General features: G+C 36.0%; 7 protein-coding genes, 1 long non-coding RNA gene and 2 other non-coding genes across 12 annotated transcripts; 7 read left to right on the top strand and 3 right to left on the bottom strand.

The window, feature by feature from the left end:
• Window positions 1–51702: 51702 nt before the first annotated feature.
• Window positions 51703–55579, top strand: LOC112769044 (G-type lectin S-receptor-like serine/threonine-protein kinase At4g27290). Of its 2 annotated transcripts, XM_072224247.1 has the most exons (8): window positions 51703–53270; window positions 53429–53545; window positions 53782–53930; window positions 54000–54210; window positions 54304–54541; window positions 54629–54779; window positions 54874–55186; window positions 55402–55579. In XM_072224247.1, the coding sequence occupies exons 1-7, from the start codon at window positions 51914–51916 to the stop codon at window positions 55162–55164; spliced, it is 2514 nt and encodes an 837-aa protein (XP_072080348.1). In that variant the 5' UTR covers window positions 51703–51913; the 3' UTR covers window positions 55165–55186; window positions 55402–55579. The 2 variants fall into 2 exon arrangements, with proteins under 2 accessions (XP_072080348.1, XP_025669229.1); XM_025813444.3 differs by lacking the exon at window positions 55402–55579 and having other exon boundaries at window positions 54874–55298.
• Window positions 55580–56292: 713 nt separating this feature from the next.
• On the top strand, window positions 56293–57647 carry LOC140181172 (uncharacterized). Its single transcript, XR_011875949.1, has 2 exons — window positions 56293–56577; window positions 57359–57647. It is a non-coding gene; the product is annotated as an uncharacterized lncRNA (long non-coding RNA).
• An 18428-nt stretch (window positions 57648–76075) lies between these two features.
• On the top strand, window positions 76076–79370 carry LOC112769726 (G-type lectin S-receptor-like serine/threonine-protein kinase At4g27290). Its single transcript, XM_025814202.2, has 2 exons — window positions 76076–76836; window positions 79271–79370. Exons 1-2 carry the CDS (start codon window positions 76076–76078, stop codon window positions 79368–79370), a joined length of 861 nt encoding a protein of 286 aa, XP_025669987.2.
• A 6197-nt stretch (window positions 79371–85567) lies between these two features.
• LOC112769041 (G-type lectin S-receptor-like serine/threonine-protein kinase At4g27290) lies at window positions 85568–88803 on the top strand. Of its 2 annotated transcripts, none has more exons than XM_025813438.3 (7): window positions 85568–86245; window positions 86341–86504; window positions 86738–86886; window positions 86951–87161; window positions 87254–87491; window positions 87579–87729; window positions 87807–88803. In XM_025813438.3, the coding sequence occupies exons 3-7, from the start codon at window positions 86785–86787 to the stop codon at window positions 88095–88097; spliced, it is 993 nt and encodes a 330-aa protein (XP_025669223.1). In that variant the 5' UTR covers window positions 85568–86245; window positions 86341–86504; window positions 86738–86784; the 3' UTR covers window positions 88098–88803. The 2 variants fall into 2 exon arrangements, with proteins under 2 accessions (XP_025669223.1, XP_029150667.1); XM_029294834.2 differs by having other exon boundaries at window positions 86080–86245; window positions 86389–86504.
• Window positions 88804–90518: 1715 nt separating this feature from the next.
• On the top strand, window positions 90519–93935 carry LOC112769040 (G-type lectin S-receptor-like serine/threonine-protein kinase At4g27290). Its single transcript, XM_025813435.3, has 7 exons — window positions 90519–91939; window positions 92049–92177; window positions 92339–92484; window positions 92569–92779; window positions 92874–93111; window positions 93205–93355; window positions 93440–93935. Exons 1-7 carry the CDS (start codon window positions 90685–90687, stop codon window positions 93743–93745), a joined length of 2436 nt encoding a protein of 811 aa, XP_025669220.1. The 5' UTR covers window positions 90519–90684; the 3' UTR covers window positions 93746–93935.
• Window positions 93936–95166: 1231 nt separating this feature from the next.
• Window positions 95167–95363, bottom strand: LOC112774765 (U2 spliceosomal RNA). The gene has a single exon (XR_003189227.1). It is a non-coding gene; the product is annotated as a U2 spliceosomal RNA (small nuclear RNA).
• A 2821-nt stretch (window positions 95364–98184) lies between these two features.
• Window positions 98185–100050, top strand: LOC140181288 (protein MAIN-LIKE 1-like). The gene is made up of 3 exons (XM_072224823.1): window positions 98185–98190; window positions 99440–99976; window positions 100018–100050. Exons 1-3 carry the CDS (start codon window positions 98185–98187, stop codon window positions 100048–100050), a joined length of 576 nt encoding a protein of 191 aa, XP_072080924.1.
• A 4233-nt stretch (window positions 100051–104283) lies between these two features.
• Window positions 104284–109735, top strand: LOC112769725 (G-type lectin S-receptor-like serine/threonine-protein kinase At4g27290). Its single transcript, XM_025814201.3, has 7 exons — window positions 104284–105613; window positions 105899–106027; window positions 106192–106340; window positions 106418–106628; window positions 107212–107449; window positions 107543–107693; window positions 107779–109735. Exons 1-7 carry the CDS (start codon window positions 104359–104361, stop codon window positions 108082–108084), a joined length of 2439 nt encoding a protein of 812 aa, XP_025669986.1. The 5' UTR covers window positions 104284–104358; the 3' UTR covers window positions 108085–109735.
• Window positions 109629–109822, bottom strand: LOC112774777 (U2 spliceosomal RNA). The gene has a single exon (XR_003189238.1). It is a non-coding gene; the product is annotated as a U2 spliceosomal RNA (small nuclear RNA).
• Window positions 109823–124493: 14671 nt separating this feature from the next.
• LOC140181287 (protein MAIN-LIKE 1-like) lies at window positions 124494–125342 on the bottom strand. The gene is made up of 3 exons (XM_072224822.1): window positions 124945–125342; window positions 124708–124890; window positions 124494–124626 (listed from the first exon to the last, which is right to left on the bottom strand). Exons 1-3 carry the CDS (start codon window positions 125340–125342, stop codon window positions 124494–124496), a joined length of 714 nt encoding a protein of 237 aa, XP_072080923.1.
• Between the last annotated feature and the right edge of the window lie 6761 nt (window positions 125343–132103).

The raw sequence follows: 132103 nt of genomic DNA, 5'->3' as shown, positions 1-132103 counted from the left end.
TCAACAACGAATAGATACCCATTGCAGGTCATTACTCTTGAATTGAAAGGCTCACATAATCAAATATTTATTCCTGAAAAATATTTTTAGGAAAACAGGGTGAGTTTTGCAACTCAGTGACTAGACAATACATCTATAATCGACATGAGACCATATAAACATCATTATTAAAGAAATTTTTTAATTAGAAAATAATAGTTGATAATAATAAGTGAATCAATAAGGGAGTTCTCATACAGAAATCAAATCAAAAGTCCACACTTGGGCGGCTCCACCTCAATGGGTAGCCCTTTCCTCTCGTGTGTCCTAACAGAATAACAGATCTAACGTGTGGCCTACACGTTAGGCTAGCAACACCCCTGCTAGCTGGAGTCTGAGTTAGATGCATCTAAGTTAACGTCATAACCGTCATTAACTACAGTTTTCTAATACGAGCCTCCCAAACCAATTCAAAACATATAAATTCAAATATAATAAATCTTCGATCTTTCAAATACATACGGTATTGAATCAAATCAAATAATACTTTCTCATAAGAAATATTTTCTATCATAGCTTCTTCGATCATAAGTAATTTCAAACACATTTCACAATTTCAAAGTCAGTAAGTACTAACAAATACTTCAATGCTTCAAAAGTATATATTCGAGTAAAATCAAATGTTCTAAAATAATATAAAACTTCATCAAACATATATATAGTCTCATGTAAAATTTCTAAGATATAAGCTTCATAAAAATATTTTATTTTTCAACTATAATAAATCAATTATTCTAATCAAATCAAAGTTCTTCAACAATAGTTTTATAAATATAAATAGAAACTCAGAATAGCATGAACCAAAAAGAAAATTAACGGTTATAAATGTAAAGCCTACTCACAACTTGGTCCTAAAGGACCGAAGAGACCGAGCCCGGAGTGCCAAATTAAAAGGTGAGAGGTTGGAATAGAATGGAACGAAAGAGAATTTGGACGGAGACGGTGACAGAAACTTCCAGGGCTAGATCACAGATGTAATCATAAATCATCAACAGCTCCAACCATTCCATGATATCACCAATACTAGCACTCAAGATAATCTCCAGAAGAAACACAACAAAAGCAAAGCGATAGTAAATTTTGCAAATGGAGTCAAAACGGGGGAAAATGGTGCTGATTCAGAGACAAGAATGAAGGGAGGTGTGGGGCTGAGTAAGACCAAAGACGGTTCACTAGCAGTGACGTCGGTGATGCTCCCCTGACGACGAGCTCCGTAGATTGCAACAACAGACACGATGATGGTGAACCGCTCCTCTATCGCGACTCTCTCTTCCCCGCTTCTCTGGCCAGCTCAAACCCTCCCTTTTCATTCAGCAATGACGGCGGCCCCCAACAGTGATGACGGCAGCCTCAACGGCAATGGTTGATCCACGACGGAGGCGACCCCCTTTCTTCCCTCGTAGCGGTTCTTCCTCCTCCGCGAACTCCCTTCTCTCTCTCTCCCTTATTTGCTCCCTCAAGCTTAACAATGGCTCCTTTCAATGACGACCCAAGCAATCGCAGCAACGATGGATGCTTCGGCGACAGCCACAAGGCACGGCAACGCAGGAAGGCACCCCCTTCTCTTTCTCTCTCTCCCGTCTTGGTTCTCTTCTCTCTCTGTTTCTTTCTTTTATTCTCAGGGTGTGTGTGTGTGTGTGTTAGAAGAGAGTTAGTATGGATAAAATTAGGATTAGGGTTGGGAAGAAAGAATAAGGGTAATTTAGGAATTTTGATAAAATTAGAGGGTACGATAGTGAAAAACTTGGAACATTACATTTATATTATCTAATTATATTATTTTTTATTTTTTTTTATTCAGCTTAAATAGCTAATACACAACTTATTTAATTAGATTGATCGCGTAGGATAATAAATTAATGATAGTATAAAATATATTTTAATAAATATTATATTATTTAAAAATTAATTAAATTATATATAAATTAATATTAAATTTGATGTATTTTTATTTAATGTTTTATAATATCAAAATTTTTTATATTAAAGTTGTATAAAGTTATATTTTTATTTGTTGTTTTTATTTTTACATTTGTTTTAATTGATTAACTTAGTCTTTTTATGTAGTATTTTTTTTATTTTTGGTTGTTGCTAGACTTGATTCTTTTTTCTATATATTCTTATGAAAACGTGTTTTTTCTAAACTGTTAACTTGTATACATTTTTTATTGTCTTTTTTGTTCTATCTTTGTATGTATGTTCTTCATTTGAAAATGTACTTTGAATTCATTTACTTTTTTTTCTTTAATCTCTTGATTGGTATGTTATCTAGATCGGATGATATTAGTGTTAGTGAAGTTGTAAACCCCGCTAAAATCGGAAAATAATTAGTCAATAAATCAAATTTTAAATAGAAAAATTAAAAATAAAAAACTAGTATCAAAATAGGATAGAGCTCGTTAAAACGAGAATTTTGATACCAATTTTTTTATAAAATTTGATTAACTTGCTTTATTTCTCTAAAACTTCAGAATTTTAAGAGTTGAGGATTAGGAGTTGTGAATTTTTGAATATTGGTGGTCAAAGCTGAAAAGAAATAGATTTCAGCAAGCTATGCATCAACTTCCAATGCTTGTAACTCTTAGAATTGAATAGCAATTAGGTTGCAACCAAGACACACTTGTTTCTGGATGAGCTAGGAGTTTCCAAACCAAAATTTAGCTTAATTGGAGCTTTGTAATAAAAGTTATTCAAATTGAAAGGTACTAAGCTTGTTAGTTTCTAAAACAGATTTTGACTCATTTTTACTTAACTTCCAGGTAATGTAACTTCTTCATTAAAAATGGTATTAACTCGAAACCAATTGAGAAAGAAACCTGGATGAGTAAAGTTTAACTACATTAATTTTTAAAGTCATTGGATTTAACTTAAATTTTATATTGAATTTTGAATATCACATGCTGCTGCTGTTTTTATGGTTTTATGCACTACAGAGCAGTCACGGTTTTTCCTTTATTCCTGAGGCTAGAGAAATCAAAAAATTATGATCTTTGATTTGTTAGAAATCTTATTTCAAGATGAACGCCTGGACATAAAGTTTGTGCAATTCCGAGTTCATTTGTTATATTAAAAATAGAAAAGAAAATAGAGTGTCGAGGATGTCTTAGTGATAGTCATGGGTTCGAGAAGTTAAAGTTTAATCTTCATGTGATGTGATTGATTTAATGTTAGAGTTGGGTTGATTTTAAGATTATTCGATATTAAGAAGTTTGAGAAGAGTTTGATAAATAGTTTGATCGGGACCCGGAAAGGGTAAACATGATGAATTACAAGAGAATAATGTGAAAGCTAAATGAATACATGTTGTTATGGCTATAAGGAACGAATGTAAGGAAATGATGATGATAAATGATGAGATTTGGGAATGACTGTGTGTGGCCGAAATGGTCGATATGGCAAGTTGAGGACGGAAGTTTCCTCTCTTGTCGTGATGCAGATGTGGGGAAGGTGGAAAGGCACTCTCCTTCGTATTGTTTCTCCCACATTCTTCTCTGGTTGCAAGGTGGAAAGGCACACTCTTTCGATGTGGAAAAGCACTCTCCTTCGTATATCCTCCAGGAGAAGGTGGAAAGGCACACTCCTTCGATGTGGAAAGGCACTCTCCTTCGTTTATGATCCTCCTGAAGATGCGCAACCTAGAGACCAATGTCTGGGTTAGCTACCAGATGTGTCGGGTTCTGGCAAAATAACTGACACGTGAGCTCACGGCCAGTAGGATAGACATTCATCATATGCATATGTGTGCTTTGTTTGCTATGCCTTAATTGGGAATGCCTAATTGATATATATCACATGCTACTTGTATATTTGCTACTTGTATTATATGTTCATTACTTGTGCTTGAACTTGTTTGGTTGTTTGTTCCTGTTGAATTATGGATGATGGAGGGATGGAGGAAATGGAGAATTGGTTTGGTGATAGGTGTGGATTGAAATTGAGTAAGTTAGGTAAATTTAGAATACCTACCCCTGTTTATGGTTTTTGATTAGTAATTAAGTTGGATAATTGTATAACGGAGTTCTAGGATTGCCTATGGCATTCTCAGGACCTTATTTATTATACGCGTGGCACTTTTACCATGCTGAGAACCTATTGTATTGTTGTTTTTCAGATGCAGGTCGAGAGACTCTTCACTAGGCGTCTGGATCCTGGAAAGCGAAGTAGTCTTTGGGTGTATTTTGGCTTCTGGCTGTATATATGTATATATATATATGTTTAGCTTACTCTCCAAGTAACTTATGTATGCTGCTCCTCTTATAGGTTAAGGGAGAGTTAGGAGTTTATTTTGGTATTTTGGGATATTTTGAGAACACTTATGTATGTCTATATGTATATATATACCCTCCGGCCAGCCTTAGCTTCGCAGGCTGAGTTAGGGGCTAGTTATGCTGCTTCCTTGGTTGTCCTTTATTCTTTTGCTTATCTTTATCATGTTCCTATTAGGTTTCTTAGCACACAAGTAATCCTTTCCTGAGCATTACGCTTTTTATTTTGCGATTTTGTTTTACCCATTTTTCAAGGCTCCTAGTTAAATATATTTTTCTTTATTATTATATATATATATTACTATTCTTAGAGGTCGTAATACCTTACTATCTCAGTCTTATGACTTAAGTATAAGATTAAGTATGGTAGGGTGTTACAGAAGTTGATTCCTATAATCAATAAAGAATATAAACTAGCAATATAAATAATATTTTGAATAAATAAAATTTTTATAGTATTACCTAATAGATATGTTGTGTCAGTATTTTTTATTGGGACAAATATTTTAGTAACAGTGTATTGTTAAGAGTTTTTTAAAGTTAAAATCACTTAACTTCTAAGTATAAGGTTGTATAAATTTTTGAATTGAGATGATGTTTTAGTGTTATTAGTGACTTGGAGTGTAATTAGATTTGAGGTAGTTGTGTCCAATAATTTTTTTTATCAAATAACACAAAAGTTATTGTAGCACTTTAATTTGTAACTTTTAATTTAATTTTGAATATGTAATAATTAACTTTTAATTTAATTTTAAATATGTAATAAATATTGAGTTAGTGATTTATAATTTGATAAAAATTTTATGATAAGTATAATTTAATGGAATTCGATAGAAGTTTTTATAATTTGAATATGTAATAGTTTTTTATGTTGTAGCAGAAAACTTTATTTTTTTTATTTTTTGTAGATTTTTTTTTGACATTTACTTATTTTATTTTTTGTAGATTTTTTTTTGACATTTACTTATTTTTCTTCTCTTAGTGTATCCAGATTTTCAATGACATCTATAATAGTAAGAATAATAGAATTTTTTATAATTTGAATCTATAATAACTTTTTATATTGTAGCACGAAAATTTCATTTTACGTAAATTTCATTTTACGTATTTTTTGTAGATTTTTCTTTGACATTTATTTATTTTTCTTCTCTTAATACATATAGGTTTTCAATGATATCTATAATAATAAGAATAAAAATTTTTAGAATATTTATTGGCTTATATATGTGTGTGCGTGTGTGTATATATGTAACACCCTAACTTTTAGCACCCCATGATCGTACTAAAGGCTTAGGCATTACTTACCTCTAACCTTTTTTATTTTATACCATCTTTATTTAATATTGAGCCTTCATGAATACGAATCGAAATTTTAAATAAGAAATCAAAAGGAGACATTTTTTTAATAATACTTAACTACAAAAGTATATATATCACATAACAATATTTACATAGACTTACTCCAAGATTTTTAAATACAAGTCCTACCCCTCTGAAAATCAAAGACAGTAAATGGCGAGGGAAAAAATAAAGTCTAAGATTAAGCCATATACACAAAAAAAATATCAATACATATACATAATACTTCCGTGGATCGGCCACGGCTCCTCGCATTGAATTCCTAAACCTGTCGCTGAAACAGAAGGTCTGTAGGGGTGAGAACGTCGTCCTCGCTTGTTCTCAGTAGAAAAAGTGAATGCCGTAAAAATACAGAATAAAATACAAATAATTTTCTTTATTAAATCCTTAAAATTCTTACTTAGTCTTATCTAAATCCCTTTCTTTAAATCACATTACTAAGTTTGCAGCAACAATTTAGCCAATTAAGCACACAAGCAATGCGGAATAGAATAATTAGCACAGTCACAAAGAAAATACAACAATCAAAATACATCCAAATGCAAATGCGCAAACAATATGATGCATGTCTTTCCTAAGCAGGCCATGAGCTCATGCGTCGGTTATCTTCCCGCAACCCGACGTTACTCGGGGCGAACCCCGAATATGGTTTCTTTACTGTGTCAGTTAGACACCTTGGCATCACGGTTACCCGTGTCAGTTAGGCCTCATCATAATAATATCTTAATGTGCATCACAGTAAGAAACAGTGCTATCAGTTAGGCGAACATTCCTGCATTAGCAATCTCAGGCTATCAGTTAGGCGGGCCCTTTCGCATTAGCAATTTGGCGCAAGGCCCATTCACATTTCATTTTCATGAATCATAATCTATTTCGATTATTTATTTCACTCGTGACTTTTCGTTTTCTTTCTTTTCATTATACCTCCACATCACCAATTACAAACTCATTCCTCCGCATCACCACTTAACTATACATACCTCCACATCACCTTATTATTATTCACACCTCCGCATCACCATACATTCATTCACCTATAATAACCTCAAAACATTTAATAAAAGTTCATTTTTCTTAATAAATCAAACTCAAATCATCTCTTAAAACAAGAATCTTTTCTCAATAGGGTCGACTTAAAACATAACACTTCTTTGATAAACCAAAAGCTAAGTAGAATGTGTCTTAAATCAAAGTTTCTTTTGAATAACGCTTGAAGCAAAGCCTCGAAGTTCTATAAAAATTTCTGCAGCATTCCCTCTAAAATTCGAGCTTTGCCACCCTTCAAGGGTCCAACCAAATTATTTCCCGTTCTCATAAATCATTCTTGATAATCCAAGCAAGTCAAATTCAATACTATAACCCCATTTTTAATTTTCCAAGATCATTTCCAATGAGTCAACAAACCAAGTCCAATATCAAAATCTCTTCCATTTCTTAATTTTCAATACAAAGCCCTTTTCCTAATATGAACAAATAAGTAAACCAAATCTTTTTTTACATAGAGTCATTTCTCAAAATAAGCCTGTGAATCAGGTTTCTAAAATAAAATCCCAGTTCCTCAAACTCTTTTAATGTTTTCAAACTCAAATCATTTTTTTTAACATAAATGTATAACTCGAACTTTGAAAACAAAATCACTTTTCTAGTTATTTTTTACAGGAAATTGGTCAGAACCTCCTCTTAAAAATAGATTTTCACCACCCTCACTTTCATCCTTCCTCAACTTATCTCAATCCAAACCAGCCCTTCATTCAGAATCAACCAAATTAATTAATAAATTAGCTAAGCCAACATTTTTCACCGCTCCCGCACAATTCCTTTCAATATAACATTATTAATTCATACATCATTTTAAGCCAACATTTTTCACCGCTTCCTCACTCTCGGATCTCTCTCTCTCTTTTCTTTATTTCTTTTGATTATGCAATGAATGAAAAATAATAATGTAAATTTTACCTTAAGATGCCATTAAAATTATCAATTACAAGAAATAAAATTTAATGTATAATTGTTGTGATAAGAATAGTAAGGTGAATGCCTATTTATGATGGGCAGTCCAGCATTCTAAAAAAAGAATATATTTAATTGAGAGCTGAAAATGTAACCCCTTGTATGTATATATTTCGAAGCAAGATACATAAAAAATAATCAATAATAATTCTCTCTCTTTCTCTTTATATTGCCTAACATTTCTCCTCTCTCTTTCGTACATTACTAATATATATAATATTAGTAAATATATAAGTTACTTCTATTATTATAGTGAGATAATTATATTAGTGAATATCAAAACTAGAGTATTCTATTTATATTTTTTTATTTTATATTTATTATATCTTCCTTATTTATTTATTCTACAACACGTTATCAGCACTAGGCTCTCATCAAATTTTAGGAAGACTCCGGGTAACAAATTTTTATTATGTCAAAACTCTCTCATCTTAAATTTAATGCTCTTAACACTACAAAGGAATCGGAAAATTGCGGCGGTTCTTGGAGTGATTTGCGGCGGTTTTAAGCCGCTGCGAAACAGAATCCAGCGGTTCGTTAAGCGTCGCCTATTAGGGGGTGGTTATATGATTTTGCAGCAGTTCTCAAGAACCGCTGACACAACCGCCGCAAAACCCAGAAATAGTGTCGCAATGTTTAGAGTCGGTTTAAAACCGCCGCGATTTGCCCAACAGTGATCCATCTTGATGTTGAAATCCATCTTGATGTTGAAATCCATCTTGATAACTATTTATCATGGATACTAGATATTGAAATCCATCTTGATTCAATAGATCTTGGAGATACCATCAAGGCTAAAAATAATACATCCCAAAAGGATAAAGCCAAAGCTATGATTTTCCTTCGTCGTCATCTTGACGAAGGATTGAAAAATGAATACCTCACATTAAAAGATCATGCAGATCTGTGGAAAGACTTTGAAGAAAGGTACAATTATCAAAAGACGATGATTCTTCCTCAAGGTCGATATGAATGGACGCACTTGCATCTACAAGATTTTAAATCCATAATTTAATGTAATTCAGCAATATTTCGAATCACCTCACGAATGAAGTTATGTGGGGAAAAGATAACTGATAATGACATGTTAGAGAAAACTTTCTCGACCTTCCATGCATCGAATGTGCTCCTGCAGCAGCAGTATCGAGAAAAAGGATTTAAAAAATATTCTGAAATAATTTCTTGCCTTCTTGTTGCCGAACGCCATAATGAGTTGCTTTTAAAAAATCATGAATCGCGTCCAGCTAGCGCCGCCCCATTTCCTAAAGTAAATGCGGCAAATCATAACCCCAAAAGAGGTAAATGGCAAGGTTTTGGTAATAAGAAAAATTATGGAAGGAAAAAGAATTATGTTCACAAGAAAGGATCTCACCAGAAGTGAGATAAAGAAAGAAACAATGGGCAAAATAAATCAACAGAGAATAAATGTTTCCGTTGTGCTGGAAAGGGCCATGGGTTGCGTACCTGTCGTACCCCAAGGCACTAATCGATTTTTATCAAGCATCTTTAAAAAAGAATGATAAAGGAAAGGAAAAGAATTTCATTTCAAATGATGGTAAAAATTACACCACTCATTATGATGTATCTGATTTCTTTGAGGATCCTGAATGAAATATTGGTCATTTGATCAATGGTGGAATAGTTTAATATGTGAGATTGTTAAGTATTCATGTAAATAAATAATGTAAAGAACTTCTTGTTAAGTTTTATTTCTTATGCATCTGAATTTTAAGTATAATGTATATAAATAATGTTTAATAAAATATTTATTAATTTCAAAATTAATGAATGTGCCAAGATAATAATAATAAAATTTTTAGTATATACTATACTTCTTAGAAAAATATTTTCAATCAAGGAAATAATTTTACTACGTAAATATTTCTACTCATTTTATTATTATTTGTCTTTGAAGAGAATGGGAAGGACATATAGTAAAGATATTTGTCTTGCAGATAGTGCAAATTCGCACACTATTCACAAAAGTAATATATATTTTACCCATCTTGTGCCAAAAGAAGAATATGTTAATACTATTATTGGCTCAGGCAATGTGATAGAAGACTCCGGAAGAGTTATAATTTTGTTTCCTGGAGGAACAAAATTCATAATAAATAATGCACTATTGTCTACTAAGTCTCTAAGGAATTTATTGAGTTTCAAAGATATTCGCCGAAATGGATATCATATTGAAACAATGAATGAGGAAAGTCATGAGTACTTATGTATCACAACTCATGATTTAAATAAAAATGTTATATTAGAAAAGCTACCCTCACTCTCATCTGGGTTATATTATACCAAAATTAGTGCAATTGAATCACATGCCATTGTAAACTAGAAGTTTACTAGCCCAAATGAATTCATAACTTGGCACGACCAATTGGGTCATCTGGGAACAACCATGATGCGAAGAATTATTAAAAACTCCCATGGATATTCACTAAAGAACCAGAAGATTCTTAAATATAGTGAATTTTGTTGTGCTGCATGTTCTCAGAGAAAGTTAATTTTAAGGCCATCGCCAGTAAAGATTAGATTTGAGTCCCCTGAATTCCTAGAAAGGATTCAAGGCGATATTTGTGGACCTATTCATCCACCATGTGGATCTTTTAAATATTTTATGGTCCTAATAGACGCATCTTCGAGATGGTCACATGTGTGCTTATTGTCTTCTCGCAACCTGGCGTTTGCGAGATTACTTACTCAAATTATTCGATTAAAAACACAGTTTCCAAAAAATCCAATCAAAGCAATTCATCTTGATAATGCTGGTGAATTTACTTCCCAAGCTTTTGGTGCTTATTGTATGGCTAATGGAATAAGTATTGAACATCTAGTAGCTCATGTTCACACACAAAATGGGTTAGCAGAATCACTTATTAAACGCCTCCAATTAATTGCTAGACCCTTACTTATGAGAACAAATCTCTCAACCTCGACTTGGGGGCATGCTATTTTACATGCCGCAGCACTTGTTCGTTTGAGGCCAACAAGTTACCATCAGTTCTCTCCTATGCAATTAGCTATTAGCCAGCAGCCAAATATTTTCCATTTAAGAATATTCGGGTACCTGAAAATTGTAAAAATGATGAGATCTCGATAAATTATGTCTTTACAGGAGAAAAATGGGACTGAAATAAGACAATTGTCAATGAAATATTTGCATATAATGTGACATTAAATATCATGCATGAAAGTAAGGATCTTGAGTCAAGATCAGTCAAAGAATGTTGACAAAGGAATGATTGGCCAAAATAGGAAGAAGTCATGAAGGCTGAGTTAGACTCACTTGCAAAACGTGAAGTCTTTGGACCTGTAGTCCGTACACCAGAAGATGTAAAACCGGTTGGATACAGATGGGTATTTGTGAGAAAACGAAATGAGAAAAATGAAGTTGTGCACTACAAAGCTCGACTTGTGGCACAAGGTTTCTCACAAAGGCCCGATATAGATTATGAAGAAACATATTCCCCTGTAATGGATGCAATAACATTGCGTTATTTGGTCAGTTTATCCGTATATCATAAACTACATATGCATTTAACTGGATGTGGTAACAACCTACTTATACGGATCATTAGATCATGATATTTATATGAAAGTTCCTGAAGAACTAAAGATATCTAAACCATCCATTGAATGTTCACATGGGTTATACTTAGTCAAATTGCAAAGATTTTTATATGATTTAAAGCAATCAGGACGAATGTGGTATAATCGTCTTACAGTATCTGGCAAAAAATAGATTCAAGAATGATGATATCTGTCCATGTGTTTTTATAAAGAAATCTGCATTTGGATTCATTATAGTTGCTGTATACATTGATGATTTAAATATCAATGGAACTCCTGAAGAGATTCCAACAATTATAAAAACTCTAAAAGAAGAGTTTGAGATGAAAGATCTTGGAAAGACTAAATTTTGTCTTGGCCTGCAGATCGAGCATACAAAAAATGGGATCTTTATTCATCAAACAACATACACAGAAAAGATCTTGAAGAGATTTTATATGGATAAGTCACATCCATTAGGTACCCCAATGATCATAAGGTCTTTGGATGTGGAAAAGGATCAATTCCGCCCTAAAGAAGAAAATGAAGATATCCTTGGTCCTGAAGTACCATATCTTAGTGTCATTGGACCGTTAATATATCTTGCTAATAATACACAACATATATCATTTGCTGTGAATTTACTAGCAAGATATAGTTCCTCTCCAACTAAAAGACATTGGAATGGAATCAAACAAATCTTTCGATATCTTTATGGAACGGTTGATATGGGTTTGTTTTATCCATATGAATCCAAGTCATAATTAGTTGGCTATGCAGATGTTGGATACTTGTCTGATCCACATAAAGGGAGATATCAAACAGGATACCTATTCACATATGGTGGTACAGCTATTTCATGGAGGTTCACGAAACAGACGATACCGGCAACATCCTCTAATCATGCCGAAATACTAACGATTCATGAAGCAAGTCATGAGTATTTTTGACTCAGGAGTTTGATCTAATATGTTCTGTCATCATGTGGACTAATTGATCATAAGATAGCTCCAACTGTCTTGTTTGAAGATAATACAGCATGCATTGCTCAACTTAAGGGTGGATACATCAAGGATGATAGAACAAAGCATATTTCTCCCAAAATTTTCTTCACTCATGATCTTCAAAATCAAGAGACAATTAATATCCAACAGATCAGCTCAAGTGACAATCTGGCAGATTTATTTACAAAGTTACTCTCAAAATCCTCCTTTGAAAGATTGGTACATCAGATTGGGATGCGTCAATTTCGAGATATAAAATAATATCGGCAAGAAGGGAAGACTGTACTCTTTTTTCCTTGATCAGGTTTTTTCCCATTGGATTTTTCTTGAGAAGGTTTTTAATGAGGTAGTCCCCAAAGGATATTGTACTCTTTTTCCTTCACTAAAGTTTTTTTTTCTCATTGGATTTTTCTTTAGTAAGGTTTTAATGAGGTATAATCCTAAATTGACATCCAAAAGGAAGTGTTGTGATAAAAATGGCAAGGTAGATGCCCATTTATGATGGGCGCCAGCATTCTCAAGAAAGAATATATTTAATTGAGAGTTAAAAATATGACCCTTGTATGTATATAAATAAGGGGTTTGTTCTAAAATAAGATACACAAAAAACAATCAATGATAATTCTCTCTCTCTCTTTATATTGCCTAACATTTCTCCTCTCTCTTTCATACGTTACTAATATATATAATATTAATAAATATATAAGTTACTTCTATTATTATAGTGAGATAATAATATTAGTGAATATCAAAATTAGAGTATTTTATTTACACTTTTTTATTTTATATTTATTATATCTTATTTATTTATTTATTCTACAACAATAATTACAATATTCTGCATTAATTTTAAGGTGACATGTAACACCCTAACTACCAAAGCTCACACTTCCGGCTGCGCGACTCTGATAGTTCGGACATTACGACGACTTTTATATTATTTAATACTAAAATATGAGCCTGTTTGAAACTTTAAACCGCAATACTGCTCCCAAAAATACTTTCATCCGATGACATACATCCATAAATACCATACAACTTACAAAACTCATAAAGAGTACATCCATATATATATATACATAATTATATATAAATAATATTACAAGTAATAATCAATACAATTCCTATCCCTCTTACAGATTATATCAAGATAAAGGCGAGGGTACAATAAACCATAACTAAAACAATACAGAGCATCACAACAACAATTAAATAAACTCTTCGTAACTTCTGCGCCCATATCCTGAAAGGGGAAAAATGTAGGGGGTGAGAACATCATCCTCGAAAGGGTTCTCAGTAGAGGGTTTTTGGGAATTACTGTAATAGGATACATGAAGATAACCGCACCAGTGATTCGTAACCGTCTTATACCTCTTTTCAAAAACAACGGTTTACAATAAAAGTAAAGTCGGAAATCTTTTCTGAAAGAGGAACCATTCAATTCTCAAAAACTCAAAAGCCTTTCAAAACGGTTTATCTATACTGAAACAAAATAGCCTTTCATATTTTATTCCAAACTAGAAACACAAAACCGAAATCAACCATCGGTTCATCTCATTCCAACCACGGCCCTAGGCCCAAACAATCCAACCATCAACCAATCATCACAATCCAACAGAGTCCCAGATGCAAACACAAGAAGGAAGTTCAAGCACAAACAAACAGTTATTACAAGTAGAACAGTTAGCAATTAATCACATAGGCAAACCAAGTATAATATGCACACCCAACCAATGTCACACAAATGCATATGATGCATGCCTGTCCCTAGTGGCTGATGATATCATCTGTCGGTTATAGAGCCAACCCGACAAGTCCTGGTAGCTAACCATTGGACTGTCCCTCTGTCGTGCATCCCCAACTCGAGTTATACTCATCATAAACTTGATCATAATCATGATCCATATCCATCACCCTCACTGGTGAATATTTACGGGGGCGAGCTCATCCGGGCTTTCACAGTGCCCGGCCACACTTACGACATAGGGTCAAAAGAGCTTCGAGTCTCAACCTGGAGCACGTGGTGGCTAGCCACTGCTTCCTCCCAGGGAAACTCTTATCTCCGATAGTGGAAGTGCAACATTCACATTTATCAATGATTCAGCATAAACATGCAATCAATCTCATCCATGGATCAACATCCATCTCAGCCATCCGGCTCACGGTTCATTCCAGAACCAGCCAATATTCTTATCATACACAGCCATTCTGGCTCACGGTTCAATCCAGAACCAATCAATATGTATAAACATACACAACCATTCCGGCTCTCAACAAAACAGCACTTTCACATTCAAAATCATCAGATTTATGAAATCGGCATTTAAGCCATAAATCGTTTTCTCAATTCATTTCACTTTGAAATCAAGTTTCAACTCTTTTCAGCCTTGGCTTTAAAGATCTCATTTCTCCAATCATCTCAGGCTCATAAGCCACTTTTATTCAAAGTAAGTTCCCTTTTTAAAACAAAGCCACTCTCGGCTTTCTCTTTCCAAAACTTCCATAACCATGGCAAGTTAATGATTTATTTCAAGGTATTCAAAATCATCCATCCAACAATGGAATTTTATAACAAAAGTTTCTCGACAGAATCCCAAGTCTTTAGGGAAGGTCAGCTTATATCAATTTCTTAAAATCATAGATTCTCGGTCCAAGTAAATAAAACTGAATTTATTATGAAACCGACCATACAAAATCACAAGTTCCAACCCGGTCCAAAAATCAACTCATTTGAAACAGAACCGGTTCATTTGAATCAAACCACTTTCAGGTTTCTTTTTGGAACCCATTTTTATAACTCTTCCAAAATGCCTCAAGCTTAATTACTCAATCAAAAGTCCAGATTCCTTTGAAATCACTAAAAGACCCTTTTTATATTGAAATCAATAGTAGAGCATCATTCTTTCCTTCAGTGGTTCAAACGGTAAAAATAGTTCATTTCTAAATGGGCCGAACTCAACGCATAAAGTTCATTAAATAAATTAAGCTTGAAAACATAATTATTCTCTTAATAAATCACATAATACAATTTCCCAAATCCAGCCATTTTTTAAATAACTTTTCAAACACGACTAGGATTTTGCAGAAATTTCGGCAGCACCTCCCCTAAAACTTGGACTTTTGCCACCCGGTTCGGGTCCCAACTAAACCGTTTCTCCTTCCTTTTCAACAGCTCAAAACCAGAAATCAATTCAAAAGCAAACTAAATCCAATAGTTGCCTCAGTGGCATATCTCAAGAAAACCATTTCAAAATCAACTCAATATCAACCGATTTAACTCATTTTCAAAGCTTTAAAGAATCGGTTCAGCATTAAATCATTTATCAAAACCAAATCAATTAAAGCGACCCAGGCTGACTTTCAAGAATATTCTATCTTTCACATCATCAAAATAATTGACTCAATTCAAACTAATCCTCAACAGATTAAACTCATATTTCAAATCTTTAAAGAATCAACTTCAGACATTACATTTCACAAAGCCGCACCACAATTCAGCCAAACCAACATCCATAGTCATTCAAGTCAATCAAATAATACATAAGGCAGATACAATCACCAAATACACAATATCTCGCACCAGTATCCATATGTAATAATTCCAATACATGAAACACAGTTTTTGGAAAGCGCCCCTACCTCAAAACGTAATTCCATAGTCCAAACGCCTCATCAAGTCCATTTCCGCCTCAACCCGAACTGACGGCAACAAAATCCTCAGCTCCGCGTGTTTTCTTCAATAGAAGAAACAACCTCAACGCCACAAGTAAACTCGGATTCTAATCCCTAGAACCGTCAACATCATAAACACTTTATTACACGGAATTGAACACTAATGCAGGGCTTTCAAAACAGAAATACTGACTAAAAAGGGCTTTTCGAAATGAGCCTGCTTACCGCAACAAGGGAAGAACAACTACACCGAGTAGCAGCAGTTCCGATGGTGTTTCCAGCAACACCCGCGCCACCACCGGCAGTCGAAAATGTAGAGCCGCAGGTCCTCCGGCAGCGACAACGTAACATATGACAGCCCCTTTATTAAACACAATAGTTTCAGTGACAGCTTCAAACAAATTGAATTGGCGAAACTAAGAACCAGTAACAGAGCAAGCTCACCAGAACGGCAGCGACCAGAAATTCTGGCAGCGGCAGAGCAATTCCGGCGGCATAAATCGCAGCAACGGCGCGGATCTCCCTTCCTCCAGCGGTAACGCAGGTGGCTTCCGCGGTGACGACACCAGCCACAACAAGGACAGCGGCAGTGAGACCCCCACAGCGACGAGTTTCCCGGCGATAGAACAAGCAGAACTGGCGACGACAAGGAGGCCCGGCGACGGCGACCCAGGCGGCGATGGTCTCCCCTGTCGCGCTCTCCCTCTCTCTGCTGTGCAAACTCCCGTCTCCCTCTCTCTTCGTGCTCGCCGGCAGAGGCAAGATGGCGGCGACTCAGCAAGGATGAGCTCCTCTGGTTCGGTGACAGATGCGCGGCTCAGGCTCCAGGGACAAGACGGCGGCAGACCCTAGTAGCAGCGGCAGCAGGTGTGGCTTCAACAACACCCAAGCGCGGTGGGGATGCAGCAGAGCCTTGCGACGGTGACTGGCGGCGATGGCTTCCCCTGCCGCACTCCCTCCGCCTTCGGTCCCCTGATTCCTGCCCGATCTTTCTCTCTCTTTCTTTGGTGTACAACGATGCAGAATGCGACGGCTCAGCACGACGGCGGCAGCAAGGTCCACCGGTGCTGCCTCGTCCCTCTCTTCCTCTCACACCGCCGCTCTCTGTCCCTCTCCCCCTCTCTGCTTCTTCCCGTTTCCTCCTAACCCGTTCTTTCTTTCTTTCATTCAGTTGGAAAACTGTGTGTTTGGCTGCTGGGGCATGAGGAGATGCAACGGGTAACCGGGTAGGGTTTTAGGGTTAGGGTTTTATTTTCAAAAATTAGGGTTAGGGGCATTTTAGTAATTTCACTTAAAATTGGGGATAATATTATAATTGAAACCCAAATTAAATCCAACCCTAATGGTATATAGAAAGTACTAGTTACTCATCAACTTTAGAAATTATTTTGAATAAAATGCCCAAATCTAAAAATTAGAAATAATATAATTAATTTCTCTATTTTCCAAAATAGCAACATTAATATTTAAAATACTAATTATTTAATCCAAATCATGTAGAAATCCTTATTATTTCACAACTACCAACTTTATAATCTAAATATAGAAAATAATCCAAAAATTATAAAATTGGATAATAATCATAACTTATCTCAAATCCAATAAATCAAAACTTGCCTTAATTATCTTTAATAAAATAATTTCTGAAATTGAGGCTGTAAATAACTATATGATTTGAGACTTGATCATAAAAAGACTTTTCAAAGTTCTGGGTCTTACATTCTACCCACCTTATAAAAATTTTCGCCCTCGAAAATTGATACAAAACGAAAGAAATTTCATAACAGTTCACCCTTAACACATTTAAGGAAGAAGCAAAAATATCTCAACATATAAACATATATACGGTTTTCAAATACTTGGATGGTCGTATGCATAAAGATACAAAGGTAGGAGTATGGTTGCAAAGCAAACATTACAAGATAGGCTCAATGCCCAAGGTCATATAATCTCAAAGCTTTACAAAAACTTGAGGTGCCAAAATAAGGTGCAATTCAAGATAGGCGTTCACAAAGCAAGGTGTTAATTAGTGTGGTAAAAGGCTGCAAAGCATGTTGGTGTTTAAACAGCGGCATAACGTTTGCTGACAAATCTTGTTCCCACTTCAGAACTTCAATTTCCCCAACTCCACCAATCATTTTACAACCTCATGACCAATCATAAGCCTAACAACCGCAAACCGTTCGCAAGGAACAAAACACCCACAACTTATAACGTTGCACACCTACCGCTTCAACTTCCGTATACACATATCGCGTCTTAAAGAACTAACGCATCGCGTTACTATGTCTACAAGTCGCACGTGATATCAAAATAATTCTCGAGTCTACTCAGAAGGATACAAGATTTAGAAATGAGAGATAAATGTCAACAATAATACTCATAGATTTGAGCGAGTGTATCCAATTCTAGATAAACAAGGATGCTCAAGCAATGAAGTTTGCTAAACACAATTCAATTGACAACTTCAAAGATAACCCTTTGATCAAAGAAATCCAATAGGATCCATAGGAAGAAAATCAGCGCATTGGTTTGGAACAAATTCAAACTAAGTCGAAGAAGTATGAGGTTTACAGAAGAGAATATCTCAAACCCAAGGCAAAGCTCATAGAACTTAAGAGCATGATTAAAAATACTTCCAAATACATTGTTCATAAAAGAATCAAAAACTTGCGAAAAAATCACTTCGCAGTTTAGAAGAAAGTCAAGTAATAAACATTCTTCAAGAGAGTAACAAAAGCATAAATGTGGCTTTGCTCTAAATCAATTTCACGTTGAAGTAGATTATGTAGAGTTTTAAAACAATATGCACACAAGTTTGGCTAAGAGCCAAAATATTTCCTCAAATATTTTAGAAAGATAGTCAGGTGCACAATCTTAGCCAAAAGTAGTTCAGAAGACTCGGAAGAAAACTCAAATGCTTGTTAAAAAAATTCTCAAAGTCCATATTCAAACAAGCGTGGATAACATTTATAGTAAGGACAAAAGAGGAAGTTAAACTCTTTTTAGAAAAGAAGTTCCGAGATAAAAATTCGCTTACAATCTGGTAAGGAAATAAGTGGTGTGTTACAAACAAACCGGTTTCCACTAAACAAGGAAGCTTTCCAAAACCTCATTTAAAATAGCGCATGTCAACTTTAAAACAATTTTGTCAAAAATTGAACAATGGTTTCAATTATAACCAAGCAACTGAAAAATAAGTTCGATTTGGAACTTCTTCAAAGAGAGTTCAATCTGCTTTATAAAATTCAAAACAAGATTCCAAAAGTATACTTGAAATCACCATGTCACAATAATATTCAAGAAGATTAGGATGTACTTGAAAAGGAGTCAACCTATACAAGAAAGGATCTTAAATCAAGATAGTTCAAACAAGATCCACTAGGCATGAGACATCAAACAAGCTTTCAATTGATTCAAAAGAATACAAAAGTCATAGGAAAAGACAACTCAATCATTTGTAATTTCTCAAGGATAAATTTTTGACTAAAAACTCTTGTAGAGATAATGAGAGAATAAACAATGCACTAACTTGAAACGAATCAAACTGACTCACGTAAGGATGAGATTCACAAGAGAGGACAAACCAAGATCAATGGTAATGTTCACAAGATGTAAAAGAATAGTTAAAAACAGAGTCACGTATGACATTCATAGAGGTGAAAAGCTTAAGAAGGAACGAGTCCATTCATAAGAAGAAAGCTATGAGTCCAACATTTTCAAAAGAACAACAATGGCATAAACCATGTAGTATGCTAAATCAGACTCAAATCAAAATGAATTAAGTAAAGTTTATCAAATGAAACTCAACCGGGATAAAAGCGAGAAATCCCCTTTCTTTCCAGAATTTCGAAGAATACTCCAAATACATAATCAAATGAAGATGTGCATTGGAAATATAGTAAAATTAATAGAAAGTAAAATTGTATTTGAAGTAAATGCAGTTCCGCAAACCAGTAAAAGTACAGGTGAGGTATTAGAAATAAATAGTTGTTAAACTGTATAAGTAATCTCAAAGTTTTATATATACAAATAAGTATATATCTATTCAACAGCAATTTTCATAAAATCTCAAAATTAGCTGTAATCACTGTCAAATAAGAGGAAAACTGAATCAACAAGTTCTCTAAGCATGAACTCGGAATCATGAGTTAAAATGCACAGCGTAATAGGACAAGTTCAAAGCTACAGCAAGGAATACATGAATCAAGAAAAACTCAAACAGAGAAAGACAGATACAACAAGGATTTCAAACAAGCATATGCACTTAGGATCAAACAAGAATACATATGAATAGAGGAATAGAGTGGAACATCAAACTACTTTTCAAGAGGAGTAGCAAACAAGAACTTCAAGTTAGGATATGCAAGAACAGGTCGACTCGAACAAAATTCAAGACACACAACTGAATAGCCTCGAGAATTAGTTTCTAGCGTTCCCAAAACCCGCGATTCGCTTTACTCAAAACTCGTATATCATCTATGATAACCCATTAGTACTCTCATATACATAATTCACTAGTATTAAGCCGGCCAAACTTAACATCAGGAATTATACAATGCAAGACTAACAGCGTTAATCAATAGACCGTCATGTGCATAAAGCTCTAATTCTCGTCATTCGACAAGACCTAATACATGACAAACGCTCAGAGCATGCAATTGAAGCATAGTCAGTCCATTCCTCAGGCTCTACAGGAAGAACTGCTCTGATACCATAATGTAACACCCTAACTACCAAAGCTCACACTTCCGGCTGCGCGACTCTGATAGTTTGGACATTACGACGACTTTTATATTATTTAATACTAAAATATGAGCCTGTTTGAAACTTTAAACCGCAATACTGCTCCCAAAAATACTTTCATCCGATGACATACATCCATAAATACCATACAACTTACAAAACTCATAAAGAGTACATCCATATATATATACATAATTATATATAAATAATATTACAAGTAATAATCAATACAATTCCTATCCCTCTTACAGATTATATCAAGATAAAGGCGAGGGTACAATAAACCATAACTAAAACAATACAGAGCATCACAACAACAATTAAATAAACTCTTCGTAACTTCTGCGCCCATATCCTGAAAGGGGAAAAATGTAGGGGGTGAGAACATCATCCTCGAAAGGGTTCTCAGTAGAGGGTTTTTGGGAATTACTGTAATAGGATACATGAAGATAACCGCACCAGTGATTCGTAACCGTCTTATACCTCTTTTCAAAAACAACGGTTTACAATAAAAGTAAAGTCGGAAATCTTTTCTGAAAGAGGAACCATTCAATTCTCAAAAACTCAAAAGCCTTTCAAAACGGTTTATCTATACTGAAACAAAATAGCCTTTCATATTTTATTCCAAACCAGAAACACAAAACCGAAATCAACCATCGGTTCATCTCATTCCAACCACGGCCCTAGGCCCAAACAATCCAACCATCAACCAATCATCACAATCCAACAGAGTCCCAGATGCAAACACAAGAAGGAAGTTCAAGCACAAACAAACAGTTATTACAAGTAGAACAGTTAGCAATTAATCACATAGGCAAACCAAGTATAACATGCACACCCAACCAATGTCACACAAATGCATATGATGCATGCCTGTCCCTAGTGGCTGATGATATCATCTGTCGGTTATAGAGCCAACCCGACAAGTCCTGGTAGCTAACCATTGGACTGTCCCTCTGTCGTGCATCCCCAACTCGAGTTATACTCATCATAAACTTGATCATAATCATGATCCATATCCATCACCCTCACTGGTGAATATTTACGGGGGCGAGCTCATCCGGGCTTTCACAGTGCCCGGCCACACTTACGAGATAGGGTCAAAAGAGCTTCGAGTCTCAACCTGGAGCACGTGGTGGCTAGCCACTGCTTCCTCCCAGGGAAACTCTTATCTCCGATAGTGGAAGTGCAACATTCACATTTATCAATGATTCAGCATAAACATGCAATCAATCTCATCCATGGATCAACATCCATCTCAGCCATCCGGCTCACGGTTCATTCCAGAACCAGCCAATATTCTTATCATACACAGCCATTCTGGCTCACGGTTCAATCCAGAACCAATCAATATGTATAAACATACACAGCCATTCCGGCTCTCAACAAAACAGCACTTCCACATTCAAAATCATCAGATTTACGAAATCGGCATTTAAGCCATAAATCGTTTTCTCAATTCATTTCACTTTGAAATCAAGTTTCAACTCTTTTCAGCCTTGGCTTTAAAGATCTCATTTCTCCAATCATCTCAGGCTCATAAGCCACTTTTATTCAAAGTAAGTTCCCTTTTTAAAACAAAGCCACTCTCGGCTTTCTCTTTCCAAAACTTCCATAACCATGGCAAGTTAATGATTTATTTCAAGGTATTCAAAATCATCCATCCAACAATGGAATTTTATAACAAAAGTTTCTCGACAGAATCCCAAGTCTTTAGGGAAGGTCAGCTTATATCAATTTCTTAAAATCATAGATTCTCGGTCCAAGTAAATAAAACTGAATTTATTATGAAACCGACCATACAAAATCACAAGTTCCAACCCGGTCCAAAAATCAACTCATTTGAAACAGAACCGATTCATTTGAATCAAACCACTTTCAGGTTTCTTTTTGGAACCCATTTTTATAACTCTTCCAAAATGCCTCAAGCTTAATTACTCAATCAAAAGTCCAGATTCCTTTGAAATCACTAAAAGACCCTTTTTATATTGAAATCAATAGTAGAGCATCATTCTTTCCTTCAGTGGTTCAAACGGTAAAAATAGTTCATTTCTAAATGGGCCGAACTCAACGCATAAAGTTCATTAAATAAATTAAGCTTGAAAACATAATTATTCTCTTAATAAATCACATAATACAATTTCCCAAATCCAGCCATTTTTTAAATAACTTTTCAAACACGACTAGGATTTTGCAGAAATTTCGGCAGCACCTCCCCTAAAACTTGGACTTTTGCCACCCGGTTCGGGTCCCAACTAAACCGTTTCTCCTTCCTTTTCAACAGCTCAAAACCAGAAATCAATTCAAAAGCAAACTAAATCCAATAGTTGCCTCAGTGGCATATCTCAAGAAAACCATTTCAAAATCAACTCAATATCAACCGATTTAACTCATTTTCAAAGCTTTAAAGAATCGGTTCAGCATTAAATCATTTATCAAAACCAAATCAATTAAAGCGACCCAGGCTGACTTTCAAGAATATTCTATCTTTCACATCATCAAAATAATTGACTCAATTCAAACTAATCCTCAACGGATTAAACTCATATTTCAAATCTCTAAAGAATCAACTTCAGACATTACATTTCACAAAGCCGCACCACAATTCAGCCAAACCAACATCCATAGTCATTCGAGTCAATCAAATAATACATAAGGCAGATACAATCACCAAATACACAATATCTCGCACCAGTATCCATATGTAATAATTCCAATACATGAAACACAGTTTTTGGAAAGCGCCCCTACCTCAAAACGCAATTCCATAGTCCAAACGCCTCATCAAGTCAATTTCCGCCTCAACCCGAACTGACGGCAACCAAATCCTCAGCTCCGCGTGTTTTCTTCAATAGAAGAAACAACCTCAACGCCACAAGTAAACTCGGATTCTAATCCCTAGAACCGTCAACATCATAAACACTTTATTACACGGAATTGAACACTAATGCAGGGCTTTCAAAACAGAAATACTGACTAAAATGGGCTTTTCGAAATGAGCCTGCTTACCGCAACAAGGGAAGAACAACTACACTGAGTAGCAGCAGTTCCGATGGTGTTTCCAGCAACACCCGCGCCACCACCGGCGGTCGAAAATGTAGAGCCGCAGGTCCTCCGGCAGCGACAACGTAACATATGACAGCCCCTTTATTAAACACAATAGTTTCAGTGACAGCTTCAAACAAATTGAATTGGCGAAACTAAGAACCAGTAACAGAGCAAGCTCACCAGAACGGCAGCGACCAGAAATTCTGGCAGCGGCAGAGCAATTCCGGCGGCATAAATCGCAGCAACGGCGCGGATCTCCCTTCCTCCAGCGGTGACGCAGGTGGCTTCCGCGGTGACGACACCAGCCACAACAAGGACGGCGGCAGTGAGACCCCCACAGCGACGAGTTTCCCGGCGATAGAACAAGCAGAACTGGCGACGACAAGGAGGCCCGGCGACGGCGACCCAGGCGGCGATGGTCTCCCCTGTCGCGCTCTCCCTCTCTCTGCTGTGCAAACTCCCGTCTCCCTCTCTCTTCGTGCTCGCCGGCAGAGGCAAGATGGCGGCGACTCAGCAAGGATGAGCTCCTCTGGTTCGGTGACAGATGCGCGGCTCAGGCTCCAGGGACAAGACGGCGGCAGACCCTAGTAGCAGCGGCAGTAGGTGTGGCTTCAACAACACCCAAGCGCGGTGGGGATGCAGCAGAGCCTTGCGACGGTGACTGGCGGCGATGGCTTCCCCTGCCGCACTCCCTCCGCCTTCGGTCCCCTGATTCCTACCCGATCTTTCTCTCTCTTTCTTTGGTGTACAACGATGCAGAATGCGACGGCTCAGCACGACGGCGGCAGCAAGGTCCACCGGTGCTGCCTCGTCCCTCTCTTCCTCTCACACCGCCGCTCTCTGTCCCTCTCCCCCTCTCTGCTTCTTCCCGTTTCCTCCTAACCCGTTCTTTCTTTCTTTCATTCAGTTGGAAAACTGTGTGTTTGGCTGCTGGGGCATGAGGAGATGCAACGGGTAACCGGGTAGGGTTTTAGGGTTAGGGTTTTATTTTCAAAAATTAGGGTTAGGGGCATTTTAGTAATTTCACTTAAAATTGGGGATAATATTATAATTGAAACTCAAATTAAATCCAACCCTAATGGTATATAGAAAGTACTAGTTACTCATCAACTTTAGAAATTATTTTGAATAAAATGCCCAAATCTAAAAATTAGAAATAATATAATTAATTTCTCTATTTTCCAAAATAGCAACATTAATATTTAAAATACTAATTATTTAATCCAAATCATGTAGAAATCCTTATTATTTCACAACTACCAACTTTATAATCTAAATATAGAAAATAATCCAAAAATTATAAAATTGGATAATAATCATAACTTATCTCAAATCCAATAAATCAAAACTTGCCTTAATTATCTTTAATAAAATAATTTCTGAAATTAAGGCTGTAAATAACTATATGATTTGAGACTTGATCATAAAAAGACTTTTCAAAGTTCTGGGTCTTAAATAGTAAATAATTGTTAATATCCTTAATATCATTGTTTAGGAGAAGAAGAACAAGCAGATATTAAAAAATATTCACAAAAAAATAAAGTTTTTATACTACAAAAATATTTGAAAATAAAAAATATATCAAATTTAATATTAGTTTGTATATATTTTAATTAAATTTAAAATAATATAATACTTATTAAAATATACTTTATAATATCATTAATTTATCATGCACAGGTCTTACTCTTATTGATGATAGGAGGATCATTCACCAGTGAACATTACTGTTGTTATTGACCAATGAATTTTTCTATTTTATTAGGGATGATAAAATTCTCTAAATTGCAGGGATCTTGCCGAGACTGTCCCAAATAAAAATTCGAAGACGGAAAATTTTTTTTATGGGAATAGGAATGGGCCAAAATTTCTTCGAAAGAGACGGGAGACTCGAGCATGAATCCCCGTCTCGTCCCTACTAATTCCTAAATTACTAAATTTATTTAAATATCCTTAATAATTTGTTTTTAATATAAATTTTTTAGTCATTATATATATATATATATATTGAAAAACCTAACCCTAATTTCAAAAATTTATTTCCTTCTCTCCATAACTTTAACACTACATCGTTCTTCTCAGTCACCCCAAAAGGCCAGAACTTACAAATTACAATCTCCCATAGCGTTATAACTATATCCCTCGTCACTCCTGCTCAATACTCATCGCGTTGTCACCCTCTTGCCGCTTTATTGTCTCTGATCGCGACATCCTTTCCTCTTTATACTACTGCGTGACTGTGTCCTTATATATTGTAATAATGTTTTTTGATATTTTTTAATTTTTCACTAAAACTTTCATATAAATAATCAGTATAGAAAGATGAAAAAATGGGGATCACAGAAAACAAAGATTCGCGAAAAATGAGGATGGGGATAATAATCTTTCACGGCCGGAGATTGGGACGGGAACAGGGAGCGAATCTAGGGGCGGGGACGGAGAGCGAGAAATAGACATCCCCGCCCCCACCCTGATAAAACATTCTTGTCTAAAAATTTGTATCATAATTTTAAGAGCATCTCCAATGTTGTGTTTTAATTTTATTTTATTTTGGACCTTATAAAATGTTATATAAGTATTTATGAACTATATATTATAAAATTTAATTTAAAATTTAATATGAGATTTGTTACCTCAATGATTTATTTTATTTTAATTTAAACTTAAATTATTTTTTAATAATTTCAAATAATTTTAATTAAATTATAAAAATTTAACTAAAATAAAAAATATAAAATTATAAAATTAATAATTATATACTGTATTTAAAATATATTATATATTAATAAAATATATTTAAAAATATTATCTAAATAAGCATAACAATAATTAAAAAAACACATTACGTATTTAAAACATTACATAAATAATTTGAGAAAAATAAAACTTGTAAACTGGATGGAATTTGTAATTGAAAAAGAAATTGAGTATTTGAAATTTGGCTCATTCTATTTGAAAAACAAAATTGCAATGAAAAAGTTAAAATTTTGTGCTTTTGGATTGGAAAAAAATTAAAATTTTATAAATAATTAAAAAATTTTTACGTTAAATTCTAATTTTTACCAAATTAATAAACAAATAAAAAATAGAATAATAAAATATAAAAATACAAGTAAATATATTTAATTTAATATATTTTGATTAAATTTTTATCACAATATTATAATATTTATTTAATTGTATTTAATAGATTATATAAATAGCAATATTTCAGTGTTCTATCTTTAAAATGAAATGAAGTGAACGTCAGAACGTTGTTAACTTGTTATTATAACATTTTTTTTTTAATGAAACAACGGGGCTCAACGCCCAAAAACAAGCAAAACTAGGAGGCAAACACCCTTAAATGGGATGTGCCTATATAATCAGAAACAAAACAAGGAAAAATAACCGAAAGTAAAGAATGAAAAACATGACCATCAAACACTAAACTGTGGCCATAGTTGACAAGTCCGTCAGCACACGAATTAGTCTTCTGATACTGATTGTTCAAGCTCCAGTTTATAACATTGTTATGAACTTATGGTGACATTACAATAAAAAATCAATTAAAATATACTAAAATAAGTTAGATGTCTTCAGTTGTATTTCTGTATTTTATTATTTTATTTTTTTTATTATCTTTTTATCAATTTGATAAAAAAAATAAATTCAAATTAATTTAATGTAAATTCTTTTTTCTCATTTTTTTGTTATATTCCTTTGTTTCATTTTATTATTTTATTTTTTATTGTTGTTATGCTTAATTAGATAATATTTTAAAATTTATTTTTATTAGTGTATAATATTTTTAAAATAGGATATACAATTATTATTTTATAATTTATTTTTTATTTTAGTTAAATTTTTAATATTTAATTAAAATTATTTGAAATAATTAAAAAATTAATTTTAAATTAATATAAAACTAAATATTTGAGTAATAAATTTTATATTACATTTTAAATTAAATTTTATGATATATAATTTTATAAATATTTATGTAATACTTTGTAAAATTTAAAATAAAATAAAATTAAAACTAAATATGAGAGATGCTGATATTATAGTATTATTTTAAAAAAAATATGTAGCATATATTTTAACAATTATTCTCTACATACAAGTGTTTTACTCATACAAGTCATACAAGTCCATATACTCTTTTTCATCTCAGACGCGCATCTTCTAACACATATATTCCACGCGCCTCCTAATTTAACAGACTTTTCAATCAACGCGCGAATATATAACTTTTTTTTCGAAAGGATTTCGTTTCCTTTTTCGAATTTTCTCTGTGTTTTTCGTGTCTTCTCTCTGCATTCTCTTTCGTGTGTTTCTCTCTACGTTCTCTTTCGGCGTTTTCATGCGTTTCTCTCTGCGTTCTCTTTCTTCGTTCTTCTTGATTTCCATTGTTTTTGAAATCAAACTCTAAAATCGTTTTGAAATAAGGCTCTGAAATCGTTTTGCAGATAATGAATGATTCAAGTTCAGATTGTCAACTCAACCAGAGCAAAGTGGATTTTAAATTTGAATCCAATGAAGTCTTTGAGGTGTGGTTCAATTCCAGTTAATGTTTTTGTTAGTAGTTTATGATTTCTGGAGGTGAATAATGTTATGAATTTTGCCTGTGAAATTTGCTGTTCATTATTGATTATTTGAATCGTATGTAATGTAGTAGTTCTGATGAATCTGTTGCATTTTATATCAGACTTTTAGGTGTAAATCAGAAATATTTGGGTGTAAAATGGAAAAGTTTGGGTGTATTTACATGTTCTGATTTTTTTCAATTGACCGAGGGTGAATTGTCTTATTGTTTTAGTTTGATAACGAATCATGAATATGATTTTTGTTATTTTCTATCATGGTTTTATAGTTGTAATTGCATTCTATAGTTTATGCTAGCATTAATATGGTGTATTGTGGACTTTTTTGGGTGTATTTTGCAGTCTCTCTGCAATGTTGATGAGCAGTTTGTTCCCCAGGTTGGGATGAATTTTAAGACGTTTGAAGATGCTGCAAAATTCTACAAGGCTTATTCAAAAGCTACAGATTTTTCTACAAGAGTTCGGAGTACAAATAAGAAGGGCAATGAAATTAAGAACCAATTGATTACATGTAGCTGAGAGAAAAAATAGAAATCGAAAATATCTCCGACCGAGAAGACAAATCCCTCAGTTGGTTTAAATTGTCTTGCAAGAATTTCTTTACACATATTGAAGAACATTGGTGTTTGGATCATTTCGAAGGTCGTGTTGCACCATTCATATTCCTGCTGTCCAAATCAAGCAAAGATGCTTAAACAGCATAGGGAACTAAGCATGTCCGTGCGTCGTACAATAGAGAATAACGAGAAAACTGGAATCAGACCAAGAAAAATATACCAATTATTTGTCGCAGCAGCCGAGGGTCACCACGAGTTAAATTTTATAAAAAAAAAAGTGAGAAATTACATCATGAGAGAAGGGCGGAATGTTTCAGAACTAGAGAAAGCAAAAAAAAAAAATCGGAAAATACTTATTAAGAACGAAACAGAAGAATCAGAATTTTTTTTCCGAGCTCGAACTCGAGAACGATTAGTTGATTAAGGTTGCTTTTTGGGCAGACGCAAGGAGCAGGGCCGCCTGCGAGTATTTCAGAGATGTTATTTCATTCGATACCACCTACAATATAAATAGGTAATATTCTCTTTTGGTTTATGTTGTCCACGTTTTTAAATCTGCAGCAGAAGTGTACATTGCATGTTTTTGGGTGTAGAGAGTGATCATTTGGGTGTATTTAACGATTTGTTTATGTTTCGTCATAATCAGGTATAATCTTGTTTTTGATCCTTTTGTCAGGGTGAATTACCATGGTCAGTCAACACTTCTAGGATGCGCTTTGAAGAAAAACGAGGATACTCAATCATTCAAATGGTTATTCGAATGTTGGCTTCGTTACATAGGAGGAAATGCTCCGAAAGGCATTCTCACCGATCAATGCGCATCGATACAAAGGGTCGTCGAGGCTTGTATGCCCACAACAATTCACCATTGTTGTATTTGGCACATCATGAAGAAGATTCCAAGCAAATTAAACGGTTACAAGGGACACTAAGAAATCAAATAAGAGATGAGCCATATTGTTTGGAACTCTCTGACGAAAGAATCATTCGATAGGAATTGGAATGATTTTTTGATGAAGTACGGTCTTGGGTACAACAAGTGGCTTTTCAGGTAATGTTGTTTTTTAAAATCTACAGTAGAGGTGTACATTGTAAGTTTTTTGGTGTATCCTAGTTCTGATTTAGGTGTTTTTTGCAGAGCTTTTCGAAGACCGTCATATATGGATTCCAGTTTATCTCGATCACCACTTCTGGGTCGGGACGAGAAGCACACAAAGGAGTGAGAACATGCATGCTTTTTTTAATAAGTTCATCATGTGGAACAGCTCACTTATCCAATTCGTCAAACAATACGACAATTGCCTAGGAAGCAGGGAGTAAAGAGAGAGAGAATTGGATGCTGCAGATTTTCACACCATCATACCGTGTGCAACAAAATCTTCAATAGAAGCTCAGTTTCATCATGTGTATACTCACCATAAGTTCAGGGAAGTCCAAGCACAATTCGGAAGAAAGGTGAATTGTATCACAAGATCAAAGAACTCCGCTCTAGGCTATACAGTATACGAAGTTGTAGAACAAGTTTTCAACTCAACGTTCAACAAGTTTGTCGTTACATACGATGCCATAGCAGCCGAAGTTAAATGCCAGTGCTTATTATTCGAGTCAAGAGGAATATTGTGCCGTCACACTCTAAGCGTGTTATGCTTTGAACGAGTAAACAAAGTGTCACCGAGATACATATTAGAACGATGGAGTAAGAACGTAAATAGGAGACACACACACATCAAGAGCAACCACGACAAGCCTCTGTTGGAGCCAAGAAGCAAGAGATTTGACGAATTCGTGTTTTGTTTGCAGAATATATACGAATTTGCATCAGAATCCAAGGAGCTCACCTTGATACTGCACTGCGCTTACGATAATGCCATGGTTGAGATGCAAGAACACAATGCCAAAAGCAACAGAAAATGTTTGTTATCTCATGAAGATGCTAACTTGGAGATCATTAACGAGCTTTAAAGCCCTCCACGGGTGAGAACATGAGGACGTCCCAAAAATAGACCAGGTTCAAAATTGGAAAAACAGATTGCAATTGCTTCCAAAAAAAAGAAGATGAGAGCTCTAAGCGAGGTAAAAGTGATGTTCTTTAAACAGGGTGGGGTAATTAAGTTTATTATTGTTAATAATTTTACTAATATGTGAGTTTATTTTTTCGCAGTTGAACCTTTTTTATGGCGGATCAGTGGTGCAATCAAATTCCAGCCAATATCATGGACTTGTTATGAATTATCAGTTCAGAGATTCAATAGTACATGACAGGTTTTGGGGTATATAGTGACACTTTTTGGGTGTACCGATGAATATTTTTGGGTGTATTTTGCAGGCTATTGTTTTTGACATTCTCTTATTATTTTTTTAATTTCTTGAGATGTTGCTGTTTGTGTTGGAAATTACTGTCTTGAAGGGATTTGTTTTAAATTTACAATACATATACAATTCAACTCCTAATGAGGGTAACAATTCAAATTTTTGAATTCCCATAACTCTTGGTTAGATTTTCCATGTAAATATGTAAGCACGCAATTTGGGTGTATTCCGGTTATTTTTTGGTGTATTATAATAGTAATTCAGCATATTAATATGTTGGGTCTTATTTCCCTTGATTTTTTCTAACCTGTAATTGACAGCTTTTGAATACAGCAGACACAGCTTGATAGAAGTTTATTTATGCAAACAAAATTTATAATAAGATTGGATTAAATATTCACAAATTATACAAAAAGTGTTCAAACTCACAAACTATATCAAATTAATCACTGTCAATATTATATGAATCTATTTGACAATACGGACTCAATAATGTTGCAGATGACTTTGACAATCTTATTGCTTCACTTTGTCGGATGGTTGTATCTCTATCTTAATTCATCTCATCAAATAGAATCCGCGAAGCGTATTTCACTTTGAAGTGGTCCACCTCTGCCTACAGTTTAAAGAAATTTCTTTTATTGAACTCCGTTAATTTAGTAAAGTAATATAGATTCATATACTTTTAAACATAATTACCTGTGTCCAATTGTCCCAGAGATATCTCCCATTTTTAATGTTTTCCGGCTCAATTATCTCAAGCCATTTCATTATATAAATTGCACAATTGACGCTGAAAACAAAAAATAAATTAGCATGATAAAATAGGACAGCAAGAGAAAACACAATTTTTAGAGAGAAAGATTTATACCTCGTTTTATGGCCGGGAATATTGATATACGGTGGTTCAATTTTATCATCATCTTTTCTGAGAGGTGCCCCCCTCTGTCATAGACCCTCATTCTAGAAATTACATACCCCTAAAAACCTGTAATAACTCAAAAAATAAATAAATAAAACAAAATTGTGGGCCACTATTCTTTTTCTTTTTCCCTAACCCTAATCACACACAAACACTAGCTGTCACCCTCCCCAAACCCCCCCTTCCTCACTCACAACACACACAAATCACATGAACAAAGAAGAGAAGAATGGAGGGAGAGCTGCGCTGCGAGGGAGAAGAGAGGACCGCCGCTGTGTGTCCTACCACTGCCCTCCCCACTGAGCCGCCGAACCCGCCACATCTCGCTGCCAGTTGCCGCTGTCATCAACAACGATGGAGGAGAGAGAAAGAGGCGAACGCGAGGAGAGAGAGGGAAGCCGTTGTGTTGTTGTTGTTGTGCTGGAGGGCTGGCTGTCGGAGGAGCTGCTGCGTCGAGCTCACCGCCGCCGAAGGCCCGCCGCCGTCCGTGGAGAGTCGTCGCCGTTTGGGTCACTGACGGAGGAAGAGAGCTTGCACAAGGGGTTGCTGGAGTGGCTCGCCGCTGCCGCAAGCGCCACTGCACCTCTGGCCGCCGGGAAGTCACATTGAGGTCGCCGTTCTTCTGCCGCCGCCGCTGCCGGGGTTTTACTGGTCAATGGGTATGGCACTGTTGTTGCCGGAACCACCACTGGTGCTGTCGCTACTTGTTTCCCTTAAGTTCGAGTCGTTGTGGTTGCTGAGAAAGTGGTTTGGAGCTGAGGTTTCGGCTGCCGCAGTTTCGGGTTGAGAGGAAAGGTTCCGTCGACGCGTTTGGATTATAGTTTCAACAATCGAGAACTATCGCCAGCTCCATCTTGTCGCTACTCCTGTCCAAATTCTACGCTCATTCGTTCCATTCCACTTCAATCATCCTTACCTTGAATTTGGCACTCTGGGTTTGGTATCTTCGGTCCCTTGGGACTACGTTGTGAATAGACTTTACATTTATAATTGTTTGATTGTGCATCTATAATTATTTTGACCTATAACTAGTATGATTTTTGAACTATACTCACTATATTTGACTTGAATGGTTTTAAATTGATTAGTATAATTGACTTATTTAAATAATTTGTTTTTACAAAGTTTATACTTTCAGAACTATACATGAGACTATATATATTTTTGAAGAAATTTTGTATTATTCTAAAATATTTGATTTTAATTGAAAATCTATTTTTAAAAGCATTGAAGTATTTGTTAGTACTCACTTTAAAGGTTGTGAAATATGTTTGAAATTTCTTATGATTTAAAAAGTAGGATTGGAAAGATTTCTGATGAGAAAGTATAATATGATTTGATTTGATTCGATATCTTATATATTTGAAAGATCAAGGATTTGTTGTATTTGAAATTATATGTTTTGAATTGGTTTGGGAGGCTCGTATTAGAAAACCGTAGTTAACGGCGATTATGACGTTAACTTAGATGCATCTAACTCAGACTCCAGCTAGCAGGGGTGTTGCTAGCCTAACGTGTAGGCCACATGTTAGATATGTTATTATGTTAGGACACACAAGAGGAAAGGGCTACCCATAGAGGTGGAGCCGCCTAGGTGTGGACTTTTGATTTGATTTCTTTATGAGAACTCCCTTATTGATTCACTTATTATTATCAACTATTATTCCTAATTAAAATTACTTTGATGATAATGTTTGTATAGTCTCATGTCGATTATAGATGTATTGTCTGGTCATTGAGTTGCAAAACTCACCCCGTTTTTCTAAAAATATTTTTCAGGAACAAATATTTGACTGTGTGAGACTTTCTATTCAAGAGTAACGGTCTGCAATGAGTACCTATTCTTTGTCGAATTCCTAGAAGTATATGCTCCATATGTCACAGGCAGGATCCAACAATTTGCAATTATTTTATTTTTGTTAAAAATATATAACTATTTATTTTAGAACTTGTAAAATATTTGTACTTGCTTATTGAACTTATATTTGACTATGTTAGGCTTGCTATAGGATTATTTTCCTGAGCACCGGTCATGACTCATTTCGGGTCGTGACAAAACCAAAAACAAAACAAAATATCAGAAAGAATACATTTAAACCCTGATTACACCCAAAAAATTCCATTGTACACTTTGTTTTGAACAGCACTACACCCAAATATTATAATGCTAATAACAGAGTTATACCCAGAAATTTTTAAAGAAAACAGAATCAACTTACAACAAATGTATTAAGCTTCATTCTGGATGGGGTGAAACACTTCTTGTTATAGGGGTTAAGAATACAAAATTTTTCTTTCTAACATTAGCCATCCATATCCACCAATGATCCGCGTAGCAAACAGGTACAAATATCTTAAGTTTGGCTAGATTGCACAGTGTTTTAGTTTAATTGGCTCATAACGAAAGAATTGTGATAAGAAGTTTTTGAAACGAAAATTTACGAACGGATGGGATGCCAATTTTTTCAGGTCTAAGAAAGGGATGAACATTTTGTAGTCTTCAATGTCAAACGGCTTTTTTGTTCTTGCATGCAAGAACTCGCCGCCAGCATGATTCCCAATAGCCATATTCTGGAGAATTTGTATAACACCCAAAGAAATAGTTATTACACCTAATACATTACATAAATACACTCAAAATTGAGTTAAATACACCTTACCACAATACTGGGGGGAGACTGTAAATTTGTTCTTCAATTTTTTTAATTTTTTGCTTGGTCAGAATCAGATACATAGTAGTCATAATCTAAAAAAACAAAAAACCCAAATTAATTACATCAATATTACAATCACAACTCATAATAAAATAATTAATCTTATTCTAATATTACCTCAGCTTCAATATATGAACGAGCTTTTAGAAACACGAAGTGGATTTTGATAATTTCATTGGTTGTTGGGCATTGAGGATGCACACTGGCTCCTACTCATTAATGCTTTCATCCTCATATGTCTTTACATGTGTTGCCTAGAGGTAGCACTTTTCTTTCAGGTTGCCCGACAATTTCCTCCTCTTCGCAGGAGATTCAATCTTTTCAAAAAAAGTGGTCGTCAGGATGCACTTTTTGGAGCGGAGGAGTTCTATCCTCTGCAAATTTTAAGGCTGCCACAACCCCTGTGTTTACAACTTACTCTACCAGTTCCTCTAAATCTTCAACCTGAATCGGGCTCTCTTGATTCTTTTCCTTTTGAGATCCCGCCCGCCCCTCCTGAGTCACAGTTTCTTCCTGGCTTGAATCAGTGAGGCCAAGGCTGAATGATGGTGCCAAAAATTCTTTCGGTACATATGTTGTCCTGGCCATCATCATCAATGCAGCAGTGGCTTGAGGGGGTGGTTGACTGCACAGTGAGATATAAAATACTATAAGAATAAGAATTACAAATGATATCAAAAGAGAGTTATATTATGTGCAACTTACATTTTAGAAGGAGAAACTGACACTGCAGGTGTGCCATTAGTAGGTTGATGGGGTTGCGGAGTGCTGCACGGTTAAAAAAAATTTAAATAACGAAAAAAACTAAATCCACCTTAATTCACCCAAGATACACCCAAATAAGAATCAAATACACCTATATATAAAAGATTTGTAATCAAATATTATTCCTTACCCCTTAACTGTTTGTTCTTTAATTTTTTCGCTAGGAGACTTTTGAGGGGTTGGTTCATTCTCCACCGGGCTTGGTGGTCTCGTCTCCAATGGAGGCATACACATTTGAAGCGGAACTCTAACTAAGACAAAATAAAAAAAGTTAACACTCTCCCTTAAAACAGAACATTAGAAAGTTGAAATTTAGTTGTAGAACTCACATCTCTAGTGGTTCAGATTGCGAATGTATCTCCTTTCGAACAATGATCATCTGTTGTTGAGCTGGGTCAGTGAATGATTCTTCCTCAACCTCCAACCTGAAATCCACCTAAATCATGTCAAAATACACCCGAAGCATTGAATAAAAACACAATCTCTATTTTTTTGAGAACTTACATAGCTGCAGATTTTACTTTTTTTTCTTGCCTTTTTTTCTTGAATAAACATTAAAGGGCTTTTTCTATCAAAATAATATATATAGAATCAGAAGCAGAAGATGGTAACACAAGAATTAAGCAAATGGCAATAGAAACAGAAATTACATGCTATCGCTAGGTTTGTTTACGCTACTTTGATTCGTTTGTGTTTGTAAGATAGGATCATTCTCACTTTCCAGGTTCACCTCCAGAATTCTAAGGACAAAACAAACATCATTCAGTAAAAGTAGACTAATTAATTACATCAGGATCTACGAAATTCTATCAAATAAAGGATCTTATATTTCAGACGAATCATAGTGGGCTTCCGTTGAGGGGAGCCCAACTTCCGGCATCATGGGAAAGCAAAAAGAATCATCAGCAACATAAACACCTTAAAATCGGCAATATACACCCAAATTCAACATACCCCTGTGCAGCCTTCTATTTTTTTTTGGATTCTCTAAAAATTTGTTCTATTTCTTCAGTATTGATATCAATTCTGACAGTACATGCAACAGAATAAGTTAACAAATAAAATTTTTTATGGCAAAGAGTAAGCTTTACAACATATCTTACAGATCAAAGGATTCAATATCATTTTTAGAAGACGAAACCTCAATAACGTGCTTTCTTTTTCTGGATTGCGTTATGAAAATGAAAGAACTATCAATCAAATAAATATAAATTTGACGATAAAATACCCCCGAAAGCAATGCATACTTTTTGGGTGGAGTCTGAACTTTTTTCTTTGATTTTTATTTTATTATTGGTTCTGATTCTTCGCTTTTGACGATAAATGTGAAACACTCTGTTAATACATAAAATTTTGATATAAATAAAAAAGAAAGCAATGCAACGCAATTTCAGAATCTTACTCATCATCGGATTCGCTTTCACTCTCCGAAGAGGAATCATCCACAATCTTCTTCCTCTTTCTGAATACCATTCTGGACAACAAACAATCATTAGCAAAATTTACCCTAAAAATGACAAAATACACCCAAAAATATTACTTACCTTTTAGCTATCTTGGTGGGTTGTTTTCGTGTTTCTATTGGTCCCTCTGAGTCTTGTTCAGGCTCAGACTCAGAGGAAATAGCAAAGTCACTCTCTGATGAATCACTCTCCGATGAACTTTGCTTCTTCTTTTTGTTTTTTTCTTTTTTTTCTTTCTGAAGAGTTTGGAAAACTCTATTTTTAATTAAGTGACGATCAAACATTATTAACAGCAAAATTATTAATCTAATTAATTAATTTTGCTGTGCAGGTATGAATTGGGCCGAAAAGATAATAAAAATAGGTCAAGCCCAATTGTATCAAAAATATTCAGCCTGGGCATTAAGACATTGTGATGATGTTGGCTGAAATCATATTTGGGCTGAAAATTAAATGATACGTTACAAGCCCAAGTGTAAATTTCTGTTTGGCATTGGCTCAAAGTCAAATATGTTCAATGAAGTATGGCTGAAATTGTTGTGATATTAAATGGGCCAAATTGATCCATTATCACTACAAGCCCAAGTTAATCATTTTTGTCATACACTCCTATGCTTGATCCGAAAATAATTCATCAGGAAAGCAAATGTTATTATTTGCCTTATGCCTTCAACGGATCTCTTCTCTAAGCATGTAATGGAACTCAAAATTTTATTGAGATAAGTTAATGCATGGGAACTATGAGAGAGAATGTGTCATTGATTTGATTGGAAACATCAATGCTGCACGCTAAACTACAAGGGAAGTAAAAGCAATCCCATTTTCAATTAATTTGATTCATTTAATTGCTTTTCTTCTAGCTCTATCTTCTCTCTCATCTCTTTCTTCTCTTGGGTTATTTCACAGGGAACTATGGAAGCTAAGTTAAGCTACCAACAAGAAGAAGGAGCTAGTAAAAAGACCATCTCAATGATGGCAAGAAAACATAAAAAATGTAGTGGCTAAGATCTGCAACCATGAAAGGAAAGATATGGTGATGAGATCTTGGCTCCTCCATACCAAAAATGGAGAAGGAGATTCGGCCAGCAAGGAGAAAATCTTGGAGAATATGGCTTGTCACTACTTTTGGGTTCACTCATCACAGAAGGTAGCTAGGGTGGCTATGTGTGGGAGGAAGCAAAAGTGGAGCAGAAGAAGTCATCATCATCATGAAGCATCAAGGGCCAGAAATCCATCTTGAAGAGTAAGCCAAGGATGGAGAGCTCGGATTGATGAAGAGTGATGACCAAGGAAGGACTAGAGGTAATTGCATGTTGGTTATTGCATGGATTATCTCTTCTCTCTCTCTCTCTGGCCGAACCGGTTTTTGTTACTTGGAGAAGAAGAAGACGTATCAAATATTTTCTTTTTCTATCGGTGCTTCCGGTATATTTCCGGCAATTAATGACTGGGAGAAAGAGACTTTTCACTTACAGTCTCTTCTCTTATTATTTCTATTATTTTATTTAATATTAATTAAAATATTTTAATTCAATTAATATTAATTACTCGGATAGATAGATAGATAGATAGATAAAAATATTGAAAAAGTAAATAGAAAAAATATTAGAAATTTCTCTTTCTCTTACCGTGATCTACAAAAAAGTAGACTTTGGAGTTCTTTTTAACTGAAAGAAAGGAAAATAGAACAAAAACGACACTAAAAGAAAAAATCTTGAAATAAGATTCAAATAGAAAAGTAATAAAAAATAGTAAGTACTAAATAAGCCAGTTTCCTAGACATAAAAATTAGAAGAATTTTGAAAATATTAGGTTTGTTGGTTTCAACCTTGGAGGCTTCTCCCTATAAGTAAGGGTGAACAGTCAGGGTTTGATTCAAGGAGAAAGTTTGAGAGTGCAAGGCACAGAATTCTCAGAGCTACCTGAGCTAACATTTTTCTCTTCTCCTTCAATGTATTCTGTTTTGTAGTTTTTCTATTTAATTTTGTCATGTCTTGAGTCTCATGGAAAAAGGCAAACAGTGAGGTTTGTATGAAAAAGCCATAGAGCGGAAAAAGGCAGAGAGTGCAAAATTAAAAGAAAAAGCCATAGATGTCCTTAGAGTTCCTTTGTTCATCTATATTGTGTTTCATGATTCTGTGGGAATCCCCTTGTAAGTTAGGTTAGCACTTTATAGATTGTAATTAGGAATATTATAATGAAATTCCATCATGTTTGTGATGGAGACTGGATGTAGGCTGCACTGCACTTAGCAGCTGAACCAGGATATATCTGGGTGTAATTTTTTCTCTTCTCTACTCCATTTCTGTATCTACTGTACAGGAGCAAAAACCAAAAATATCTCGTGTCAAGTGACGAGACAAAAAGAAAAGTCTCGTGGCTGGGGACGAGACAAAAGAAAAAGTCTCGTGGCTAGTGACGAGATAAAAAGACAATAAGTTTTCAAAATTGATTTCAAAGATCAGGAAGTTTTATCAAGCAAAAAAGGGGGCTAAGATTCAACCCCCCTTCTCTTAGCCACTGATAACCATCAATTGGTATCAGAGCTTGGTCTCAAAGAGATCAAGCTTTGCAGCTTGGAGTAAAGATCCTCATGGCAGAAAACAGTGGCTCAAATGTGGTGTCCTACAATCTGACCGAAGGACAATCAAGCAACAGACCTCTTATTTTCAATGGGAAAAATTATACCTATTGGAAGGAGAGGATGAAGATATTTGTACAAGCAGTGGATTACAGACTTTGGAAGATCATCCTGGAAGGGCCTCAATATCCAACTGTTACAAGTGCCGAATGAGTTATTTCTCTTAAACCAGAAGTAAGTTGGACGGATGAAGATAGAAAAAAGGTGGAGCTCAACGCCAAAGCTATCAATTTGCTCAACTGTGCTATCAGCTTTGAGGAGTACCGACGGGTATCACGTTGCACAACAGTAAAGGAAATCTGGGATAAACTCCTAGTTACTCATGAAGGAACAACCATTGTTAAAAAGACCAGGATTGATATGTTAAACAGAGAGTATGAAATGTTTGCAATGAAGGAAGGATAATCCATTGATGAGATGTTTGAACGCTTCAACACCATTATTGTTGGCTTGGATGCTATGAGAATCAAGTATCCTGAATCTGTGCTAGTGAGAAGAGTGTTGAGATGTCTCACAAAAGAGTGGGAAACAAAAGCTTTAATTATCTCTGAGAGTAGTGGTCTTTATTTTATGACTTATGATTATTTGAGAGGAAATTTACTTGCTTTTGAAAACACCTACTTGAAAAAAGATTCAAAAAAGAAAGGAATAGCTTTTTCTTCTGTCACTAACCCTCTGAATGATGAATCCAGTGATAACTCGTCTGAAAATGAATTTGTGTTGTTTGCAAAAAAATTCAGGAAAATGGTGAAGCTCAAAGGCAAAGGCAGCAGCTCAAGGAAAATGAAGAAAGACCTTAGCAAAGTAACTTGTTACAACTGCAAAAAAATGGGGCATTTCAAATCTGATTGTCCCAAGTTAAAGAAGGAAGAGAAGCCAAAAAGAGGAAAGAAGAAGGGACTGATGGCTTCATGGGAAGATTTGGAAAATGACTCGGATGATGATGATGAGGAATCCGAGACCAAGTCACAACCTTGTCTCATGGCAGATCACATAAATCAAGTAGTCTTTCATAACCCTAATACTGAAGATCTTCATCTTATGATAGACCACCTTTCTGAAAAAATAAGATGTTTTTTGCTAAAAAATCAAGAACTTGAACAACAAATCACCATTCTTAAAGCTGAAAACAGTTTTCTTAAAGAAAAAGTAAGGGAGGCCGAAACTGCTTGTGATATTGTTGAAGGAAATAAGTAGTTAAAAGCCCAAATTAAGAGCTGTGAAAGTGATCATTCCGTTCTTGCATATGTAGATTGTTTTAAAAGAAATGAAGAGTTGCTTAAAGAGGTTAAAAGGCTTAAGGAAGACTTAGCCAAGTTCACCCAAAGTTCTGAAAATCTGAATCAAATCTTGGCTAGTCAAAAACCTCTTTATGATAAGGCTGGGTTGGGGTTTTATAAATCTGCTAAGAAATCTCATTTTGAAAACTTTGCTTCATCCTTTAATGATACAAGATTTCAAGATCCCACCTACTTTAACAAAACAGCAACTCCAAGATTTTGTAGACTATGCAATCGAAATGGACACTTTCCTATTCAATATTTTTTTGGTGAAAGAATGATTGGTGATAAAGTTTGTAAAGTTGTTTTTTATTACAATGGCTTAGGACATAAGAGATGGTTTAACGTGAAAGGATCCAAGAAAATTTGGATACCTAAGGTCACTTAAGCTTGTTTTGTAGGTGTGCCTAGCATCCAAACGGAAAGAAAATATGTGATATATGGATAGCGGATGCTCTAGGCATATGACCGGAAAGACAACCTTCTTCATAAAGCTTGATGAATATGATGGAGGACTTGTCACTTTCGGTGATGATGCAAAAGGAAAAATAGTGGCTGTTGGAAAAGTTGGTAAAGATTTTTCATCTTGTATAAATGATGTTCTTCTTGTACATGGTTTGAAACATAATTTACTTAGTGTTAGTCAATTGTGTGATTTATGCCTTGAGGTTATTTTTAGGAAGTTTGTTTGTTTAGTTGTTTGTGAGAAAACTGGGGATATTTTATTTGAAGCTAAAAGATGCAATAATGTGTATGGATTGACTCTTGAGGACCTAAAAGAACAAAATGTGACATGCTTTACATTTCTTGAATCTAAAAAATAGCTATGGCATAGAAAGTTGGGTCATACAAGCATGTACCAAATTTCTAAGCTTGTTAAGAAAAATCTGGTTAGAGGAATTCCAAACATCAAATTTGATAAGGATCTTACTTGTGATGCTTGCCAATTGGGCAAACAAGTAAAATCCTCTTTTAAACCAAAAGATGGAATTTCAACCAAAAGGCCATTAGAAATGTTACATATTGATCTTTTTGGTCCAACAAGAACTCAAAGTTTAGGAGGTAAACACTATGGTCTAGTGGTGGTAGATGATTACTCTAGATTTGGTTGGGTACTTTTTCTTGCTCATAAAAATGATGCTTTCCATGCTTTCTTCACCCTTTGCAAAAAAATTCAGAATGAAAAGGATTTAAAAATTGCCCATTTGAGAAGTGATCACGGAAGAGAATTTGAAAACCAAGACTTTGAAAAGTTCTGTGATGATTTTGGAATTGCTCATAACTTTTCATGCCCTAGAACCCCTCAACAAAATGGGGTGGTTGAGAGAAGGAATAGAAGCCTTCAAGAGATGACTAGGGCCATGTTTTGTGAGAATGAGATTCCAAAATTTCTATGGGCTGAAGCTGTAAATACAGCTTGTTACATTTTGAATAGGACCATTATTAGAAAAGGGTTGAAGAGAACTCCTTATGAGCTATGGAAAGGAACCCCTCCAAATCTTAAGTACTTTCATATTTTTGGATGCAAATGCTTTGTACTTAACAATAAAGAAAACCTTGGAAAGTTTGATCCAAAATCCTACGAAGGAATGTTTGTTAGATATTCCACCACAAGCAAGGCTTATAGAATTTATCTCAAAGAGCATAGAACCATAGAGGAATCCATACACGTTACTTTTTGTGATTCTAACTTAATTTCCAGTGCTGTGATAGATAATGATTCAGATGGTGAAGAGGCTGGAACAAGTGAAGAAAATCCCAAATCTGCTCAAAACGAAGAATCTGCCAGTCCAGTTTTGTCTCGTCAGATTGGAGGAGATATTTCCATTTTATCTCCTGAGCAGACATGAGAAACTGAAACAGTGAGACCACCAGAAACTCATCAAAGCTCAACACCACTTCGGAAGCCTAGAGAATGGAAGTCTATGAGGGGTTATCCTCATTACTTCATAATTGGTGATCCCTCTCAAGGAGTAACAACAAGATCCTCCACCAAAAGGCAATCCGAACCAAATAATTTTTCCCTCTTGTCTCAAATGGAGCCCAACAATGTCAAACAAGCTCTTGAAGATCCATCTTGGGTCAAAGCAATGCAAGAAGAGCTTGCTCAATTCGACAAAAATGAGGTTTGGACACTAGTATCTCATCCGGATGGTAAGAAAGTTACGGGTACTACGTGGGTGTTTAAAAATAAATTTGGTGAGGATGGACAAGTTGTTCGTAACAAGGCTAGATTAGTGGCCCAAGGTTACGATCAAGAAGAGGGTATAGATTTTGATGAGTCTTTTGCTCCGGTAGCTAGAATGGAAGCCATTAGGTTGCTTCTTGCCTATGCTGCTCATAAAGGTTTCAAAATATTTCAAATGGATGTTAAATGTTCTTTCCTTAATGGCTTTGTTGATAGAGAAGTGTATGTGGCTCAATCCCCCGGTTTTGAATTTAAAGATTTCCCAAATCATGTTTTTAAACTATCTAAGGCTCTTTATGGTCTTAGACAAGCTCCAAGAGCTTGGTATGAAAGGCTTAGTGCCTTCTTGTTGGAAAATCATTTTCAAAGGGGTACTACCGACACTACTTTATTTATTAAAGCATCTAATGATGATATACTCCTTGTTCAAGTTTATGTTGATGACATTATATTTGGATCGGCCAATGTATCCTTGTGTGAAGAGTTTGGAAAACTTATGACTAGTGAGTTTGAAATGAGTTTAATGGGAGAGCTAACTTTCTTTCTTGGCCTCCAAATCAAACAAACTCCTAGTGGTACTTTTATTCACCAAGGAAAGTATGCAAAAGAACTTATCAAAAAGTTTGGCCTAGAAAATTCCAAACCAATGGGTACACCAATGCATCCTAACACAAAACTTGAAAAGGATGATGATGGCCAAGATGTGGATGAAACAAGGTATAGAGGAATGATAGATTCACTAATGTACCTTACCTCCTCTAGACCGGATATTGTCCAAAGTGTGGATGTATGCTCAAGGTTTCAATCTCACCCAAAAGAATCTCATCTTACGGCTGTTAAACGCATCATTAGATACATTAAGGAGACTTGTAATTTTGGATTATGGTATCCTAAATCTGATGACTTTTGTGCAGTAGGGTTTTGTGATGCAGATTATGCGGGAGATAGAGTGGATAGACGGAGCACATCCGGCATGTGTTGCTTCCTTGGAAGCTCACTCAACATGTGGTCAAGCAAGAAGCAAGCCACAGTGGCTTTATCCACGGCTGAAGCATAATACATTTTCGTATCTGCATGTTGCTCTCAATTAATTTGGCTAAAAACACAATTGGAAGATTACAAATTAAAAATCAATAGTATACCCTTATTTTGTGATAATATGAGTGCTATAAACATTTCAAAAAATCCTGTTCTGCACTCAAGAACCAAGCACATTGAGATAAAATATCACTTTATTAGAGAGCATGTGCAAAAGGGTACTATTGATATTCAATTTGTAAAATCTGAAGACCAAATTGCTGATTTTTTACAAAACCCCTCTGTGAAGACAGATTCTACACCTTGAGAAAAAGTTTGGGAATGTTTGATTTAAGTTCTATTGATAATTGTGAATATTTGACTCTGTTCAATTTTGTCTCGTAGGTTTGGACGAGATAAAAATGAGGGCATGATGGAAGAAGCTATAATCAAGGGGGAGGCAACGCATAATTCAATTTTCATGGGCCCTACCAAATATCTTTGACCCCACCATGACAGTTTTGTTAGTTCCTCATTCTTTTGAAAAATAAAATCACAAAATCTCTTGGTTGTCCTATCAAATCTTGTTGGAAGAAGCATGTTGTCAAATCAAATCTTTCCTTCCAACTAATCCCTTGATTCAAGGAAACTCCTTTTCAGTTTTTTTTTGAAACTTCCCTGGTTAATAACCGCGCCCTTAATGGTTAATAACTCCCTCCACTATCTCTTTCCAATCAGCATTTAATGTCCCTCTAACCTCCCTCCACTCACCTCACCATTCGGCCACCTCTCTCTCTCCAACTTCCATCACCATTCATCTTCCTCATAATGAAAAAGAAAACAGCACCAAGGAAGAGTGAAAGAATTCATCTCTCTCAAAAGTCTTCCACTCCCCAAACACATACACACATACACATTCACTCCACTTCTTCATCTTCTCCTTCACCTCCCACCAAGAAAACCGAATCCATGAGGCGCAAAGTTATAGCCCAGAAATCTTCTGGAAGGAGAAAAAGTGACAAGAACAAGGAACCAAGCATGGAGGAAGAGGAAGAGGAATCTCATACATCACCTCCTCTATCACCACCGAAGAAGTCCACCCCTCATGCGTCTGGAAAAAGCTCTCAGAAAACCAAAGGTTTCGTGCTTCATGAGACCCGGGAACCCGCAAACCTTGGATCAATGGATTTCAAGAACAAATTTCATAAGCCACATTCTCATTTTGATCCTTCAAGGTTTTCTACATGTGCATTCTATGAATTCCATAAAGAGGTTTTGGAAAAACGGCATCTGTGTCCCTCATACTTGGTGAATCTTGATTCTCTGGCCTCCAAAAGGATTGATTTACATCCTCTGTTTGACAATCTCAAATGGTCTCCATTGCTCCTCATTCACAAAATGGTTTACCCAGGGTTGGTAAGACAGTTTTATGCGAATCTGAGATTGATTGATGGTAGTCTTCACTCCTACGTGAAGCGTGTGCATATTACTCTGAATGCTGAGACCATTGGCTCTGCCCTTGGTTACACTGATGAAGGGCCGAGGGTTTATATGACTGACAAATGGGATGCGCACGTTGGGGTCGCATACAAGCAAGTTCTTCATCAAATTTGTGAGAATCTGTCTGGACTAGACGGCACTGTTCCTACTCACAAGGCTCTTGGACCAACCAACTCCCTGCTGCACCGCATCATAACTCACATTCTTACCCCACAGAGTGGCTCTCATAACAGGGTAACCGTATCTGATTGTCTCATAATATTTGCTCTCGTTACTTCATCTTCTATTTCATTTAGCTATCTCATGATTAGACATATGTGGGAGTCTGTAAAGAGTACAAAAAAGGCTAATTTACCTTATGGAATGTTTCTCACGTGCATCTTTGAGTACTTTAAGGTAGATTTAACAAATGAGGATGTAGAGAACAAAGTCTCTATGATCAAAGAAGGCAGGGCTGTTAAAAAGGGAAAGAAATCTATGACTTCTGATGATGACTTTGAGAGTCGGCCAGAATCCTCAAAGGCGACCGATTTCCTAAGAGACATTCTCACAGAATTCTCAAACATGTCCGATCTCATGGTTCAATTTCATAAGTCTGCACGCAAACTTGCATATGAAAATGAGTCGGCCTGGAAGAATTGCCAAGAAAGGGTCGGTTTAATGCTTGAAAGCCTGGATGATGAAGTGGGTAGAGAAGCAGGGGCCGAGGGATCTGACTTCAATCTCTCTGATGATTAAACTTATGTTTACTGTTTGATATTGGCACACTTAGGCTCAATTTGGTACTTTGTTTTGGCTTATTTCTGTTGGAACAATAACTCTGTGATACTTTGTAGACACTTTTGGGTTATATTTTGCATATTATGCTTCCATGTTAAATCTTCTTGTAGGTGCCCCTTTGATGACAAAAGGGGGAGAAAGTACAAAAATTGAAATGAAAAACAGGAGATGAACAGGGGAACAGGGGATGAAATTTTCCTTTGAAAATTCATGATCACCCTTGTTAAAAGAATACATGTTGTTGACAATATTTGATGCATGTTGTTGACAATATTTGATGCATGTTGATAATATTTGATTTGTTTCGCTGTGATTACTGCTGCTGGAAATACATTTGGTTTATGATGTTTAGGAATGCATTTGTTTATATGAATGCCTAGTTGTTGAGTTATCTTGATGAATATGCATGCCTCTTTTGAAATAAGAATATTCTGATTCATCTTGGTAAACATGATATGGCTTGATAACTTATTTTTGGCAGTTTCTTTAAACTGTGTAAAAAATTAACAATTGCCATGTTTGATGTGATCATGTGTGTTTCAAAAATATTTTCCTTACCATAATCATATTGCTCTGATATCTTGATTGGAAAATATTTGAAAATCTTTTGAACAAATTTTTTTTTGTACTAATTTGATATGTGTAAAGTTTGAGCAGAAAATCAATTTATTGATAACAAAAGAGTTTTGATTATCATCCAATTCTGCTCATAAATCAAGCATTTAGCATCATGTAATGAATATGCTAAATAACATTGTTACTTGAAGCTTGATTAAAATGTTACAGGTTAGTGCTTCCCTTGGTAAAAATGGCATATATTAAGGGGGAGCCATGTGACAATTTGAAAGGGGGAGAAATTCAAAATTCAAAGGGAGTACTCTTTACTCAATCTTAAATTTCTTTCCATTTCAATTTTAATAATGTTTGTCATCAAGGGGGAGATTGAAGAGTTTGGAAAACTCTATTTTTAATTAAGTGACGATCAAACATTATTAACAGCAAAATTATTAATCTAATTAATTAATTTTGCTGTGCAGGTATGAATTGGGCCGAAAAGATAATCAAAATAGGTCAAGCCCAATTGTATCAAAAATATTCAGCCTGGGCATTAAGACATTGTGATGATGTTGGCTGAAATCATATTTGGGCCGAAAATTAAATGATACGTTACAAGCCCAAGTGTAAATTTCTGTTTGGCATTGGCTCAAATATGTTCAATGAAGTATGGCTGAAATTGTTGTGATATTAAATGGGCCAAATTAATCCATTATCACTACAAGCCCAAGTTAATAATTTTTTTCATACACTCCTATGCTTGATCTGAAAATAATTCATCAGGAAAGCAAGAAAGCAAATGTTATTATTTGCCTGATGCCTTCAACGGATCTCTTCTCTAAGCATGTGATGGAACTCAAAATTTTATTGAGATAAGTTAATGCATGGGAACTATGAGAGAGAATGTGTCATTGATTTGATTGAAAATATCAATGCTGCACGCTAAACTACAAGGGAAGTAAAAGCAATCCCATTTTCAATTAATTTGATTCATTTAATTGCTTTTCTTCTAGCTCTATCTTCTCTCTCATCTCTTTCTTCTCTTTGGTCATTTCACAGGGAACTATGGAAGCTAAGTTAAGCTACCAACAAGAAGAAGGAGCCAGTAAAAAGACCATATCAATGATGGCGAGAAAACATAAAAAATGTAGTGGCTAAGATCTGCAACCATGAAAGGAAAGATATGGTGATGAGATCTTGGCTCCTCCATACCAAAACTGGAGAAGGAGATTCGGCCAGCAAGGAGAAAATCTTGGAGAAGATGGCTTGTCACTACTTTTGGGTTCACTCATCACAGAAGGTAGTTAGGGTGGCTACGTGAGGGAGGAAGCAAAAGTGGAGCAGAAGAAGTTATTATCATCATGAAGCATCAAGGGCCAGAAATCCATCTTGGAGAGCAAGCCAAGGATGGAGAGCTCGGATTGATGAAGAGTGATGACCAAGGAAGGACTAGAGGTAATTGCATGTTGGTTATTGCATGGATTATCTCTTCTCTCTCTCTCTGGCCGAACCGGTTTTTGTTACTTGGAGAAGAAGAAGTTGGCTAGGTTTGTTGGTTTCAACCTTGGAGGCTTCTCCCTATAAGTAAGGGTGAACAGTCAGGGTTTGATTCAAGGAGACAGTTTGAGAGTGCAAGGCACAGAATTCTCAGAGCTACCTGAGCTAACAGTTTTCTCTTCTCCTTCAATGTATTCTGTTTTGTAGTTTTTCTGTTTAATTTTGTCATGTCTTGAGTCTCATGGAAAAAGGCAAACAGTGAGGTTTGTATGAAAAAACCATAGAGCGAAAAAAGGCAGAGAGTGCAAAATTAAAAGAAAAAGCCATAGATGTCCTTAGAGTTCCTTTGTTCATTTATGTTGTGTTTCATGATTCTGTGGGAATCCCCTTGTAAGTTGGGTTAGCACTTTACAGATTGTAATCAGGAAGATTATAGTGAAATTCCATCATGTTTGTGATGAAGACTGGATGTAGGCTGCACTGCACTTAGCAGCTGAACCAGGATATATCTGGGTGTAATTTTCTCTCTTCTCTACTCTATTTCTGTATCTACTGCACAGGAGCAAAAACCAAAAATATCTCGTGTCAAGTGACGAGACAAAAAGAAAAGTCTCGTGGCTGGGGACGAGACAAAAGAAAAAGTCTCGTGACTAGTGACGAGAAAAAAAGACAAGAAGTTTTCAAAATTGGTTTCAAAGGTCAGGAAGTTTTATCAAGCAAAAAAGAGGGCTAAGATTCAACCCCCCTTCTCTTAGCCACTGATAACCATCACTTTCTTTTCTTCCTCTTTTATTTTCTTCAATTTCTTTGAGTTCCTCCCTCTTGACGATGCCCTAAATGAGTTAAAATGGTAGTTTACATCATCTACATAAATTAAATATATCCAAATTAGAGAAAGTATTTCGGTCAGTTACCATATGACCCTCAATTTCAGCTCTGATCCTCTGAACCAGTGCCTCCCTATCCCAAAGCATCACACAGGGTGGTCCAGGAATTGCATATGCTTTCTTGTTTTTGTGTTTTGTTTCATGAAAATAGACAACCATCAAAGCATAGAGGCAACCATCAATAGATTTTTTCTTTTTTAAATGGTAATTGCTTGTGCCCTTGATGATGAAATCGAGGACATGACTGTTCCAGTTCTACTCCGTTATGTTGTCCATTCGAAAAATTGGAGCCATGTGGATAGGAGATACTTTGTTAATGGTAGTCGGCAACAAGAACGTCATTTGAATATAGAGGATGAAAATTCTCTTGAACATTAGGCGATCTTGATCATTGTCAACGCCAATATTCACCATCTCGTCAATCAGATTCTTCAATATTTTTTCCTGGAACCTTTTATAAATTTCTTTGTTCTCCTCAAATACCCCTTTAAGACTAATTTTCTCAGAAAATAGGTCCTCTACAGAAACAACAAAAAAAAATCATCAATTACACTCTAAATCTCTTGAAATACACCCAAATACCAGTCATATACAACTCAATTTATTTCTTGATTACATGAGATCAGAAGAATACATTACAAAGAATAGATTACAAAAAATACAAGTATAGATATTTTCTGTAATGAATTACCTGATGTATTCAGACCAAAGACAACTCCTAGTCTTTTGGTTTTAATTCTCAATGCACCGTGTCGGGTGTCTAATTTGCTTTTTGACAAATTAAAGGAATGTGCCAACCCTTCAAGATTTTATATGGCACATTCATAGGAGGAGTGGGCATCAAACCCTCAAATCCTAATTTTTCGACGATGGCCTTCTTCACTTCACTCATGTTTTCGAACTTTTCATGCAAAAGTTTTGTGGAGCATCTTAAATCCTTGGTTTGCTGTAAACAAAGCAAATGAGAATAATTTAAATAAGCTATATTTTTACTAGAAAAAATTGACTTTGTCTAAGATCTGTGTGTTATTGTTAATAGATAATAACCTCACTAGTTACACTCAAATCCAATTGACATACACCTAAATACCAACCACATACACTTTTATTATTTTTTGGATTACATGACACTATATGAGTTCAAAATGATATTCAAGTCAACCAAACATTCATTAATGACACTACAAGCGCAAACACAAGCACAACAACACTAGTTACACTTGAATACACGTAATATATATTAAAATACGAGTCACATACACCTTTATGAGTTCAAAATAATATTTAACTCAACCAAACATGCATAAAATGACACTAGAAGAACCAATGACACGCAAATTCGATTGAGATACACCCAAATTCTAACCATATACACTCATATAAGAGTTTACTTGAAATACAGTCGAAAGTTTATATTTATACAAACTCACTTCCAAATAGGCAAACATTCACAAAAACAGATGAAAAAATACGTTAAATCATTCACGAAAGAGTACGTAAAATATTTTAAACAACAAGAAACAATCATCACCGATTGAACAGTTTGACGAGTATAGTAATATCTACTTTAAACCAAGAACACATAATGAATCTACTTAATAACTGCAAAATATGGTGATATAGTGTTTCGCATTCGAAATCAGAAAGAGAAAAGTGAAAAACCTCCAAGATTAGTGAAACGGTACCTTGAATAATTTTTTTTTGGTATTTTTTGTTTGGAGATTTTGAAGTTTTCTTGTTGATTTTCTCTAGTATTGGCGACGATTTTCACAGTTTGTTGAGAGATTTTAAACGTGGTTTGAATCTCGACGGTTGTAATTTTGATTGAGGAAAAAGAAAAAGTATCTTTTTTTATAGTTGATTGACGTGCGTGTTATCACATTCGAGTGGATGAGAATAATTTTTATTAGACTTAGTCCAACTTATAAGACTTATAAACTAAAAAACCTTGAATGTATAAGAGACTCTGATATTTTAATTCTATATCATTTTAATTACGGTAGAAGTCAAAAATAATATTCAAAATTAATCCACAGGAGATGCTCTAAATAGTGATTTGTCAAGAAGTTTGTTTTAGTTTCCACTTCATCATTTTATACTTTATAGTACAGTTCCATACTTCCATCATGCTTCAAACTAGTAGATTGACACGTCTTTCTTAGTTTGTATTTATCTATCTACCTACCTATCAGGGCGTGTTCAACTTTAACAGGGCATTGACACGTTGTCTTGATACGTCAAGAATGCAATCCAAAGAAGACAAATTCTCCATTGCCGTCCCAAACTTGGTTTGTATCTTTCTGTGCTTCTTCTTGGGTATGATGCAAGATAGAATTATTAAATATTTTCTTTGTACGGTGAAAGCTCTTTAGCGGAAAAATTTGCCTTTTCATTTCTTTTTATAGTTTTTACCAACTTTCTTTCCGCCTTCCTTACCATCACACATTTTGCCTACTTTTGTTTTATTCCACAACATTTTTTATTATTACTCAGACTTAAACAAGATTTTATGTTAGTTCTTTTCTGTTGCAAACACCCATTTTTCTATAAAACATGTTTTTATGCTTAAACACTAACCCACTAAAATCAGTTCTTTACTATTTTTTCTTGTATTTTAGTGAAAACAAGTTGTTCATCATTAAAAAAAAAATGGAAAAGTTGAAGATGCTGTGGTCTTGGTCCTTTCTATTCTCACTTATATTAAGAACCTCCACCTCACTTGACAATATAACCGTTTTTCAATCCCTCAGCGATGGAGAGACATTGATTTCACATGAAGGAATCTTTGAACTTGGTTTCTTCAGTCCTGGAAACTCAAAGGGCCGATACGTAGGTATCTGGTACCATAATATGTCCCCTTTAACAGTTGTGTGGGTTGCCAACAGAGAAACTGCACTCAATGATACCTCTGGAGTTTTAAAAGTAACCCATCAAGGACTTGTTCTCCTTGTTAATGGCACCAGCAGCAGCACTGTGTGGTCTTCCACCATGTCAAGCAAAGCGGAGAATCCGGTTGCACAGCTCCTGGTCTCAGGAAATCTTGTTGTCAAAGATGGCCATAGTGGGGAGCACTTCTTGTGGCAGAGTTTTGATTTTCTTGGTGATACACTCTTGCCAGGATCAAAGATAGGTTGGGATCCAGTGACAGGGCGAGAGAGAACTTTAACATCTTCGAAAAGTGCTGATGATCCCGGCCATGGAGACTTCAAATTCAGAATAGACCCCAGAGGGTATCCACAAGCTGTTCTAACGAATGGAACGGTTATAATGGTCAGAGTAGGACCCTGGAATGGACTTATGTTTTCAGGAGCTACCATTTATTTGCGCTATAGTAAATTACTGCCAACTGATTATGATTTCATTGATAAGGAGCTAATTTGTAAACTCCAACCTTTACATGCATATAGTGTTATTAGAAGTGTGGTGACCCCTTGGGGTGGTGTGCAGCTTCTGCATTGGTCAAGACAAACCAGTAGCTGGGAGACACTTCTTTCTTTACCAGAAGGTGAATGTGACAAGTATGCGCACTGTGGCGCAAATTCTGTTTGTAGAGTCACTCCGGCTCCAATCTGCACATGCCTAGAAGGATTTGTTCCAAAATACTCAAGAAAGTGGAAGGACATGTATTGGTCCGATGGTTGTGTTAGGATCACTCCATTAAGTTGCAGCAAAGATGGTTTCAAGAAGCACTCAGGTGTGGTGTTGCCTGACACATCTACCTCTTGGCATAACATGACCATGAACCTGCAGGAATGTGAGGACTTGTGTAGGAAAAATTGTTCTTGTACGGCATATTCCAATTTGGATGTTCGTGGCGGAGGAAGTGGTTGCATACTTTGGTTTCATGATTTGATTGATATGAGACAAGGAGGACAAGATCTTTATATTCGACTACCTATGTCAGAGCTAGGTACCCCTTTAAGGATTTTTTTTATTTTTATTTTTTCATTTAGTTCATTTTGTCGTCTTAAGTTCTTATTGATTTATGATTTACTACATTATATTTTCGCAATACATCAATGTAATGAAAGAATTAATGAACAATGTTCTTGAGCCTTGTTACCTCAGGTGATGAGTCAAACAAGAAAAAGCTTGTAGGCATGATTGTTGGCTCCATGTTGTTCTTTATGAGCATGATGTTTGGACTGGTTCTATGTCTATGGAGAAAGAAACTCGAGGAACCTGGTGAGTTCATGATATTAACATGTGACTACTTCTATTTTGCAGTGATATTTGGAAGAACTATAATTTTGCAGTCCCATTAGTCTTGAAATCTTTTGCTTGAAGAATTTTTATTCTTTTTTCAAAGTTAACAAATCAAGCCAGTGCGCTTATTCTACTCCGCAGGTGATTAATAAATCAACATGAATTTCTTGACATTATGATAAATAGCTATTTGCTAATCATTCCCATTTCTATAGAAATATTTTGGTGGAAGCAACGGGCTCACGAAAGGGAAAAGGATGACATGGATCTTCCAATGTTTGATTTATCAACCATAGTTTATGCCACTAATTACTTCTCTAGTGAAAACAAATTGGGAGAGGGTGGATTTGGATCTGTATACAAGGTAATTGATATGAATATTTTGGCGGTTATTATTCTCCACATATTGTGTTGTCCTGACCGTTGTTATCAGGGTGCACTTGAAAATGGGACAGAGATTGCTGTGAAGAGGCTTTCCATTGACTCTGAACAAGGACTGGATGAGTTTAAAAATGAAGTTCAGTTAATTGCAAAACTTCAGCATCGCAACCTTGTAAAGCTTCTTGGCTGTTGCATTCAACGAAAAGAAAAACTCTTGATTTATGAGCTCGTGCCCAATAGGAGTTTGGACACCTTTATTTTTGGTTCATTCCTTAAACCATCTTGAATTATCGTTCTCTTTCATATTTATCGTCGATTAGATGTCATGTTAACTTCAAATATTGTCAACATGGCAGATGATTCTAGAAGAAAATTATTAGATTGGGCAAAGCGCTTTCAAATTATTAGCGGAACAGCCCGAGGCCTAGTTTATTTACATCAAGATTCTAGGCTAAGAGTGATTCATAGAGATCTAAAAACTAGCAATATACTTCTTGATAAAGACATGAACGCGAAAATATCAGACTTTGGTCTTGCTAGGGCATTTGCCGGAGATCAAACTGAGGCCAGAACAAAAAGAGTGATGGGAACTTAGTTAGTAGGCTAAAATATTGTTTACTAGTTCAAGTTGCAACATTTTTTCCTCCGGAATTCTTATGTGATGCACTGAATGCAATGCAGTGGCTATATTTCTCCTGAGTATGCCGTGCGTGGATCCTTCTCAATGAAATCTGATGTGTTCGCTTTTGGTGTAATTGTGCTTGAGATAGTAAGTGGGAAGAAGAACAGAGAGTTCTGTGTCCCTCACCAGAGTCTTAACCTTCTTGGACATGTAAGTAATACCAAATAATAAGGATAAAGTTTCAAACTTGACAGTAGTTCACATAAACCGAAATTCAGCCAATATAATTTTGACATCTTTAAAGGCATGGGAGCTCTGGAATGAGGAGAGGCCCTTGGAACTGGTGGATGAATCAGTGCGCGATTCGGTGATTGAAGTTGAAGCATTGAGATGCATACACATAGGGCTGTTATGTGTTCAAGGGAGACCCGAAGATAGACCTAACATGTCATCTGTAGTTCGTATGCTGGAAGATGATAAACCATTGCCCAATCCGAGGCTGCCGGCATTTTACTCACACCAGGAAGAATCTATGGGAAGAGATGATGGAGTTTCAGCAAATGAGGTTACCATATCATTGTTAGGGGCAAGATAGTGAGTAGATCTTATATTTTTAAGGGAGCTACTCAAATGAAGATGCAAAAAACATCTTTTTATGAAGATGCTTTGTATAAAAGTGTGATTTATTGATTTGACCACACTTCAAATAAAAACAACACTTTTATAACATATCAAAATCTAACCCTACACTCCATCATCTAAAGGTCAAAAAGAAAAATCATCACATGAAGACAATTATAATATCTTCATGGGAGTACCCACCTATTTTTAATGCTATAGGGCTAAGAGCATTTTCCTTTCATCAAAATGCAGCCAGTTTTGATTTTCCAGTTTCACTTTTATTTATTTATTTTCAAAATTAGGAGTGAAGCTTAAATCCGGGACTTCATATAACTTATTAGTAGTTTTCTTTTTATTTTTGGTCAAATGAGAATCTGTCTATCTATTTATTTATATTTTATAAAAATTAATACAACTAGATTAAGATCAGTTAGAAGAGTTAAATTAATTATATTATATAATATAAATTTAAAATTTTATATATATTGTTTAGAGATATATTAGATAATATGTAAACTAATATTAAATTTAAAAGTTAATTTGTAAAGAATTATTGTGTAATGTATTTATTTAATTTGATAATTTATATATAATTTAATAATATTATTATTCAACAAAAAAGATATAAAAAATATACCGTTTTAATATTGCTAATAATTGTGCTTAACTATTATTTTGTAATTCAATTGAATAATAATATAAATTAAATTTAATTGTTTAAAAATTTTAAAATTTTTTTTAATAGCATGTCAAAATTAATTTAAATTTTATAATGGTGGATAATAAATGATAAATTAAAATAAAAAAATAATTCAAAATTTAATAACAATAAAAAATAAAATTATATATAAATTAGACTGTAAGTAATAAAAATATTCAATTAAAGTTTATTTATCTGATTTTATATAATTATTTTTATTTTTATTTTTTGAATAGTTACTTTTATTTTTTTTATTTTTTTTAGATTATATTTAAATATTATTTAATAGTGATGAAATTATTAGATAAAATACAAGTATGAATATTATTAATGTTTTGATAATTAAAAATGACATTCAAATTTCTAATTCATGCTACATATCTATATAATTTTTCATCTAAGTCCATCCAAGTTGACGCCATACCAAAAACATCCAATCTCATTAAATGAAACATGACTCCATGCGCCCAAACGCACGAAACGTTAACATCTTTATTCGCGCCTTGAATATGAAACAACGTTCCTTCTTCAACATTGAAACCGCTACTAGAGAAGTTCGAATCTCTCTCAAAATCTCTCGAACTTCACTTGTATTCTCTGCGGAAATCGTTACTGGAGAAGAATTGCGAGAAGATTTCGAAAGGAAGAAAAAAACACGAACGAAAACAAGAATAGAGACTGCGAAAGGTATGATAAAAACTACTTTCATTTAAAATCTTGCAATGTCGCATTTTTCTTAGTTGCATTTTAGGTTTACTGAATTGAGCTACTTCGTTTAGTAGATTGACTTAATTTGATTCCATTGCGTAACTAGTGCATATGAATGGAAACGTGTTCTTATTTTCTTTCTGTTCACTGGAGTGGCTCATTTTCATTCATTTGATTGTTAGTGTGTTTAGTTGAGTCCTTTTACATGAAGAAATGATTTACTTGATAATTGAATGTTTATTACATTTTATTCAGCACATGATTGGTGTTCAATTCACAAGTGTTTGTCATTTGATTCACCTGATTGTTAGTGCGTTCAGTTGAATTTTTTTGCATGCAGAAATATTTTTCTTGCTGATTGAATGTTTATCAAGTTTTATTCAGAACATCAATGAAATTCAGTTCAGTGGAGTTTGTTATTTTAATTCATTTGATTACTAGTGTGTTTAGTTAAGTCCTTTTGCATGCAGAAATGATTTACTTGATGATTGAATGTTTATCACGTTCTATTCAGCACATGATTGGTGTTCAATTCACTGGTGTTTGTCATTTGATTCACCTGATTGTTATATGTTCAGCTGAGTTCTTTTGCATGCAGAAAAGTTTTTCTTGATGATTGAATGTTTATCACGTTTTATTCAACACATGAATGGTGTTCGGTTCAGTTGGGTTGGCCATCTTGATTCACTTGATTAAAATATGCATGATTGTGCTTGTCGGTGTATTGAGTGAAGTATTGACCAAATTTTTTTTGCTTCAGGCTCGAATATTTTCCAAATATTCTGTTGCACAAACTGAACAAAATCAGAGACTAAGTGATTCGTGCATTTGAAGAAATAAGACTCCCAAAGTCATCTGCTATCCTCTCCAGTCCTTATTGTAAATTCACATCTGGGGATATAGATAATAAATAGGATATACTTTGTTTGACTGGTTGTAATTCACACTATTTTGTTTAACTTGTTTAAAAAATCAAACAATGTATATATGTGAATATTAATGTAAATGTTATTGGAAATTTAATGTTAATGTATATATCTGATTCAAGATGGATTAGTCTTTGTCCTGTTGGTCTGAGATGTTTATATATATATATATATATATATGTTGGAACTGTCTGCCTGCTGTTTTGTTCCAGGTTGACAGTGAATAGAATCAGGATATTTATCAAACATTAAGAGCCCCAAAAAAATAAATGAACCAAAATTAATACACAGAGTGAACTGAAAAAGTGCATATATCAATATAGTAGAGAGATAATTTTAAAAAAAATGTTTCTATCAGTATTCAGTTTCAGAAACTTCTGAACTCTTTGGAATAATTTTTGTAGAACTTTTCGGCTTCTTCTAGTGTCTTGAAAATCATCCCGACTTTTAGGACAAATTGTTTATCCACAACACACCTGGTCTGCAAAATGAACCGAACATGTTATTATAGTGAAACAATCGTATAGTACTAAATGAATGGAATATTATATAAAATCAAATTCAAATAGCTTTCTGCATAATGAACCGAACACGTCATTAGGTGAAACAATTATATAGTACTAAATGAATGGAACATTATCCATTATATAAAATCAAATTCAAACAGTTTTCTGCATAATGAATCGAACACGTCATTATGGTGAAACAATTGTATAGTACTAAATGAATGGAACATTATCTATTAAATAAAATCAAATTCAAACAGCTTTCTGCATAATGAACCGAACACGTTATTAAGGTGAAATAATTGTATAGTACTAAATGAATGGAACATTATCCATTATATAAAATCAAATTCAAACAGCTTTCTGCAGAATGAACCGAACACGTTATTATGGTGAAACAATTGTATAATACTAAATGAACGAAACATTGTCCATTATATAAATTCAAAATACCTGTGTCTATAATTGAGAGATTATCAATTCAATTCAATTCAATTCAATTCAGAACACATGCATACATTCAATTCAATTCAATTTAACAATTGCATTCCATTCAATTCGATTAAAAAAAAATTCAAACCTCGTCCACTTGATTCGTTCCAAAAGAATAATCCAAAACGCTCTCATTCAACTGATTTGAAGTTGAATCATTCATTGTTTTGATACAATATTGAAATCTGAAAATGAAGAAGATAAATTCACAAAATCGGAGAAGAACAATAGGAAGAAGAAGGACGAGCAGCAGAGAAGAATAACGAGTAGAAGAGAAGAAAAAAGAAGAAGAACGACGAGCAGCAGAGATTGCAGATCCGAAAATTACAATGCAAATCATTAACGTTGAAGAAAAGAAGAAGAAGAAGAAGAAGAAGAAGAAGAAGAAGAAGAAGAATGTTTACGTTGAAGAAGAAGTTTATGTAAATCTGTTACATTGATAGGAGGGAGAGGGAGGCGCATGTATATTTCACGTAACTTTGGGGGAAGGGGGAGGCGCGTTAAAGAAAAATTGCTTGGATGACTTGGATAGGTTTTTTATATGGAGGTGGAGCTTTATTGTTTTATTTTTCATGAATCATGACAACATGTATTTTCAACAATACTATTACAACTAAATAATATTAAAAAAATATAAATTATTGAAAGAAAAAAGAAGTTGTTGAGTTAAGAAATTAACTAAATTAATTAGTGATGACAAACATTATTTTTGGTAAATAAATAATTAGTATGGATTAATTATAAATTTCATATTACTAATTATTTATTATGTGTTGCAGGCCATAATTCAATTCAAGCAGCCCAAATTGGAATAAAATAAAACAACAAAGCTGAGGGCTAATAATTCAAGCGAAGCTCAAAGGAAACAAAGCCAAAGAAATCAAAACGGGCTGCTTAATGAAAATCCAATCCAAGCCTGTATCCATCCCACAAAGCTTCTCTTGTAAGATTGAAGTCTTCACTCTTTCAATGTGCAACGTTCACCTCTGTGAGTTGGTCAGAGTTTCAGAAAAGTAAGAAAGAGAAAGAGAGAGAGCTTCTTCCCTAAGCAAATCATCAAAGAAGCAAGAGAGAGAAGGATTAAGCTTGAAACACAGAAGTCTAATCAGAAAATCCAAGCCAAATCAAGCTTAGGTTAAAGGTAACACATCTCCTCTTGCATGCATCAGATCTTCTTCTCTTCTTCCCAACACTCTGCTCTATCCGAAAATGGCATTCAAGGGAAAGTTGTTCTCTGCCCTATTCTGCTGTACATCTACGGTCACAAGTGATACTTGGGGACCAAGTAGTTTCTCAATGGCTAAGATCAAGTTGACCATGAGAAGATCTCTATGGTTACTACTTTATGGCTTTCGGTCAAGATGAAGAAGTCAGAAACAAAGTTTCTACTCTAAGGTTTAATGAGAAAAAGTGATTCTGTGGGTTGGTGAAGCTCAAGGCTCAAGGTGTTGACCTTGGAAGAAGAACCCAGCAATATGCAAGGAGATAAAAGAGGTTTGCTGTTCATTCAGAAACCAAGGAGAGAAAACCAGAGTTTGAGAGTTGTGTTCTGAAAAGAAGTTCCTCTACTTGGATAATGCTTTCTTTCAAAGAAGCATTTGGCCAATACTGAAGAACTCAAGCTGAGGTTTGCGAATCTGGTTTTGCACATAGCAAAGAGGTTGCTGATGAAGTCAATCTCCTTCATGTTTTACTGATTATAATGTACTTTTCTAAGTTTATCTTTCTGTAATTTCTTGAGAGAAAAGGCATTGTGAGAAAGCTTAAGAAAAAGCCATGAGTGGAAAAAGGCTTAGAGATACACTTGAGAGAAAAGCCTAGAGTTATTCTCTGATTTCTTTAGGTTGGTTAAGTGTCTTGTATCTTGTACCTGTAAGGTATCCCTTCCTTAGTTGGGTTAGCACTAAGAGTGATTAGTTAGGTATTAGCATAGCCAATGTCAAGTTAGGTTAGAACTTGAGAGTGAAAGGATTGGGTCAATCCTGTGAAATTGGTGTATGTAATACTGTTAACTATAGTGAAATTCTTCCATAGTTATGGAGGAGACTGGATGTAGGTTGCATAGCACAAGGCAACCGAACCAGGATACATGCTGGTGTTAGCTTTTCTCTTCTCTGTTGAGTTCTGTTTTTTTATATTCATGAGACAAAAATAAATTGTCTCATAAATTTCCGCTGCTGAGTTCAAACAGAACCTGAATTGAAAGTTAGTTTTAATAGGGTAATAACAGGAACTTAAAAGGAAGGCATAGATTCAACCCCCCTTCTCTAAGCCTACCACAACCTTCAATTGGTATCAGGAGCTAAGGTCTCAAGAATCAAGCTTAACCGCTTGGAGCAAAGATCCAATGGCGAACAACTTGGGCACAACCACAGTTGCCTACACCCTCACTGAAGGCAAGTCAAACAACCGGCCAGCTTTCTTCAACGGGAAGAACTACTCCTACTGGAAAGAAAGGATAAGGATTTTCATCCAATCCATTGACTACAACATATGGAAGATTGTTGTGAGCGGTCCCAAGATCCCAACAAAAACAAGTGCTGATGGAGTGGTGACTCCAAAAGAAGAAGCTGAATGGAATGAAGATGATAAGAAGAAGATAGAGCTGAATGCTAAAGTAATCAACCTTCTTCACTGTGCTATCAGCTTTGAAGAGTACCAGAAGGTGTCTAGATGCAAGACAGCCAAAGAAATCTGGGAAAAACTCCAGGTTACACACGAAGGCACTAAACAAGTCAAAAGAAACGAGGATTGATATGCTGTGAAAAGAGTACGAGATGTTTAGCATGAAGGATGGAGAAAGCATTGATGAAGCATTTGAGAGATTCTCAATCATAATCAACAACCTTGATGCTATGGGTACAAACTATGCAGAACAAACCTTGGTGAGAAAACTCCTTAGAAGCCTCACAAAAGAATGGGAAAACACTGCCACTGTCCTAACCGAGAGTAACAACATAAGTCCCATAACCTATGATGAGCTGAGAAGAAAACTCCTTGCCTATGAAGCCACACACACAAACACAGACTCAAAGAAAAAGGGAATATCCCTCAAGTCACAAATAGAACCAAAAGAGAGTGAGTTTAGTGATGATATTTCAGATGACGAGCTTTTGTTTTTTGCTAAGAGATTTAAAAGGATGATGAAGAACAAGGGCAAATACAAGGGTTCAAGTTCAAAGGAGCACAAGATCGACTTGAGCAAGGTGACGTGTCATCACTGCAAGGAAGCTGGACATTTCAAGCTAAACTGTCCAAAGCTCAAAAAGGATGACAAAGGAAAGAAGGAAAGGAAGAGAGTACTCATGGCAGCTTGGGAGGATCTTGAGAACGACTCAAATGAAGAAGAAGAATCTGAAGGAGATGACAAAGACTGTTTCATGGCTGGAAACAACAATCTTGATGAGGTAAATTACTATGATTTGACCATTGAGGACTTACATGCTATTATTGATGATCTCACTTTAAACACCTCAAAACTGCTTGACAAATACAATGAATGCAGATCAGAAAGAGATGTGTTAAGAGCTGAAAATGATTTTTTAAAAGAAAAAGTAAAGGAAACTGAATGTGCTTTGGACATCATTGAAGAAAATAGATTTCTAAAATCTGAACTTGAAAAATTAAAAGGAAAGCACATTGTGGATCCTTCTCATGAGTTAATTGCTAAAAATGAAAGATTAAATGACATGATTAAAAGGTTGAATGGTGACTTAGCAAAATTTGCTCAAGGTTCTAGTAACTTGGACAAATTACTTGCAAATCAAAGACCATTGTTTGAAAAATCTGGTTTAGGCTACATAGCCAAGGAAGATGCAGTTTCCAACACTTCCTCTATAAAATTTGTGGCTTCTTCATCAAATACCAAATCCATACCAAACAAATCAGATATTGGATATGCTTCAATTTTTGAAGAAAAATATGATGAAATGTACACGAGTAAAACTGAGCCTTCACCAAGAACTAATCCGAGTTCAAACTGGCCTGGTTTGGGTTACATTTCGAAAAATGAGGCTGCTTTCAAGAAACCACCATTTTACAACAAAACCTCGTTTTCGAAAGGTAAAAATGTTCAAAAAAATTCTGGTGAAAATGCTTTTGTAAAGAGGAATAACTTCAATAAAAATCAGTTTGTCAAAAGAAATGCATCTCCTCCAAAAACCAAAAAATTTCAACACTTTAATCATTTCAAGCATTATAACTCACCTCAATTTCAGTGACACACATCAGAAAATCATTGTGTCAATTGCAAGAAATTTGGTCACTCATATGCACAATGCTTCATTGAAAAGAGAGTTGTAGGAAACAAAATGTATGATGTTGTTTGTGATTTCAATGCACTTGGGCAACCAAGATGGATTAACTTCAAAGGATCCAAATTAATTTGGATACCTAAGGCTACTTGAAACTCATCATGCAGATTTGCCTAGCATCCAAGAACAAAAAGGACATGTGGTACATGGATAGTGGATGTTCAAGGCACATGACTGGAAGGTCAACCTACTTCATCAAACTAAATAAGTATGATGGAGGTTTTGTGACCTTTGGAGATGATGATAAAGGTAAAATCATTGCTGTTGGAAAAGTAGGTAATGAGCAATCTACTTTCATTGATGATGTACTTTTGGTATGTGGTTTAAAGCACAATCTTTTGAGTATAAGTCAGCTGTGTGATTTAGGATATTTAGTTGTTTTCAAAAGGCTTGAATGATGTGTTGTTAATGAAAAGACAAATGAAGTGATATTTGTTGCCAAGCATTTCAATAATATGTATGGACTTACTCTTGATGAACTAAAGGATCAAAATGTAGTTTGTCTTCACTCTAAAGAATCTGAAAAGTAGTTATGGCACAAGAGATTGGGCCATGCAAGTATGTTTCAAATAAACAAACTTGTAAAGAAAGAATTAGTAAGAGGCCTTCCTTTGATAAAGTTTGACAAAGACATCACTTGTGATGCTTGCCAAATGGGAAAACAAACAAAAAGTTCTTTTAAACCAAAGGAAGACATCTCTACTAAAAGACCACTTGAGTTGTTACACATTGATTTATTTGGTCCAACAAGAACTCAAAGCCTAGGTGGTAAACATTATGGTTTAGTGATTGTGGATGAATATACTAGGTTTGGTTGGGTTTTATTTCTTGCACACAAGAATGAAGCCTTTTCGGTTTTTGAACCTTTTTGCAAGAAAATTCAAAATGAAAAGGATTTGAAAATCTCTTCTATAAGAAGTGATCATGGAACTGAATTTGAAAATAATTTGTTTGAATCTTTTTGTGAGGAATTTGGAATATCTTACAACTTCTCTTGTCCAAGAACACCACAACAAAATGGTGTTATGGAAAGAAGAAATAGAAGCATACAAGAGATGACAAGAGCTATGCTTTGTGAGAGTAATGTTCCAAAATTCCTTTGGGCTGAAGCGGTCAACACAGCTTGCCACATTTTAAATAGAACAATCATAAGAAAATTTTTGAAGAAAACCCCTTATGAACTTTGGAAAGGCTACCCACCAAACTTAGACTACTTACACATCTTTGGATGCAAATGTTTTGTTTTAAATAACGAAGAAAATTTGAGAAAATTTGATCCAAAGGCTTATGAGTGTTTGTTTGTAGGATATTCCACAACTAGTAAAGCATATAGGGTTTATCATCAAGATGCTAGAATTATTGAGGAGTCTATACATGTTATATTCTGTGATACTAACTTGGTACAAAGCATTTTAGAAGATTGTGATGTAGGAAATCAAGCTCAAAAGGAAGTTGAAACTGTGCAAAATCAAGAGAAAGGACATTCTGGTCAAACTGAACCAGAAACTGCAACTATTGAAAATTTGAGAGATAATTCTATTTTGTCTCATGAATCTGAAGGAAACCTTGAAGCCAGCAACACCCAGAATCCTTTGGTGACTGAATCTGCCTCCAAGTCCACCAGACCTTGTGAATTGAGGTTCTTGAAGAACTATCCCGAGGAATTTGTCATTGGGGACGTTTCTCATGGAGTGCAAACAAGGTCTTCCACTAGAAAGGCAAATGAAGGATCAAACATTGCCCTTCTTTCACAAATAGAGCCTCAAAATGTCAAGAAAGCCCTTAGTGACCCTTCTTGGGTTAAAGCTATGGAGGATGAGCTTCTTGAGTTTGAAAAGAACCAAGTATGGACTTTGGTTCCAAGGCTGAGTGGAAAGAAAGTGACCGGCACCAAGTGGATTTTTCGGAACAAGTTGGGAGAAGATGGTAGCATTGCAAGAAACAAGGCAAGGCTAGTGGCACAAGGATATGACCAAGAAGAAGGAATAGACTTTGATGAATCCTTTGCCCCTGTTGTCCGAATGAAAGCCATAAGACTTCTCTTAGCTTATGCTGCACATTGTGGTTTTAAATCATATCAACTGGATGTGAAATGTGCATTTTTGAATGGAGTGATAGATAGAGAAGTGTATGTGGAGCAGCCTCTTGGTTTTGAAAATAAAGAGCATTTTGATCATGTTTTCAAATTATCTTAAGTTCTCTATGGTTTAAGACAAGCTCCTAGAGCTTGGTATGAGAGAGTTAGCTCTTTTCTTTTGAAAAATGGTTTTCAAAGAGGCACCACTGACACAACTCTATTTATCAAGAACTCTAATGTTTCTTTTATTCTAGTCCAAATATATGTTGATGACATTATTTTTGGATCAGCCAATGAATCCCTTTGTTCTGAATTTGGAAAACTCATGACAAGTGAATTTGACATGAGTATGATGGGTGAACTTAATTTCTTCCTTGGGCTGCAAATTAAACAAACTGGAAAAGATATTTTCATTCATCAAGAAAAGTATGCCAAGGAATTAGTTAAGAAATTTGGTATGGAAAATGCCAAACCCATGGGAACTCCCATGCATCCTAGTTCTAAATTAGATAAGGGAGAAACTGAGAAATATGTTGATGAGACTAGGTATAGAGGAATGATTGGTTCTCTTATGTACTTAACTTCCTCTAGGCCTGATATTGTGCAAAGTGTTGGATTGTGTTCTAGGTTCCAATCCAAACCTAAAGAGTCACATCTTTCTGCAGTTAAAAGGATCATTAGATATATTCATGGCACATCCAATTTTGGTCTTTGGTATCCTAAGATTGATGATTCTTCTATAATTGGTTATTGTGATGCAGATTTTGCTGGTGATAGAGTTGATAGAAGGAGTACTTCAGGCCTATGTTGCTTCCTTGAAAAGTCATTGAATGTTTGGTCAAGTAAAAAGCAACCAACAGTGGCTGAGTATATTGCTGCTTCTTCTTGTTGTTCTCAGCTTTTATGGTTAAAAACACAGCTTGTTGATTACAAATTAAATGCTGAAAATATTCCCTTGATGTGTGATAATATGAGTGCCATTAATATTTCTAAAAATCCAGTTTTGCACTCTAGGACTAAGCATATTGAAGTAAAATTTCACTCAATAAGAGAACATGTCCAAAAGGGGGATATTAATATTCAATTTGTTAAATCAGAAGAATAATTAGCAGATATTTTCACAAAATCATTAGCTGAGGACAGATTCTGCATGCTTAGGACTTGTCTAGGAATTTTGAGTTATGATTCTTTATTTGAAAAATGCTGATGTGTTTGCTGGAGCTTTTTGTCTCATGAACAGGTATGAGACAATTCTGGGCAGAAGAAGAGCGTTCCCCCTTAATCAATGTGATCTGGGCTTATTTCAAGTGCAAAATGATTTGGGCCAACCTCAAAAACCAGAACTAGAGTGGTCCAATGTGTTTCCATTAAATCCAACTATCCCTGGGTCCATATATGAATGTCACAATTTTTGTTATGGTTATCATTTTTTTTGGGCTGTGTGATTAAAATATCTTTTGAAAGGATTTTAATTTTTATCCAAAAGGATTTTCAGTTTGATTTATTTTTTTTTGGTTGTATTTCAAAAATTAAAATTAATTTCCAGTTTTATTTTAAAATCAAATAAAATCTTTCTTTTATGAGGTCATGTCTTTTCAAGTCTTTTCAAATGGTGATGCAGTTGCATGGTTTTGGAAATCTACTTTTGGGTACGGTTACCAACACTCCCTCTCTTCCCTCCATAACTTCTCCTCAAACTCTTCAGTTTCTTCCCACTCTCTTTTCTGCTCCTCTTCCCTCAAAAGCCTAAATATCACTAAATGAGGAAGAAAACCTTTGCTAAAAGGCCTCCTCATGAAAAAATCTTCAAGTCTCTCACAAAGCCCTCAACCCGCTCTCACGACCGAACCTTCACTCCATCTCCTTCTCCTCCTACCTCTCCTCCTCGGTGTGATCCCATGGCAAGAACCAAAAATCCTTCTAGGGTTACTCCTTCCGCCAAGAAGACACCACAGACGAAAGAACCTCCATCCAAGCCGGGGTCATCGAAACTGAGTTCATCAAAGGGGAAGCGACCAGCCACACCTGAACCTCTACCTGAGTCCACACAACCAAAGTCTAGGTCTGTTCCATCACGTTCTCAAAGAGGTAAAACTCGAGTTCCTCTTAAGTCAGTTAAAGAACCAGACATTGGCCCTTTTGATCACAAAGCTCACTTTTTGACTTCTCATTCGAACTATAATCCTTATAGATTCAAATCTGCCATGAACAATGATTTTTATGAGGGGGTTATCCAGTATCGTACCCTATGTCCTTCTTTTCTCGCTGATTTTCCATCTTTGAAAAGAAAAGATTTTCCATTTGTTGATAACTTGATTTTTCTGGACTGGAATCACCTTTTTGACATCAAAAAGCCTGTTTATCCCTTGTTGGTCAAAGAATTTTATGCAAACATGACTTATCATGAAGGCACTGCTCACTCATATGTAAAGGGTCGAGACATAGTTTTAAATAATGAAACTATCAGTGATGCTTTGAAGTATACTGATGTTGGGCCTTGTGCTTACACTTCGGTTAAGTGGGATGAAGGTGTTGGAATTTCTTATCATGATGCATTGGCACACATCTGTGAACATGTTTCTTTAATTGATGGCATTACACCCACTCACAAAGCCCTAAGATATGAGCGTGCTCAATTGCACCGAATGGTCAACCACATTATTCTGCCTCAAAGCGGCTCATATCAAAGGATTTCCTACACTGATACTCTTGTTTTATATGCCCTTCTCACCAAAACTGAAATTTCATTTGCATACTTGATGGTTAGATATATGTTTGATTCTGTTAGGAGTGAAAAGGACAAAGCACTTCCTTATGGCATGTTTCTAACTTGCATATTTGAGTATTTTGGTGTTGACTTGACCAATGAGAACTATGAAAATAGACATTCATACCTAAAGGGGTGGTTCAGTGAAACAGAACAAAGGACCCACTAGATATGAAAGAGTTATCCTAGATGATGAAGATGATGATTTTATCGCTGAGGATTCTCCTGGTCCTTCCACTGAGGGTACTTCCATCTCCGCTGGGAAGAAATCTACTTTGCTGAATGTGGTCAAGGATGTCGCTCAAGAGTTTGTTTCCTAATCAAATCACTTGATTGAAATGAGCAAAGAGCAAAGGAAGCTGGCTAGCAAGCATGAGAACTTCCTGAAGAAATCAAGGGATAGGGTGGCTGTGCTCATGACCTTCATTGATAACCTTCAAAATGATGAAAACATTGCCACTGATGTTGAAGAGGAAGCTGCTTCGGAGGGAAATGTTTCTGATGCCTAGGATTTGCCTCATGGAAACTGCTGCTGCTGCTCTCTTTTTGTCTCACAATTTCTGTTTCTTTAGCTACTTTTGAATTGTTTCATTTTGGATGACTGTAATAACTCTAGATACTGCTGCACCTTTGGTAGTTTAGTCAGTAATTTGCACTGTGAACTAACTCTTTTCTGCAGGATTCAAGACTTTATTTTTTGTTGTCCATGCTTATTGTCCGCCCTTGATGACAAAAGGGGGAGTAATAGCAATAGGATATTAGGTACTAGGAATCTTTTGGCATGCTGTAGCTACTAGTACTTCTTTTGTGAATTTTTGTCCAATTGCTGCATTAAAAAACTTGATTTCACATGCTAAATCCTTTTGCTGATGACATTAGCTTGATGTTGGGGTGATTATGTGATGTTGCTTATTTGATACCCTTTAGCCACTAAAAATGTGTATAGCTCTTTATTGTGCTTTCTTTAAGTGTAATATAAAACAGGAACAAAGAAAAAAGCATAAATCAAGGGGGAGCAAATATTGAAAAGGAAAGGGGGAGCAACATAAAAGCAAATGACAATTAAAGGGAGTTTCTAAACCTTACTCAAATTCATTTCCTTTTGATTATTGCTTAAATCATGTTTGTCATCAAGGGGGAGATTGTTGAGTTAAGAAATTAACTAAATTAATTAGTGATGACAAATATTATTTTTGGTAAATAAATAATTAGTATGGATTAATTATAAATTTCATATTACTAATTATTTATTATGTGTTGCAGGCCATAATTCAATTCAAGCAGCCCAAATTGGAATAAAATAAAACAACAAAGCTGAGGGCTAGTAATTCAAGCGAAGCCCAAAGGAAACAAAGCCAAAGAAATCAAAACGGGCTGCTTAATGGAAATCCAATCCAAGCCCGTATCCATCCCACAAAGCTTCTCTTGTAAGATTGAAGTCTTCACTCTTTCAATGTGCAACGTTCACCTCTGTGAGTTGGTCAGAGTTTCAGAAAAGTAAGAAAGAGAAAGAGAGAGAGCTTCTTCCCTAAGCAAATCATCAAAGAAGCAAGAGAGAGAAGGATTAAGCTTGAAACACAGAAGTCTAATCAGAAAATCCAAGCCAAATCAAGCTTAGGTTAAAGGTAACACATCTCCTCTTGCATGCATCAGATCTTCTTCTCTTCTTCCCAATACTCTGCTCTATCCAAAAATGGCATTCAAGGAAAAGTTGTTCTCTGTCCTATTCTGCTGTACATCTACGGTCACAAGTGATACTTGGGGACCAAGTAGTTTCTCAATGGCTAAGATCAAGTTGACCATGAGAAGATCTCTATGGTTACTGCTTTATGGCTTTCGGTCAAGATGAAGAAGTCAGAAGCAAAGTTTCTACTCTAAGGTTTAATGAGAAAAAGTGATTCTGTGGGTTGGTGAAGCTCAAGGCTCAAGGTGTTGACCTTGGAAGAAGAACCCAGCAATATGCAAGGAGATAAAAGAGGTTTGCTGTTCATTCAGAAACCAAGGAGAGAAAACCAGAGTTTGAGAGTTGTGTTCTGAAAAGAAGTTCCTCTACTTGGATAATGCTTTCTTTCAAAGAAACATTCGGCCAATACTAAAGAACTCAAGCTGAGGTTTGCGAATCTGATTTTACACATAGCAAAGAGGCTGCTGATGAAGTCAATCTCCTTCATGTTTTACTGATTGTAATGTACTTTTCTAAGTTTATCTTTCTATAATTTCTTGAGAGAAAAGGCATTGTGAGAAAGCTTAAGAAAAAGCCATGAGTGGAAAAAGGCTTAGAGATACACTTGAGAGAAAAGCCTAGAATTATTCTCTGATTTCTTTAGGTTGGTTAAGTGTCTTGTATCTTGTACCTGTAAGGTATTCCTTCCTTAGTTGGGTTAGCACTAAGAGTGATTAGTTAGGTGTTAGCATAGCCAATGTCAAGTTAGGTTAGAACTTGAGAGTGAAAGGATTGGGTCAATCCTGTGAAATTGGTGTATGTAATACTGTTAACTATAGTGAAATTCTTCCATAGTTGTGGAGGAGACTGGATGTAGGTTGCATAGCACAAGGCAACCGAACCAGGATACATGCTAGTGTTAGCTTTTCTCTTCTCTGCTGAGTTCTGTTTTCTGATATTCATGAGACAAAAATAAATTGTCTCATAAATTTCCGCTGCTGAGTTCAAACAGAACCTGAATTGAAAGTTAGTTTTAAAAGGGTAATAAAAGCAACTTAAAAGGAAGGCATAGATTCAAGTATTCAACCCCCTTTCTCTAAGCCTACCACAACCTTCAGAAGTGATATATAGACGACAAAGACATTATATAACTTATTACTACAATTACACAAAGAAATAAAAAAAATTAATGAATACCATTACACAATTATCTAATACATATGTTTAGCAAATTAAAAAGAAAATATGGTCATCAATCAAATTCTAGTTGTGCAAAAAGTTAGCAAGAATGGAGAGGGAGAAAGAGAAAGAGGTATGAAATTATGTGAGAAGAGATAAAGAAAATGTGTGAATTGAATGTTGATTTATATAGTAAATATAAGAATGAGTGATGATGAGTATGAAAGGAAAAGAGAATGAATTAAACTTATACCTATTAAAAAGAATTAACATTAATATTAAAAGTTATAGTGTAACTTACACAAAAATAAAGAGTAAAAGAATATGAAAAGTTAAGGTTTAAAAAGAATCTTATAACATTATAGAAAGATGGGTTATTATAATGAGATAAAAGTAACATGAGAATTCTATGGCATAATGCAAATATAGAAGATTATACCACCTAAGAAAAAAAAAATTTTATGTAGCAACATAGAATGAAATCAAATGTCTAAGAATGATTGTGAAACTACTTTGTGCTCTCTTTTAATATATTATTATAATAAATAATACAAAAATTCAATTGAAGTTTATTCACCTGATTTATATAATTTTTTTATTTTTATTTTTTAAATAGTTAGTTTTTATTATTTTTTTAAGTTATATTTAAATACTATAGTACAATAATAAAACTATTAGATAAAATATAAGTATGAATATTATTAATATTTTGATAACTAAAAACGATATTTAATTTTTTAATTTTATTTTTCATGAATTACAACAATATGACAATATTATTACAAATAAATGATATTTAAAAATGTAAATTGTTGAAAGGGAAAAAAGTGATTTATAGACGACAAAAATAATATATAACCCATAAATACAATTACATAGAGAAATAGAAAAACTAACAAATACAATCGCATAATCACCTAATACATATGTTTAGCAAATTAAAAAAATAAAAAAATTACGGTCTTCAACCAAATTCTAGTTATATAAAAAATTAGCAAGAATTGAAAGGAAGACGGAGAAAAAGAAAGAGGTATGAAATTATGTACGAAAAGGTAAAGAAAATATGTGAAGTGAATGTTGATTTATATAATAAGTATAAGAATGAGTGATGAGTATAAAAGAAAAAAAAGAATTAGTTTTTAGTTAAACTTATACTTATTAAAAAGAATTAACATTAGCATTGAAACAATAGTGTAACTTATATAAAAATAAAAGATAAGAGAATATAAAAAGTTAAGGTTAAAAAAGAGTCCTATAACATTATATAAAGATAGGTTATTATGAGGAGATAAAAATACATTAAGAATCATATGACATAACGTAAAGATAGAAGATTGCACTTAAATTGTGTGAATTAGCTAGGTAAGCTAACGTGACATAATATTAAAAAGTTAGAACAATACATCTAAAGACTACTTTAAACTCTGTTTTAATATATTACTAATAAATAGAAATAATTCTACATTCAAGTGAAGATAAATTACTTATAATTTCACCACATATATATATATATATAAAAGCATATTATAATAGATATTATTATTCTATTATGAACATATATATCTTATGTAAAATAAATGTTACTTCTTGTAACGGTCTTTACAATAATTAATAAGACGGTCTATGCTACTAAAACCTCTTTTTAATAATATTAATATCCTCTTTACCATTGAATTCATATTTTGTAACAATTTTTGCAATAATTAACAAAATTAATCCTATAACTAAAATCTTTTTTTAGTAATGTTAATTGTGTTTAAAATTATTTAATTCATATTTTTTAAAACATATAATTTACATATATATAGACGCTAGAAGCAATATTTAAAGTTATAATAATAATAACAAATGTTGAAAAATATTGGTATTTCTCAAGAGAGTGACGGTAAAGTGGATGAGTTATAAAATTAATAATGTAAAGCATTGTATGTTAAAAAATACTTAAAATAAGAGAACGAACAAAATTTATATAAAATTACTAGCAAAGATACTTCAAAAATAATTCACATTGAAAAAAATAACATTAGAAGTAGTAATCGATAATTAAACTGAATTAAGTAATCACCCAATGTTATTTTATTTTATTTTAATATTTATATTTCAATTCTATTCAATAAAAATATAATTTATTTGTACTTATTAAAATAGCTTTTTTTTTTAAAGATAGAACTTGTAATTTATTGGATAAAAAAGATCAAATACAATAAACAACATATTTTAGCAATTGAGAATTTTTTAAATAAAAAGAGATGACAATACTCAAAGAAAATGAAATAGAAACTAAATCAATTAAAAAATCAAATTAAAGGTGTGGTTGCGGTGGAATGCAATGGATTCGGAACTTGTGTCGCCATCTTCATTTCATGGATAAAATTTTTCCAGACTCCTTCCGTTTCTGGTCAAAGATAAAGGAATTTCGTGACAGCCATATTTTTTTAAAGGAGGTAGACAAGCTCGTCCTTCCTTCTCTTGAATTATGGTTAGTGTTTCAGCTTCTCTACCATTTGACACTATCCTACCATGCTTGAAGGTTAGCATCTCTTGGAATCAAACTAGCAAATTGAGACATGTTCTAGACTGCCATAGATTCCGAACAAAAAACCATCGAGTGAAGTGCCGATTCTGGTTCTGTTGAACATCTTGGACAGTGAGCGTTAATATTGGGGATTCTTGCATACACCTTTTCTAGTGCTGTTATTTTTTTATGAACCAATCTCCATATAAAATTGCAAACTTTCAGCTATCCTATATATTCCAAATACTTTGTCACAACTCTTTCGTTTGAAATCGAGGGTTCAAAGTGTCAATGAAAAGGTGGTAGAATTGGTTTGAAATCGGGGGTTCAAAGTGTCAATGAAAAGGTGGTAGAATTGGTATGCTATCGAGTAACCTGACTTCACTGTAATTACAAATTAAATTTATGAAATTAACTTGGATTAATTAAGAGGTTAGTTTACTTATTTGTTTAAATAAATATCAGAAGTTTAAATTCTGTCTTGTACATTTGTAATTTATTGGACAGCAACAAACTCTTAAATGGATCTTAAATCTACGGTAAATTAGTCCTTAACTTGTTGAATTAAGAGATAGTGTAGAAATTAAAAAAAAAAACAATTTATGAATGACTTGATAATTTTATATAAAGGTAAACCATAAAATTATCTTCATACTAATAAAAGTATTTTCAAATTTTGATAACCACAGAGATATCCTCAAATAATTTTAAAATGTGTCAAAAATATTCAACTGCGTTTATAAACCTGCTCGGTTAATGAAAAAAGGTGACGTAACTCACTTGCCAATGTTTGAATCTCACCCACATAGAAAGTTCTATTTATCACATCATTCTTTTTTATTAACTAGAACGTTTCAGTTTACAAATGTATATTTTTGTCACATTTTTAAATAATTTGATGACATTTTTATCAACAACAAAATTTAGAGACTTTTTTTTTAAGTGACAAAATAATTCGAGTGCATTTTGGTGATTTACCAATGTATAAAACTTAAAAATTTATGAACTATTCACTCAATTTAATACTACTTGTAGACTCTTTTATATTATAATAGATAATATATAGTGTTAGAAAGGTAAGAAAGTGCAGTAAAAAAAATGTGTGTATTTAAATTATGTGAGAATGACACAATATACAAAGGTATTTATTGATGGTAAAAGAATCGAAATAATAAAAAATGAAATATCATATAATAAATATTCTGAAATGCTAAATAATTCAAATGAATGCTAATTGATCTTAATATATTCTAACACCTTCCCTCAAACTCAAGTGGCAACTTCAATTTGAAACTTATTTAAAACAGCAAAATAAGAAAAGACTGCAGAAATTGATGGAACGGGCAAAGACGAATGAAACCTGCCAGAACGGAACACATATGGAACTGATAAAAGGAAGCGCAAACAGAACTATCGGAAGAAAGTGCAAACGAAATTGTTGGAAGGCAACACAGATAGAACTGACAGAAGGAAGCGCAGATGGAAATACCATAAGAGTGACGAACTGCCGAAAAGATGGCGAACTGTCAGAAAGATGACGAACAACTAGAGAAATGCCGAAAAAGTGACAAACTGTCGGAAAGATGGTGAACTACCAGAAAACTAACAAATAAGTGACAAACTGCAGAGAGATGGCAAACTGCCAAAAGATGACAAACTGTCAAAACTCAAAAGGTGATGAAAAATATCTAATTTCTCCATGAGAATAGGTAAATATCCCACAAAGATGAAAAATATCAAGATCGGAGCAAAAATCGTAAAAATAGAGAGTAAAATCGAAAATATATTACCAAAAAACTTTAAGCGGAGTCCATACATAAATGCCACGTTAATTGACACATCATTTGCCACGTCAGTAGTGTGCTAACACGTGACATTATCAAATTGGAAGAGAATATCACATTAATGTGCTGATTTATCTTTAGGTAACGTAAGCAAACACGGATGAGGAGAGGAGGCATTGATCTGGACCATTGATCTAGTATTAAAAATAGACTGTCCAGATTGAATCTGAAAAACAATGAAGGGGAAGATGGTGGCAGTGGACATGGAGAGATCGAGAACTCGAGACGCATGTCGGCTCTTACAGCAGCAAGATTTGGTATTTGACTCGTTAGACCTGGAGAGAATATGTAAATCATTAATGAGTCAGGAGAGAAAGCATCAAAGTAGTGACGAAAGAAAAAGAAAAATAATACGGAAGAAAAGTGTAAAAAAATATGGTGATTTTATTCGAAGAAAAATCATTTATTCTTTTTGAAAATACTATGATTTTAATACTATGTTAAAAAAATAAAAAAGACAGTCAAAAAATTTGTGTATATTCAAATTGTGTAAAAATGACATATACAAAAGTATTTGTAAGTGTAAAAAAATTCAAATAACAAAGTATAATATCATATAATAAATATTCAGACATATTTTTTGGTCTTTTATGATATTTTTTAGTTTTGCAGATTAAGGATTAATCTGTTGTAAATCAGAACTCCATTTAAAAGTTTGCTGTTGACCAATGAATTATTACATACACAACACAAATTTAAACCCTTAATACTTATTTAAACAAACTAATAAACTAATTATTAAACCAATTCAATTTAATTATATTCAAATATACTAAATAATTTGAATAAATACTAAATGATCTTAATATTTTATAAGAGGCAGGTCTACCAAAATATATAAATAATAAATAGATACTCTTCCGTTGCATTATCCTCGCTTAATGCTAAACCCAGCAGACATGTGTAAACGCCCTCTCAGTGTGGTCAACTCTATTTCCGTGCCAGCTGGGTGTCCACCTTTTGGGGAATCTCAAGCTCGTGGCCACCTCACGTAGCTACGGTAGAACCCGCCTTATTCAGTCCTACAAAATTTTACCCATTTCTAAGAAAACATGTTTTTATGTTTAAACACTGACCACGTAGAATCAGTTCCTTACCATTCTTTTTTGTATTTTAGTAGAAACACGTTGTTCCCCATCCAAAAAGCATGCAAAAGTTGAAGATTCTATGGTCTTGGTCCTTTCTATTCTCACTTATGTTAAGAACCTCCACCTCGCTGAACAATATAACCTCTATTCAATCCCTCAGCGATGGAGAGACATTGATTTCACATGAAGGAATCTTTGAACTAGGTTTCTTCAGTCCTGGAAACTCAAAGGGCCGATATGTTGGTATCTGGTACCACAATATGTCCCCTTTAACAGTTGTGTGGGTTGCCAACAGAGAAACTGCACTCAATGATACCTCTGGAGTTTTAAAAGTAACCCATCAAGGACTTGTTCTCCTTGTTAATGGCACCAGCAACAGCACTGTGTGGTCTTCCACCATGTCAGGGAAAGCGGAGAATCCGGTTGCACAGCTCCTGGTCTCAGGAAATCTTGTTGTCAAAGATGGCCATAATGGGGAGCACTTCTTGTGGCAGAGTTTTGATTTTCTTGGTGATACACTCTTGCCAGGATCAAAGATAGGTTGGGATCCAGTGACGGGGCTAGAGAGAACTTTAACATCTTCGAGAAGTGCTGATGATCCTGGCCATGGAGACTTCAAATTTAGAATAGACCCCAGAGGCATTCCACAAGCTGTTCTAACAAATGGAACTGTCATAATGGTCAGAGTGGGACCCTGGAATGGACTTGTGTTTTCAGGAGCTACAATTTATTTGCGCTATACTAAAATACTGCCAACTGATCATGATTTCCGTGAAAAGGAGCTAATTTGTAAGCTCCAACCTTTAGATACCTATAGTGTTATTAGAAGTGTGGTGACCCCTTGGGGCGGTGTACAGCTTCTACATTGGTCAAGATAAACCAGTAGCTGGGAGACAGTTCTTTCTTTACCAGAAGGCGAATGTGACAAGTATGCGCACTGCGGTGTAAATTCTGTTTGTAGAGGCACTCCGGCTCCAATCTGCACATGCCTAGAAGGATTTGTTCCAAAATACGCAAGAAAATGGAAGGACTTATATTGGTCTGATGGCTGTGTTAGGATCACTCCATTAAGTTGCAGCAAAGATGGTTTCAAGAAGCACTCAGGTGTGGTGTTACCTGACACATCTACCTCTTGGCATAACATGTAGTAACCGACAAGAAAAAAAAAAAAAAAAAAAAAAAAAAAAAAAAAAAAAAAAGAAAAGGGGGAGAGCACGTGGAGGGCACATGCCCCCACTTAAACATTTATTTTCTCTTCTCCGTGCCCCCCCCCTCCTTCGACACTCCCCTTCTTTCTTTCATTTCTTCTTTTTATTTCTTCCTAACAACAACACTAAAAATCCTCTTTCTCTTTCCTTCTCAACTACAATTCCTCATCTCTTCTCCTTGCATCAACCACCCTATATCATCAAACTCACCTTTATCATCTTGCTTTCTTTTCTTCTCTATTCTACCTCTTTTATTCAAAATCTTATTTTCTCAAAACCTCCAAATCATGTGATTTCAACTTAATGAGTGAAGGAACCATTCAATCCTTGAGTTCCAATTATTATTGAGACTTTAAGGTAACTCTTTGACTCAATAATTAGCCATATTTCCAATTCTTGTCATCTCTATATTTATGGGTATGTATAAATCCGAATTAGGGTTATTAGGGTTAGAAAATTTGAGACTTTTGTTAAGGTGAGCAAGATTATGTTAATTGACAATATTAGTAGCTCACAAATATTATTATTGTCCTATTTCTAGAGTTGTAGAATTTTTGGACATCAATTGGTAGCTCGTTGACGCGCTCAGAGTTGCTTCCGGTTCTTTGGAATCAAGTTGTGAGTGGATATTATATCTATAATTGTTTTTTTAAATATATTATTACCAATATTTTGTTGAATCATTAATTTTAGAGTTTGAAAATATTTTACTATTGTGATTTTTGAATTTTTGAAATAAATAATGATTCGTAAAACTCACAATTTTATAAAAATACACACGAGACGATATTTATATATTTTGTAAAGCATACACGTTTTTTTTTATTTGACTTTATTAAATTTTAATTAAATTTTAGTATGCATTCTTATATATATTTTGACTTAATATGAAAATTTAGTAATATGTTATAATTATTAGAGATTTGTTATAAATGATTTGGTTTGGATTGGTTTGGGAGACTCTGACTAGAAAACCGTAGTTAACGGCGGTTATGACGTTAACTTAGATGCATCTAACTCAGACCTCAGCTAGCAGGGGCGTTGCTAGCCCAACGTGTAGGCCACACGTTGGATCTGTTATACCGTACGGGCACACTAGAGGAAAGGGCTACCCTTAGAGGTGGAGCCGCCCTAGATGTGTAATATTCGATTTGATTTGACTTCTGAAATGAGAACTCCCATTTCAGTTCATTCTGCTTACTTATTTATCTATTTATTTGCATAGTTACTTAATATGGATTCCTCATCTCTGAAAAGAAGTATAAATTTTCATGGTAAAACTTGTATTGTCTCGTGTGGGTTATAGATATAATGTTTGCTCACTGAGTTGCAAAACTCACCCTATTATATTCTCATGTTTTTCAGATACGGGAGTCATTCCAGGTTCCATTCCACCTGCTCCTCAGTAGATCATAGTCATTTTGGTGAGCCCTTCTTCTTTCCAAGGGCTAAGTATTATGTAATGGAACCTTTGCTCAAAATTTAGATTATGTCAATGCTCCATATGTCACAGGCAGGATCCTCGTGTGGGTTATGCTATTTTGAATCTCGAACTGTTTATATAGTAATTATAAGTTAGTTATGTAAGACTTATGGATTTAACTATATACTCTAGTTATCAACTTGATATATATATATGATGCGTATTTTGGATATATGTGGTTATGGATGTAGTTGGAATGTGCTGTTGTTGTTGTCTATGGAAATAGATGTTTATTATTGATACAGGGAATTAATATTCATGTTGGTAAGGTCCTAGAAACAGAGGAGATTCTATCCGTTTTTCTGAAATTTTGGTCGTTTGGCTTGCTGAGGGACTTGTCCCTTGAGCGCCAGTCATGGCCAGGTTCGGGCCATGACAAAGTGGTATCAGAGCCTTAGGTTTTCCTGTGTAATATGGAGCAAGTGTCCTTTAGTAAGATCGCAATTGTGCAAATGGAAGCCGGCCCATTTTCACAAAGTGTGATGTTACTAGAGGCCTATAGGAAGTCATCCTCAATCTTTTGATCTCATAATTCTTTCTGTCTGTCCTATTGTCTTTGAACTGCATATACATATGTCGTTGGTGATCCAATCGCTTTACTTACTCAATAGGTGGAAGATGCCACCTAAGAAAAGACGTGGTGGAGCTGTTAATGCTCCTGATACTGCTGAATCTAATAGGGCAGCTTCTCCGCCACTTGGAGCACTTTGACAAAGGCCAAGGAGCCAAAGGATAGCTGATAGGCGCGAAGGAGAGAACCCCGCAGTAAGAGAGGCTCAACCGGACTTAGCGACTGAATTAAGGGGAATGAATCAAACCCTTAATGCGGTATTACAGGCCCTAACAAATCAAAATAGGGGCGGAGCAGGTATTCCTAGTATGCCAATTCCTCAGCCTCATAGAGTTCATCAATTGTTTGGGGATCAAGAGCCACCAATTGAGAAGTATTTAAAGTTGAATTCGTCCACTTTCAATGGAGATTCATTGGATGAAGATCCACAACAATACCTAGAGGACGCAAAGAAAGCTATTCGAGCTCTCAAGTGCACCAAGGAATGGGCTGTTGAGTTAGTATCCTACAACTTGCGTGGTTCGGCAAGATATTGGTATGAGTCTCTTCTTGAGAGCAAAGAAGCAACCGGACTTCCTCCTCCTTCTTGGGAAGAGTTCACTGAAGAGTTTCTCGCTCGATTTTATCCAGCTAACAAGCAAGCAGAAGATGCAATTGCCTTTGAAAGATTAAGGCAAGAAAACATGACAGTGACTGAGTATGCTAAGGAGTTTACTAGACTTTCTAAGAGTGCTCCGTACTTGGTGAATTCAGAAGAGATGAAAGTTCGTCGTTTCGTTCGTGGATTGGCAGAACCTATGTTCACTACTCTTATGCCTGAAGTCGGACGCATGTCTTTTAAGGATGTCCTAAACTCTGCTTATGGAATTGAAGCTGGGATAGCAGAGAGAAATGCTTTTAAGGATGTTGGTAAGAAGCCTAAGATGAAGGGACAATTTTCTGGTGGAGCTAGTTCAGGAGGATTTCAGTCTCATCATGGTCAGACTAATCAGCAAGGTTATTCGGGGTATCGAGCTCGTCCTCAAACATCTTTCGGTGGGGTTGCTTCTTCTGGATCTGTTCCTATGAGTGTTTCAAGTCCAAGACCTTTTGTTGGGGGCACCCCTCAATCTAGCGGACATGGTTCTAATCAGACAAGACCAACTAAATCTTACTGCCAGCAGTGTGGGATCTACCATTCCGGTATATGTTTCAAGGCTACTGGTGCATGTTTTGGTTGTGGTCAATCTGGTCATCTTAGGAGGGATTGTCCAAATCCTAGAGGAGGCTTTGCTCCAAGTATTGCACGTCCTACAACACCAATGCCATCATCTTCAGCTATGTCTATTGAAAATTCTTCTGGTCCTAGTGGCAGAGGAGCAGGTGGCAGGGGTCAGACTTATAACAGAGGAGGGAGCCAAAGAGGAAGAGGTCAGGCACGTGTGTATGCTTTAACACGTCAAGATGCTCAAGCTTCTATTGCTGTGGTGGCAGGTACTTTACAAGTTTGTTCTTTAGATGCGTGAGTGTTATTTGATACGGGTTCTCATTATTCATATGTATCTCCACATCTTGCATCTCATTTCGATAAACACCCTGAACTGTTATCCCACCCATTTCATGTTGGCACTCCACTTGGAGTCTCCACGGTGGTCCGATTCGTGTTTCGATTTTGTATTGTTAGAATTAATACGGTTGAAACCTTAGCTGATTTGATCCTTTTAGAACCAATGGAAGATATTGATGTCATCTTAGGCATGGATTGGTTAGCAGCTTGTCATACTGATGTGGGCTGTTACTCCAAAACTGTGAAGTTTGACATACCGGGTATCTCACATTTTGTTTTTAGGGTGATGACTGTCCCACTTTAGCTAGCATCATCTCATCTATGAGTGCTATGCAATTGATGGATAAGGGGAACCAAGGATTTCTGGCAGTTGTTAGAGATGTTGATGCCGAAGTGCCTAGTCTTGATCAGGTTCCTATAGTTAGAGAATTTCCTGACGTGTTCCCTAATGAGCTACCAAGGATGCCACCTGACCGCGAAGTTGAGTTTTCCATAGAATTAGCTCCGGGAGTCCAACTTGTGTCCATTCCTCCCTATCGTATGGCTCCAACTGAGTTACGAGAATTGAAAGTTCAATTGGAAGATATGCTAGAGAAAGGATTCATTCGTCCTAGCACTTCTCCGTGGGGAGCTCCTGTTCTATTCGTAAAGAAGAAGGATGGAACGATGCGACTATGTGTAGATTATCGTCAGCTCAATAAGATAACTGTTCGCAACAAGTATCCATTGCCAAGGATTGATGATTTGTTTGATCAACTTCAAGGAGCTACCTGTTTCTCAAAGATCGACTTGCGTTCAGGGTACCATCAATTGAAGATAAAAGAGGAAGACATTCCGAAAACTGCTTTTCGTACTCGCTATGGCCACTATGAGTTCTTAGTAATGTCCTTTGGTCTGACGAATGCGCCTGCAGCTTTCATGGACTTAATGAATCGAGTCTTCAAACCTTTCTTAGATCGCTTTGTTATCGTCTTCATCGATGATATCTTCGTGTATTCGAAAAATGATACAGAGCATGAGTATCATTTGAGGATTGTGTTACAAACCTTAAGGGATCACAAGCTTTATGCTAAGTTTTCTAAATGTGAGTTTTGGCTTGATCAAGTGACATTTTTGGGGCATGTGGTATCAAAAGATGGAATCATGGTGGATCCAAAGAAAGTAGAAGCCGTTCAGAAGTGGCCAAGGCCTACTACAGTGACGGAAATTCGTAGCTTTCTAGGATTGGTCGGTTACTATCGGCGATTCATCAAGAACTTCTCCAGAATTTCGGCACCATTAACCAAGTTAACTCAGAAAAATGTGAAGTTTCAATGGTCAGAAGCTTGTGAGGAAAGTTTCCAGACACTTAAGACTTGTCTAACCTCAGCACCAGTTCTTGTTTTACCTTCTGGGTCTGGGAGATTCTCAGTCTTTTGTGACGCATCTCGGATAGGACTGGGTTGTGTATTGATGCAGCATGGCCGCGTTATTGCCTATGCCTCACGACAACTCAAGAAGCATGAGCAGAATTATCCAACTCATGACCTGGAAATGGCAGCAGTCATTTTTGCTTTGAAGATTTGGAGACACTACCTTTATGGTGAGACCTGTGAGATCTATACGGATCACAAGAGTTTGAAGTATATATTTCAACAGAAGGATTTAAATTTGAGACAACGGAGGTGGATGGAGTTGCTAAAAGATTACGATTGTACTATTTTGTATCATCCTGGAAAGGCAAATGTTGTAGCAGATGCCCTCAGTAGAAAATCTATGGGTAGCTTGGCCCATATCACTCTTGCAAGGAGACCAATTGTTGAAGAAGTCCATCAATTGGAGGCCGGTGGAATTCAATTTGACATTGGAGAATCAGGAGTTTTCTTAGCACATGTTCGAGCCCAATCTTCCCTAATAGAACAGATCAAGGCTGCACAACGTGATGACCCGAAACTAAGAAAGCTTATAGAAGATGTTCGCAATGGGAGAAACTCAAAATTTTCTCTTGATCAAGATGTCTTGCGTTGTGGTCAACGCTTATGTGTGCCAGATAACCACGACTTGAAGAAAGCTATTTTGGAGGAGGCTCACAATTCTAAGTATACCGTTCATCCGGGCTCCAATAAGATGTATCAAGATTTGAAACAATTGTTTTGGTGGGAAGGCATGAAAAAAGACATAGGGATTTTTGTTTCTCATTGCTTAACTTGCCAACAGGTTAAAGCTGAACATCAAAGACCTGCTGGGTTATTGCAACAAATTGAGATACCTGAATGGAAGTGGGAAAGGATTACGATGGATTTTGTAACAGGTTTACCTCGTAGCTTTAAAGGTTTTGATTCAATTTGGGTAATTGTGGATAGAATGACAAAGTCAGCTCACTTTCTTCCGGTAAAAACAACTTTTAGTACAGCTCGATATGCTCAACTTTATGTTGATGAGATAGTTAAGCTACATGGAATTCCAGTGTCCATTATTTCAGATCGCGGGCCCCAGTTTACCTCTCATTTTTGGAAATCTTTTCAAAAAGCGTTAGGAACTCGTCTGGATCTTAGCACAGCTTTTCACCCTCAAACCGATGGACAATCAGAGAGGACGATCCAGATATTGGAAGACATGTTAAGGTGTTGTGTTCTAGATTTTGGTGGAAATTGGGACAGCTATCTACCTTTGATCGAGTTCTCTTATAATAATAGTTATCAAGCCAGCATTCAAATGGCACCTTTTGAGGCTCTTTATGGGAGAAGATGCAGGTCACCTGTTGGGTGGTTTGAGGTTGGTGAGGTTAAGCTTTTGGGGCCAAATTTGGTACAAGATGCAGTTGAGAAGGTTCGCATAATAAGAGAACGTTTATTAGCAGCTCAGAGTAGGCAGAAGGCCTATGTTGATAACAGAAGGCGTAACTTAGAGTTTTCAGTGGGTGATCAGGTATTTCTTAGAGTGTCGCCTATGAAGGGAGTGATGAGGTTTGGGAAAAGAGGCAAGCTTAGTCCTCGATACATTGGTCCATTTGAGATACTGGACAGAATAGGTGCAGTTGCTTACCGCTTGGCATTGCCGCCTGAGTTGTCTATGATTCATCCAGTCTTTCACGTATCAATGTTGCGCGAATACCTTCCTGACTCATCTCATGTGCTTGCACCACAAGCCATAGAGCTGAAGGAAGATTTATCATTTGAAGAGGAACCGGTGGCTATAGTTGATCGCCAAGTAAAGAAACTACGTTCTAAAGAGATAGCGTCTGTGAAGGTTGTTTGGAAGAATCATTCGGTAGAAGAAGCAACTTGGGAAGTAGAGGACGCTATGCGCGACAAATATCCGTATTTGTTTGAGTCCGAAGGTAACTATCACACTTATCACCGTATATAAATTCAAAATTCGGGGACCGAATTTTCTAAGGGGGAGAGAATGTAGTAACCGACAAGAAAAAAAAAAAAAAAGAAAAGGGGGGAGAGCACGTGGGGGGCACATGCCCCCACTTAAACATTTATTTTCTCTTCTCCGTGCCCCCCTCCTTCGACACTCCCCTTCTTTCTTTCATTTCTTCTTTTTATTTCTTCCTAACAACAACACTAAAAATCCTCTTTCTCTTTCCTTCTCAACTACAATTCCTCATCTCTTCTCCTTGCATCAACCACCCTATATCATCAAACTCACCTTTATCATCTTGCTTTCTTTTCTTCTCTACTCTACCTCTTTTATTCAAAATCTTATTTTCTCAAAACCTCCAAATCATGTGATTTCAACTTAATGAGTGAAGGAACCATTCAATCCTTGAGTTCCAATTATTATTGAGACTTTAAGGTAACTCTTTGACTCAATAATTAGCCATATTCCCAATTCTTGTCATCTCTATATTTATGGGTATGTATAAATCCGAATTAGGGTTATTAGGGTTAGAAAATTTGGGGCTTTTGTTAAGGTGAGCAAGATTATGTTAATTGACAATATTAGTAGCTCACAAATATTATTATTGTCCTATTTCTAGAGTTGTAGAATTTTTGGACATCAATTGGTAGCTCGTTGACGCGCTCAGAGTTGCTTCCGGTTCTTTGGAATCAAGTTGTGAGTGGATATTATATCTATAATTGTTTTTTTAAATATATTATTACCAATATTTTGTTGAATCATTAATTTTAGAGTTTGAAAATATTTTACTATTGTGATTTTTGAATTTTTGAAATAAATAATGATTCGTGAAACTCACAATTTTATAAAAATACACACGAGACGATATTTATATATTTTGTAAAGCATACACGTTTTTTTTTATTTGACTTTATTAAATTTTAATTAGATTTTAGTATGCATTCTTATATATATTTTGACTTAATATGAAAATTTAGTAATATGTTATAATTATTAGAGATTTATTATAAATGATTTGGTTTGGATTGGTTTGGGAGACTCTGACTAGAAAACCGTAGTTAACGGCGGTTATGACGTTAACTTAGATGCATCTAACTCAGACCTCAGCTAGCAGGGGCGTTGCTAGCCCAACGTGTAGGCCACACGTTGGATCTGTTATACCGTACGGACACACTAGAGGAAAGGGCTACCCTTAGAGGTGGAGCCGCCCTAGATGTGTAATATTCGATTTGATTTGACTTCTGGAATGAGAACTCCCATTTCAGTTCATTCTGCTTACTTATTTATCTATTTATTTGCATAGTTACTTAATATGGATTCCTCATCTCTGAAAAGAAGTATAAATTTTCATGGTAAAACTTGTATTGTCTCGTGTGAGTTATAGATATAATGTTTGCTCATTGAGTTGCAAAACTCACCCTATTATATTCTCATATTTTTCAGATACGGGAGTCATTCCAGGTTCCATTCCACCTGCTCCTCAGTAGATCATAGTCATTTTGGTGAGCCATTCTTCTTTTCAAGGGCTAAGTATTATGTAATGGAACCTTTGCTCAAAATTTAGATTATGTCAATGCTCCATATGTCACAGGCAGGATCCTCGTGTGGGTTATGCTATTTTGAATCTCGAACTGTTTATATAGTAATTATAAGTTAGTTATGTAAGACTTATGGATTTAACTATATACTCTATTTATCAACTTGATATATATATATGATGCGTATTTTGGATATATGTGGTTATGGATGTAGTTGGAATGTGCTGTTGTTGTTGTCTATGGAAATAGATGTTTATTATTGATACAGGGAATTAATATTCATGTTGGTAAGGTCCTAGAAACAGAGGAGATTCTGTCCGTTTTTCTGAAATTTTGGTCGTTTGACTTGCTGAGGGACTTGTCCCTTGAGCGCCAGTCATGGCCAGGTTCGGGCCATGACATAACATGACCATGAACCTGCAGGAATGTGAGGACTTGTGTAGGAAAAATTGTTCTTGTACGGCATATTCCAATTTGGATGTCCGTGGTGGAGGAAGTGGTTGCATACTTTGGTTTCATGATTTGATTGACATGAGACAAGGAGGACAAGACCTTTATATTCGACTACCTATGACAGAGCTAGGTACCCCTTTAAGGAAAATCATTTTTTTTAATATGTTCATTTTGTCTCACTTATTGATTTATTATTTACTACATTGTATTTTCACAATACATCAGTGTAATGAAAGATTGAAAGAACCATGCTCTTGAACCTTGATACCTCAGGTGATGAGTCAAACAAGAAAAAGCTTGTAGGCATGATTGTTGGCAACATTTTGTTCTTTATGAGCATGATGTTGGACTGGTTCTATGTCTATGGAGAAAGATACTTGAGGAGCCAGGTGAGTTCCGGATATTTAGTATGTGACTACTCCTATCTACACTAATATTTGGGAGAACTACGAGTTTGCAGTCCCGTCAGTCTTATCATCTTTTGCTTGATGAATCTTTATTCTTTTTCAAACTCAACAAATCAATCCAATGTGTTTTTCAACTCCACAGTTGATTAATAAATCAACATGAATTCTAGACATTCTGATAAATAGCTATTTGCTAATCATTCTCATATTGATAGAAATATTTTGGTGGAAGCAATGGGCTCACAAAAGGGAAAAAGATGACATGGATCTGCCAATATTTGATTTATCAACCGTAGTTTATGCCACTAATTACTTCTCTAGTGACAACAAATTGGGAGAAGGTGGATTTGGATCGGTATACAAGGTAATTGATTTGAATAATTTCGCCATGTTATTATTCTCCGTGTTGTCCTAACATTTGTTATCAGGGTGCACTTGAAAATGGGACAGAGATTGCAGTCAAGAGGCTTTCCATTGACTCTGAACAAGGACTGGATGAACTTAAAAATGAAGTTCAGTTAATTGCAAAACTTCAGCATCGCAATCTTGTAAAGCTTCTTGGTTGCTGCATTCAGCCAAACGAAAAACTCTTGATTTATGAGCTCGTGCCCAATAGGAGTTTGGACACTTTTATTTTTGGTTCATGCCTTAACCATCTTGAATTATTGTTCTCTTTCACATTTATCATTGATTAGATCTCATGTTAACTTTGAATATTATCAACATGGCAGATGATTCTAGAAGAAAATTATTAGATTGGGCGAAGCGCTTTCAAATTATAGGCGGGACAGCTCGAGGACTAGTTTATTTACATCAGGATTCTAGGCTAAGAGTTATTCACAGAGATCTAAAAGCTAGCAATATCCTTCTTGATAAAGACATGAACGCGAAAATATCAGACTTTGGTCTTGCTAGGACATTTGCCGGAGATCAATCTGAGGCCACAACAAAAAGAGTGATGGGAACTTAGTTAGTAGGCTAAAATATTGTTTACTAGTTCAAGTTGCAACATTTTTTCCATCGGAATTCTTATGTGATGCACTAAATGCAATGCAGTGGCTATATTTCTCCTGAGTATGCAGTGCACGGATCCTTCTCAACGAAATCTGATGTGTTCGCCTTTGGCGTAATTGTGCTTGAGATAGTCAGTGGGAAGAAGAACAGAGAGTTTTGCGTCCCTCACCAACGTCTCTACCTTCTTGGACATGTAAGTAATACCATAGAATAAGGATAAAGTTTCACACTTCACAGTAATTCGCATAATAATAATTTTGACTCTTTAAGGCATGGGAGCTCTGGAATGAGGAGAGGCCTTTGGAGCTAGTGGATGAATCAGTGCGCGATTCGGTCATTGAAGTTGAAGCATTGAGATGCATACAGATAGGGCTTTTATGTGTTCAAGGGAGACCAGAAGATAGGCCTAACATGTCATCTGTAGTTCGTATGCTGGAAGATGATAAACCGTTGCCTGAGCCGAGGCTGCCGGCGTTTTACTCGCACCATGAAGAATCTCTGGGAAGAGATGATGAAGTTTCAGCAAATGAGGTTACCGTTTCATCGTTAGGGGCAAGATAGTGATTAGATCTTACATTTTTAATGCTATAGGGCTAAGTGGCAGCTTGTTTTGATTTTCCAGTTTCACTTTTATTCCTGGTCAAATGAGAATTTGTGTGTGATCAGTGTATAAAGTTTTTATTTTCGTATTGATTCACATATAGCGTAGTCTTTGGTGCTTTGTATATAAATTTCTCTACAAGAGAGGAAGCAGTTAGAGCTTTGTCGTAACAGAATTGCCAGCGTGGCAGTCATTCTAACTAACTTAGGAGTGGAGTCATAACTCATAACAATATTCAACTGCATGCTAGTTGTGCTAATAACGGTTGATATGATGAGTGTTCTTCACTCTCCAAGGCTTCTAAAGAGATAAATGAGGAATCGAAGATCTCCTCAGTCTGAGCAATGAGTTTGTGGAACTGCTTGATCTCCGGAATGTTCACGAACTGTTTAATGAATTGATTCAGAGAGCTTCCGAAATATCATTTCAAGATGTGTTTTATTCCTTTCGTATAGACTTGTTCCACGCAGAGAAAAGGCCTTGGAAGACCAAATAATGGCTGACATCATTCGCCTCAACGGCTCTGCTTCCACGGTTTTCAACTTTGCATCAATATTTTGAATTTTTTATACCGATACTTTGGCATCCACATGTTAGCAGTATAATATTTGAGCAGCCATCGTGCTATATTTTTAATGATAATTATTAATTAATATTGGAACTTTATATCTTAAGCAACGGTGTTGTGCTTATCTTATGGAATGTTAAATTGAAGGTCAAGATCAACGGCGACAACTGGTAAGGATGAATTTTATAAAAAGCATGCATGTTAGCTTAATTAAGGTTTCTGCTAAGAATGTTACTAAATATATATAAACTAATGCTCTCAAATCTAGTACTATCGCAAATATAATACGTTATGCTTCCGTAGCTGAATGCTATAATAAAAAAGTTAAGAAGACAAAAGAAAGATAAGTTTGTCTGTTTGCCCGAAAAGGTCGTTTCTGATTTAAATGATCACATGGTTATAATTCAGACTGTACCATACTAACATCTGATAAGTGAAAAGTGCAATGGAAGAAAAAAATAACTGTTGATTAATCATTGGGGAGTCAGCATCAGTTTGCTAGAATCGGATAAAAATACAGTAAAAAATAATTAAATGGCAACTATAGAAATTTAGTTGGATAATCACTTGAAAACTGATGTTTTCTTTGACTATAAGAAGATAAGTGATGTGTGACTCATCATATGTCATCTTTTTTTCTCTTACTTTTCAGTGATTACAAACTATTAGAAAATACTAAACTTTTATAAATATTAGAAATATATAATTATTTATGTATTTTATTTAGCATTTTAAGCTTTTAAATAGGTTATCCGGTATACAAGTATTAAGTGTTAAGGCAGATCCATACAACAACTGCACCCAAATAATGTAAGAGGGGTGCTAGGGGATAGCAAGTTTTGTGATTTATAGTTATTAAATAGCCATTAATGGTGATTTTAATGGTATGAAATTTCATCCAATAACTTACTTTTTTTTGCTGGTTACATACTGGCCAGAATTTAATAAAGTTGCTGGTCCCCTAAACATTTTCATAATGTAATGGATGCAGCCTTATCTGATAATTACATTAATGGTTCCAAAATTACCAAAGAAATGTAGTTAGCATGGTGTAGCATAAAAATCGTAGAGATATAATATATTAATATTGTTGTTTCATAAAATAAGAAGAAAGTTGAGTTGAGAAAAAAAAAAAAACAAAATGGAACCCATACCATGAATGCTCGTTGGTAAAGTCTTTAATTGCACATTCAATGTTAGCTCTGAAAAAATCCAATTTATTAATCATTATGCAGCCGCCTAGCCAATTGTTGCTGAATATCTCTTTCTGTTTCCCTATTTGATCTGCCATTTGATGGAATTGCCAAATTTCTTGATGAACTGTTTCGAAAGAGATATTCAGACTCTTAGTCTTTATCTACGTTGAACTAAAACTGCTGCTGCTGCATTCATCTTATAGTCAAATACCCTGTTTGAAATTGAGATGTGCATAGTGAAAGTTTACATTTGTGCCGGTGTTATTATATTAAGACTATCATTAGTAAAAGTTTTTTATTTTAATAAATGTATCATAAATGCAATGAAAAACTAAAATTTTATATTTTTTTATAAAAACTTTTGTAGTTAGTAACATAAATATCTGTCCAAAAAATACATGATAGCTAAACCCTAATTTCTTTTATTATTCTAGTATTAGACGAAATTTAAAAAGATGATTAGTATTCAATTTTGTTAGCAAACTAATAGAAATAACTCTAGTAACAAAAATTTTGTACATTCAAAAATTAAAAGATTATAAATCTGAAATCTAAAAATTACACATCCAAAATTCATATTAGCTGATTTTTATTGATTTCGGTTTTATTCTTTTAAAAATATCAGATTATCAATATGCAATGACCCCTCTTACTTGTGAGTAGGTCCAACCATGTTTCCCTGTTGTTTACTTATAAACATGTTTTAATGTTTAAAAGACCAACAAAGGGAAATCAAATTTTTCCTTGTATTAAAGTAGGAACAAGTTGTACATCACAAAAATAATGCAAAACAAGAAAAATCTATGGTTTTGGTCCATTCTATTGTCATTTATATTAAGAAACTCTACCTCGCTGGACAATATAACTCCTTTTCAATCCATCACTGATGGAGAGACATTAATTTCGAGTGGAGGAACCTTTGAACTTGGCTTCTACAGCCCCGGAAATTCAAAGGGCCGATACTTAGGAATCTGGTACCATAACATATCCCCTCAGGTAGTGGTCTGGGTGGCTAATAGAGAAAAACCGCTCAACAACACCTCCGGAATTCTAAAAGTCACCGGTGAAGGACTTGTTGTCCTTATTAATGGCAGCACCAACAGCAGCGTTGTATGGTCCTCCAACATGTCAAGCAAAGCAGGAGACAAACGGAATCCAATTGCACAGCTCTTGGAATCAGGAAATCTTGTTGTCAAAGATGGTCATAATAGTGACCACTTTCTGTGGCAGAGCTTTGATTATCCTTGTGATACATTCGTGCCCGGAATGAAGCTGGGATGGGATCTTGGGACAAGTCTAGAGAGGACTCTATCATCTTCAAAAAGTACTGATGATCCCGGCCGCGGACACTACACATTTAGAATAGACCTTCGAGGCGATCCGCAAATAGTTCTAATGAATGGAAATGCCACAACAATTAGAGTAGGGCCATGGAATGGGCTAATGTTTTCAGGAGCTACACTTTATTTGCGCTATAGCCAATTCTCATCTCAATTTGTTTTCAATGAAAAAGAGGTGTTTGTTAGGTTCAGACCAGAAAATACATCCAAATATATTAGAGGTGTAGTGTACCCTTGGGGAGGTATTCAGGTTTTGCATTGGTCAATACAAACCAGAGGCTGGGAGACCCTTATTTCTATACCGGAGGCTGAATGTGACAAGTATGCTCTGTGTGGTGCAAATTCTATTTGCAGTACTACCCCTACTCCTGTCTGTTCATGCCTTGAAGGATTCGCACCAAAATATCCTGGAAAATGGAAGGAATCTGATTGGTCTGATGGTTGTGTTAGGATCACTCCTTTAAGTTGCAGCAGAGATGGATTCAAGAAGGTCACCAGCATAGTATTGCCGGACACGTCTGCTTCTTGGTATAACAGGACCATGAACCTGCTGGAATGCAAGGAATTCTGTCTGAAAAATTGTTCTTGTACGGCATATTCCAATTTGGATATCCGTGATGGAGGAAGCGGTTGCTTGATCTGGTTTCATGATCTTATTGACATTAGACAAGGGACACAAGACTTCTATATTCGAATAGGTTTGCTTTTCTCCGTTACGTATTATTGTTTTTGATTCCCTGCATTATAATTTCAAAATAGATAATGTAATGAATTAAGGAACAATGCTCTTAAATTTTGATATCTCAGATGATAAGAAGAAAAATTATTCCAGCAAGAGTAAGCTAGAAGGCATCATTGTTGGCTCTATATTGTTCATCACGATCATAATACTTGGACTGAAATTATTTCTATGGAGAAAAAAACTTGAGGATCCAGGTGAATACGTAATGTTCTACATGTGAATTCTACTACTACACCAATATTTGGAAGAAATATAACTTTGCAATATTGAAAGGCTGGTGGTTCTTTACATCAACCTTGTTAAACTCCAGAACTTTAAATTAATTTCTCTCTCGTATCACTCTTCATTTTGCTAGATATATTTTGGTTGAAACATGTTCGCAAAATGGAAAAGGAAGACGCGGACTTTCCAACATTTGATTTATCAACTATAATTTATGCTACTGATCAATTTTCTAGCAGTAATGAAATGGGAAGAGGAGGATATGGACCAGTTTATAAGGTACTAAAATAACTTGACATGCTCACTGTGGTATTATATACTTCAGTACTCCACATATTTTGTGCTAACAATTGTCATCATCAGGGTGTACTTGCAAACGGGACAGAGATTGCAGTCAAGAGACTTTGCAAGAACTCCGACCAAGGACTGCAAGAGTTCAAAACGGAAGTTCAGCTAATTGCAAAACTTCAGCATCGCAACCTCGTAAAGCTTCTTGGTTGTTGCATTCAGCAAGAAGAGAAACTTTTGATTTATGAGCTCATGCCCAACAGGAGTTTGGACTACTTTATTTTTGGTTCATTTCTTAACTATCTTGAATTTATGCTTCTTTCTCTGAGGTATTAACTAGTAGATAATCATTTTAACATTTTACTTTCTCAACATGATAGATGATGCTAGAAGAAAATTATTGGATTGGACTAAGCGCTTTCACATTATTAGTGGTACAGCTAGAGGCCTAGTCTATCTGCATCAGGACTCTAGGCTAAGAGTCATTCATAGAGATCTAAAAACTAGTAATATTCTTCTTGACGAAGAAATGAATGCAAAAATATCAGACTTCGGTCTTGCTAGGACATTTGCAAGTGATCAGACTGAAGACAAGACTGGAAGAGTGGTGGGAACTCAGTAAGTAGGCTAGAGTATTGTTCATACTTAGAACTGTAACATTTTTTGTGTCATGTATCATGATTCTTATGTGAGATACACGCAACAATGCAGTGGTTATATTTCGCCCGAGTATGCAGTGCGTGGATCTTTCTCAATGAAATCTGATGTGTTCGCCTTTGGTGTAATCGTGCTTGAGGTAGTCAGTGGGAGGAAGACAAGAGAGTTTTGTGTCCCAGACCAAAGTCTTAACCTTCTGGGATTTGTAAGTGTTGTGTGTTAGTAGTAGCTATTATTGTAGCTCATATAGGTCCAAAATTAGAAAATAATAATTTTGACATCTTTTCAGGCATGGAAGCTATGGAATGAGGAGAGGACTTTGGAGCTGGTAGATGAATCACTGCGTGATTCGGTGAATGAAGATGAAGCATTGAGATGTATTCAGACAGGGCTGTTGTGTGTGCAAGAGAGACCAGAACATAGGCCTAACATGTCATCTGTAGTTCGTATGTTGGATGATGATAAACCATTGCCTCGGCCAAGGTTGCCGGCATTTTATTCACACCAACAAGATTCTACACTGATTGAAGGTGAAGATGGTGAAGAAGTTCATTCAGCAAATGAGGTTACCATATCATTGTTAGGGGCAAGGTAGTAAGTAGAGTTTACATTCAGTGATGTTATGTGATTATTCATATGGTGTATAAATAAATAGGCCTGTTTTGAAACTTGGCATCTGAGCCAATGAGCTGGTGTGTGTGCAAAGGAAGAAAGAAAAATGGGAAAAGAGAAGAAAGAAGAAGAATATAAGGAGAGAGGAAAATAGCGATAGAGGTTTTCTGTTACTTTGGCAAATTTCTGTTAGTGTGGCAAATCACACTGCACCAAAAGAGACTCTGGAATGGATGTTAAATTAATAAGAGACACGAGATCAAAATCAAAAGCTAAAAACACAGACGACAAAACCATTGTGATACTAACAAATTGATCACCTCATGTATATTTATTACGTCTAAAATTATACAAATATTCTAGCGATAATTAATAAATTTCCAAATAATGACAGCGATATCAAACAGGCATGCCCAAGTCACCAAAAAAAAAAAAAAAAAAAACAGGCATGCCCGCTCCCACTTAAGTCTGTCACTAAATTGGACGGGCTGATTCATCCAACCTAAATAAATGGGCTAGAAATGCAAAATCGTTTCTTTTTATTAGTAAAAAGAAAATTACCGTAGTCTAGATTCCTTAGTGACACAAGAACTGCGGTTTATACACAACTGTAAGTTCTAGAATGACTAAACTATTACCAATTTGAAGTTCTGTATTCACTGAACAGACACTGAAAATGACTAAGTAGGTTTCAGCAATTTCCGAAGTGTGATTATTATCTCTTCTTTAAGATGAGGCAGAAATGGAGATCACAGTACTCAGGTCAGCAACGCACTCAGTTGGAATGCCAAGGAAGGAATTCAAGAGGAAATCATCAATTGGATCAACTTTTGCCACACCAACCAACCAATCTCTTCTCTCTTCCACTCATCATGTCACCTTTTGATTCTTCAGCTGTCAACACTGTCTTCACCATTAGTGTGGAGCCTCGTAGATACTCCCAGCAGAAAACAACTTGGCCTTGAATTCAAGATCAACCTAGCTTATTATAAAGATGATTGGCACAGGTAATAAATATTGTATCTCACAAGAACTTAAGTTTAATTCCCACCATTGATGTAAGAATCACTTTGCCGTAATCTCCAAAAGTTATGAAATTTTATCGGTTACCTTCAACCCCAGGAACTTGGTTGTAGAACCAGTCAGTGGTGGAATATAATAGTTTCAAAAGTCAAATGAAACAAAAGTACAAAATATAACTCTATTAGTTTTGCTACTAAACCATTTTTTGTTGCACGACTAAAAAGAAAAACCATAAAGTGTTTGCCCCCTGTTTATTCATTGGCCACTCATCAGCTGTGTTCTTTCAGTAAGCAATCTCGGAGAACTAGACTTATGGCTTTAAATCATAAATACCACCCATTGGCTCATGAACCAGAGGCTTTAATATTTAAACTGGGTTTGATGGGGTGCGCCAGGCCCTTGCAACAGTGCAAGGCATGGGCTACGCATGAGAGGACCAGTAGCAAGCTACTATGGTGGCCACTCCCCCCTCAAAAAATAAATTTAATATCATGTGAGCCAATGGCCCACATATCAGATATTAAACTGATAAGAACAGATACTACACTTGATCTTAGCCAAAAGGCCGAGAAAGGTATATATTGATTAGTGTAGCGATGCTTCTTTTATATCAAAGCCTGTGGTTCTTGTTCGTTACTCCTCCTCTATGTCGGGCTACCTCACTAGTTAGGCAAATAAACGCATCACACAACAGAGGCTATCTTCACTAGTGTGTTGTGTGCCTCTCGGTTTCATTGTTACTTTCATGCACTAGTTACATATAATATGAATATAACAAAGTTAGCTACCAATCCATTACATATCACTTTGACTTTGTTGATGATAATATCCATAAATTATTTTTTGGTGCCTAAGATGTTCCCAACTCAATAAGTAAAAAACTAACTCGTTGTAAATCAAAGCTCTGTTAAGAGTTTGCTATTAGCTAATAAGTTCCTGCACATACACTTGAACTTTGACACTTACTTAAACGGACAAGTGATCCATGATGAATTAATTATAAATATAAAGTAAATGCTCGTTTGTTTTGCAGTTTGGATTTTATATAATGATATAAGAGACAACAAATATCAGATCAAGAGATGCTCACGAAGCTAGCTACTTGATATCTCGAGAATGTTCACTTTCTGTTTGATAAATTGATTCAGAAAGCTTCCATTTTCAAACTATGTTAGAATTCAGATTCTCAGAAGAAAAATGACATTTTGTTAATGACATTTTAATTAAATTTTTGTCTTGACACGGTTTGCATGAATATTTTGTTAATGACATTTTGGCATCCACATGTTAGCAATATAATATTTTCGCAGCCATCGTTCTATATTTTAATGATAATTATTGATTAATATTGGAACTTCATATCTTAAGCAATGGTAGCCGGTAGGTGTTGTGTTTATCGTATGAAATGTTAAAATTTAAATTGCAGGTCAAGATGGACGGTGACAACTGGTAAGGTTGAGTTTGATTAAAAAAAATTAAAAAGCATGCATGCTAGCTTACTAAATATATGTACAAATGTTCTACATTATGCTTCCATAGCTGAATAATGCTCTAATAAAAAAGAAAAATGACAAAAAAAAAATGATCAAGTTTGTCTCTACTTTTCCCGAAAGGTTGCTTGTGATTTAAATGATCACATGGTTAAAATTCAGACAATATAAATTCTATTATTTGGTGACTAAATTTTGTCGTATTTATTTTTTATAATAAATTTTAAATATTTAAAAATTATTTTTTTTATTTTTAAATTAAATATTAATTTTTAATTTTTTTTAATAAATTAAATACTATTTTTAGACTCCATAACTTAAAGAAATGAATTAGAAACCAAATTGACATGAATCCCCTAAAGTGAATAACGTTACGTATATGCCTCCAGATATACTTTTATGTAAATCGAATTTATTAAAGCCGATTTAGACATTGTAGTAGTAAATCAAATTAATCAAATTCGAACTACTATGAATGATATAAATCAAATGGAGTAGGCTCGATTTACTATCATTTTAAACTCCATCTATTATAAATCGAAACCATTGGCTTCGAATTCTAACCATGGTTTTTGCCCTTAGTAATTCGAGTTCAATGGATTCGAATTCATTACTAGAAAATCGAATGGACTATGTTCAATTTACCTTGAACGAAAGCTAGTGGTAAATCGAGTCCACTAGCTTCGATTTAGTCCTTCTATGCTTAAATAAGGAATTCGAATCCATTTGTTTCGAATTACATTCCAATAACCATCAAAAACTAAATCCAAAGAATATTTGTTTAAAAAAAATGCTAGGATTAAAACTGTGAAAATGGAAGACAATCCCAATCGTATCTATCGATTAGACGACGTCGCCCACATTGCTGGTTTGATCCACAAATAAAGAGGTTAGTTTCTGAAATTGAATGTCAATAATAGTTTATGATATTAAGTGGTTTAAAATTTTGTTATATGCACTATTGTGATTAAACTACAAATGGTAATTAGATTAGTTGTTTACTGATTAGCAAAGCTTAGTTAGAGTAATGATTAAGTAGATTAGTAGTTTTTGAGGAATTTAGGTACATTTTTAATGGGCAATTTACACATATAAAATAAATGAACAAAATCTTTACGTAAATACAACATTGGCAATTTCCATACGCAAATGCAACAAACGCAATTGTATATAATCCGCTACATCCTGTAGCGAAACTCAATTGCACGTAATCCGCTACAGGCTATCGCAAATTACGTTGAGGGCTGCGTTCCTCATAAACCGCTACACCCTGTAGCGGTTTATGCTCATATGGTGCAAGACTCATAATCCACTACACCCTCTAGCGGATTATGAAGAGTGTGAAAAACCGGGTTAGCTTATGTTTAAAAAAATTACACTTTCTAAAATCGGGTTTGTTTTGCATAGAATAAAGGGCATTTTAAGCCATTTTAAGCCATTTTCTATGCAAAACAATTTTTAAAAAATGACTTAAAAAATGTTAGGAGTACTATAAAAGTTTGTAACATCTTAGTAATTTAGGTAAATACTGGTTATAACTATATTTTTCTTAATTTTTAAATTATTATTGACTATGTAGAGTATTTCTTTAATGTCCTAAGTCATTAGAACATTACAAATTTTTATAGTACTTCTAACATCTTTTAAGCTATTTTTTTAATTATTTTGTATAAAATAAAATATTTTTTTATAGTATAATTTAAATAAATTTTTTTCTCAAAAGATAAATTTTATTGGTGCAATAAAATAATAGGCCCATTTTGGACTTACAGCAAAAAAAATGGGAATTCTCCAACTAAGCAAACGTGCTAGATATTAACTCCTGATAAAGACATGGAACGTTACTAAAAGGCGTGAAAAGGATAAAGTGAAAAAGAAAGAGTTTTTGGAGGAGGAGCGTCGTTCATCAATGGAGGTGAGTCACTGCTTCCAGAGTTTCTGACCTTGTATTAAAAAAATATTCATGAGCTATTAAAAATGGGCAAAAGAGTATGTATGAAATCCGAATTGATAGCTTATTAATATTTTAAAGAAGTCTCGTAATTAAATATTTTGTTAGCTTTTTTTAATGCATGAAATAAAATAAATATTTTTTTAATTTTTAAATTATTAATTTTTTTAATCAATTATTAATTTTTTAATAAAATATATAGTTATAACCAGTATTTACCTAAATTACTAAGATATTACAAACTTTTATAGTACTCATAATATTTTTTAAGTCATTTTTTTTAAATTGTTTTGCATAGAAAATGACTTAAAATGGCTTAAAATGCCCTTTATTCTATGCAAAACAAACCCGATTTTAGAAAGTGTAATTTTTTTAAACATAAGCCAACCCGATTTTTCACATTGAGTCTCGCACCATATGAGCATAAACCGCTATAGGGTGTAGCGATTTATGAGTAACGCAGCCCTCAACGTAATCCGCGATAGCCTGTAGCGGATTACGTGCAATTGAGTTCCGCTACAGGGTGTAGCGGATTATATACAGTTGCGTTTGTTGCATTTGCGTTTGGAAATTGCCAATGTTGTATTTGCGTAAAGGTTTTGTTCATTTATTTTATTTGCGTAAATTGCCCATTTTTAATGTTAGGTTAAATAAACAGTAAAAATAAGGTAGGGATGTAAATTAGTTTAACTTTTTAGATTTAATATAATTTCTAAGCTTTAGGTTAAAGGCCTAGTAATTTAGTTAAAAATATAAGTCTTTCAAAATTTATTTAGTTTGGGTTGGTTAAAATTTTTAATAATTTAATTCAGTTTAATTTATTTAGAATTAATATAGTTTAATTTATCAAATTATTTGATTTAATTCAATTTAATTTATCAAATTATTTAATGTAGTTTAATTTTATTAAATTAATAATTTATTTAATATACCTTGTTATGGTTCTAAAAGAAATATTTTCATCATGGTGCAGCCACATCGATGTATCACCAGTATGAAGAGGCAGCATGGTATGCCCCTAAATGATAAAATCATACCATACTTGCACATGGCCGACTTAGCCCATCTCGTGAGGCTCAACAACCACTGGTGTTAGGTTGGATAAGCCGCTAGTCAATGCATTTGTGGAGCGGTGGCGACCCGAGACTCGCACTTTCCATATGGCATTCAGAGAGTGCACGATTACGCTTTAGAATGTTGCGTACCATTTAAGGTTCCCATCGATGGACATTACGTCAGCGGGTGCCCGACGGATTTCCAGCGGTTCATTGATGGTGGGCGACCTGCATGGGTGTGGTTCCAGGAGTTGTTGGGTGTGTTGCCTCCGGCAGACTGCATCGATAAGTTCACAGTGAAGTGCACTTGGATGCAGGAGACGTTCAGTCACCTTCCCCACGACGCAAACGAGGAGACAGATAGGAGATACGTGAGGGCATACATCATGATGCTATTATCCACCCAACTCTTCGGTGACAAGTCCGGTACACGCATGCATATCCGATGGCTCCCATACGTAGCGAGATTGGAGGACATGTGTGGATACAGTTGGGGATCTGCCACTCTGTCATGGTTATACCGATGCTTGTGCCATATCACCAACAGAAATTTGGTTAAGTTGGCCGATTCGTTGCAGCTCCTTCAGTCATGGATCTTTTGGCGGTTCCTGGATTTCAGGCCGGATGGATTTGACACCTTTCATTGGCCGTTGGCGACGAGGTACTCACCGTTTATGATTATGTTATTCAGTAATGTATATTACAGGAAATTGTCGTTGTTCATAACATGTATTAGGTGTCAGGTGATCCGATTATCAGCCAACATTGAGCGAGAATGGGCCTGGAGTCATGCAGTGGAGGCTCAGGATAGATTTACTCCGATCACGAGATGTAAATGTCTTCCCTTTGATGCATTCATTGTCGGTGTTTCTTTAAAGTACTAACTGGTTGTAAATTGACTTGCAATACTCTTCATTGTTTACCAGTTCACGTGGATGACATATAACACACCGGATGTTGTTTAGGTAGTCCACTAGAATTCTGTTGGCATCCTTTCCCTTGAAACTCAATGCGAAATTCACTGCAACGTGCCTAATACAGAAAGTCCGATAAGCAGCAAGTGAAACCCACCCACCATTAGGTTCTTCCAAAGCGGCCTTGATCCTATTGTGCCTATCGGATATCACGAGAATGTCCGACTGAAGAGTCACGTACTGTCATAAGTGAGATAAGAAAAAAGGCCATGACTTCGCATTTTCACCCTCCACTAGGGTAAAAGCAACAGAAACGATATTAGAATTCACATCCTGAGCTATCACGATTAGCAAAGTTCTCCCATATTTGCCATATAAATGGGTCCCGCCAATAATGACCAACAACTTACCATACTTGAATGCCTCGATACACGGTGGGAATTCCCAAAAAGTTGGTGAAAAAACGCTGACTCCCCATCAACCTGGCCTCCAACCCGCATAGGACTCGTCCTCAGAACTGCGACAGTACCTGGCATCATTATCTGCACACCGAACACCCATCTTGGTAGCTCATTGTAGGCCTCTTCCCAATCCCATATATCTATGACATGGCCTTCTGCTTAGCCAACCATACCCTCCTGTATGTAGGTCTGAACCCAAAATATGCATCTGTCGCATTCTGCAGAACCTTGATGCACACGGATGCATCAACTCTAATCATAGGAAGGATGTAAGCAGATATCACATGATAGTCAAGCTTCCTGTGATCACTGAAGATCGAGATGGCCAAACATGTATGAAGTCTGTTATACTGTCTGACCTCCCAGATACCCTTCCGCTGCCGTAGCATGATCCGAATCAACCATCTGCAACTATTTCCGAACTCCTTGCACTTGCCGCAGTACTGGTCATGGTCCGATTCCATCACTTTCTACTCAACCCCACGACGGATGCTATAAATCTTCACACATAAGACAACTTCTTCTTTATTCTGAAAATGCTGACCGACTTGAAACTCAGCTAGACCTGAGGTGTCCTGTGACTCTCTCGCGCAAAAATTGGATTGTACATCCGGTAACCCCTTTGGTCTCATCGTATCCAAATCTAGAATCGAAAAGTGCGGGGGATATTGCTGAGTTTTCGAGCTTGATCCTCCACCAGGACCGACAGGAATACTCCTCCTTATATCATCATAGTTGTTATCAGCAATCGTGGCGGGCTCTACATCATCGTCCTCCCTTAGGACGTCTTCCACCGCATCCGGTTCTCCAACCGTACTAGAAATTGGAATCATATCAGGAGTACTCACGTTAGCACCTTGTTCTGCAATCTCATCGCAGTGTAGATCAACTGCAAAAGATGGAGATGCCACTATATCTCCCACAGACAAAATCACAGGTACAGATGAAGACGCAACAATAGGGGTTGAACTGGAGGCTGCTGCCAAAGGTACTGATTGATGATTCCGATTCGATCCTCCTAAGCTAGAGACTACATCCACAAGCTTCGTCAATAGTTCAGCGATTCTCACCCCCAGAAACTGGCAATGGCAGTGAAATTAAACTTGCAAATTTTCGTCACTGCCTATCATAAACGAGTTGTACTTCACCTCATCTCGAAATATAGAAATCAAAATTCGATAATATAACTTCTCGATCCATTACATGTCATGCAAACTAAATTTCTATAGTACGGTATTATAAAATCAACCAAGCTCATAGAAAGTCTGATAAAGATGCTCAACAAATCTTTATTAGTAAACTTAATTCTCGATCGTGTTTTTTTTTAATCGTGCCTTTGTAATGCACAAGAACTAGAAAGCTATCCTCTGTAGTCATTTTAAGTGTCACTCTAATGTGAATTCAACATGTTGTTCAAATTTATATAGGTTAGACGTCTACTTTAAATTGAATTAAATTAATTCGATTTAATACGGTTGTTTTTAGAGGGTAAATCTAATTAAGTAGAGTGGATTTATCCTATATAGTCTTTTCATACATAAATCGAATTCACTTCATTCGATTTACTTTAGTGCATCATCATACCAGGTAAATCGAATCTAGTAAGGTCGATTTACTAGCATCATACCTAAATCGAATTTTATTAATTTGATTTACTAGAAAAACCCTAAATCAAACGTACTCAATTCGATTTACATCTACATGGCTAAATCAACGTAAATGAATTCGGTTTACATTAAAATAGACTACCCACGTAAGTCTTCTTAGTTTAGAAGATTCATATAAATTTGGTTTCAATTCATTTGTTTAAGTGAATTGCCCTTTAATTTACCTATTCTATCTACATATATATATTACATTAGGATATGCGTGTAACCAAAACAGAATTAGGATATTGGTATAATTTTAGATGTCAAATATTTTAATAAAGCAATTTACTCTTATTTTTAAAACATAAATGTCAATAAAAAATTTTCTATTTGAATTCAAATAAAATATAAAAAAAATCAAAATGAATAAAAATAGAAATCCAACTTTTGTATTTTAGTTCAAATTTTAGAAAATCTACATTTTTATAAACTTATGAAATTAAAATGGAACAATAAAAAATTTCTAAAAAATCATTAAAAATCATCATTTGACTCATTAGTATCTAAAGAATAATTACTGGGACTTTTAATGTTAAAAAAGTTAATATAAAGTATAGCCCTCTAAGGTGGCATAGGGATTAAAACTTGAATTTTTTTCAGAGTCAGAAGTAACAGATAATTATACAATATAAAATGACCAACTATATATATTTATACAATATGTAATTAAAACTTTAATTATTTCTTAAATTACATATTATATAACTATAGTTAGTTTTTTTATATTGTATATCTATCTGTTACTTTTGACTCTGAAAAAAAATTCAAGTTTTAACTTCTATGCCACAATGGAGGGCTATAATTTATATTAACTTTTTCAATGAATTTTTAGAAATCGTTTATTATTCCGTTTTAAATTCATAAGCTTATAAAAATGTAGATTTTCTGGAATTTGAACTAAAACACAAAAGTTGGATTTCTATTCTTATTTGTTTTGATTTTTTTATATTTTATTTTAATTCAAATGGGAGTATTTCCTTATTGACATTTATGTTTTAAAGTTACAATTAACTTAAAAGTAGTAAATATCAATAATCTGTACAAGGAGTAAATCGAATTAACCTAATTCGATTTACTATATATGTGTTGTTAATTTATATTGAAAAAGTATAAATCGAATCTAGATATGCAAACAAAACATGTATGTAAGCTGTTTTGTTTTAGAATATTTGTGTAATATTAAAGACCATTTAGTTTATTTATATTATTTACCCGAAGACAAGTGATGTGTGACCTATATGTGAATTTTTTCCCCTCTTATCTTTTTAGTGATTACAATCAATTAAAAAAAGAATGTGTTTATTTGAGTGTTATTAAGTTGATATTTTATTTTTTAACATGTTTAGCAAATTTTTAGTAGTAAAAATAAAAATTAAAAAATATTTTTTTTGAGAAACTACAATTTATTATGTAAAAAATATTTTTTTATTAAAAATATATATTTTTTACATAATAAAATTTTTTTTTTATATTACTGTACCCAAACATAATTGATAGCTAAAAAGATTTTTTTGTATTTGATATCTAAATATAAAAATATTTTTACCTTTCTAAAAAATCTTTAAAAAAAAAATAACTCTGAACAAAAATCATTTCTTAGAAACTCATGCAAACAAACCCTAAACTTTTAAAGTAAGATTATAAATATTAGAAATGTAATTATTTATTTTTATTTCGTATTTTAATTTTCTAAATGATAGTAAAAAATAAAAATAGAATTCAAATTTTAATGCTTACATTTTTCTGAATAATAATAGAATTTTTAAGATAAAACCAAAGAAATGTAGTTAGCATGGTGTAACAAAACCATAGAGATATAACATATTTGATTCATAAAATAAGAAGAAAGTTGCGTTGAAAATTAGCGACAGAATGGAATCCATACCATCAATGCTCGTTGGTCAACTCTTTAATTGCACAATCTATATTCCTCTTAAAAGTTAAAACTGTTTGGAAAGAGATATGGAGACTCTTATGTCTTATCTATGAACTAAAACTGCACCAACTACATTCCTTGTATTATAGTAGAAACAAGTTGTACATCACAGAAATAATGCAAAACCAGAAAGTTCTATGCTTTTGGTCCGTTCTGTTCTCATTTATATTAAGAAACTCTATTTCACTCGACAATATAACTCCTGTTCAATACATCACTGATGGACAAACATTAATTTCGAGTGGAGGAACCTTTGAACTTGGCTTCTACAGCCCCGGAAATTCAAATGGCCGATACTTAGGCATATGGTACCATAACATATTCCCTAAGGTAGTCGTGTGGGTGGCAAACAGAGAAAAACCCCTCAACAACACCTTCGGAGTTCTAAAACTCACCGGTGAAGGACTTGTTGTCCTTATTAATGACAGCACCAACAGCAGCATTGTGTGGTCCTCCAACATGTCAAGCAAAGTGGAAGACAAATGGAATCCAGTTGCACAGCTCTTGGAGTCAGGAAACCTTGTTGTCAAAGATGGTCATAATGGTGACCACTTTCTATGGCAGAGCTTTGATTATCCTTGTGATACATTCTTGCCGGGAATGAAGCTGGGATGGGACCTTGTGACAGGTCTAGAGAGGACTCTATCATCTTCGAAAAGTACAGATGATCCCGGCCGCGGAGACTACACATTTAGAATAGACCTTCGAGGCGATCCGCAAATAGTTCTAATGAAAGGAACAGCCATAAAAATTAGAGTAGGGGCATGGAACGGGCTAATGTTTTCAGGAGCTACACTTTATTTGCGCTATAGCCAATTTTCATCTCAATTTGTTTTCAATGAAAAAGAGGTGTTTACTAGGTTCAGACCAGAAAATACATCCAAATATATTAGAGGTGTAGTGTACCCTTGGGGAGGTGTGCAGGTTTTGCATTGGTCAATACAAACCAGAGGCTGGGAGACCCTTATTTCTATACCAGAAGCCGAATGTGATAAGTATGCTCTGTGTGGTGCAAATTCTGTTTGCAGGACCACTCCGACTCCGGTCTGTGCATGCCTTGAAGGATTTGTACCAAAATATCCTGGAAAATGGAAGGACTCTTACTGGTCTGATGGCTGTGTTAGGGTCACTCCTTTAAGGTGCAGCAGAGATGGATTCAAGAAGGTTGCAGGCGTAGTGCTGCCGGACACGTCTACTTCTTGGTATAACAGGACCATGGACCTGCTAGAATGCAGAGAATTCTGTCTGAAAAATTGTTCTTGTACGGCATATTCCAATTTGGATATCCGTGATGGAGGAAGCGGTTGCTTGATCTGGTTTCATGATCTTGTTGACATTAGACAAGGGTCACAAGACTTCTATATTCGAATAGGTACGCTTTCCTTCTTTACATTTTGTTTGTTATTACCTGCATTATAATTTCACAAGGAAAAGTCTAGGGGCCAGCAATTTTATCAAATTCTGGCTAGCATGTAACCATCAAAGAAGAGTGAGCCATTGGATGAAATCTCACATTAATCTCACACCATTAAAAGCCTTATTGATGGCTATTTGATGGCTATAAATCCCAAATGTTGCTGGCCCCCTAGCATTCCTCATTTCACAATACATAATGTAAGGAATTAAGGAACAATGCTCTTGAACTTTGATATCTCAGATGATAAGCAAAACAATGATTCCAGCAAGAGGAAGCTAGCAGTTATCGTTGTTGGCTCTATATTGTTCATCATGAGCATAATATTTGGACTGAAATCATTTCTATGGAGAAAAAAACTTGAGGAGTCAGGTGAACACATGATATTCTACATGTGAATTCCACTACTACACCAGTATTTGGCAGAAATATAATTTTGCAACATTGAAAGTCTTGTTCAAATATAATTTTACATTAACCATGTCAAACTTCAGAACTTAATTAATTTATATCCTCGCCATTCATCATTTTGCTAGATATATTTTGGCTGAGGCAACGTGATCACAAAAAGGTAAAGGAAAGCATGGACCTCCCAACATTTGATTTATCAACCATAGTTTGTGCCACTGATCAATTTTCTAGCAGTAATGAATTGGGAAAAGGCGGATATGGACCAGTTTATAAGGTACTTAAATAGGTTGAATATGCTTACTGTGGTAATATATACTCCAGATATTGTTTTGTTATAACAATTGTAAACAGGGTGTACTTGCAAATGGGACTGAGATTGCCGTAAAGAGACTTTCCAAGAACTCTGACCAAGGACTGCAGGAGTTCAAAACGGAAGTTCAGCTAATTGCAAAACTTCAGCATCGCAACCTCGTAAAGCTTCTTGGTTGTTGCATTCAGCAAGAAGAGAAACTTTTGATTTATGAGCTCATGCCCAACAGGAGTTTGGACTACTTTATTTTTGGTTCATTTCTTAACTATCTTGAATTTATGCTTCTTTCTCTGAGGTACTAACTGTGAGATATATTTTCAAAATATGTGAAAAGCTATTTTGAAAAGTTACATCTCTCGATAGAGTTGTGACTTAATCAAAAGTTATGCCTGTTAAAAGGTTGCAACTATTTGAATAGTTATGTCTGTTGAAAGGTTGTAACTATTTGAAAAGTTGTGTCTGTTGAGTACGTAGCTGCATGTACTCCGTCTCTATAAATTTCCCTCATTTTATTTTTGCTATGGATCCATCTCAACACTTTTTTTATGCGCAAAAGAAAGAATAGAGAATATTATTCTATAAATAATCATTTAGTGTAAGGCTTGACTTGACTGTGTGAGTGCATAAACAAGTCAAGTGTTCTTCATTGTATCCTACAGGAAATTTGCCAGTAACCCATTTTGCACATCATTGTATATTGGTGGGGGCGAATTAAGCCTAAAGAAAAGTGTCACGCCTTGAAGAATTGCGCTATTTGATTCACTAATCCCTTCTTTCTTAACTCACACTAACTAGTAGATAATCATTTTAACATTTTACTTTCTCAACATGTTAGATGATGCTAGAAGAAAATTATTGGATTGGACTAAGCGCTTTCACATTATTAGTGGCACAGCTAGAGGCCTAGTCTATCTGCATCAGGACTCTAGGCTAAGAGTCATTCATAGAGATCTAAAAACTAGTAATATTCTTCTTGACGAAGAAATGAATGCAAAAATATCAGACTTCGGTCTTGCTAGGACATTTGCAAGTGATCAGACTGAAGACAAGACTGGAAGAGTGGTGGGAACTCAGTAAGTAGGCTAGAGTATTGTTCATACTTAGAACTGTAACATTTTTTGTGTCATGTATCATGATTCTTATGTGAGATACACGCAACAATGCAGTGGTTATATTTCGCCCGAGTATGCAGTGCGTGGATCTTTCTCAATGAAATCTGATGTGTTCGCCTTTGGTGTAATCGTGCTTGAGGTAGTCAGTGGGAGGAAGACAAGAGAGTTTTGTGTCCCAGACCAAAGTCTTAACCTTCTGGGATTTGTAAGTGTTGTTGTGTTAGTAGGAACTATTATTGTAGCTCATATAGGTCCAAAATTAGAAAATAATAATTTTGACATCTTTTCAGGCATGGGAGCTATGGAATGAGGAGAGGACTTTGGAGCTGGTAGATGAATCACTGCGTGATTCGGTGAATGAAGATGAAGTATTGAGATGTATTCAGATAGGACTGTTATGTGTGCAAGAGAGACCAGAACATAGGCCTAACATGTCATCTGTAGTTCGTATGTTGGATGATGATAAACCATTGCCTCGGCCAAGGTTGCCGGCATTTTATTCACACCAACAACATTCTACACTAATTTATGGTGAAGATGGTGAAGAAGTTCATTCAGCAAATGAGGTCACCATATCATTGTTAGGGGCAAGGTAGTAAGTAGAGTTTACATTCAATGATGCTATGTGATTATTCATATGGTGTATATCTCTTCTTTAAGATGAGGCAGAAATGGAGATCACAGTACTCAGGTCAGCAACGCACTCAGTTGGAATGCCAAGGAAGGAATTCAAGAGGAAATCATCAATTGGATCAACTTTTGCCACACCAACCAGCCAATCTCTTCTCTCTTCCACTCATCATGTCACCTTTTGATTCTTCACCACTAGTGGTGGAGCCTTGTAGATACTCCCAGCAAAAAACAACTTTGCCTTGAATTCAAGATCAATTTGGCACAGTTAATAATTATTGTATCACAAGAATTTAAGTTCAATTCCTACCATTGATGTAAGAATCACTTTGCCATATATATATATATATATATATATAATCTAAGTTCAAAGATTGTAATCTCCAAAATATTTTATCGGTTACCTTCCAGATTCTTGGTTAATGGTTCCTTGGAATGCTCCTGGAACTATATGAATCCTCAAAGAATGGTGGCAACGGCAACCCCAGAAACTTGGTTGTAGAACTAGTCAGTGGTGGAATATACTAATACTAAGACACCTACTCAAATGAAGATGTTAAAAATGTGTTTTGTTTGTTATCAAACCCTACAATTCATAAAAAAGATGCTAAAGATGTTTGTTATCTGATTCTGATGCATAGTTAGTTCCTTCCTTGGCTTCCCTCAGAGCAAAAAGATCATCTATAAGTTACTTTGGTTCCATGATCGGCAAATCCATTGAACAATCTATAAGCCAAATAGTAACACGGAATCCTTGGGAAACTTTTCAGTCACATTAAAAGCTAAGCCTATTGCTGCATTGTTGTTGAGAGTAGTGTAGTTATTGTTATCTGGCTCAGGTTGTGAAGTTACTTGGTAGTACTCACTATTACACACACTAGTAGGAGCCATGTTCCTCTCTTCCTTCTCATTTTGCATTATTTTGTGCTCTTCATTGTCATCAATAATCATTTCTTTCTTGAACTTTTCCCGGTTCTTCTTGAATTCATCCACATATGGCTGCATGAATAGCAATGAGAAAGGTTGAGACATGTTGTGTTGAATCATTGTGTTATGTACCTGTTTCTCAAGTGGAGACATATTCCTTCACGAATCGATAGCCGTGTGGAGAATACCCTTTCCGGTTGAGGTCGAGTTACAACTTTTCAACTGAGTGCATTCTTGCTTCAGGAACATCTGGTATGCACTTCTTTGTCCTTGTGCCATGCCTCGGCGTTTCTTCTTTTCTTTGCCATCCGAAGGTTCGAGAAGAAGAGCTTGCTCTTTGACCAACCCAGCTCCTCCTTCTTCTGTTTAGTTTCAATTGGAAGCATTGCATCAAAACCTTACTAAACCATTTTTTGCTGAACCATTAAACAGAAAAACCATAAAAGTATTTCCCCCCTGTAATTGGCCACTCATCAGCTGTGTTCTTTCAGGAAGCAGCCTCGGAGAACTAGATTTGTGGCTCTTAAACCATAAATGCCACTCGTTGGCTCAGCCAGAGGCGTAAATATTTAAACTGGGTTTGATGGGGTGAGCCAAGCCCTTGCAGTAGTGTAAGGCATGGGCGACGCATGAGAGGACCAGTAGCAAGCCACTATGGTGGCCACTCCCCCTCAAAATAAATTTAATATCGTGTGAGCCAATGACCCACATATCAGATATTAAACTGATAAGAACAGATACTACACTTGATCTTAGCCAAAAGGCCGAGAAAGGTATGAGTTTATTAGTGTAGCGCTGCTTATTTTATATCAAAGCCTGTGCTGCTTCTTCGTTACTCCTCCTCAATGTGGGGCTAGCTCAATAGTTAGGCAAATACACGCAACAGAGGCTATCTTCACTAGTGTGTTGTGTGCCACTCCGTTTCATTCTTACTTTTAGGACAATTTAGGAAAATAAAATATTTGGTTCCAAAATTATCGAAATATAATTTTTACCGTTTGGAGATAAAAATGTAATTTTTTATAAAATTATATAAACTGCAGGAGGGGTTTTATGGTTTCGAAATATATATATAAACCGCTGATGAGATTTTGCGATTTAGATTAATATTGAATTTGGCCAAAAACTGTGGTAGGGATTTCACGGTTTTTTTTGTTAACGAGAAATAAGCATAAATCGTGAAAGGGGTCCAGCGATTTATGCTTGCACCAAGTTTCACTATATGAGGTATTGAAGCATTATGAATGATGCTTGACATGCTTCGCCTTTCGCTATTCAAATTCTGACCCATAAGCACACTAATGATTTATACAATACTATTAATAAACTTCTGTTATCACACAAACTATTATACAAACAATATATGATGTAGGTGATTGAGTAAAACCTCAAAATGGTCTCTCAAATTGAGCCCGTGCACCAATGTTATCCCTAACTTTTGAAATGCTCTAATTGCACCCTTCAGATTGAGCTCCGTGCGAAATCCTGGTCCTTCCACCCAATTCCGGCGTGACTCAGCAGCCGGAGCACTGAGCTGGCTGCTTATAGTCCACGTAGGCAGCCTTAAACGACGCCATTTTGCCTGGATGGTGTTAATGAATCAGGACGATGTCGTTTTGCCTTGGAGGGGAATTGAAAGGTTGCTTGGGGAGAGGGTTGATCATTCGTTAGTCTTTCTCCTACTTCTCTTCAGACGTTTCTTCTCTCTTTCGTCCAGAGAATGCTGTGACATTAGGGCACATTCTGGTTAGTGCTTGACTGAGTTCATTGGCAGGAGAAGGAAGGACGCCACATGATACGGAACGTAACCCAAGATAAGATGGAAGATCAAAGAAAGGGACTCCTCTACCTCAATTTGATTTCCTGATGCAACAGTTAAGGGAATCACTCTACCTCACCTGTTCACACCCAAGTTTCTCAAAGAAACTCAAAGAAAATTTCATTCATCAAAATTAAAAAAAATGGCTACCAGGGTTTAGAGGGTTTTTATACCTCTTAAATTTAAATCCCTAACTCATAAGTTCACTAGAATAAAATATGGGCCAAATCATAATTGGGCCTAAAACAAACAAATAACAAAAATAAAATAAACATAGAATAAATTCTAAGAAAGTGATGTCTCTTTTAATTCATCTTGACTAATGAGAGTCTTCAATGTATCTTGTAAAATAGTAAGACGTGTGGCTTTTGATAATCGTTAATCATTGTCTTGCCCAATTCTTGATGCATCTCCTGAACACATGATTTAGCCATGTTTGCAAAACCTTCTTTTATTCTCTTAGTTGTTGCTCTTGTAATTGGACCAATTGGCATATGACAGTTCTCAGTTTGTTCCATAGGACTCGTATCATTCCCTCCCTCCTGAAAAAGATTCGTCCTCGAATCTGCATCACAAGCAAAAGGAGATAGGTCAGAGACATTAAAAGTAGCGGATACATTATACTCACCTGGAAGGTCAATCTTGTAAGCATTGTCATTGACCCTTTCGAGCACTTGAAATGGACCATCACCCCTAGGGTCTAACTTGGATTTTCTTTGAGTAGGAAATCTCTCTTTTCTCAAATGAACCCATACCCAGTCACCAGGTTCAAAGATAAGTTGTCTTCGACCTTTATTCACCCGTTGGGCTATCAACTTATTTTTCTGTTCAAGCGATTCACGTGCTTTCAAGTGCATTGCTTTAACCTTTTCAGCTTTACCTTCTGCATCCAAGCTAACAATATCACTCAAAGGCAAAGGTAATAAGTCCAAAACAGTTAAAGGATTAAAACCATAAACAAGTTCAAAAGGAGAAAACCCAGTAGAAGAATGAGTAGTTCTATTATAAGCAAACTCAATAAAAGGTAAACAATCTTCCCAAGTTTTCAAATTCTTACCAACAACAGCACGTAATAAGGTCCCTAATGTTCTATTTACTACTTCAGTTTGACCATCAGTTTGAGGATGACAAGTAGTAGAGTATAATAATTTTGTGCCTAATTTACCCCATAAAACTTTCCAAAAATGACTCAAAAATTTGACGTCACGATCAGAAACAATAGTTTGGGGAACACCATGCAAACGCACAACCTCTCGAAAGAATAGATCAGCAATATTTGTCGCATCATCAGTTTTATGGCATGCAATAAAATGAGCCATTTTACTAAATCTGTCTACCACAACAAAAATACTATCTCGACCTTTTCTTGTTCGAGGCAAACCAAGAACAAAATCCATAGAGATATCAACCCACGGATGCATAGGAACAGGTAAAGGGGCATACAAACCATGTGGTAAAGACTTAGATTTAGCCTGTTTACATGCAACACATTTAGCACAAAATTTTTCAACATCTCTACGCATGCGGGGCCAGTAAAAATGTTCAGATAATACATCCAATGTCTTATGCACACCAAAATGACCCATCAAACCCCCATTATGTGATTCAAGAACAAGTAAGTCCCTCATAGAACAAGCAGGCACACAAATTCTATTACCACGAAACAGAAAACCTTCATGTCTATAAAATTTGTTAAATGCACTATGTTCACAAGAGGCATAAATAGCAGAAAAGTCAGAATCAGTGACATACAACTCCTTTAAAAACTCAAAGCCCAATAACTTAGAGGTAAGTGTAGTAATCAAAGCATACCTCCGAGATAAAGCATCAGCAACGACATTATCTTTACCTTGTTTAAAGGCAATAACATAGGGAAATGTTTCAATAAATTCCACCCATTTAGCATGTCTTTTATCAAGCTTACCTTGTCCTTTTAAGTGCTTCAAAGATTCATGATCCGTGTGAATCACAAACTCCTTAGGTAAGAGGTAGTGTTGCCAAACCTCTAAAGCCCGAACCAAAGCATATAATTCTTTGTCATATGTTGAATATTTACGCTGAGCTAAATTCAACTTTTCACTGAAGAAGGCAATGGCTCGTTTTTCCTGCATTAAAACAGCACCTATACCAATCCCAGAAGCATCACATTCAATTTCAAAGGTTTTATCAAAGTTAGGTAAAACAAGAATAGGAGCAGAACACAAACAGTCTTTTAGGGTATGAAATGCAATGTCTTGTTCCCTTTCCCATTTAAATCCAACATCCTTTTTTATGACCTCTGTGAGAGGCGTAGCAATGGTAGAAAAATTTTTCACAAATCTTCTATAAAACCCAGCTAACCCATGAAAACTTCGTACCTCAGAAGCATTCTTAGGCGTTGGCCATTCACGAATAGCCTTTACCTTTTCCTCATCAACTTCAATTCCACTCGCACTCACAACAAAACCAAGAAATATAACGCGATCAATACAAAAAGTGCACTTTGTAAGATTAGCATATAATTTCTCTTGTCGAAGCACTTCCAAAACAGCTGAAACATGTGACAAGTGGTCATCCAAACAAGTGCTATAAATGAGAATATCATCAAAATAAACAACAACAAATTTACCCAAAAAGTCTCGCAAAACATGGTTCATCAGACGCATAAAAGTACTAGGGGCATTAGTTAACCCAAAATGCATAACTAACCACTCATATAACCCATGTTTTGTTTTAAATGCAGTTTTCCATTCATCCCCTGGGTTCATTCTAATTTGATGATACCCACTTTTTAAATCAATTTTAGTGAATATGCATGCACCATATAACTCATCAAGCATGTCATCTAACCTAGGGATAGGATAACGATACTTTACCGTAATTTTATTGACTGCGTGACAATCCACACACATTCGCCAAGTACCATCCTTCTTTGGAACCAACAAAACTGGTACAGCACATGGACTCATACTCTCCCGGATGTGACCTTTGGCTAATAACTCCTCTACTTGCCTTTGAAGTTCCTTTGTCTCTTCAGGATTACTCCTATAGGCTGGTCTATTAGGAATGCTAGCACCAGGAATAAAATCAATTTGGTGCTCAATCCCACGTAATGGAGGCAAACCACGTGGTACGTCAGTAGGGAAGACATCGGCAAATGCCTGCAACAAAGAGACAAAACTATTTGGCAAATTTGGGTTAAGGTCAGTGTCAGAGAATAAAGTATTCCTAAATCGAACCATAAACAAAGCTTTCTTGCTTATGAAAGCACTCTTTAAATCTCTCTCTTTTGCAAAGAAACACAATTTGCTCTCAACTTTCTTAATTTTTTTTGTATTTGTACTACTCTCATGACATGGACTCTTTTCTTTCTTTTCACTCACCTTTGGGCCTTTTGCTATATTCTTTTCACTCATAGCCTCTTTTCTCTCAGATTTTTCTGTTATCTCACATCCCATGTTCCCCTTGGTATCCTGTTGAAGTTTCAACTGGTCAAGGTAAACCTCCTTAGGTGATAAAGGAGCAAGAGTGATCTTGCGACCATTAAAATCAAAGGAGAATCGATTTGTATAACCATCATGAAATGCTCGACGGTCGAACTGCCAAGGTCGCCCCAATAATAAATGACAAGCTTGCATTGGCACCACATCACACAATGCCTCATCAACATACTTGCCAACAGAGAATGCAATTGTCACCTGTTTGTCAACCTTGATCTCTCCACTGTCATTCAACCACTGCAACGTATATGGTTTAGGATGTCGAACACATGTCAAACCCAATTTCTCCACCATAAGTGTACTAGCCACATTAGTCCAACTCCCGCCATCAATAATTAAACTACACACTTTTCCACCCACCAAGCATCTAGTGTGAAAAAGATTGTGGCGTTGCTCTAGACTTTCTTCTTTCACCTGTAAATTCAAAGCACGTCTAAGAACAAGAGATTCACCACGGACTGCATACTCAACATCACCATCAGAACAATCCTCCAAAGATGGCATGCTATTATGATCAGAGTCATCACCACGATTAGAATCAGACACAATATCATCTCCTCTAATAACCATCAATCTCCTATTTGGGCAATCACTAGCATAATGACCCATACCATGACACTTGAAGCATTTAATATCTCGATGTCTAGAAGTAGCAGAAGAAGAGTTAGAATTACCTTTCTTCTTCGTAGCATCAAGCAATGCATTGGATTCAACACCCTTAGTCTTTGTTGTGTCAGCACTACGAGACTCCCACTTTGGATTAGCATGCGATAATCCTCTTGGTGCTCTTCTTTGTTGTTGCCTCTCCACCTTCATTGCCATACTGACCAAATCATCTATCTCCACATAATGATGTAACTCCACCACATCAGCAATTGCTCTATTCAAACCACCCACAAATCGTGCCATAGTAACCTCAGTGTCCTCTTCTATGTTGGCAGTAATCATAAGCATTTCCATTTCCTTATGGTAGTCTTCAACGGACTTGGAGCCTTGAGTCAGTCGATGTAACTTCTGATGCACTTCCCTGTAGTAGTACGAAGGCACAAATCGTTTCTTCATGAGGCGCTTCATAAGATCCCAAGACTCTATAGGGTGATCATCATTCCGCCGTCGTGTCTTCACTAGTTCATCCCACCAAAGCAAGGCATAGTCAGAGAATGCAACTGCTGCCAAACGAACCTTCTTTTCCTCAGAGTAATTATGGCAAGCAAAAATTCTTTCCACCTTACGTTCCCACTCCAAATAAACTTCAGGATCATTTCTCTCTTTGAATGGTGGTATTTGCATCTTGATGGCGTTGATATTGCTATCTTGACTTTTATGTCGAGGTGTTATAACCCCATCAGAGTCATCATCAGAAGGTACATGATTCTGACGCCGATTCTGGAAAGGTCCTTGTTTAGCAATCTTGGATAGTGTCTGTGTCACCTCTTGCTTCCATGCTTCCAATTCAGTCAAGCGATTAGTTAAGTGTTGAATGGCCCTTTGCATCAACTCCATGTCAACTACAGTATCTTCAGAATGAGCTGCCATAACAATGAACCTGTAACAAAAATATTATAAAAGAACCTCACAAGCACTCGCTCACGTGTTTCACTCAAATATGGACACTCGTGTTTATTCTCAAAATTGGCTTTTACCCTCTATTGAACTTACCACTCGTGCCTTTTACCACTCTTGAATCTCTTTGACTGTTGCACGTTAGAAAGCAAATAAAAATAAAAGATAGAGAAAATCCGACACAACGATAAGAGGAAAAGATGGATAGAATAATAAAAGGGACAAAGACACCAAAGACAAAAGATCAGAATAAAAAAAATAAAAATAATAAGAATAAGAATAATAATAATAACGTACGTAATGATTTTTTTTTTTTTGAGATTGTTGCTTTGTTTTGTTTTTTTTTTTTTGTTTTGTTTTGTTTTTTTTTTTTTTGCTTGAGTGCTACTGTGTAAACTTCAAAGTATGTACTCTCAAGTATGTACTCTTTTTTTTTTTTTTTTGGGTACTCAAGGGAATGACAAAAAGAATAACGATGAACACAGACGGAAGGATAAAGTGACTATACGTAGCTGGAAATTTTTTTTTTTTTTTTGGTACTCAAGGGAAGGACAAAAAGAATAACGATGAACACAGACGGAAGGATAAAGTGACTATGCGTGGCTGGAATTTTTTTTTTTTTTAGTTTATGTAAAACACAGAAAGGATGAACGTAGACTAATGAAAATTAATCTAATACCTGAAATCTGATACCAAATGATACGGAACGTAACCCAAGATAAGATGGAAGATCAAAGAAATGGACTCCTCTACCTCAATTTGATTTCCTGATGCAACAGTTAAGGGAATCACTCTACCTCACCTGTTCACACCCAAGTTTCTCAAAGAAACTCAAAGAAAATTTCATTCATCAAAATTAAAAAAAATGGCTACCAGGGTTTAGAGGGTTTTTATACCTCTTAAATTTAAATTCCTAACTCATAAGTTCACTAGAATAAAATATGGGCCAAATCATAATTGGGCCTAAAACAAACAAATAACAAAAATAAAATAAACATAGAATAAATTCTAAGAAAGTGATGTCTCTTTTAATTCATCTTGACTAATGAGAGTCTTCAATGTATCTTGTAAAATAGTAAGACGTGTGGCTTTTGATAATCGTTAATCATTGTCTTGCCCAATTCTTGATGCATCTCCTGAACACATGATTTAGCCATGTTTGCAAAACCTTCTTTTATTCTTTTAGTTGTTGCTCTTGTAATTGGACCAATTGGCATATGACAGTTCTCAGTTTGTTCCATAGGACTCGTATCACCACAGGTACGAAGTTGTTGAAGCAGAGGGTATCGTCATTGTCAGCTACAACAAGGTTAGTAATACAATGTGTAGTTAAAGTTTAAATTTTTTTTTTTTTGGGTTTTCATTGATGTCTTTTCATGTGGTGTGTTGATTGAAGGAGAGTTCATATTCATCTGGTGTTTTGTTTAGATTTCTATGTTGTTAGGTTTTTTGTAGTTACGCTATGAGCATGGGGTTTGGGTTGCTCTGTTTTTTTTATGTATCCAAGAAGGGTTGTTTCCTCTAATGATACGGTTCTCTAGTTATGGTCAGAAGTTAGTGTTGCATGTGTTTAATTTATTTGTTTACTTATCTCGCAGATGGATGAAGTACTAGACATTATGTTTCATCATGGAGGAACTTTTGAAAAGGGTGTGGATGGAAAGATTGGTTACTATCCGGACAACAGAAACTGCCTTGGTGATGTTGAGGTGGATAGGCTGGATGTATTTTACCTGAGAAACTATTATAAGGAGCTAGGTTATGACAGAATGAAGGAAGTCTGGTGGCTTGTACCTGGAAAGAGCATAGGGGAGGGATTGAGGAAGTTAAATAGTGATGCAGACCTAAGAGAGATGTGTGAGATGGGTTCACAGAATGCGGGTCTTGTTGATATCTACATTGAACATGAGGTTTCATCACCTGAACTGATAGAAGGGAAGGAGGTTATGGTATACATTGATGATCAAGTAAGGGACCTTGGGACGCAAGCTAAGGAAAATGTTGCAGCTGCCCCACACGATGGTGCTAGCCCAAATGATGAAAAGAATCCTACTGCTAATGTGAGTCGACCTAGGGAAGAAGGGTTTAAAGCATCTGTTAAGGTGCCGATTGAACAAAAACTTAAAAAGAAGGCCAAGAATACCCCGAAACCTAATCAAACAAAAGTTCATAGGAGGTATTGCCCTGAGGTTTACCACTGGGATAGGAGGCACAAAGGCTCAGAAAAGGGGGCAGGGTAGCAAGATCCCAGTGATGTTGATGTCCTCTGATGAGGAGTCCTCTAATTATGATGATAGTTCAGAAGATGAGCCCTATAAACCAGTAAGGGAAGACAGCTCATCTGATTCATGTGATGCGGACCCTGTTCCTTCACGTAAGGTAAAAGGTAAAAAGAAAACAAGTAATAAGAGTGATTCACAGGATAAGGGTAAGGGAAAGAATAAGATGAAGGAGAAGATTTATGTTGATGATGATGCTTATGTGGAGATTAATTCTGATGTTGAAGTGGATTTTGGGAAAGTAGGAACTGATAAGAATGATGATTATGATGCATACGATCTTGGGACCGATTCTGATGGTGCCAACTCTTGGCATTCATTGGAGATGAAAACCCCACCCAACTCTGAAGACGAATTAGAAGAGGAGACCGAGTCTGATGAGGTGTTTCCAGTTTTTAGAGAGGGGGCTAGGTTTGGGGAGCTTCACTTAGAGGTTGGAATGAAGTTTAATACGAAGTGGGATTTTAAAGAGGCTGTTAGGGAGTACACCATCCAGGAGGGAAGGCGTATTCGATTCAATAAAAATGATATGAAGAGGCTTAGGGCAGTTTGCAAGGTGAAGGAATGCAGTTGGGTTATCTTTGCCTCCAAGGACCGAGACGATACTTGCTGGCAAGTGAAGACTTTCAGAGATGATCATAGCTGTGCAAGGGAGGATAAGAACAAAGCAGCTAATCGTAACTGGGTTGCTAGTAAGCTGGTGAAGAAAGTCAGAAAGTATCCCAACTTCAGCCATTGTGATGCAAACACCTTCTTCAAGACCAAGTATGATCTGTCATTGAATAGGAACTCAATCTCAAGGGCACTTTCTGATGCTAGAAACCTTGTATATAGTGATGAAAAGGCACAGTATGCAATGGTGAGGGACTATGGGGAGACACTGCTGAAGACCAACCCGGTTCAACTGTCCAAATTTGCACCATCCCATAGCCAAACGGTGATGTCATATTTGAGAAAATGTATGTGTGTTTAAGTGGCTGCAAGAATGGATTTAAGGCAGGATGTCGTCCACTCATTGGACTTGATGGTGCTTTCCTGAAAACTGTCTTTGGAGGGCAGATTCTATCAGCTATTGGGCAGGATGCAAACCACCACATATACGTCATTGCATGGGCAATTGTGGAAGTTGAAAACACTGCCAACTGGAAATGGTTCCTGGAACTATTGCACGCATATTTGGGAGATTACAAGACACATAGTTGGTTTTTCATGTTTGATATGCAAAAGGTACATGGCTACTAATCCCTTCTGGTTTAGTTTTCTGTTTGGTTGCCTTAACTGTGTTATAATATATTGGATCATGTAAGAGGCTTGCTGATATGTGAGTAGGACTACTTTAGATGCACGATAGCAAAAGTTAGGGACAAGTATGGTGCGTTTAATACAAACTCAGGGACTATTATGGTAAAAATATTAAAAGTCAGGGTATATTATGGTGAAAATATAAAAATGCGTGCAAAGTATTCAACGCAAAGATTAAGGAAGCTAGGAGGAAGCCTATAATCACACTGCTGGAAGAGGTTAGGATGTTCGCAATGAGGACGATGGCCAAAAATAAAGTGAAGTTGGATAATCATGTGGGGATACTTCCCCCAGTGATCAAGAGCAAACTGGAGAATCTGAGGAAGGAATCTAGGCAATGGCAACCAATCTGGGCTGGAGACACCGGATACGAGAAGTTCGAGGTACATGGACACCTTACACACCATGTAGTGGATTTGGGGAAAAGGCTATGTACTTGTCAATTTTGGATGCTAACAGGTAATGTATTTAACTGTTACTTAATTATTTAAGTACTCTGCCTAGTGAGTCTAATTAACTATGCACCTAATTGTAATTGCTGATTATGGTGTTGCAGGAATTCCATGTGTGCACGCATGTGCTGCTATTGCTAGGGTGAACAAGTGGCCAGAGGATTTCTGCCACAAGCTCCTCACAATGGAGTCCTACAAAGCCACTTACTCCCACCACATAAATCCTTTACCTGGCCAACGATTATGGAAAAGATCTGAGGCCAACAGACCATTGGCACCTTTGGTTAAGAGGAAACCTGGACAGCTCCAAACCAAGAGAAGGAAGGATGCGGATGAGGGGGTCAATCTAGCAAGAAATCAAAGCCAACCACCACTCTGAAGAGACAGCTACAACCATTCACTTGCAAGTATTGCTTGCAGAAAGGTCATACAAAAAGAGGGTGTGAGAAGAAGAAGGCTGCTGAAGCTGCAGAGACTGAAAAGAAGAAAGTTGCAGAGGCTGCTAAAGACCCTAAGGCTGCTGCTCAGAATGTCACTGCATCTGCCTCTGCGTCAGCTACAACAACTACTTACAATGCACCTCAAGCTGCAAGTGCCTCTGCTACTGCTATAGGCTCTGGAACTGCAACAACGTCTGCTACTGCTACTGCATCTGCCCCTGCTCCTGCCACTCTTGTGGAAGTGGATGTCCAGCAGGCTGAGATTGATTTGTTTGAGCCCTCATACTCTGAAGCTGAAAACTCCCAAAAGGTATTGTGTTTAATAATGCTTCATGTAATGTGTTTTTATTATTTGTCTTATTTTCTTGGCCTTATGTAAGGTATTGTCTGCATTGCAGGAGCATGAACAAAATAGGAACATACCTACAAGACCTGGGAAACTGCCACTTAGAAGAAGGTCACCTACTCCAACTGGCTTTGCATCATTCAATCCAATGGAGTGAACTAGTGAGGCAATTGCAGCAAGGCTCGCCAACTTCCTCAAGTTTGTGCCCACCCCTGGGTTCAAACCGCCAAGAAAGAAGTGATTATGATCCTAGCTTTAGGTTGAAATTCTGAAAGTTTGTAATATTTTGTGAAACAATTATCTTAGTCTTTTTTGTTTGGTCATGGTGATTCACAGACACCTCTGCAACTTTTAAATACTAACTAAGTTGCTGGAATCTAGCTGAAACAATGCTCAGTATTTTTTTGCTTGTTATTGTCATCAATGCATTATTGCAGAATTTTATATGAACTAGTGTTATTGTCATTCAGTTATGAATTGTGCCTTATGTAAGCTTTTCCTATTGTTGCTTATCCATAACATAATTGGGTGTTCAATTATGTTTACAAAAACAAAACCAAATAGTCATTCAATATATCAAAAATAATCTAATGTCAATTACATTGTTCATAAACTGGATTACACTGGTTCTGTGTTTAAGTTCTCAGCCTAATCAAACCTTCAACAGTAACATTAACACAAACACAAATAACACGAATACCCCTAAACCAAGCACTTGGACCATCAGCTTTACATTTCTCACATATGCTTCCAGTTTGCCCACCTTCCATGCAATGTTCATCTTCATCCCACCATGCTCATCTTCTTCATCAGACTTCAGCAGCACCTCATCCTGTACAGAATCTGCCCAGACAAATAACACACACCAATTCTTTTCACTAGTCTGCAAATATGCATCAACTTTATCAAACAACTACCTCAACTAACCAACACTAGAAATTTCATCCAGTAAATGCACTCACGTTATAATTCGAACACCCGAAGAACGGCTTATTAGGATGACTCTCCTTCCCTGACCACCGAAGGACAGGCCTGCACCCACAACCACACCACTCTGGAACTACTGAACGCCGGCTACGCACATTTTTCCCTCTCCAGTTTTTGGTCGCAGATGAGCGATTCGACCTTCGAGAAGCGTGACTGTCACTCATGGCGGGAGAGGACGAAAAAGAAGAATAAGAGGAAGAGGGAAGAAGAGCTTGAGCTGGACGACGAACCAATTCACAAAGGAAGAGGGAAGAACAAGTTTAGGGTTTATAATTGGTACCAGGGACTAATTCAGGGAATTCGGAGATTCTTTGATGATACTCCACATCAGCTAGCCGTTTAAGGCTGCCTCACGTGGACCATAAGCAGCCAGCTCAGTGCTCCGGCTGCTGAGTCACGCCGGAATTGGATGGAAGAACCAGGATTTCGTACAGAGCTCAATCTGAAGGGTGCAATTAGAGCATTTCAAAAGTCAGGGATAACATTGGTGCACGGGCTCAATCTGAGGGACCATTTTGGGATTTTACTCGTAGGTGATTTTGAATTAGTTTTACAGGATTTTGCTGTCCGCTTTAAAGCTTTTCTGACATTGTTTGAAGGATAAGATGCTTTACCAGTAATAACATTAAGCTTTAAAAACTGTGTAGATGGTTGTGTGATCTTTTAAAGCTTTTGAGGAGGCTTTATGATCTTTGGAAGGGCTCCATGATATCGTGAGGTGGTATAGAATTTAACGATCCGAAAACGTTTGGACCATTAAATGGTTCAATAACAAAAATAAGTTTTTTTTTTAAGTTTTTTAATAATTGCTAAATAATTCTTATTTAATTTTAACTATAATTTAATCTTTCATATATTATTTAATTATAAAATTTATCCTCTATTTTATAGATTATTTAATTATTTAATTATATATTATTTAGGGTAAAAAATAGATATAAGCCAAGGGAGATGATATTTACGCAAATCAGCCAAATGAGATTCTCGTTCATCAATCAACCAAAGCGAACTATTATGTAATTCGAATCAATAAAATTCGAATTACACTTCAACATAATTCGAATGGACCTATTTCGAATCATTCAAACAATTGCTTGTAAGTAATTCGAATCAAGTTGCAACGAATTACAATAGCATAGTTCGAATTATATCAATTCGAATTACTAGCAGCACGTGACACGTAGGGAGTTCGAATCATATTGATTCGAATTACTCGTTTTTCGTTTCATGTGGTAATTCGAAATGTGTTGATTTGAATTACATATATATAGTGCGAATGAGGATGATTCGAATTACTGTGAACCAGACCTGTATATATATGATGTGAACGTCAGTTGCTCTCATTAGAGGGATTCCAGATGGCTAGTGAGGATAGTTTTCTGTTGTTGGTTCACCACAGAGGATCGATTAAGAGAAAAACTCGGTCCGGTGTGAAGTTCATCGATAAGGATCCTCTCTGTATTATCGTGAGGCCTACGACGAGCTATGATGACATTGTTAGGTCTGTACTACCGAAACTTGGTCTGGAAGGTGTAAAAAGGGTTAAGAAATTTTTCTATCGCATTCTAACCACGGTGCTCCAAGATATCGTGAAGTACGATTGTTTCACGATTGGCAGTGATGAGGACTTGCAGGTCATGTTTCATTATCGCTGGCAGTTTCCTGAGGTGAGGACACCAGAGCTGTTGGCAAAGTTGATTGATGTGGTATCCAGCTCAGGGGGTTCGAACCGGAATACCAACACTTTAGCCACGGTGGCCGGTTCTAGCTCGAGACCTGCCGTTGCTTCTTCCTCCGTTCCTGCGTACGAGCCACACATCCATCCTGTCGCCTCCCCTTCGTTCGCTGTTGATCTCAACGGCAGTGTTGGTGACGAGGTTAGAACTGGGGAATATCTTCCGACCTCAGTAGACTGTGCTGCACCTACTGGTGTTGGTGACGGATTGTTTGATGATCCAGAGGACGATGATGTTGAGCCAGATATGATTGCTGATGACAGTGGCGATGATATTGGAGCGAGTGACCCGGGAGGGGCTGCAAGTGGTTCTAGCTCTGGCACACAGCAGTACCCTCCACATTTTCAGCATTGGACCTGGATGCCATGAGGCAGGAGGGTCTTCCTGGCCAGCCTGCTGGATTTGGCGCTAGAGATGCGGAAGGGTCTGCTGGTCTGACAGAGTTCCAGGTTGGTCAGTAATTTCAGGATAAAGATGAGGCTCTGTTGAGTGTGAAGACTTACAGCATCCGCCGAGGGATACAGTACAAGGTAGTGGAGTCTGACTATCGCTGGTACGTGGGCAAGTGTTCTGAGTTTGGCAATGGGTACACATGGTTGATTCGGCTGAGTCTCCGGCAGCGCAAGGGGATTTGGGAAGTCAAACGGTACAATGGACCGCATACGTGTCTCGCAACCTCCATCTCCAGCGACCACACGAGTTTGGATTATCATATGATAGCGACCCTCATTATGCCAATGGTTAGGGCGGATGCATCCGTTAACATCAAGGTGCTCCTAAATGCCACGGCCGCACACTTTGGGTTCAGGCCGACGTACCGAAGGGTCTGGCTGGCGAAGCAGAAGGCTGTTGCCGTCATCTATGGTGACTGGAATGAGTCGTACAACGAGCTCCCTAGGTGGGTGTTAGGAGTCCAGCTGACCATGCCTGGTACTGTTGCAGTCCTTAGGACTAGCCCTGTTCGAGTTGGGGGACAGCTGGATGAGTCTCAGGCTTATTTTCACAGGCTGTTCTGGACGTTCCCACCTTGTGTAGAGGCATTCCATTATTGCAAGCCGTTGGTGAGTATTGATGGCACCCATCTATATGGCAAGTATTGACGGCACCCACATGCATACAATGTCAATATGGTAGCGCATTCATGAACGATTCGAAACCGTATAAAATTACAGGCGAAACTGGAAATAAATAAAATAAAGATGCAAAGTAGACTGCGAACGTGGTACCTCGAGGCCAGTGGCCAGCTAAACGCATCATACCCAGCAGGCCTAAATCTCAGAAATTGCCAAAAGATCCAGGACTGAAGTAACTGTAACGGCCTAGCTAACTTCACGACATGTCTGTTGGCGACTCGGCACATGCACTGGTACAACCATGCTAGTGCCGCCGACCCCCAGCTGTAGCCGCCCATCTCCTCAAGCCTAGCCACGAACGGTAGCCATCTGATGTGAATATGATTGCCGGACTTGTCGGCAAACAGTTGGGTGCCCAACAACATCATGATATAGGCACGAGCAAAGCGCCTCACTGTCTCCTCATCCACCCCCTCGGGACACTCGCCAAATGTCTCCTGGAACCAGGTGCAGTTCACTGCGAACTTTTGAATTTGGTTCACCGGAGGTAACACACCGAGCAACTCCTGGAACCACTGCCAAGCTGGCCGGCCACCCTGTATGTATAGGTGGAAGTCTGTCAGGCAACCACTAACGTAATGTCCGTCCACTGGCAACCCCAACTGGTACGCGACATCCTGAAGTGTGATCGTGCACTCTCCGAATGGCATATGGAACGTGTGCGTCTCCGGACGCCACCGCTCGACGAATGCACTCACAAGGGGCTCGTCTAATCGGAACCATCTGTCATTCAGTCTCGCAAGATGGTATAATCCGACCATCTGCAAGTACGGAATGTACCTCTCATCAAGTCACATCCCCTGCTGCCGCCGCATGCTCGATATGCAACGCCGTGGCTGCGCATTACATGGACCGCATAATTAGAACGAATTACAAAACTACTCATATATAAAATTTACGACATAAAGAACCAACAAATAACACATGAAATAGAAGATATAGTAAACCACTACCAAAAATGCATACTGAAACGGCAAACATAGACTGCTTCTAAAACTTACACGCAAAAGCAAAATGTAGTAAACCACTATCAAAACCGTATCATAAAACCGCATCCAAAAAATCACTAGCATAAACCACATGCATATCCACTAGAGAAAATCACATGCAAAACCACTCAGTTAACCACCTCCAATACCACCACCCTAAACTGCTGAAATAAACCGCTAAAATAAACCATCGACAAAACCGCTTTCATAAACCACTAACACTAACATAAACCACTATCATAAACCACTATCAAAAACCACTAACACTAACATAAACCACTATCATAAACCACTATCATAAACCACAATCATAAACCACTATCAAAAACCACTATCATAAACCACTATCATAAACCACTAACATAAACCACTATCATAACCCACTATCATAAAGCATTATCAAAAACCACTATCAGAAACCACTAATCTCGTCGTTGATCACCCCGACGATATGAGCAACTCCATCCAAACGATACAGCCTCCCCGGATCGTCCCCCATCGCCTCAATATGCCGCTCGAGTCTTTGTTGGCCCGATTCTTAGTCGTTTTCTCTGGGATTTGGTGGGGTATGAGAATGGAAAACTGATTCGAATGACCTTGGTTCGAACTCCTTATATAGGCAAAACCCTTGTAATTCGAATAAAGACATTTCGAATTACCACATGAAACAAAAAATGAGTAATTCGAATCAATATGATTCGAACTCCCTATGTGTCACGTGCTACTAGTAATTTGAATTGATATAATTCGAACTATGCTATTGTAATTTGATGCAACTTGATTCGAATTACTTACAAGCAATGCTATGAATGATTCGAAATAGGTCCATTCGAATTATGTTGAAGTGTAGTTCGAATTTTATTGATTCGAATTACATAATAGTTCGCTTTGGTTGATACCTGAACAAGAATCTCATTTGGTTGATTTGGGTAAATATCATCTCCCCTTGGCTTATATCTGTTTTTTACCCTATTATTTAATTATTACACAATTGATTGAATATCGCAAGTTTCTTCAAAATTCAATCGATTGGTAGTGTTACCAATGAATTAAATTTCGTAAAACAATAAGGATATTTTTTTTATTCAATCGATTGGCATGATAACACAATCGATTGAATTGTGCTGTAGAATGAGTTTTCTTTAGATATTTGTGATATAAATTGATATTTTTTAATCCTTACGTAGAATTTTTTTAATAATTAAAATAATAATTATAAAATAGAAGATAGATTTAATAATTAAATAATATATAAAAGATTAAGTTGTAGTTAAGATTAAATAAAAATTATTTAGCTATGTATATATGATTTGTGTATATATTTTTTTAAATTACCAGAGAATTATTTATCTTAATATATACACACAAAAATAGTTTTTCTATATTTATAAATAGTTATATGTGTTTTTCACATAATTCAAATTTATATTTTAATATAATTTTATTCATATATTTATTTAGTAACTAATATTTAGGACAAATCACTGTATTAAGCCAAGGGGAGAAAAAAATTACAGAAATCTGCTAAACCAAAAATTGGTTCATAAATCAACTAAGAGCCATTTATATATAGTTCGAATCAGCCTAATTTGAACTTTAATTACATGTAATTCGAATCACACTGATTCGAACTACTCACACACGCACACACCCACTAATTCGAATCAGGGTGATTCGAATTACACTCACACACGCTGCACATAGTAATTCGAATTGGCCAAATTCAAATTACTCATGATTTAATTCTTTCCATTCTTTCATTAAAAAATTAATAATTTAAAAATTAGAAAAATATATATTTTATTTCATACATTAAAAAAAAGCTAACAAAATATTTAATTATGGGACTTCTTTAAAATATTAATGAGTTATCAATTCGAATTTCATACAATACTATTTTGCCCATTTTTAATAGCTCATGAATATTTTTTAATAAATTTTTTAAATAAATTTATTTAAATTATACAACAAAAAAATATTTTATTCTATACAAAATAATTTTAAAAAATGGCTTAAAAGATGTTAGGAGTATTATAAAAATTTGTAATATCCTAATGACTTAGGACATTAAAGAAATACTCTACATAGTCAATAATAATTTAAAAATTAAAAAAATATAGTTATAACCAGTATTTACCTAAATTACTAGAATATTACAAATTTTTATAGTACTCTTAACATTTTTTAAGCCAATTTTCTAAAATTGTTTTGCATAGAATAAAGGACATTTTAAGCCATTTTAAGCCATTTTTTATGCAAAATAATTTTAAAAAAATGACTTAAAAATGTTAGGAGTACTATAAAAGTTTGTAATATTCTAGTAATTTAGGTAAATACTGGTTATAATTATATTTTTTTAATTTTTAAATTATTATTGACTATGTAGAGTATTTCTTTAATGTCCTAAGTCATTAGGACATTACAAATTTTTATAGTACTCCTAACATTTTTTTTAAGCCATTTTTTTAATTATTTTGTATAGAATAAAATATTTTTTTATGGTATAATTTAAATAAATTTATTAAAAAATTTTATAAAAAATATTCATGAGCTATTAAAAATGGGCAAAAGAGTATTGTATGAAATTCGAATTGATAGCTCATTAATATTTTAAAGAAGTTTCGTAATTAAATATTTTGTTAGCTTTTCTTAATGCATGAAATAAAATATATTTTTTTAATTTTTAAATTATTAATTTTTTTAATCAATTATTAATTTTTTAATAAAAGAATGGGATGAATTAAATCATGAGTAATTTGAATCTGGCCAATTCGAATTACTATGTGCAGCGTGTGTGAGTGTAATTCGAATTACCCTGATTCGAATTACCGTGGGTGTAATTCGAATCAGGTTGATTCGAATTAGTGGGTGTGTGCGTGTGTGCGTGTGTGAGTAGTTCGAATAAGTGTGATTCGAATTATATGTAATTAGAGTTTGAATTAGGTTGATTTGAACTATATATAAATGACTCTTAGTTGATTCATGAACCAATTTTTGGTTTGGTGAATTTCTGTAATTTTTTTCTCCCCTTAGCTTAATATAATGATTTGCCCTAATTATTATCTTGTTATTTATTATTTTAAAATTATTGTAAAATTAAATATTTAACTAATGATCAAATTACTAATTAGATGTTTCTCTAAGTCAAATGATTTAAATTTTAAATTTAACTTTAATGTAGACGTAGTATTATATCATAAAAACATGGGCAATTTACGCAAATAAAATGATTGAAGAAAACGTTTACGCAAATACAACATTGGCAATTTTCAGACGCAAATGCAATAAACGCAACTATATATAATCCGCTACACCCTGTAGCGGAAATCAATTGCACGTAATCCGCTACAGGGTACCGCAGATTACGTTGAGGACTGCTTTAGTCATAAACCGCTACACCCTGTAGCGGTTTATGCTCAAATGGTGCTACACTCATAATCCGCTACACCCCTGTAGCGGATTATGAACAATGTGGATTGATGGGAAGATGCCTAAATATACGAGTCTTACAGTAACAACTCGTGATGCAAAATGTACGAAGTTATACAAATACAGTGTTCATAAATAATAAGCCATAGAAATATAATAGGCACGAGGCATTAACAGTAACACGGATTAAATTTCTACATTAGGCATAAATCATAAGTCATACAAATAGGTCGGATCCAAGACTAACATAAACACACGAAAGGAATTAACACTAACACACGAAAGGAACTAACACTAACACCCGAAAGCGTAAATTGCTACAGGAGAATATAAAATTCAAAAAACTAGAAGCACACAGACTATAAGTCCTACGAACTACCGGCAACGGTGGAGCCTCTCTGGGGGCAAGACCTACGCGTGTGCCCAGGCTGTCTGCAGAATCCGCACCGCTTCGGTCGGTTAGGGTCGGCCTCATCCATGTTGTTCCGGATTCTGGTAGACCTCGGTCGGCCATCACGGCAATGCCTCAAGCTGGGGTCCGGAATAACGGTCGGACCGTCATAAGGTGGCCAAAGTCCCTCCGGTATTGACGACACGAAACCCATCTGGTACACCCTGACTACCTTCTGCATGGTGTAGACCTCGTCGACATAGATAGACCAGTCAAGCCGTGACTGGGCACAACATGCAATCGCATGGCAACATGGGTAATGGAGAGCTTGAAAGTATCCACAGTCGCATGTACGGTGCTGGAGGGAAACTCGGTACGTCCCAAGTGAAAATCTCCCGGTGGGCGTCGTCTCGGCAACGGTGTTCTCAGACTGCTGTCTATCGAACAGGTGACAGTAAAACATCTGGAGTCTTTCAAGTTGCGCTCCATCGCCTTCATAAAAGACTGGCAGAACTTGGCACCACTGGCCAATTGAGCCTCTGCCGTCTGATCACGAATCACGAACAACTCCGCTAGTCGACCATATGTGGACTTGACTAGGGCGGTAACCGGAAGATTCCGTGTACCCTTCAGAACAGAATTAACACACTTAGATATATTGGTCGTCATGTGACCGAACCGTCTGCCACCATCCTGGTGCTGAGTCCACTTATCATATTCTATTCTGTTCGCCCAATCACACATTGCCGGATTCTCAGTCCGCATTATATCAAACCAATAGTCAAACTCTGCCTCAGTCTTCGCATAAGCAGCATTCACAAGCAAACACTTTGCATCTGTGCCCTTGAAACTGAGTGCGAAGTTAGCTGCAACATGCCGAATACAAAATGCTCGGTACGCATGCGGGGGTAACCACCCACTGTTCGGGTTCTCCAGTGCAGCCTTGATGCCATTGTGCCTATCTGAAATGACCAGTATCCCCTGTTGCGGAGTCACATGTTGCCTCAGGTTGGTCAGGAAGAAAGACCAAGACTCGGCATTTTTCCCCTCCACGAGACTGAAAGCAATAGGCAAGATGTTGGAGTTCCCATCTTGAGCGATGGCCAGGAGCAAAGTCCCTCCATACTTGCCATACAGATGAGTACCGTCTATGCTTACCAAGGGCTTGCAATGTCGGAAAGTTTCAACACAAGGAGGAAATGTCCAGAAAAGACGATGAAAGTACACGGTTGAGTCATCCACGTCATCACCGACGCGAACCGGAGATGTCTTCAACAACGTAACCATCCCCTCCATGGTGGACTGCACACCAAGGATCCAACGAGGTAGCTCGGCGTAGGACTCTTCCCAGTCCCCGTATATCTGTGCTATCGCCTTCTGTTTTGCCAACCACGTCTTCCTATAACTTGGCTTGAACCCGTACGTTCCTTCGGTAGCTTCTTGCAATACCTTTATCGATACCGCCGCATTGGCGCGAACCAGAGAAAAGATCTTGGCACAGATCACGTGATAATCTAGTTGTCGGTGGTCGCTGGATATCGATGTAGCCAAGCATGTGTGTGGTCCGTTGTACCGCCGAACCTCCCAGGTTCCCTTCCGTGCTCGAAGGCTGATGCGAATCATCCATGTGCAACCCTTCCCAAATTCCTTGCATCTCCCATGGTACTTAAGATGATCTGACTCCATCACTCTATACTCAACACCACGCCGAATGCTGTAATCCTTTACAGTAAGCACAGCTTCCTCCTTACTATGGAAAGATTGGCCAACTTGAAATTCAGCTACAAAATTTTTCTCGTGCAAGCCTCGACCCCCAAAGGTTGGTGCTGGATCTGTCGGTTGGCTGATGGCTCCTAGATCCAGGGTAGAATAATGTGCAGGTTGCTCATGTGTGCCGGCACTTGACGGTGGTTGACATGTTCCTGGGTTTGTCGGAATTTCATCATCGCTGTCCCCTCCAATGTCAACAGGCTCTTCATCGGAGTCATCCTCTTGGATAGCATTTTCCACCCGATCCAGTTCCCCCTCATGTTCTACATCTGCAGATGGATGAGTTGAGGTGAATGCCCCAACTGGACCGACTGGCCGATACTCCAACAAACACTCAGGTGCAACGACGGGCATCGAGGTGGAGGCACCACCCATCGTGGTGGACTGGGGGTTTGGAGCGGATGCACCAGAACTATCGATCCCATGTTCCAGCTTCGCAAACAACTCATGTATCCTCACTTCCGGAAAACTCCAACGACAATGAAACAACACCCGCATATCTTCATCTGTTTGTAACACGAACGTTTCATATTGCACGCCGGTTGACACAACCGCAATAGGGATCTTGTAGAACAGCTTCTTCACCCACTTTGTGCCACCCACGGCCAACTTCTGCAGTATACTGCTCTTCAGATCCAACAGTGTATCAGACGACCTGACAAAAACACTCAGCGGTTCTCTGTCTGTAAACTTCACACCGTGCCTCTTACTCTTTTTTATTTTTCCAGAATGATGCACTAACACCAAAAAGCTCTCTTCACTCTCCATTCCTCAAGTGATGAATGAATGAGAATGACACTCTACACAACTTGTTGGGTATATATAGGCATCTTCCCATCAATCCACATTGTTCATAATCCGCTACAGGGTGTAGCGGATTATGAGTGTAGCACCATTTGAGCATAAACCGCTACAGGGTGTAGCGGTTTATGACTAAAGCAGT

This window comes from Arachis hypogaea, chromosome 18 (genome assembly GCF_003086295.3).
Source record: "Arachis hypogaea cultivar Tifrunner chromosome 18, arahy.Tifrunner.gnm2.J5K5, whole genome shotgun sequence".
In the NCBI taxonomy this organism is placed as follows: domain Eukaryota; kingdom Viridiplantae; phylum Streptophyta; class Magnoliopsida; order Fabales; family Fabaceae; genus Arachis; species Arachis hypogaea.
Note: the sequence above shows the minus strand (reverse complement) of the source record. Positions and strands in the feature narration are given on the sequence as shown.

Excerpts from the sequence above, each read along its gene's own strand:
- LOC112769044 (XM_072224247.1), top strand. The coding sequence starts at position 51,914 with ATGTTTTTATGCTTAAACACTAACCCACTAAAATCAGTTCTTTACTAT. Across the intron at positions 53,546-53,781 it reads AAAGAAACTCGAGGAACCTG|AAATATTTTGGTGGAAGCAA; the intron begins GTGAGTTCATGA and ends CCATTTCTATAG. Across the intron at positions 53,931-53,999 it reads GATTTGGATCTGTATACAAG|GGTGCACTTGAAAATGGGAC; the intron begins GTAATTGATATG and ends CGTTGTTATCAG.
- LOC140181288 (XM_072224823.1), top strand. Across the intron at positions 99,977-100,017 it reads TGATTATGTTATTCAGTAAT|GTGTCAGGTGATCCGATTAT; the intron begins GTATATTACAGG and ends AACATGTATTAG.
- LOC112769726 (XM_025814202.2), top strand. The coding sequence starts at position 76,076 with ATGTTAAGAACCTCCACCTCGCTGAACAATATAACCTCTATTCAATCC. Across the intron at positions 76,837-79,270 it reads GGTGTACAGCTTCTACATTG|GTGGAAGATGCCACCTAAGA; the intron begins GTCAAGATAAAC and ends CTTACTCAATAG.
- LOC140181287 (XM_072224822.1), bottom strand. The coding sequence starts at position 125,342 with ATGGTCGGATTATACCATCTTGCGAGACTGAATGACAGATGGTTCCGA. Across the intron at positions 124,891-124,944 it reads GCTCGTGCCTATATCATGAT|ATGGCTACCGTTCGTGGCTA; the intron begins GTTGTTGGGCAC and ends TATTCACATCAG. Across the intron at positions 124,627-124,707 it reads CTGAGATTTAGGCCTGCTGG|TTTCGCCTGTAATTTTATAC; the intron begins GTATGATGCGTT and ends ATTTATTTCCAG.
- LOC112769040 (XM_025813435.3), top strand. The coding sequence starts at position 90,685 with ATGCAAAACAAGAAAAATCTATGGTTTTGGTCCATTCTATTGTCATTT. Across the intron at positions 92,178-92,338 it reads AAAAAAACTTGAGGATCCAG|ATATATTTTGGTTGAAACAT; the intron begins GTGAATACGTAA and ends TCATTTTGCTAG. Across the intron at positions 93,356-93,439 it reads GTCTTAACCTTCTGGGATTT|GCATGGAAGCTATGGAATGA; the intron begins GTAAGTGTTGTG and ends ACATCTTTTCAG.
- LOC112769725 (XM_025814201.3), top strand. The coding sequence starts at position 104,359 with ATGCAAAACCAGAAAGTTCTATGCTTTTGGTCCGTTCTGTTCTCATTT. Across the intron at positions 107,450-107,542 it reads GGAAGAGTGGTGGGAACTCA|TGGTTATATTTCGCCCGAGT; the intron begins GTAAGTAGGCTA and ends GCAACAATGCAG. Across the intron at positions 107,694-107,778 it reads GTCTTAACCTTCTGGGATTT|GCATGGGAGCTATGGAATGA; the intron begins GTAAGTGTTGTT and ends ACATCTTTTCAG.
- LOC112769041 (XM_025813438.3), top strand. The coding sequence starts at position 86,785 with ATGGATCTGCCAATATTTGATTTATCAACCGTAGTTTATGCCACTAAT. Across the intron at positions 87,162-87,253 it reads TTTGGACACTTTTATTTTTG|ATGATTCTAGAAGAAAATTA; the intron begins GTTCATGCCTTA and ends TCAACATGGCAG. Across the intron at positions 87,730-87,806 it reads GTCTCTACCTTCTTGGACAT|GCATGGGAGCTCTGGAATGA; the intron begins GTAAGTAATACC and ends TGACTCTTTAAG.